Source organism: Mizuhopecten yessoensis, unplaced genomic scaffold, assembly GCF_002113885.1.
Source record: "Mizuhopecten yessoensis strain PY_sf001 unplaced genomic scaffold, ASM211388v2 scaffold8991, whole genome shotgun sequence".
Taxonomy (NCBI): domain Eukaryota; kingdom Metazoa; phylum Mollusca; class Bivalvia; order Pectinida; family Pectinidae; genus Mizuhopecten; species Mizuhopecten yessoensis.
The window spans coordinates 223,962-349,061 of record NW_018407824.1 but is presented as its reverse complement, the minus strand read 5'-3'; the positions used below and the strand labels follow the sequence as shown (position 1 = coordinate 349,061).

The 125,100-nt window shown below is 35.8% G+C and overlaps 4 protein-coding genes across 5 annotated transcripts; 3 read left to right on the top strand and 1 right to left on the bottom strand.

The window, feature by feature from the left end:
- The first annotated feature begins 5,321 nt into the window (after nucleotides 1–5,321).
- LOC110456995 (nucleoredoxin-like) lies at nucleotides 5,322–17,358 on the top strand. 2 transcript variants are annotated; one of them, XM_021508081.1, is made up of 4 exons: nucleotides 5,322–5,441; nucleotides 12,313–12,433; nucleotides 14,596–14,792; nucleotides 16,790–17,358. In XM_021508081.1, the coding sequence occupies exons 2-4, from the start codon at nucleotides 12,340–12,342 to the stop codon at nucleotides 16,922–16,924; spliced, it is 426 nt and encodes a 141-aa protein (XP_021363756.1). In that variant the 5' UTR covers nucleotides 5,322–5,441; nucleotides 12,313–12,339; the 3' UTR covers nucleotides 16,925–17,358. The 2 variants fall into 2 exon arrangements, with proteins under 2 accessions (XP_021363756.1, XP_021363755.1); XM_021508080.1 differs by lacking the exon at nucleotides 5,322–5,441 and adding an exon at nucleotides 7,827–7,993.
- Nucleotides 17,359–20,883: 3,525 nt separating this feature from the next.
- LOC110456993 (NFU1 iron-sulfur cluster scaffold homolog, mitochondrial-like) lies at nucleotides 20,884–34,272 on the bottom strand. Its single transcript, XM_021508078.1, has 8 exons — nucleotides 34,163–34,272; nucleotides 31,233–31,339; nucleotides 30,460–30,595; nucleotides 29,012–29,078; nucleotides 27,665–27,779; nucleotides 26,706–26,809; nucleotides 25,206–25,340; nucleotides 20,884–24,120 (listed from the first exon to the last, which is right to left on the bottom strand). The coding sequence occupies exons 1-8, from the start codon at nucleotides 34,237–34,239 to the stop codon at nucleotides 24,037–24,039; spliced, it is 825 nt and encodes a 274-aa protein (XP_021363753.1). The 5' UTR covers nucleotides 34,240–34,272; the 3' UTR covers nucleotides 20,884–24,036.
- A 153-nt stretch (nucleotides 34,273–34,425) lies between these two features.
- Nucleotides 34,426–43,373, top strand: LOC110457007 (UPF0728 protein v1g117062-like). Its single transcript, XM_021508093.1, has 4 exons — nucleotides 34,426–34,510; nucleotides 39,733–39,843; nucleotides 40,443–40,562; nucleotides 42,432–43,373. The coding sequence occupies exons 2-4, from the start codon at nucleotides 39,750–39,752 to the stop codon at nucleotides 42,494–42,496; spliced, it is 279 nt and encodes a 92-aa protein (XP_021363768.1). The 5' UTR covers nucleotides 34,426–34,510; nucleotides 39,733–39,749; the 3' UTR covers nucleotides 42,497–43,373.
- An 8,338-nt stretch (nucleotides 43,374–51,711) lies between these two features.
- On the top strand, nucleotides 51,712–62,991 carry LOC110456999 (ubiquitin domain-containing protein UBFD1-like). Its single transcript, XM_021508084.1, has 8 exons — nucleotides 51,712–51,786; nucleotides 53,522–53,689; nucleotides 54,248–54,394; nucleotides 55,255–55,290; nucleotides 55,601–55,779; nucleotides 56,175–56,346; nucleotides 57,157–57,239; nucleotides 61,746–62,991. The coding sequence occupies exons 1-8, from the start codon at nucleotides 51,771–51,773 to the stop codon at nucleotides 61,854–61,856; spliced, it is 912 nt and encodes a 303-aa protein (XP_021363759.1). The 5' UTR covers nucleotides 51,712–51,770; the 3' UTR covers nucleotides 61,857–62,991.
- The last annotated feature ends 62,109 nt before the right edge of the window (nucleotides 62,992–125,100 follow it).

Genomic DNA, 125,100 nt, shown 5'->3' with positions numbered 1-125,100 from the left:
CAAGAGATACGAAACTAAGGCTTTCGATTTAATGCTTTACCGAGCTGATACGATATCCTCCTAGACGACCACAAAGTTATATTTATGAAAGACAGAGAAACACACAGGGGTGGAGGAGTGGTAGTTTATGTAAAAGATTATCTGTATGCTAAAAGAAGAAAAGACTTAGAAATTGATGGAATAGAAACCCTATGGCTGGAAGTTAAAATCGATGAAAAAACGTTCTTAGTTGGATGCATATATAGACCACCGAATTTTTTAGTAAATTACTGGAAATTTTTGATAATATGTTAGAAAAAGTTATTGATTTAAATAAAGACTTGATACTTATAGGCGATATTAATCAAGATATGCTTAACCTTACTCCAAACTCTAGATTTTCAAAAATAATGACTAAATACGATTTAAAAAATCACATACATGAGCCAACTAGGGTTACTGCAAGCTCATCCACCAGTATTGATGTCATTATGTCAAATAACTGTAATATAGTCAAAAATGTTGAAGTAAATGCACCCTTCTGTAGTGATCACTACCCAACTAGAGCAGAAATAACATATTAAACTCTGAAACAAAAATGTTATAAAAAAAACTGTATTGTATTATAAGAATGCGGATTTTGTGAGAGCAAATGAATATCTATTATCTATTGACTGGGAGGACAAATTATCACAGTTACATGTAGAAAATATAAATGAATATCTCACACAAGAAATACATGAATGCATACATAAATGTGTACCCCATAAAACCATAACTGTAAGACCGAATAACAAACCCTGGTTTAATAGACAAAGAAATAGACGCACAAAAAAGCTAAATAAAACAATACTGAGATAGCATGGAGTACATTTAGGCATTTACGAAATGAGGTCATTACGCTAGTCAGAAAAGCAAAGGGAATATATCTTGAAAATGTATATATACAAACTTTTGACAAACTCGGCCAAAACGAGAAAACGCGTGTAATCGAACGCGCCCGGTAAACCGTTCGGAACTCACAGGAAGGTAACGTCTTATCCTACGGCAAAACCCGATATGTTCCTGGCGCAGACGACAACATATAAGGATCCAACATAAGAATGGAGCGGATCTCTGACAGGCACGCAAATGTTCTGGTCCACGACATACAGAGGTATGAAATGTTGTCAGAGCAGTCATCAGCGACCAAACCGCCAGAAGTTAATTTCGGAATGCCCACCAATGAGCGCTATGAATGTTGTGACATATGTTCAAATTAAACAAAAGTTAATTTCTGATTAAACATGTAAGAATTACCTGTTTCGTTGTTTTTATATCTACATAGTTAATTAATAAAAGGGTCAATAATTAGCTAATTACATATTCGCCCAGTTATTAGGTCTCGGTCAGTCATATTGACAGACCTCGGCCTAATAACTGGGCCAATATGGAATTAGCTAATTATTAACCATATAGTATTGTGGCGACTGATTATGATAATAATTCTGCGCTCTTACCGATTTTGGCATCATTACAGCTGCACCAACACCATATTATCATATTAATCCTCTGCAAACTACTTTCATTTGTCTCATTCGGGTTGAAAATGACATGCAACAGATTAGCAAATGACAGTGATTCTCACCAATAAGAACTATTTCTGACCCTTTTTCTTTTAGGCCAACAAAAACCAATGGTCATTTGAATAATAAAAATATTTTTTTTCTAAGTTCCCAATGGCTCTTCGGAACACTTGAGTTTCGTTCGGAAAAGTTTATAACTCGGGATTATTCCAGCCATTTTAGTATATAGTAATGTGTGCTTTCTAATACCAATCTTTTAAAATATATGCGTTAATATAATAACTAATATTTAAATATATCAACTAAAGTTATTGATGATATTTTATATTGGTGTTAGTTATACTTGCTGTAGAAAAATACGAAACTGTGCGTGCTCAAAGCTAGTTTTACACATCTGGCCTCAGACCACAATAACACTTCCGGCGAATGTAGTGCATAAGGACATTTCAGGTGGGTTACTAAATAGTTTTTCTAGTCTGATGTATGCCAGATATGTACCGTTTTTTTTACATAGAATTGTTCAACAGTATCTATTCTAGTGATTAAATTTTGTTTGACACAGTTTCCAAGTTTGTATTGGCAGCAGGACACGATGAGTGGTGAGGCTTGCGCAGTGATATTTTGTGTGATTTTTAGTATTTTCCCCTATACATGCAGGGTAGTGACATTCAAATAAAATTGTCTTTCTTAAATGCCGGTCGTGACGTACTTTCCAGCTCACTGTGCGTTCAGTTTGAATAGATCTACAATATAAAATAGGAACCAGGCCCTGTGCAAAGTTTTAAAATATTTTAATAGTTGTTTTCCTTTGGTATAACATATAGTAGAATTAATTGTGGTCTGAGGCCAGCTGCCGTTTGCCGCATTCATTTTACAGGCACTTCGTTGCAATATTTACAAATAAATAAGCATTATACAAATCTTCAAGTGTACCATTTAGTTTGTATTTATTGTTTTAGTCCGAAATATTGATTGAATAATGGTACAGTTAAAAAGATGATAAACTTGTACCGCCCAGCTACCATCCTCGTAATTCCTGTAGGAACTCTATCTAAATCAGAGATTCATAACGATAGATCTCTGATTTAGATAGAGTTCCTACAGGAGTTACCATACTCGATACTCCAGGGGTTACGCTTACTTACGCTCTCTACACCCCTGGAATATGTCATAGCAAAATTGTTGATGAGACTAGAAGACTAGTTCGATCCTTTGATATACATCAAAAGAATCTCGCAGTTACTTAAGGGTACAATATGACAGACTTTGAAGTCGGGCGTCTCTCTTTTGTAATCTTCAATGGACAGGTGTCAGCTTAGCGATTGGTCAGTATTTTTTTTCCAGAGACCAATCAAACAGCTATTTTCGTGTCTTCAATTTTGCCATGACATATTCCAGGGGTGTAGAGAGCGAAAGTGAGCATAACCCCTGGAGTATCGAGGATGCCCAACTACGTGCCTGTGAGAAGCTCATGATTAAGGGGAAATCGGAACGTGGAAACTTCAGCTCAAATGTGAAACACGACGTTTTGTTTCCCCGTCATATAGATTCTGATCTGTAATAATATTAAAGAATAATAATTTCGTCGTCACTCGAATTTAATTAACATGATTATAAATATTAAATGTTTAATGAATATAACGGTATGAAAATGCACAATATTTCATACAAAGTACAATTACTTTTACTCAAAGACAAAAAGAGCAGATTAACGCCTATATATATACATACTTTTTAGACCTAATAGCTAATGTAAAACTATCACGATATCGGTCATAGACGGTACTTAATTATCCTGCATGGATCGAATAACTCTTTAATAATACCTTTATGCTGCCCCATTAATCGGGTTTACGACCAATGGAAGAAAACTAGTATTTTTAACACCAGCTGCGTATTCTTAGCCGTTTAAATTGGTAACAACTAATATATTTTCGTTGCATTGTACGCTTCCCGCTCGCAAACAACATGCTATAAGGCGGCAATGTTCTGTGTGTGTATTACGCAGAGGAAAGCTCAAAACGATATTGAACGTCTCTGGCGAAAATATCTTTCTCAATCACATCGTGACGCTATATTTGTTCCCTTTTATCGGGTGTTTTGTGTCCGTTGTTTGCTTTGACTCGGCACTTACTCAACTCTTAAGATAAAATCTTTTGATGCATGGTAGGGCTTACGTCAATCAAGTATTCAGAATACGATTAAGTACTGTAATATATTTATATTGATAATTGTCTGTCAGATCCCGTGCTATTATCTTCCTCCTTCCTAAGTGCGTGATGGTACTTCCGTTTACACTTTCCAAGAACAAACATGTACGGTTTAATATTTGTATATAATGTACTGCACTGTACATGTATATGTATGTATGTATACAGGGACCCGATAATTTGTTACATCTAAATTTGGACCTAAATTAAGATGTTCAGAGCAATTTTACACGTTTTAAAGGTTGAGATCAGTTTTCTGTAAAAATGATGATATCAGAGTATAATATCATCCTAAATTCAGCAATGATGAAAATACCTCAATTGCAAAATCTGTTCAAAATTATATCAGCAAATGCAAAGTGGCTGAAAGTGATCATCTTTCTCTCTCTATCACTCTTTTTTCTCCGACTCTACCAGTGTTACTATCCTTTACATCGTTTCTCTCTCCGTCTATTCTTCCTCTCTATTTTCTATTTCCATATAAAAACATAATTTATATATATTGCGTAAATTACCTTGTCAAGTTATTGTTTATATTCATGTATTTGAAGAAAAGGACTGTGATAAGTTGTGAAAACTTGTGTCAAATTCTTTTGTAAATATGTATTTGCAATAATCCGGCACGTAATCTGGAGTTTTGTTTTATTCGCGTTATGTGTAGTGGGTACAGCGCTAGCGTGAATTAACAAACACTTTCCGCGAATACTTATTCTCGAAAAAAATAGCTAAACCCCTTAAACGTGTAAAATTACTCTGAATACTTGAGCTTAGGTCCAATATAGCTGTAACATATGCTCAAGTTCCTGATGTTATATATCTATACATATACTTTCCTGGCTCTCGACGTACAGTAATATCATATGGGACTTCGAATACCTCTTTTCTTCTTATAGCATGTTTTAAAAAGAGTGATTGGACGAGTCTTTAGATGAATATACAAATTAGCATTATAATCACCAAGTATAGCTTCAGTTAATAAGTTGATAATAGATAGGGTGCCCGTTTGCTGATAATGTAATATACATTTTTTTTCATGGCTTCAGTTTGCCTGTGTGACTGCATTTTGGTTTATTGCCCCATGGCTGAGTCACGGCTACTCTTGGTTTCAATACTCCGAGGGGAGGGGTCTATGTGGCATCCCTATCTGTATTACAGACTTAGACATTTTGACAGATACATGTGGACNTTTCCATCTAACCTGGTCAAGAGCAACATCTTGGGAGTAAAATATCAAAATTTCAACATAGCATGTTGGCCTTTTTCTTGAGATAATCGTCTGCATGTGTCACCAATGTCAAAAATAAACTTCCCGGTCAGGGGTAGAGGTAAACACAGGACTTTTCACACAGCTACCTGCACCAAAAATTAAATGCACAATATAAAAATTTGACACAGAAATTGTTAGATTGATATCTCCACAGTATTTTAACACGAAACTTTTACACATACACCAAGTTCTAAAAGGCATTGTATAGTTTTTACTGAAGTACCTATATTTCTAAGGGACTTCATTCGTGGGGTACTGAACCCGGAAGCATTTAATTGTGACCTCAGTGCTATTATAGATGCTATTAAAGGCTTTCCACGAATATTTATTTCAGTCGATGACTCACGCAGTGTTTGCTGTAGATTTAGGTAGTTGTCTATAGTGACTACAAGAAGACCGGAGTCGTCAATTCACCGATAAGTATGCTTCCACCTCATATTCTTATGCATTTATTTGATACAGCAATGTACAATATATATCTAGACTGTTCTTATATGTGGGCTGGGTCCAGGTAGCTCTAGTTCGGAGGGTCCCGGTTTCATGCAGTTCCTCTCCTATTACATTTTCAAACATAAAAATGCTACATGTACTTTGATTTGCTCCGATGGTAACTCTTTAATTATACCTGTATGCCCCCATTTAAATCGGTTTTACTAGCAATGGAAGAAGACATGTATTTATATTCGTTGCATAACGCTTCCTGCACCGTAAACAACATACGGCGGCAATGTTCTGTGTGTCCTACGCAGAAGAAAACTCACAACGATATTGTACATCTCTGGCGAAAATTACTTTCTGGAGATTTATCTCACAGTGTGCACTAGATACGAATAAGAAAGGGACCATATTTATTCGTTGAATTCAGTATTTGTTTGACAGTTTAAAAAGAAATGCGCTAATATATCTTATTTCAGGAACATTATTTGCACATTTATAAATAAGTATAATGTATACTCTATATGTTCTATATTTATGACATGTTACTCGCAAGTGATACGAGTTATTGTACTAAAGTAAAAGTAAAATGACAGGTTACTAGCAAGTGATGCGAGTATCACTTGCGAGTAAGCTGCCATGTTATTTTACCTTTATACAATTGCTCGTATCACTTGCGGGTAAGCTGTCATGTTATTTAACCTTTACAGTTACTCGTATCACTTGCGGGTAAGTTGTCATATTATTTTACCTTTATACAATTGCTCGTGTCACTTGCGAGTAAGTTGTCATGTTATTTTTACTTCTATACAGTTACTCTTATCACTTGCGGGTAAGCTGTTATGTTATTTTTTACTTCTATACAGTTACTCGTATCACTTGCGGGTAATCTGCCATGATATTTTTACTTCTATACAGTTACTCGTATCACTTGCGAGTAAGCTGTCATACTACTTTTACCTACATAAATACGAGCTAAGTGACGGCTGATATCGGCCATCGGATTACTATTTAAACTACCAAGGAACCTTGATAAAAATAAACAAATTTACGTCGCCCTTTTAGATTTCTCGAAAGCATTCGACAAAGTCCCTCATTCAAGATTACTTTCCAAACTAGAATATTATGGGGTAGATCCAGATACTGCTGGTTGGTTTTCCTCTTTTCTGAACAACAGACAACAGAAAGTAATAATTAACGGTACCAGCTCTGATACCGCCCCCGTCCTATCCGGGGTACCTCAGGGAACGGTTGTTGGCACACTTCTCTTTTTGGTCTACATCAATGACATCATCGACTCAGTTTCCTGCGACATCAAACTCTTTGCTGGCGACTGCTTATTATATACAGAAATTAATTCATTAGAAGACTGTCAGAAACTGGAAAACGACCTCAAATTCTTGGAAATCTGGGAGGGTAAATGGCAAATGAATTTTAACGCCAAAAAATATCTATCATCAACATATCTAAAAAGAAAAATCCAATTAAGTTTAGCTACTCCCTGCACAATCACGTTTTGAAAAAAATAAGACTCAAATACCTAGAGGTCACTTTCACCTCAGACCTAAATTGGGATAAACACATACAATCCATCACCAACAAGGCAAATAGGACACTTGGATTTCTGCGTCGCAACATGTCATCATGCACCAGAAAAGTCAAAACCCTGACATTCACCACACTAGTAAGACCATCACTAGAATATGCAGCCACTTGCTGGGACCCTTTTATTTCAGACCAGGTCCTAGCAATTGAAAATGTACAGCGTAGGGCTGCCAGATACTTATTTAATTATCATAGATCTAGGTAGCCATGATGTGTCACCAACATGATAAATATTCTTAACTGGGAGCCAATAGCCCAGCGAAGAGCAAAAGCCAGGCTCATAATGTTATATAAAATAATAAACGGACATGTGGCTATTGATCCATCCCAATTCATAACATCAGGCGACAGGTGAACCAGAGGGGCCCACAGAATTAATCAAATATCAACCCAAACAAATTTGTATAAATATTCATTCTTCCCTAGAACTATTGTTAACTGGAATTCGCTACCATCATCCCTAGCACGGGAGCCAAACCTGAACTCTTTCAGGTCTGCCCTGGCTAGTTTCAACCTTCCATAAAGTGTTTTCTGTTTTTATCTTATAGTACAAATTAACAAAAATATTTGTTTTTAACATTTTTAATGCCACCTCCCAGGATCAAGTGCGCTCAAACCTCTGAGTCTGATCCTTGTAAAGGAAGAAGAAGAAGAAGAAACTGTACCTTTCAGTCCGCCTGTAATCTACATATATAGCTCCGTGTAGTGTTATTCATACTATTGAACCAACACAGTATTGATTATCCCTATACGAGTCCGTAACGAACGCAGTCCGCGGATACTTATTTCAGTCGATGACTAACACACTGTTTGCTGTTAACCATAGATACGGTACTCATATATAGAACCCGTATACAATATAGAGTACCAACTGGCTTTGGTAGTTGTCTATAGTCACTACAAGAAGACCGGAGTCGTCAATTCACCGATAAGTATGCTTTCACTACATACGCTTGTGCATTTATTTGATAATGCCGATGTACAGCATATACATATTTGTGTATATATATATGTGTGTGTTGATTAATAGGCGAATTGGCTTGTAAATATTTGTATACTACATGAACTCTGATTTGTGAACGCGGAAATGACTTGCAAATACTAAAATGTCAAAAAAGAAACATTTTTGATTTTATAACATATATTGGTGTACATCTTTGGAAAGTGAATCTATATGCCTATAGCAATATTGCATATACCCGTCTCTCGAATCTGTAATTGATCCTAGGTTTCATTTTCTGTATTCAGTACTATAAATAGCAATAACACTGGTAATACAAGTAGGGACACGTATATGATCGATCGTCGTTGGCGATGTGTGTATACGTAAACGTGTGTCGCGACCTTACAACAAAATAACTAGCCTAACACGCCTACGGTTTAAATAATGTAACGCTCTACTTATTTCTTTGTCCAGGATTACTCAAATGCATTCTTTAATGATTTAATACTTGTGCGGTACTGTACATATAAATATATCGAACTTGGGTTGGGAAACCTCTATCATGTCTTTGTATAATACGGATCATGCCACAAAGCTATGCATATACCTTTACTATTAATTACTGGGGAATGGAAATATCCCTTACTGCTTATAGGGCTATCCAAAGGGCAAAGTGACCTTTGAGGGATAGATAAGTGTCGTACATTGTAGGACAGTTTTCATTATTACATCTGCTTACACATTCAACTATTGATGTTAAATGTCGAATTTACTTGAAATCAAGTCTTAAGGAGTAATAGTTCCAACACTAACGTCGAGTAGCCTTGTTGGGAACCCTGATATACTTTGCCCCTACGTAGGGTCATAGCCTTTTTTCATTTTAATATCTATTAAATCGTTTTTGAGAGTTGTAGTCATAAGCATACTTAAAATATCCTCGTAACCCTCTCTCTCCAATTGGTGCATCTGTCCTTATTATAACATTTTGATTAAAATCCAGCAAAAAATTCGGGAGGGAATGTCCTTTAAAACATACACTTCTCAATAATATTTCATACTCTTTACTGTTTCCACTCTCAAATACACACACGGAACAAACTATCATAAATATTATTTTTTAGACTAAATAACTTATTTTGTAAATATCGATAATAGAGTTAAGGAACGTATCTAGCATGATATTAATATCTCTAAGCAAACTCTTTAATTACATCCTATGTCTCAGGTTAAATTGTGGTCCCGGCCAGTAGGAGGAAACTCGTATTTACAGCATTAACTTTGTATTATTTGCCTTGTAAATTGGTGACCGTTGATATCCTTCTTTTTGAAAGCTTCCTGCTCACATAGTTAATTAGTAGTATTATGACTCTCATTGTGCTCTCTTCTTTTTCGAACAAGTGAGATATTGTGTTTTGTTCGTCCGTCCACCCACCACAAATAATTTACGTCAAACTTGGCATAACCAATAATTGTACTTAAATACTACTTCCTATGTAGGTTAAGTTGCTGATGCAATCCGGATTATAACTGCTGTAATATTTATGGATCACTCCAACTTCTGATGTGCTTGCAAAATGGCAATGTTCAATCAAGCTCCAAAAATAACAGAATCCATGCATATTTAATTGAGTTATGAGTTGTACTTCCGTTTCCACTTTAATAGATATATTGTTTATATTGTTGCACTTATTAACGAAAACACACATCTTTTAAAACAATTTTGTGCAAAGTATGAATTAAATGCCATTACCATTTGTGTAATTAAGTTTTTGTTTGACAAATAAAAAGAAATAAAGCCGAATGAGCAATTTTTGCACACCTATTCAGTGGTTCTTTATCAATCACCGTTGAGTTTACATGTACTAAACCAGGTATTGCATAACTTGTTGAAACATCGTTCCCTTTCTTGCTCCTGTACAGTATTAGTACATCACATGATAATTTCTAGGATAGCTATTGGATAACTACCCTTGTTCTATTTGGTATAGTTAGCACCCGCCCTTGACAACGGGAACTATACTTAGGGGGCGCTGTACATATTCTACTCTTTCACTTCATTGTTGTCGTCTGCCAAAATGACTTCGAATATCGGGACCATGAATACCGATTGCCTCGCAGAGGCTCAGCAATGCATAAAGACGAAGCAGGCGACATCATTTGACGTCGCAGTCCTTAAACACTTCATACTGGATAGGGGAACCGTATGTGACCTAGCGGTGTTTCAATTCAGTGAATCGAATACGCAACAAAAAAGGAGAGATCTACTCAAAAAATTATCTGATTGCCATTTGTTAATTATTAAATATGTTACTTTTTATTGTCAAATGACAGTCATGTGATGTACTAAACCTATTATAACCCTTTCCCTCGGGAACAGTTCTCTTAAAGTGTTGTCTGGAGAGGTATAGTGCCTCTTCAGACAACACTATAAGAGAACAGTTCCCTTGGGAAAGGGCCATAATAGAATAATAGTATGACACATTGTTTATTTCATTTCTGCTTTGTTACCTGATGATTTACTACATGGCTCGATTCGGGTGGTCGGGTGGCGCAGTGGATAACGCACTCGCCTTTCACCAAGGCAGCTTGGGTTCGATTCCCCGATTTGACGTGAAATGCATGGTGTCACTTTTATTGGGTCACTTTCCCGACCACGTGGGTTTTCTCCGGGTTCTCCGGTTACCTCTCACATTTACACCACCGCGCGCTAACAAGATAGTGGTTAACGTAAGTTGAAATAACTTGTATCATAAGTCGTGTGAATTAATTAAAGTTATTGTTCCCGCTTCCGCTATATGGTATTAATTACACAAGATCTTCTTATCAGTTTCCAATGTGTTCAATATCTAGGAAAATAAACCCGACGTCTATGTTGCTCAGATTATGCAAAAAGGTCATGTAAGGATACGATGGCATATTTATGCCATCGACTAACGAGTTACGTATGTCAACATAAGTTATCAAAATATGTTGACGAGGCTTTATGTAGAGTAAACCAAATTAGTGTAACAACGGTATAACCCTAGGACTCGCTCAGTAGTTCAGCCGGGTATTGTGCATCTCGACAGGCACGTTAACTAGAAACCCGAGACGATTCCGCACTGTTACGGTACCAGGAATTTAGTTTTTTTCCCCTACAATTTATGGTAGCGATAGAATAAGGTTAAAATATTCAACATCCAATTTTAAAACTTTGAAAACGTTTTTAATCAAGAAACCCTGACGTTTTCTAGATTGTTTTACCAACGTTAAAGCAGGAACCCAATGGGGTCGAAGTCTATGGTGGCTGGAACTCCTTTGAATATCTATTGCAGGAATTGAACTCCTCTAAATATCTATTGCAGGAATTTAACTCCTTTACATATCTGATGCAGGAATTGAACTCCTTTAAATATCTACTGCAGGAATTGAACTCCTTTCAATATCTATTGCAGGAATCGAACTCCTTTAAATATCTATTGCAGGAATTGAACTCCTTTAAATATCTATAACAGGAATTAAAATGATATGTTATTTATTTCCGAACCATTCGAGTGAGTGTGTAAGTAAAGCATACCTATCAGCGCGCTAGTAACCCACTCACTCGGCACTACTATGTCGTCATCTGATTAGAAAGTTCTTGGTAGTAGAATTACAAATGAACTACTGGCCAACGCAGTTTTGATTATCTCTACACGAGTCCATACGTGTGTGTACAGTAAATACTTCTGTCAATAGATGACTAGCTGGCTAACGTTGTTTGTTGTTTACCCTAGATACGATAAACAATATAATCCGTATGTGCGGTACAAACTGAATTTGTTACAGCTATATTTGGACCTAACGTAAAGTTTTTCGAGAAATTTTACACGTTTTAGAGGTTTAGATCAGTTTTCGGTAAAATGCCACCCAATGATGATAATATACGATTATCATCATTGATATACGATTATCATCATTGGGGGAGGTATTTTTACTCTAAACACCTTATCTTGGGGCCAAATATTGCTGTAACAAATTCTCATGTCCCTGTGCCATTATACTCTTGTGCATTTTATTTGATATTGAAAAGACATTATCTAAGCATATATAGTACTTCCAATTTTGAACGTAAATGTTCAAATAAAATGTATTCCAATGATGTTTTCCTAAGGTACTCTTATACAATCAATGATCGATGTATCTTAAATGTGCAAATGTAGCAGTGTATACTATGTTTGTTTCAGTCCGCCCGATATATTATGTTTGTTATTAAATGTTCACATGGTTTAAAAAACAAAATATTTATGGTATTATATAAAATAACACGATATATTTACTGCGTTTCAGATAATTTTGTTGCTTACTCACATCGACATGGCCGAGTTGAAAGCACTCTTGGGAGATACTTTAATGAAAGGCACGGAAAAAGTATCCATAGAGAAAGCGCTGGAAGGAAAAACTGGCATATGTAAGTAATATATACAACTTGTACATTTATTGCTCTGGCAGTATGGAAAGCTATACCATACCATCTTTAGGGGTTGCTGTTGTTGTTGCTTTTGTTGAACCAAACGAAGAGGGATGAATATCAACTACCTGGCTATTTTGAAAGCGTGCATGGTTGAAACCTACTCAGTAATTTGGGAGGATACCCCAACATTGTTAGCCACATTATCTCTATTATAAATGGGTTAGGATGTTACCATTATTTGGTTGAAACCTGTCTAGCAGTTTTGTTTTGGAAGATATTTCGTTTAAACAAATCAGCCAATATGACTCTTTTTGACCCCGTTCCTAAGCTACAAGAAGGGACAGCGCCTTTATCTGCATAACATTTAATCACCATCAACTGAAGGGATGCTAACGGCTGTATTTAGTTGAAACTTTAAGAGTTATCGGGGTAATAAGGCGTGTTAATCAGATAAGCTAGTTTGACAACTTGTGAAACTGCTCCTGATTCCCAACAAGAGTCAGTCCCTATATTTGTAAAATCTTTGACCCCTTGTGGGTAAGAACAAGTATGCTGTCACTACGATTTGGTTGAGATCTGTCAAGTAGTTTGGGGGAATATCATTTATAACATAATCGTAAAATTACTGTTTTCCCTGCCACTCAGACCACCAGTCCTTTATTTTAAGCAAGTTAAGCTATTTGACACTTTTACCTTTCCCCTTAGACCATTTGTATAACTGATTACTATCATAAGCTGAGCATTGTATCACCATAAGTTTGTTGTAACCTGTCTGGTAGTTTGGGAGATGTAGTTTTAAGCCATTCAGCCATTTTACACCTTTTACCCTGCCCCAAAGTTAATTACTTGTATAGATATTGAGCTCAAAGGGATATGCATGCTGCCGCTACAACTTAGATGAAAACATATTCAGTAGTTTGGGTGATGCCATTTAAAGAAAATCCGCGAACTGGGCCTATTTAAACCCGTCAATCAGCCCCTTTTAACATGAAGTCTGGTCCCTATGACTAATCATGCAACAAACACGATTTGGTTGAAAATTTACAATTAGCTTGGAAGAAGATGTAGTTTAGATCAAACCAATTCGACCCATAAAATGTCCAGTCAGTGTATTTACATAATTTCTGATGCCACTAGGCTAAACATGTTCCCACTGCAATTTGGTAAAAAGTTGTCCAGCAGTTTTAGAGGAAATTATATTTAAAGCTTATAATCAATTATGGCTCATTTTGACACTCCTTCTCAGCCTCAGGAGGGTCAGTATCTACATCATTCCACTAATTTTGTGGGAGAATACTTATGTCACGTGGATACAACAAGAGGCACAGAGAGCCTGTATTGTTAATAACGCAACAACAGTAAATTATTCTTATTGAATATAAAACTGCAACTATTTCCAAACATTTGTTCCGTCTCTCTACAACACCCGTCCCTGATAGGGTCATTCTTTCTGCACCAATGTATTGGGATGGGTTTTTCAACATTTACTTCAATTTTCCCTTTTGGTCCCCGCCACTCTGCCGCTCAAAAGCAACCCTCCATTGATACGAAATTGAGTCCCCTTTGTCCAAGGATGCTCTAAACAAAATTTGGTTAAAATCCCTCCGATCAAACCCCATGGCGACCACACTCTCCATCTATTCAGAATGGAGTCCTCCTTGCTTAATGATGTTTTGGACCAAATTTGGATAAAATCCCTCCAATCAAACTAAAGGAGGAGGATTTTAAAGGTTATCCTAGACTTTCCCTATTTGGCATACACTTTTTTAATACAAAATTGAGTCCCTTTTGCCCAAAAGAGTTCCAGGCCAAAATTACTCAAAACCCACTGAGTCGTTCAGGACTAGTAGTTTTTTAAGGGAAAGGTTGACGTACGGACGACGGACGCCGCTATTTCCTATGTGACATTGAAGGACATGTAGAATAGATCAAGGCTATTTGTCGTAAAGTTTGTCAGGATGCACTCTAGGAAGTCAACAGCCAATTACCATGAAAAGTCTCAATAGTTCCCAAAAGAAATCCATTGCCGGACGACAGATCACCTCATAAGTTTCAAGGCATTCCGACTAAGTTGTGCTAAAATAACAATTGTGTCACTTAAATCTTTTGAAAGAATGATGATAGTGTGATCAGTACAAAATACATTTTCTGTTAAAAAGGTCTGTATTTCTCCGCTCATTGGTGCCCACCGTGCCGAGGCTTTACCCCTAAGTTGAGTGAAGTGTACAAAAAGAAAACGGAAGAAGAATTCGAAATCGTGTTTGTCAGTTCAGATAGGAGTGAAGGAGATTTCACAGCGTACTATTCAGAAATGCCCTGGTATGCTCTGACATGGGAAAACCTGGGAAAGCTCAAGGTAGGTTTTACACGATGCCTATCTGACATATAAATTAATATTATGTTTAAATGACATTATGACTTTATGCCCGATTAAGCCAATTGAAGAACATTCTGAAATATCAAATAAGACAAGGAATTCCTGAGGACTTTTGGCCCATTCCTTTGAAAGATCTTGGTTTATGGTATAGATATTTTCTCTTCGTGTCATTGTTCTCTTCTAGAACAAACCCATGTAAGGGTACATTTAAGAAAAGGATTATGCAAATCAGGTAAAGTTGAGGGGCTTTTTCTATGATAACATTTAGTAATTTATTACTAAAACTATTTTCATCATCAGAATTTATAAATTTTTGAGCACAAATTGGCAATGACAAATCTGAGATGCAGTATCAAAGATGATTAACTGGTGATAATTCCGTTCTTCGGAACCATCTTGAACATGCACAACTAAGAGCAAAGGGGATTAAGCAGTCCATTTTTCTATTAAGATCGTTTTAATACTTTCCGAACAATTATAGTAACAAGCAAATGTTCATAATTATCTAGTGGTGGGAATTGCAACCAATTTTCATATTGAATTTAATTTGAATTCATAGGGAATATTGCAGCATAGCTAAATATATTTTATTAGTTGCAAAAAAGGAATCTTTAGCTGAAAATTCGATTGCAATATATATATATATAAGAAATATATTACAATACATGTACATTGTCATTGCAGTAATGTTTTCCGAACCTCACAATATCTAATGCAAAATTAAAGATATTTTGAATGTCATTTAATTTTCTTTCCGATTCTCATTCAGGGGATCCTGTATGTATATATAATTTTTGTCAGGATTTTTTAAAAAGGCTACATAAGATATGTCAACGATCACGGTCTATTAATATTTTTGTTGGAATCCCCGTAGCTGGTTGATAATATATAAAGCTGTTTTATCATTTCAAACTCAAAATAAATCTACATTTAAACTGTTAGAAATACAACCAAAAATAAACCAAAGGGTTAGATTTGTCTAATAAATAGAGATAATAAATGTGGCTACTTTGATTGTCCCAGACTACCTCAGTAACAGGAATAACTAAAGCCATCCAACATGTTGGAGGTAGGAAAATATACTTTTTATAGCGTCGATGTTCACGCCAACTAAAATTGTAATATTTTCAAATCCCTTACCTATCATCGATTTATTGTGTATCATTAGGTGATTATATCGCATTATGCATTTTGATATTTTATGCAATCGGCTAAAAAGCTACTGTCAATTTAAAACCAGCTAAACATACATACACACATACATATGATACACATGGACCCGAGAAATTATTACTATATCATTGGGGTGGCGTTTTTACCGAAACCCCTAAAACATGTCAAACTAGATGAACACCTTAGTTTAGGTCTAAATATAGCTGTAACAAATTATCATGTCCCTGTGATATGACATACTGTTGCATTTTAAGGACATAGTATGTCTACACGTTCATATACACGTATATATCCAAAATAAGGAGATTAAACAGTGTCCGTCGCTTTAATTCATATTATCTATGCTCAGCCACTCGGCATGAATGGGAAATGATAAGCCGTAGCTGTATAAATCAGTTTCTGGTAAGCCCTGTCTGAATATGTGATAAACATACATACAACCTATACTGCTAACCTTCCAAGAAGTTTATTACCACATGTTCATAGTTCACCTGCAGAAATTATGACCGTCATATATGACGGATATTTAAATTTTACCATATAGCTATAGACTGGTTACCGCTACTTTTGGTCTATTTCCTGGTGATCTATTTTGTGAATTTTCTTGATATGGATTGAACAATCATGTCACTCCAATATGCTTCGTCGTTGCATATGACATAGCTTTAACAAATCATGAAAGCGAACACTTAAACCAATATAACAATTTCTAATAGAATGAATGTACGTCTCTATCCATTAAAGTACACATTGTTTTGTTCATGTTTTAAATGTTCCCTGAATACTACTATTATTATTTTCAGGACGCATTATCCACAAAGTACGCTGTAACAGGTATTCCTAAACTAGTGGCTATCACACTGGATGGCACTGTGATTGACATGGACGGCAGAGGACATGTAGCCGGTAAAAACAATCTGAAATTTCCCAACAAGTAAAAATCAAGTCTCGGAAGTTCAAAGCAGTTTGACTGGGATTCATATACCGGGACAATGCGACAGCTCAATTAAAAAACCAGGACATCTTCACTAACAGATGTGTACGTTTAAGATAGTTTGGGAACATTTGGTCACAAAGCTTCAATGCTAAACGTAAAAATAATGCCCAATTTGTGTACGAACATTATCATTTACACATTACATATCAGTAAAATGTGCAATAACGCAATTAGTTCAATGTTTCCCAGCAATTATCATCAAGTTAGTCTTATTCCTGTCAAAAACAATCTCTATTCTCTGTCGATAAGGTTGTACAAGATATCGGCAACAAGTATTTCAAGATATCCTCACTGTTTACTTTCGTATTAACCGATGAACTCTAAATGAAACTAGATATATTCTCACTTCATCTATTAAAAATAATGTTTTCTGAATAACGTTTGTTGTGTTTTATCCCTGCTCCGGTTAAAGATACATGTTTAAACATAGGCACTTATAAATCTAGACTTCGATAGTGTTTAAAAGAAAAATATGTTCGAAATTGGTTAGTTTATGAAAAGTGAATAATAAGAAAAAGAGGCCAAATAGCCTGTGTCGTTCGCCTGTTTATGTGTACAGCGACTGAAAATTAAAGATAATACTGGAGACTTTATTCAAAACTATTCAATGAACACATTAGCCCTTGCTCACCTTCATAGTCAACTCTCTAGGCGTTCAAACTATCTAAGTCATATCTGTATTTAAAGACTTCTTAGTTTGTTAGAGTAACTGGTTTTAGCCTTAATTTAGCTATTGTCCCTTAAGTAAGTAAACTGACGAATACTGTTCACTAATTGGAAGAAAATTGACGATTTGCCCCGATTACGCCCTGTACAGTGTATAATAATGAAAGGTTACCGACGTTCTTTGTGTATTTAAATCAAAGTTTTAGTAGCTCTGCCACGAATGAAAATCAAGTTGGCATCTAAAACGATTTATCAAATATTTAGTACTTTCTGTCTTGATCGTACCAATCGATAAATTACAAAATGTCCACAAACTTCGATCTAAAAATTGCAATGCTATCGCATGGTTTGAATGTTTTTCACATCTCGGTAACATCAAAACAGCATATCTAAGGGTATCTTAGGTAGAAATCTCTCAACATACATTTACATCATTGTTAGTTGCATTGCCACACGAACAGCAACGATACCACGTACTTACATTGGGTTCTACTCGGATTTCTTTGAGACATGCTTTATTATTGATGTTGGTCATGCAGTCCACATGCCGACTGAATTTATTATGTTAAGATTTATACGTCTAAAATTTCCTAGAAAAATTGACTTTAAGTTAAAAAAAACCCAACAAAAATCTACAAACACTAAAATATCAAAGACTATTAAAATTCATCATAGCAGGTCTCTAACTCCCCTAGTTGAGAAATTAAAAAAGTACCGCGCTTGGATGGAAATATTGCTTTCATGCATCTTTCTTATGGAAGCACCTGGAAATAGAAGTAAATATGGTGCTTATGCTATTTTCTCACTGTTTGGCCATTGGGTGCATTTGGCCTGCTTTATTAACTAAATCATTATGGAGAACTAGAGGCCCAGAGGACCTGTATCGCTCACCTGTTTCATTTGTTACATGAAACGGACATATAGGTAACTTCAGACCAAATTTGGTAACTAAATTTGGTAGACATTTTAACATTTCTTAAACGCTCAAGATAATGTTGTTTGAAATTTGAAATTGTTATTTTGTTATTTCAAAGCTTTTAACCCACGTTGACCTTTGACCCCGGCTAACACTTAAAGTTGACATTTGACCTAATTACTGTAATCAAGAAAAATACTGGCCAAATATGACCCTGGGCCTTATGGAACTTGAGAAGAAGATTGTTAAAGCTTTTAACCTATGTTGACATTTGAACCCTGACTAGCACTTAAAGTTGACATTTGACCTCATTACTGTAATTAAGAAAATGATTCGCACTTCATAACATACCCCAATATCATGAATCTAGTCCAAATGGTTCTTTAACATATTTGAGCCCTGTGACCTTCTACTTCTACTTCTAAATGGTACTGACCAACTTCAACAATTTGAAGATAAAATGTCAGACGAGGAGTGAAACATGGAAAGAGATTGTTTTTAAAAGATACGAGATTGTCTAATTTGCGTTTGAAAAGTGACGGTAGAGGGCTGATTTGAATAATTCCGTTGTGGGGCTCGAAATAATCTCAGGTGGGAGTTTATTCCACTCGGGTATAGTTCGAGGGAAGATTGATGCCTTTCTGGTCTGGGTTTTTGAGTGGGGAATTTGATACGAAAACTGGTGGTTTGTTCGGGATTTTCTAACTGTAGGGATTAATCTGTCTGATTTTACGATAGCGACTTTCTGGTTTACAATGTTATGAAGCATGGTCAGACGAGCATCTCTACGTCTATCTGCTAGAGGGCGCAGCTTTAGGTGGTCCAACATTTCTGACACACTGGAGGTACGATGGTTGTACCTGTGCTTATTGAGCACATAGCGCGCTGCCCTTCGCTGGACCATTTCCAACTTGTCAATATTTGTTTGGGTGTGAGGGTCCCATACTGTACAGGCATACTCAAGTGATGGTCGAACTAATGATTTGTATGCCTGTACTTTGGCTGATGTTGAGCCAATTTTAAGATTTCGTCTTAAAAAGCCTAGCGTAGAATTTGCTTTTGGGCAGATAGTATTTATATGTGAATCCCATTTAAGGTCAGATGATAGTGTTACACCCAGATACTTGGCCTGACTAAGATGTTCCAGTATGTGTCCATGTAAAGTATAATTATGGACTATTGGAGTTTTGTTTTTAGTCACCGACAACACATTGCATTTGTTTGGGTGGAAGATCATTTTCCATGTATTTTCCCAGAGCGCTAGTTTGTCAAGATCTTTTTGAAGTGTTTTGAAGTGTTTCAGCATCACTGTTTGACTTGTATAATTAGATATACAATAGTGTCGTCTGCAAATACGTTTATAAAGTAAAGAAATAAACTGGGTCCTAAAACTGACCCCTGGGGTACCCCGGAATGGACATCGACAAAATCAGACTTCTCCCCTTCAACTACTACTGTCCGAGTTCTACCGGTCAGGAAACTCTCGATCCAGTTTGCGACATTTTAGTAGGGCAAGGTCATTTTAATAAGGAAACTTTATAGCACTCTATCCCATGTTCCTACTGGTCAAATATTATGACCCTAGGCCTTATGGAACTTGAGAAAAAGATTGTTAAAGCTTTTAACCGTCGTTGACATTCGACTCCCAACTAGCACTTAAAGTTGACCTTTGACCTCATTACTGTAATTAAGAAAAAGATTCACATTGCTGGTATACATAACATACCAAAGTATCATGGCTCTAGTCCAAATACTTCTCAGGATGTTGTTTGAAGTTTTTAACATATTTGAGCCCTGTGACCTTGAAAGTAGGTCGATACCATTTTAATGAGGAAACTGTATAGCACTCCATCTCAGGTACCTACTGGCCAAATATCATGACCCTGGGCCTTATGGAACTTGAGAAGAAGATTGTTAAAGCTTTTAACCGTTGTTGACATTTGACCCCCGACTAGCACTTAAGTTGATCATTGACTTCATCACTGTATTTAAGAAAAAGATTTGCTCTGCTGGTCTACATAACATACCCAAGTATCATGACTCTAGTCCAAATGGTTCTTAGGATCTTGTTGTTTCAATTTGTGAACATATTTGACCCCTGTGACCTTGAAAGTAAGTCAATGTCATTTTAATGAGGAAACTTTATAGCACTCCATCCCATGTATCTACTGGCCAAATATCATGACCCTAGGTCCTCCAGTTCTTCAGAAGAAGTGGTTTAAAAGGAAAAATTGACGGACGGACGACAGTTGCCGCAGCACGGCATAAGCTCACATGGCCCTTCAGGCTAGGTGAGCTAAAAATGACAAAAAATACTATTTCACATTTTTAGAGTAATTTATTTGAATGGATATTGGTGTTTTTTTCCTGAAATATCAGTAATTAAATATCTTGTTTGTTATACGTACATGCTTATTTCCATTACACATCATGACAAAAAAGAGCAAAACTCAGGTGATTGGTTAGACCCTAGGGGCCATTTGTCATGCGTTAAAAGCAAGATGTTAAAAGCCACGTGTGACTGAAAAGAACTATAAGTGACTTGTACTAGTGTGAATTATGAAAGAGAATTGCCCAACTCAAACTCCAGGACCATCACTTAATGATAAAAAACTCTAAAACAACAAAAACAAATTAATAAATACATGGTATATAACTGATGGTATTATTGTCATAATTAAGAAGACAGCACATGCATCAAAATTCTGTAAGTTTATAACCTTATAGATAACAGGATTTATGTTTTTTGCTTTAAGGTTTTGTATCTCCTGGTTTATAGACTTAATATCATAATACTGTGCCATATTTAAGAAATAATTCCCCACACTTAAAATGAATGAAACTTCAAATAGAGACCATGTACTAGAGTAACCAGCACCCTAATATTCAACGGTTACACAACAGTTAAAGAACAAGCATACAGTGCATTGGTCAGACCCACATCAGAACAATCTTGTTCGGTTTGGGATCTGTATCTTAACTCCAACATAAATATGTCAAAAGGTTGAGAGACAGAAGGGCACAGACCCATATCATAGTAATAAAGTGCTTCGGCCATGATTACTGTATACCTGGAAATATTCACTGCAGTTTAATTTTTGCCTTTTTTTGCAGCGACCCTCATTATGGGTAATGGATTATGGAAAGTTCTTTTAACCCAGCCAATAGTTGTTATATATATGTACCGAAATGACTCGATTCAGCTACACTTTGTTTAATACTTTAATATATAATGAGGGTGAATTTACCATTACCATGAATATAGATAAAGAACATAATATACAATCAAGATATTAATTGTGAAAGGCAAAAATAACACTGGAAGAAAAAAGCTTTCACGGGTGAAAGTTTTCAGTTTTCTGAGTAAGGTGAGTATAACTAGAAACTTCTACCGAACACAATATCTAATGTAATCTTCGTAGAGGAGGCTCATTTAGCTTGTATCACTCACCTATATATTGGCAAAATTGGTCAGTCAAATTTATTTAAACAAACCTTATAACAAACAAGCTAACACTGTACAGGCTAAATTTCATTACTTTTTGCCGGAAGAGTACAACTTATACATGTACTACCCATTCAACCTTCAAAGTGAATCAATGATACCAGTATTCTGAAAAAGCTGTTTAAAGATTTTAATTTATTTGACCCTTGTAAACTTATACGAGGGTCAAGGTTCAAATTTAAGGAGCTGTTGTTGGTTATTCAGATGGATTTCATCAAACGTGTGAGACATATGTCCTCTGTGATCTTAAAAGTGGGTCAACATCAAACCTTTCAACCAACATGTTTTCGGCAAATAACCATGACCCCATCCTCGTTCCCAGGGGAAAATCACACTTACACTTGTTTGTGCAAGTACAATTTTCCCATGGGACCAAAGATGCCATGACCCTAGACCTCTTGGATGTTCTTACACAATGACACCTATATTACTTTTAATGAAAGTCAAGTTCATGCTAATCGAAAATACTTCATAACTTTTCATCACAGTATTCCGTCTTTGTATTCCGTCTTTGCATATCGCAGTTATCTTCTCTTGTGAGCAGGTATTGCAAAAGACGGAATAGTATGGGCCAAATTTCGTGACCCTAGGCCACATGCTTGTTCACATCATTTAAAAAAAGTCTTTTTTTTTTTACCAATATAACCTTGAAAATAGGCCAATGACAGACAGTGCAACAACACTTACAGGCATTCTGTGCCAGGCAAGCTTAGAGTATGTCTCAGATTGGGTCAATTAATTTTTCTTTTGCATTGGGACAATTTGACACCTACTTATTCATGTCATACAATCATAATTTCCTGTGTTTCTTAAACAGTTTACAAAGATTCTTTACAGTTGGTTTAATTTGTTATGGCATCACTGTTCCTTTGAACTGATTAAGTAGAAACTTGCTTATCAACACATTAAGTAAATATCTTTTGACTCATTTTTTCCTTAAAAACTTAGTATTGCAGTTTAACCCTTCATACTAATCAGGTCTCAATAGATTATTTATTGAATTGTCTGCTCATTTTTTGTCTGGAAAAGCACGTACTACACTGGAGATCATGATAAACCATTAACCACATATGTTTTGTTACACTGTGAACATAAACGTGCTTGGTAAACATTTCTCGTTAGCCACTAGTGGGTAACACCTAGGACCTTATTTCATTGGTTAATCTTTGAAATATGATGTCACATGACAATGCTCTGTGCTGTCATCTTAAATTGTGACAACATGATTCATGTGACTGGCAATAGTTTATTAAACAGGAAACAGAAACATCTTAAGGGAAACATTTGGTTTTCTAGATATAATACGAACTTCATGGGGGAAAAGGTCCCCAAAGTCATGATGGTTGGTTATCATGTTTATCTAGCTCTCGTAAGTTAATTTTCAAATTGTAAAAGACCCTCGGTAAACCATGTGTCTTTATACAATTTGACGATTAACTTACTCGAGTTAGATAAATATAAAAACCAACCATTACTCAAATGGGCAACCTCTATGTCTTATCTAATAAAAGGACTGTTATATTGCAATCTTGTAGACTTTTTCCACAATTTACACATAAAATCCTTTACATTGATGCATATGTATTTTAAATCAGTCAGTTTTATAAACACACTGGAAAACACCATCTCAGCAATTTTCATGAGATAATAAGCATACTCATTTATTATATTAATGACACAAAAACAGTTCTGATCAAGCATGTCATCTCAATTCCTTATAAAGGCTTTACCAAGTTCTGTATGAAGTATATAGATAGGAAGGATCGGAATCAGTAAATGTCTGTTTAATACTGCAGAGTCAATAATTTACATCCAACTTGATTCAGCGTTCTCAGTTATCTTCAGACGTTTATAACTGACTTGTAGGAATCCATGGATCCACATTGTAGAGATGTTTAGGACCAATTCATAACTGTCTACAATTCTATGAAGAACAAGGTTTGTATGCATGTTATACAGTTGAGTTCTAGGTGTCTCCTGACTTTTCTCCAAGCTTTTCTTCCAGTTTTATAAACTCTGTATTGTTGATATCATCAACTTCATCCTCCACCTGTTGATAAATATACATGCACATTCCATTACCAACTTTACATATCAAAGAAAATTACTGTTGTCATTCCAAAAGAAATGGTCATCTCCTGTTCAGCCATATCGCAAAGTTGGTAATTTTTCACAAAAAGTTTCATTTTGGGAGCTATGGAAACGCATAATGATTCGTGTATACAAGGACCTCCTGACTGGTGTGGATTTTAGGTATTTTGCTGTGCCTGTCACCAATCCGACTTACGTTTAACTCAGAATTAACTACAATCATTATCATTTCAATACTCTAGGAAGCTTTCTCGTGCTTAAAGTGAAAATCAACAGAAAAACTGTTATCAACATTTTATAAGACTTCTTCGAACTTTCGCTATTTGAATTTTAGTGTATATTGAACTCAAAAACAGGGAAATTAAAATTCCACTCTATATATAACATGAGGCTTTTCATGTCCTGTTCTTGTATACAAAGTAATAGTGTATGGATCTTCAGGGTTTCCATATTATGACCAAAGGAACTGGCGTAGGATCAATCCTGGTAGCCTAATTTTGTTTGTCTTTTCATGCCAAGTATATAAGCAGACATATGGTTATAGGTTGGATATCTCAACCATTTCCAAGTTAAGGAATATATGAAGAAATATGGACAAATGACTTTTATCCCAGCATACTTCTGCCCACACATCCTGACCCTGGACCTATTGGTTGTTCAGAAGAAATTTCTAAGACATGTTAATATATTTGACCACCATGACCTTGAAAGTGGGGTAATGCTTATTTTAACGAATGTAATGAAACTTTATATCCTTTATCTTGGCATGCTACAGGCTAAAAGGTTTTAACATATTAGACCCAGGCAGGTATTCAAGGCCATTCAAGCAGAATCAAATGCTACTGGCCAAATTACATCATCCTAGGGTTACTAAGAAGTGCTTTAAGATAAAGGGAACCTCACTTCAAGCTAAAGAAATTTTCCACTTCAGAGCAGTTTTTTATCAACTTCTATGCAATATAAATCTTTACATAGATAAAGCAACAAAAATGTCCTTTTCTAGATTAGAGTTATTTCCCTTGTCAGAGTATACAATATTCTCACCTGGTCTACACCAAGGACATCAGGTATATAGAACTGTAGCATGTTCTGCACTCCACTCTTTAAGGTCACCACTGAGCTTGGACAACTGGTGCAGGAACCTTGAAGCTTTAGCTTCACAATACCATCCTCAAAACCCTGTACAACAAAAAAGTGTCTTAAGGATTTACATAATATATAAAACTATGAATTAACAAGAGCTTGTCACTTCGGCAATAGTATACCAATGTATAGTTATGGGGGATTTTTAAAGGTTTCTATGTATAATATTATTTAAGGATTTAGTCCCCAGGGACATGGCTGGACTCTGTAGTCAACCCTGGTAGCCAAGTTGCACCTTTTTTTGGCCTAAAGATGCTCAATTACAAGACTAAATTTGATTAAAATCCTTCACGCTTGTATTGAAGGAGTAGGATTTTCAAAATCTTCCTTTATCTTAACCTATTTTGCTCTGCCCCTCTTTTCCATTGGGGGTACACCCTCTACTTACAATGTTGAGTCATCTTGTCCAAAGGATGTTCCAGTATAACCCTATCAACTTTATAAAAGTCCTTTTACTGCCACAGAAAGAGTAAGATTCTAAATTTATTTCTCCTATTGGACCCTGTCTATCCTGAGGCATCCACACCCTCATGATCAATTTCTACATTTTTGAGTCCCTTTATCAAATCGATGATCCAGACCAAAATGAGTCAAATCCCCTCAGACCCGCACTAAATAGTCTATTTTTTAAAAAAAATGACGACAGATGATGACCATGCACTGTCTAGGGTATAGACACCATGCCCTTACGTATATCCTCTTTATTCCATCTGTAAGCTGTGCATATAATCTATAATGTGAAATTGTAAATTTACCATAGAAAACAACCCATCAATAGCAGCTAAAAATGACCTTAACCTTGAACATTATAACTATCTAACCATAGACTTCTTGTGTTGATATTAACCTTTTGGTAATTGATCAATTAAAGTTGAAATAAAGTGATCATAAACTGCAGTTCAGATTATCATTATTTAACATTTGACCCATTTACTTGATTTTGACCTCTTGGCTAAGGACGTGATAGTGTCACATGGAACACTGTCTAGCTGTGATAAGCACAGCTTTGAAGCTTTATATCGAAAGTAAGAGGATATCATAAGCTGTGGGTCAGGCATGCATTACTTTCACCCTTGTAATTAACTTGACTTTTCAGGAACCATCCCATTCATCAGCCCTGTGTAACATACTATTTAGTCATGATCACATACATCTATAAATGTTCATAAAAATATCCTGAGCAGATTAAAAGTTTTGGCCAGACAAGGTGTTAACATATGGACAACACCAAGTAACAAAGTGATGACCATATATATATATATAAACTATCTGAATTGGCAGGGGTATACAAAAATTCTTTGATTACTGTCCCAAGAATACCTTACTGAAGGGATGCTGTTACCATTGCGAAAAATAGCTTTAAAGCCCCCTGGGAAATACTTGTGTGTGTTAGAATGTTACCATGTAGACAATATCACCACCGTCTTCCTGTACAGTAGGCCTTATCCTGGTGTCAAGCAGTTCCTTAATCATCAACACAGTTTCATCATCATCTTCGTCTATGGCTATTAAAAAAATAAAATGTATTTCTGGTGAGGTTAGTTAGGGATAGTTCATGTTCTCATTGGTTTTTTGACATGAAGATGATAAAACCATTATGTTGAAGTTAAGATTTCAAATATTTCCAGTTATCAGAGACACTTATTATGAAGCAAAATATATTTGTTTTAAATATGTTTAAGAATATTTTTTTTTATGTAAACATAAACTGTATCATGGTATACATCTATAAAAATCATAATACAAAAATGTAATATATGTATACAAATTTAAATACAAACTGGTAATGTTGTACAAAAGAAAGTCCATGATAAGCGCTAGACAACTGGATAAGATCGGCTTATATTTGTGGCAGGTGAGTTACAGCTGATAAAAACAATATTTTTCTACCTAAATTTTCTAACAGCTTGGTCATACATGAATTAAGAAAATAAAGCATTATTTTTATTGAAATTGGGAAGAAAGTTTTCTTTTTTTCTTCACTTTGGGAAATAACAAGTTATTTTGCGAGGGGAAAGACTCTGTGTTCGGCTGTGAAAAAAATCACTGGGCATATAGATCGTACAGCTGCAGATGAGCTACAGCTAGGGGTACAGAAGATCTTACAGCTGCAGATGAGCTACAGCTAAGGGTACAGAAGATTTTACAGCTGCAGACGAGCTTCAGCTTTTGAAAATCTTACAGCTGCAGATGAGTTCAGATTTCGAAGATCTTACAGCTGCAGGTGAGCTACAGTTGAGGGTTCATAACATCTTACAGCTGCAGGTGAGCTTCAGCTAAGGGTATATAAGATCTTACAGGGAACATATGGATTAAATACCCCACTGAAGATCTGTACTCAAACAATACACATTACGTACCTGTATCGGAAGAAGGTTGTTCATCAGTGAGAACTGGAAGTCCACTGGCGAAAAAATCCATGATAGTGGCAAATATCTGAGGATTGAGAACCTTCCATTCCACATCGTCATCCAGCTACACAACAGTGATAAAGGTGAATCAGTTTGAAAATGTTACATATAATTGTTCAGTAATTAAATTCCACAGATAGCAAGTGACCAATGCAATGGCCCATAAAGTCATATAAGTTTGACAAACATAACTTTGGATCAAGGGAAATTTCAGGAAGCTCACTCTAGTTCTTACAAACGACATGACCATCCAAAGCTATGAAATAAATGTTTGCATACACCATTTTCGCATAAAGATGGTGTGGAAAAAATTGACGGTGTGGAAAAAAATTATATCTTGAGAAAATTTAATCCTGAAAGGTAATAAGCTTTTAAATGACATGCTCTGGAATCAACTTATTCCCTACAGAACAATGTTATACACTCATGAAAGTCTATCCTAACATGTACACTACAGCAAAAGTAGACTGGATAGTCTAATCACCAAACATCTTATACATTATCTATCTATTAATCTATGAAAAACATTTGTTACAATGAACAGTTTGTAATATTTGATACTGTAAAAACTTGTGTAGTTTGCAGTTTTTTGTGTTGAAATAAAGTTTGAAGGTGGGCGTGCGCAAATTACATAGCTATAGATATTTTCAGTGGTTTTTTTCCAGAAAGATCATCAATGCATGGTAAGCAATCTTGAAAAGACAGAATTTTCTCATGATCAGTTTTATTCTCTTCACAAGATAGAATAGTTCAAAACGCACCGAGATGTCGAAACGTAAGTTGCTCGGCGATTCTCTGGCAAAGGAATTTGGCTAAACTTTCTTTTGTTAACAGTTACCTATTTAATAATACTTTTCACATAAACTCAGGTAACAACACCGTATGTATCAATTGAATCTTTTATTGATGTTTGACATAAATAAATGTGTTGATTATCGTTTGTCTTCGAGTTCCGTGTACCAAGGGAGATTATCTCGTGTCAAAGATGGCGGTCTGCCAGAATCGTCGATCTTTTCATGAAAAAAACATGAAATTGCTTATACCTATGTATTTTGCGCACCCCCCGCTTTAGGTATTAAATTTCTGGGAAAAAAGTGCGCAAATTACATGGGGTTTTACGGTAAGGTTTTTTTCCAATATTTTAAGCCCAAAAGAGTACCTGCACAAATAACACAGGTGCACAAATTACTCTTGTTTGTACAGTAACACAATTTTAAAGCGTACAACTATACTAAACACTCAGTTTCATTGTACATGTACTGTAAAGCAGTCAGTTCCACAGAAAACATGACTTACTTTTGTGACTGTTATGAAGTCTGTACCAAAGAACACTCCTTTTACACCTTCTATTCTGAACAGTTGTCTGAAATATAACACACACATCAGAAGTTATCATCAATTTTAGTTTCAATGCTACTCTTCAAAAATACATCTAATACCAAAAATATTCAGAAAACAATACGGAATGAAAAGCATGACTTTTAATTTAACAGGTACTTTGGGTAAAACTAGCCCCCTCCAAACTCTACAGGTGATGTTGTGTGATCATTTTAAGTAACTCTGATAAAATCTGTGAACTTTGCACTTGACTACACCTTCATGGAATTCATTAAATTTTATAGGTTTTTACCAGGTAACTGATTTGCTGTGATTCTCCATTATCTCTTTCTGGATTGTGTTCTGATGCTATACAGTGGCATTGAAATGATTAGTAAAAGCTATTGATCCATCCCCAAAATGGTTCAATTAATATTTCCCTATTTTGAATTGTATATGCATTGCTGCATTTTTCATCCCATGAACTTGTTCAAATGTGAGATATGCTTTTTAAATTCGAAGAGAGATGGAAATATTACCAATTTAATATATTGAATTTAAAGCTAACAGGAATAAAGATAAGGGGTCCTAGGATGTCACTCAATAATCTCAAATGAACATCAGTTAAGCATTCCTGAAAACTAAATATTATTCCCCATTATAATCATTCCATATAAAGGTCAATGTGACATGTCATTTCAGTCTTGACAGTATGCCTTCAGTTTGACAGTACGCCTTCAAAAGCTGACTAAATTGCAATAATTACATGATGGCCTGTTATGCTTGTTTGTATAAGTGAATAAGGCAGTCTAGTAGATCAAAACATTGAGACAAATTAGTAAATGATGAATGGTTTTTGTTTTTTTGTTATTTACCTGGTAAAATGTCCAAATTAAAGGCACTACTATTCTGTCTTTGCATATTGCAGAGTTATCTTCTCTTGGGAGCAGGTATTGATTGTTACGTCATTGGTTTGTGAGAGTAACGTCATCAATTTTTGAGAAAACGACGTAATTTTCTCACACAAACCAATGACGTAACAATCAATACCTGCTCCCAAGAGAAGATAACTCTGCAATACGCAAAGACGGAATAACATAAACATTGTGATTTCATAAAAGGGAAAAATGCTGAAAATCCATTGGAACCCATCTTAAGTGTATGTACCTTGGGTTAGTTTGAATTATCAATTTATTTAGTTGACATCTACTTTTAAAGTAGAAGCATGCTTCTGTGGAAAAAGTAACTTACACGAAAATTTGATGTAGGACATATCTGACGGCAGGCACTTTGTTCAAGCTGGACTGAATTCAATTCATGATCAACAAAAGCTAAGGCTTGTTTTAATAAATTAGAATTTCTTAATCTGGACATTTTCTTTGAGTACTAGAGTGACTTGATTAGTGATGATCTAGTTAAAGAAATACCTGGCCAAAGGAGAACAGTGTGCAGCTTGGTAATTAGGAAAGTCCATGGTCCCCTGCTCCAATACTGATGTTCCAGGGAGGTACTTGATACTGTTAGGGTTTGGTGTATCCTGAGTCTGTACGAACATGGTTCGCACTGAAATAAAGTTAAAGTAAAAGAAATGTGCTGCATTTTGTAACTGCAGTACAGGTATATACATATATAGTAAAACCTACTCTTATAGACATGCATTGCCTAAATTTTACCCTGTCACCATTAATTGTGTTTAAATATGGTTTAATGAAACAGCTGGTACTTATTGCTCTATGAAATGTCTGCATTTTATCTTTCCCTCTAAGGTGTAAAATTCACCAAATGTATAAAGAATTCCCCTAAAATGATTTGTTTTCCAATTGCCTTTGAGACTTTACATTTAAAGTGTGAAAATGTCATATATATAATAAAGTCAGGAGGGAAAGATTCTATGTCAGTGATTTTATTCGCTCAGTTTTACTGCTGAATACAGGCTGTTTACCCTAGCTAAAAAGGGTCTTATTTTCCCAAAATCACCAAAAACTGAGGAATATATTCCCAATTTCATTACAAATAATGCATTTTTTTCCACAATTCATAAAGAAACAGGTTGTTGTAAAATTTAGGTAACTAAAACATTATGTATTTCTAATGTATTTTAAAATAAACTTCAAATTTCATGATGTGAGGATTCTTGTTTATAATGTGCAAACATTTTCCTAAATATAGATTGGTCCCTGCTAATTAAGGGTTGACATACCTTGTTGACAACAAAATGGTGTTGGAAATTTGTGTGTTCCCAGTGATCTTCCATATTTTCTCACAGCACATTGTGTGGAATATGACTGTACAGCAGGAACACCAATTCTTAAAGGAGATTGACAATAAAAGCAAGTGAAGGCATGGAATTATTACAAATATAAGTAAATGTAGTGTGTGTAAAATTAAATCCATCATTTAGATCAAAAGCACCAGTCTTATAACAAATGTACCCACTCCAACCAGGGATCAGACTCTGAATCCCAATCCTGGTAGCATTTCTGTATTTGAACTTTCATGCAAAGTAATTAATGAATGCTGCAATGGTTGGACCAGAACTAGCCCGAATTTCCTCTAGCCCCGACACCAGACTTAAACATTTTGACAAATGGACACCTGTCTGTCTAAATGTCTAAGTCTGGTGTCATGGCCAAAGGAAACTCGAGCAACTGGACCTGTTGAACAGGTTTGGCACAACAGTGCATATGAGTAATAATCCTGCATTTGGGTAACAGTTACCCATTTGAGTAACAATTTTATTACTGAAATGGGGAATAAAGTAAAATATAAACACACAAAGTTCTTTTAAACACTTGGAGTAAAAACTAAGGGCATTAATCTAAATCCAATAAATAACACAATGAAATAAATTTGTGCACAAAAATGTATCAATTCTGATGTCGAACTTTTTGTGAAAAGGACAAACCATATCACTGACTTTGTTTTGCATTGACTTCAGTGTGTAGGCAATGGGGCCATCCATAACAGGTAAGCATGACTTTTTTTCTGTGTGCTATTTATAGCTTCTCTACAGCACACTATAAGCAATGGAGGGGATACAATTTGTCATTTTCACAAAAAAAATGAAAACGGAATTAACATATTTTTGTGCACAAATGTACCTCATTGTATTTTTTAATTGATTATGTTGAATGTTGAAAGATTGACACACCTTTTTTCTTCTGTTCATGATGAGTAAAAGAACTTTGTGTGTTTTTATTTCACTTTATTCCCCATTTCAGTAATAAAATTGTAATTCAGCTGGGTAACTGTTACCCAAATGCAGGGTTATTACCCATATGCGCCGTTGAATCCAACCTGTTGAACTTGGTCATTATTTGGTGATAAACACCCCTGGGATGATGAATGTAAACATTTCAATTTTGTGTTGACTACATTTGAAAAATGTATACATGCTTCTGTTAACTATAACTATACATAACTATGTACTTCTTCACTCCTCAACCTTAAATCAACAGTTCAATTCAGTAAATGGAAGAAGAAGAATTTGTATGAGCAGGAGTATAATGTCCAAGCAGAGATTAATAGAATCTTTCACCCTTTTTTACATTTACATTTACGGCGATACTGCAAAGGGCCGTCGAACAGCACCAACTTGCAGGTAGACTTGTGTGGCGTGGCTTCCACATAAGTTCGTTAAAAACAGGTTAAAAAGTTAAAACTATTTACAGGATCCACATTCACTCTGCAACATGACTGTGGAGCGAGGTCTTGAATGCCTCCACAGTCAGCTGCTCGACGACCTCTGATGGTAGTCCATTCCATTCCATGATGGTGTTTGGAAAGAAGCTGTATTTGTAGGTGTCGATGTTGCATCGTATGTTGATATAGCCGTGGTTATGTTGTCTCCTTCCACTTCTGGCGTTACTACTGATATATGGTGGTATGATCAGTGCGTTGGTGTTGTGGATACCTTTGTAGAGGTTGGTTAGTCTCTTCTGTAGGGGTGGCCAGTGTAGCTCGATCAACATCCCGGTTGCACTACTGTAACGCGAGTAAACGCCGGTTGTGAATCGAGCTGCTCGCCGCTGGACTCTTTCTATTGACTTCTGTTGGTTTTTCTTATGTGGATCCCAGACTGAAGCTCCATATTCAAGGTTTGGTCGGATTAGGGTCAGGTAGGCCTTCTCTCTCACTTCCTGTTTGCATTTTCCAAGGTGGCGCCTCAGGAAGGATAGTAATCCGTTGGCCTTTGTGGTCATCTGGTTGATATGTTGCTTCCAGTCCAGGTTGTTGGCTATTTCCACTCCAAGGTATGGGTTGTGCTCTACTACTTGGAGTGTACTACCATTGATGTTATAGTCGGCTCCTGTTGTTATGTTGGTTCGGGATCTCTTCATCCTCATCGTGTAACACTTCTTGGCGTTGAATTTCATCAGCCACTTGTTCGACCAGCTGACCATTTTGGCTAAGTCATCCTGTAGCTGGTGGGTGTCTGCGACGGAGTCAATAATCCTGAATAGGAGGCAATCATCTGCGAATAGCTTGACAGCAGAGGTGATTCCTGCGCAGATATCGTTGACGTATAGAAGGAACATCAGGGGACCCTCTTGGGGGTGAGATAGGAGATTGTTGTAGTGACGTCATGCCATTGTTATGAATAGGGAAATCCCCCCGTCTCAACCCTAGGGTGAGACAAGGAAATCTCACACCGGTAAAAGTGCGGATATACACCTGTACAGGGTAAGAGAAACCTGTATACCTTTACATATGCTACGTAAGGAAAGAAGAAAAAAAATTGTTATTGGAAAGATCATTGTGAGGGAAGAGCAGGAATTACACCGTGAAAATCTGGGAAATATGTCAGAGATGTTTTATATGATGTGTTATACAGTACAGAATAGTTTGACGGCCATTATTCCGTCTTTGCGTATTGCAGAGTTATCTTCTCTTGTGAGCAGGGATTGATTGTTACGTCATTTGTTTGTGAGAGGAACGTCATCAATTTTTGAGAAAACGACGTAATTTTCTCACACAAACCAATGACGTAACAATCAATACCTGCTCACAAGAGAAGACGTACAATATTAAAATTGTAAAATACAGAATAAATGACTCCCAGTCGAACGGTGAAATATAACAATGTCATACAACATGTTAAATAATCCGTCAAGTCGAAACGTTAAATACCTATCAATCACACTCAATTTCGCAGTTCTTCGAGATACACTGCGTAAATATCGAAATACAATTTGTTTGGAAGCCATGTTGTAATCCCGCACATAGCTGTATTTCCGCTGAAAGGTGGTGCATTCTTCATAATATTTTCAATATTAAATATTCTTAAACTAATAATGATTTCCAATGATAAGAAGAAACTAATATAAATATAAAGGTACATTTAACATTTAATAGAAAAATAGTTGATGCCTTTCAAGCGTCTATCTAACCTTGAACTGACAAAGTGTGCCGCAGTGAATAATAAAGGCAACTTCCTGGATACAACAAGCTTTAGGCTTTGCTGAAAAAATCTGATATGTAAGTGCAAGTATACTTACTTATGGTTACTTGTGGTTTTCCAACACAGGTCCTGTCCGGTCCTCTTCGTCGGACTCCGTACTGTTTAATTGTAGTTTATGAGTGACTACATTTGTACCAGTTTCGGCTTGATGACTGCTTTAAAGTCATATACTGTATAACACATCTTGTGTACTCCAGAATTTGTCCAGCCTATTTTTATGGAGTTCATTGATCTAGCACACGGTTGACGCCACTTCTTCCGGAAGACTATTCCACAGGTTTGCCGTTCTCACACTGAAACTGTACTTCCTGATGTTCAATTTCGTCCTCTGTACAAGTAGTTTCCTTGAGTTTCCCCTCCCTTGATCTCTGTTCACATGGTCTTTACGCAGTTTGATAAAGTTTGATGCTTGATGGTCGTATTTTCCACTTGTAACCATGTATACTTCTATCATGTCCCCTCGGTGGCGTCTATATTTAAGTGTTGGTAGCTTTAGTGTTCGTAATCGTTCTTTATATGTGAGGTTTGACATTCCTGGAATCTGTTTTGTTGCTCTCCTCTGTACTCCTTCTATCACTTCTATATGTTTCGACTTATATGGGAACCATACGGAGATGACATAGTCAAGGTGAGTCATTATGAGGGTCTTGTATAGAGGTATGAAAGGTTTTTTATCTAGATGTTGAAATATTCTTATTAAAAGTGCGAACATTGAGTTTGCTTTCTTCACCTTGAGGCTAATATGTTTGTCGAACCTAAGCTGATCATCTACGGTGACCCCTATATCCTACTCCTCCTGTACGTTATCTAGAGTACATCCTAGTAGTTCGTATCTGAAATCGGGGTCCAGATCTATCTTCCCAATATGCATGTGCTTGCACTTCTCCGGGTGAAATCACAAGAGCCGGGTGTTACTCCAGTCCGTTAGTTTCTGTAGATCCCTTTGTAGTGTGTCTTTATCCTTTCTTTCATGTACAATGTTAAGTATCTTTGTGTCGTCAGTGAAAAGGTACACAGTGGAGTCTACTGTGTCTGGTAGGTCGTTTAAAAATAGGACAAACATTATCGGTCCTAGTACTAACATCTGGGGGATGCCGGATGTGACGTCATGCCATTTTGAAGTTTCTCCATTTACTGACACCTGTTGTTTTCTCCCACTGAAGTAATTCCTTATCCATTCTATCAGCTCTTTCCCAATTCCATATGCTTCAAGTTTCTTGAGTAATCTATTGTGTGGTACAGTATCAAAGGCCTTTTGATAGTCCATGTAGACACAGTCTATGTCATTCTGTTGTCTAGAGCATCTGTCCATTCATCCAGCACACGTAGTAGTTGGAGTGTTGTTGATCTACCTCTGATAAACCCATACTGTTTTGATGTGAACAGGTTGTTTCTTTCAAAGTACTTTATGAGATGGTCCCTAACCAGCCTTTCCATCACTTTTCCAACTATAGATGTTAAGCTCACTGGCCTGTAATTACCGGCTATTGACTTGCTTCCTTTCTTGAATATTGCGCTGATACGTGCTGTCTTCCATTCGTCTGGTACCCTCATAGTCTCTACTGATTTGATGAATATTACTGCCAACGGGGCTGCCAATTCCATCCTGACCTCTCCGAGTAGCCTTGGGTGTAACATATCCATTCCTGGTGACTTATCTGGTTTCAGTACCTTCAGTGCTTTGATTATTTCTCCTTCCAGTATTTGTAACTTTGTCCACTCTTCGTTAATTTTCCTTTTTTCTAACTCTGGGATGTTGTCGTTCGGTTCCTTGGTAAATACGCTGCTAAAAAAGTCTGTTAAAATATTAGCTTTCTCTTCTTCGTTTTCCGTTTTCTTAGATTTTGGGTTTTTCGGGTCAATGCAAAGCTCGCCAACACTTTGTCTTGTTTTGCTCTTAGAGTTAATATATTTCCATATCATTTTTGGATTACTCTTTGCTTCCTTATATATAGCTAGGTTATTTTCAAAGTTCTTCCTTGCTCTCCTCACTAGTTTCACCACTTTGTTCCTGGTCCTGTTGTATTTCTTCTTAATATTTGGATCCTTTGTCATCACAAATATTCGAGACAGAGCATTTTTTTCCATAATTAGTGTAATTGTTTCTTTATCCAATGGGGTTTCTGACTTTTTGCCTGACTTTGCCCTGGCCATCGGAACAAACTTCTCCTCGATCTCCTCCATTTTCCTCCTAAATTTTCTCCACATTTTATTAATGTCACAGTTTGGTTCCTTAACTTCAAGTACACTATCCCAGTCCGTGTTACTTATTTCACTCTTCATGTCTGTAAAGTTTGCTTTTTTGTAGTTTCTCCTCCTTTTTTCTTGACTCCGTAGAAATACAGTACTGCAGACATAATTGAAGCATAATAACACAATGGTCACTTTTCCCCAAGGGACTTTGGTATTCCATATCCTCTACTGCGTTCTCATCATTTGTAATACCTAGGTCCAAAATATTTGGTATGTATGTTCCTCTCCATCTAGTTGGTTTTTCAATATTTTGGAACATGTAGATCAATGAATCTTTGCTCGTTGGAGTTATCTTTCTTTGCACACTGTAGTTCCCAGTCTATGCTTGGGTAGTTAAAATCCCCCATGATGATGTAGTGCCTGAACTTCATATCTGAAGCATCTGTCAACAAATCCCACAACTTTGCATTCTTTTCCTTTGAATTCTCTGACGGTGATCAGTATATTAAACCAACTAATAAGCAATCTTTGTTGTTCACTTTGATTTTAACCAATAAATTCTCTTCCAATACCACTGTTAATTTCACTTCCTCTGCTCGCAATGAGTTATGTACATCTAAAAGCAATCCTCTTCCTATGCAGTTGTCTATATTTACATGGAACATATTGTAGTCATTGGACCATTCCATCGTGTATTCAGCGGGGTTCGGTATATTTACACTGTTCTTTGCCTTCACCTCTGCTATGCTAATCACCATAGGTCTACTGTCCCTGACCCTTACCTGAAACTCATTAAATTTGTTCCTAAACTGATCTGCATTTGTAAAAAAGGCTGATAGTTTTTTTAACCTAACATAGACGGGTAACAGGCTTATAAAAAACGTTTTATCTGTACATATGTGACAGGACTTCTACAGTAGTATGCTACCAAATATTTTAAATTTGCATGCATATAGAATAAAACCTGCTAGGTACTGGAGCACCGACAAATCTGGCTATATAGTCAAATATGATTATGCATATATAGGGCAAATGAAAACACAACAGCACTGGTCGTAATTATCTCGTGCACATCAATTTAAGAGTTGACACCTGACAGTTGACAGTTCTACTAGTTATAGGATTAAATTATACAGCTATACTGCACTATGGTAAATATATAACAATTTCAAAAAAAAAGGTGAATGATTGTGACAAATAACTTTAAGTAGAAGTAGATCTTGATAAAAGAAATAATGCAAAAAAAAAAAAAGTGAACAAAACTTACTTTTAGCAACAAGAGGGGAATGAAATTGAATGTGTGCAGTTGCAGTCCATGCTGAAGTATGCTGAACACTTTGAAACATGATTTTATTGGCAAAAAATGTGTAAATGCCCGTGAAAATCTGGTACTGACTAAATATGTCTATTGATATGAACAATTCTTGTTTTAACCAAATATTTTTTCTCTGTTTAGGATGTTTTATGTTCTTCTGAAACATGTAAACACTTTAATCTTTCTAGAGAAAGAAGCTGGCATATCATGTTTGCAACAGACTACCCCTGAAATTTGACTTTGTTTATATGACTCTTAACTTTTGTTAATATTACCAATGAGAGAAAGTTAAGGACCACACTTTGCTCCTAATGCACCATCACACTAGAGGTTTTTCAACCTTATTTGTAGGCGATATAACAATTAACTTTTTAACGACCTAGCTAGATTGGTTCCTTTTTTTATTTGAAAGCTAAAATGAGGAAAGCAAAGACACACGATCTATCATCATACTGCATCTTTTGATTGTGATAAATAAATTTTGATAACATCTTAATATCTTATACATAATTTCATGACTTGGATGCTTCCAGGTAAAGAGTTCTGCTTGGGAGCTTGCAGCACAGGAAAGCTTAATAGTCTTTTTAAATAATTCAAGGTCATGTACCATTAAATACACGTATAGTATTTAAGGCTGTCTTAAGTAATCTGTGCTGGAAATTTTGGATGAGACTGAAGTTTGTTGTTTTTGATAAGATCCCTTCATACTAAATATAAAATGTATCCTTTAACCTATGTGTAGGTCCACTTGCACTCATATGGAAAAAAAGTTTCAAAGACACATCTTAGTACATTGAGGCTGAACATTTTACAAGTATTATTAGAAAAAAATCATTAAATAAGATAAAACAACATACTTTTTGTTTTCTTTATAAGAATTGCTTCTCTTGAAAAGGCCTTCATCTTTCGTTTTGATGCTATGCATTTACAACTACCATATAGTGTCAAATACTCAAATGCTTCACAAGACCTCTGTAGATAATGACTTGAATATTTCACAACAGTGGCAATGGGAATGATATATTCTCAGCAAAACATTTCAACACCTCCCCTTAACTCATTCACCCCTGAAATTTCATAATAAACTAGTCCACCGTTTGAATTGGAAGGGTTCAAATGTGTCTCACTTTTGCTCTCTACACCCCTGGAATATGTAATAGCAAAATTGAAGGCTCAGTGTGCAGCACTTTGTGGATGAGACGAGAAGACTAGTTTGGTCCTGTGATGTACATCAAAATAATGCGGTCGTGTAACGGTAAAATATGACAGGCTTTGAAGTCGGGCATCGTTCCTTTGTGATCTTCAAAGGACAAGTATCAGACTAGTGATTGGTCAGGTGTTTTTACCTGACACCAATCAAATAGCTAGGTGCATGCCTTCATTTTTGCTATGACTTATTCCAGGGGTGTAGAGAGCAAAAGTGATCGTAACCCCTGGATATCGAGGATGGTGAGGACATTGCTTGGTTGTTGTGTATCTGCCCAAACTATCCTAAACTGCGAAGCCTTTACAAAAGACATAAAAATGAAATAACTACAGTTTTGCATTATTTCTTAATTCGAGATAAAATAAATAAAAATCAGTTCAATGTTTTAATTGATACCAAGTTGAATACAATTGCAAAATTGACTCAGCCGAAAGAAGCATTAACTTGCCATTTTTGGTTGAGTATAGTTTAAATTGATGTTTCCTTTTAATGATAGTGGTACAAATTTTGTTGTTATATTTCAGATCATTTTACAGCAACCATGCCTCAGAATGCCAAAGTGACCGTCTTTTTTGGGCCATATGAAGCATGTGGTTGTGTAAAACATTACACTGCACGACTGGAAGGGCTTGAGAGTAAGTCTAATAATGTCATAAAAAAGGTCGAAAATAATAGATCTCATCCTTTTTCCTTTATTATACATTCACCATGGCCTTGACCATTGAATCAACTTAACTTCAATTGGAAAGAGGTGTCTTGATATGGACAAGTTTCTCTATATCATGTAATGGTTATTTATGCCCTAGCAACAAAGAGAAATGATGGAAAACTGACTTTTGTTGTACTTAACAAAAAATAATGCAGCTGAATACAATTTTTGCCTAACAAAAAAAATGGAGATGAATATAAGCATGAACTGTGTTCGGCTGCATTACTTTTTGTTTAGACAGTGAGTTTCTGTTTAGCCTAGACCATTTCAATAAAACAGAAACGAGCATACATGTCATATAAACTTGCTCCTGCTGTGAATATACATTTATTGAATTTTGTGTTTTCAATTTAAATTCCTAAAAGACTAGATACTATGATATTTTTAAGCTCAATTAAAACCTTTATTTCCCCCAATTTAGGTGAATCAAGCCAAAAATATAGGTAAAGTCTTGATTGTGTGCTGATTTGAGGTTCTGAAATGTTTGCCAAATATATATGTTTACGGTGATTATTTTTCCTGTAGGCTCTCTTATAAAAGAAGGACATGAGGTTGAATTTGAAGAAATGAGTGACTTAAACAGTGTGGAACTTTGGGTGAATGGTGAACGTATTTTTATGTGTAAAATACAAGATTTAGATTATGGTAAGTTAATGGTCCTGTGCCCCATCAAGTCATCAGCTAAATATGATTTAGTATTCTATGTCTGATGGTTCATCATCAGAAGTTGTTTGAGTTATGCAGTTCACCTGGCATCAAGTTCCTGTGAGGTTATGGCTTTGATGCAGTGTCTATTCTGTCCATTATCGACTTCTTAAACCACTTAAAGAATCCTTTCACAATATTTGGCATTAAACTTGCTTGAAGGCTTTTCAATGTTATTCAAACAAATTACTAAATTACTAAAAAGGCATAAAAGAATAATGATATCATGCATGTAGCTTTGTCAATGAAAACAGCTGTCATCTTTATTCAAATAAAGTACCATTTTAGCCAACATTTAAAGTCTAAGGTATAAAATCAACTAAACTCTTCAAAACCTTTCTATAGAACCAACAGACCCGGACTAATACATTTTTGCAAACAGTTTGCTGTGGAAAGGGCTACCTTTTTCAAAGACATTTCTTGACACTAATTTAAGGTCACAAGTTTAAAAGTTAAATCTCTGACGTTGAATGAGGGTCATTGTTATTTATTAGAAGGAATTCGGTATCCCTTTATTCTAACCAGCTGTGGCAATATATTGTTACTCCATACCTTATCATTCTTGATAAATTGTAAAATGGTAACAGATGTTGCACTATAACTAAACTTTCAGGCACTTTGTGCTGTATGTGAACTAATATGGTAACCTCCTGAAGTTAAAAACAAGGTCACTGTAACTTTAAACAGGATCTAGCTTTTATTGCTGCACAGATTTTATTTCTTATCCTGTTGTCATGAAACTTAAAATACATGTTCATAAACATCTCCTCCTGTGCCAGTTCACAATTCAAGTCACTGTTTCAAACAGAATACATGATTTCACCTATCCATATTTACTCTATACACTTCCAATAGGTAAATAACTCCACTGAAATAAAAACAAAATGCATGAAACTTGAGGTGTGCCTGAAGTATTTTTATATGCCATTTGACAACAGTGCGATGGTATACACCAAGTGCACTGTCCATCCATGCTTTTACTTTTTTCTGTTCATCATTCAATTGCCTTTATCAATTGACGTATCTTGATGAGACTTAAAAACAGATATTTCATCGTTCAATCGAGTTTGTTTTTCAGAGTATTATTACTTAAATTACTGTGTTAACAGAGTTATTGCCCATTGTTAAATTTTGACACCAGAGATTCTCCGGAGCATTTAATTCCTGGCTATTTTACCTGCATTCACCAATTTTGCTTATTGTCCTTGTTAATTTTTCAAACCAAGATTTGTCTTGAGCATATCCTTGTTAGTTCACCAACAATTAACCAAACATGATTTATTTGTAAATCTTGAGAAAGACGGAGTGTTGCATATTGAATTCGGATATTTTGGCGACTATATCCCATCCCCCTCAACTTTTGAAACTAAATTTTGACCTGATTATAGCTTCTTTGTTTTTTTCATTTACAACTAAACATCCGTCTCACAGTGATACGTAGATTAAATTTAGTTTAAATCTGAACAGACGATCAGAAGGAGTAGGTGTGTTAAAGAACAATTCATGCTGCGCCATGAGAGACGAACTAAAAATCTTAGATATTACATCATTCTACTTCAAGGTTCATACTAACTCAATTACTCATTCTGGCCACCAAACAGTCTGTAATGACTTCCCTTTGTAACATTTATTCATATCAAATAGAATTGCATTGACTTTCAGGTATTTCTGAATTTCCTTTGTTGCAAATGAATTCGTTTAGAAGGGGGTGTCAGTGTAGTGTATGTAAATTCACTTTAGCATCGTTTCTAACATTTTTTTATCATAAAAATCGTTTGTCGTAATCAATTATTTTGATTTTGTTGACAGGAGGTGATGGCATCTTGGATAACAATGTACAGAAAGCAGTAGAAGCCGTTGAGAATGCGTTTTGAGCGACTGTACAATGTTCTTAGAGGGTTGTACACGATTGCAATATGTCCAGCATGTTTTTGTTAGTTTGTTTCATTTAGAGTCTATTTTTCCTATAAATATAAAATATACATGTATCTGTTAAGATTTTTAATTATCATATTCATTATATGCCAATTATGTCTACTGGTATCAGTTTCTGTGTAATCACATGTTATATCTTCAATCATTGAGAAACGAATAGTTTGTTTTGTTGGTTTTGATAAAAAAAACTGTATTCAATGTCTTGTATGTCTTTGTATACTCTGTAGTTCAAGTCATGTTCAGTGTATCAAGCTGGATACATTATACATTTAGGATGTTTGTATATATCTATTTAAGCTTTACATTTGTTTTCTCTCAATGCATTTTGGATATTACTACATTTAGCCATAGAGCACAGACAATTATAATATGTTTTTAATGTGTTTATCTATTAATTCACTTACAAATTGACAACCTTCTTATTATATCTCGTTATAGATACGAAATGTAAACCAGATCAACAAAATTTTATGTACTTGTGGAGCCTTACACGGCAATTAATGCTAGGATCATGTTATCTCTATCATAATGCAGCCTATATGGTAATGCATTGTTTGTTTCACGCGATGACTATTTTTCGCAACTATTAGGGAAGGGAGTTAATTGAGCTATAATCGTGAAAAAAATATTCACATGAACTCAATTTTTACATGTGCATTATATATAGCTCTTACAACAAATGGTTTTTAAGTTATTTATATGTAGCTATCACCAACTATATACATCCTATATTATGATATGTGGGGAGCCGAGTGAGCAATTTGTTAATCCATGTGTGTTTGGTTGAATGAAAGTGAAGTAAATGTGATTACAGTCTTTGACATTTCATATTATCATTTCTTTTTAATTTAACTGTTTCTGGAAGGTAGTAATTTGTAAATACATACACATACATTTGAATAATTAAGTGATCAAATATGTGTCTTAGTGATTTAACTAACCTCGCGCGGCATCCATAGAGAGTGTAGATCACATGGGTTTTGCTTTATTGGTCAAACATAAATATTTATCACATGTTTACCGTGTTATGCAGTGAACACAAGTAAATCCATATTTTTCGTAATACAATCAATTACATTAAATTAAGACTCGGTGGTGTTAATTGAACACAGTTTTTCTCTTGAGATACATTTTAAAATACCGCATTGAATAAACTGTCAGAACATATACGGTGGCAAAAAAACCGAAACAAAACAAAACATTTGAATACAAATTATACATACCAAAGATACAAATGTATCAACAAAGCCTGATGCAGTTAATTAAAGCTGTCGTCAAGTTCACCAAAACAATACACAAGACACAATAGTAACTTAACACGAGTTCCAGCAAGTGATTCAGTGAAAGTAAAGATATTTGATGGTGTTTTTTTTCACCATTGTTTTTTAAGAACCACCAAAAGTCATGTTTGATTTAGAACCACCGTTGTTTTTTCCGTGTGCATACATGACGACCAAAGAAAAAAGTCGTGTTTGAAGCTAAAAACACCAGTGTTTTACAGTGTGTCTATAGAACCACCAAAGATAAAGTCGTGTTTGAAGCTAGAACCACCAGTGTTTTACAGTTTGTCTACAGAACCACCAAAGAATAAAGTCGTGTTTGAAGCTAGAACCACCAGTGTTTTCCCGTGTGCCTACAGGACCACCAAAGAATAAAGTCGTGTTTGAAGCCAGAAACACCAGTGTTTTACAGTGTGTCTATAGAACCACCAAAGATAAAGTCGTGTTTGAAGCTAGAACCACCAGTGTTTTACAGTTTGTCTACGGAACCACCAAAGGATAAAGTCGTGTTTGAAGCTAGAACCACCAGTGTTTTAAAGTTTGTCTTCATGGCCACCAAAAGATAAAGTCTTGTTTGAAGCTAGAACCACCAGTGTTTTCTAGTGTGTCTACAGGACCACCAAAAGATTATAAAGTCATGTTTTAGGCCAAAACCAGTCAGTCTTACGATACAACATGCAACTATTGTAATATTAGGAAACTTCTCTCATATTTGGATTGATCAATCATAAAGGCAGATAAAGCCTATCCCCAAAAGCATTAAATGAACTTCGAGATCTTTTCAATAATGTTTCGAAAACATTTTTTTAGGAGGGGGATTTGCTCCAATCATGGAAGAGCGCAAACATAGACCAATATCTCTCTGGTTATCGCATGAGGAGAAAATAATGTTTTATAAAGACTTCATGTATTTCATGTATTATCTTAGTCTGATTCACAAGCTTTGAACATTTTGAATTTACCAAAAATCATATTATCGCCCAGTGGGTACTCGTTCACCAACGAGATGTTTGACGGACGAATGTTAATTGTTCTAGATACATTAAGGATATTCACGAGAATACAATATTGTCCTGATGACACCAAATTAAATCATAAGATCAGAATCTAATGGGATAGATTCATTCTGCAATCATATTTAGTTTAGCAGAAAAGCCAAATGACCGGTAATTACCAATTCAATGTAATAGCCTAAGAAGACCGATGTTTAATGTAGGCCAGAATGTTGAAGAAGTTACACTAAAGAACATTACCACTGGAAACGATGTAGGTGGTGTAACTATCGATAACTAGCTAGATTTGAGAACATATATGTGCAATACTCTTTTAACAAAGCAATATGGTCCTTGACATCATAAAAAGATTCTACGCATCCCCACAAAGTTAAAGATACCCAAATAATTGATAATGTACAACGAAGAGCTACCAATTCGTATCTGGATTTAAATAAATTGCAGACAGAAGACGCCTGGAAAAACTGCAATTCCTAACATTGAAGCCCTGCAAGATAAGAGGGGACTTTTGAAACAGATTTTGAATGAATAAAATAATAATGGGCAAAGACTGAAAGCCTGTTGGTCCATTTTTTATCATTAAATATTTTACGACAATGTACATCTTGGCCCAGTTGTTCAAAGGGTGATTAGCTTAATCGCTGTTTAACATTTTTCAACCTTTAATGAAAAAAATCATTATGCAAGGTAAAATCTCACAATTTTGCATGTCAATTCACTTAACTAAATATTTGATACCTGGAAAGTTGTAACTAATTCAATGTTTGTGTCTTAAAGATACACAAAAGTTAAAATTTGCGTTAATCACCTTTTGAACAGCTGGGCCCAGATGGCCAATGGCATAATTAAAAATATATTAACATAAATAATACAGCATAATGTATCCGGTAGCAAAATGTATATCTTTGAAATGTCGATCAAACAATTTTCTTAATTCCTCTTTTGTTTTGACATACTGTGAATGGGAAAATTCTTCCAGTATAATTCTAAATGAGTATGACATCTCCTTAGCTTGATGTTAGAACGGTTTTTATCCGTCTTGAACTTTTCTCTCTCGTTATTTTCAAGCGTCCATAGATCGCTTCACTGGTACTAGTCTCGTCTGTCAATACACCTCATTCAATATTTTGTTACTCAAATTCATTAAAAATCTCCATGCGCTTATACTGTAACATATGTTTTTATATAATCTGTTGGTGTCACATTCCCCTGCACCTAACGACGTATATACGTATTACAATGTTACTTGCACCTAATAACGTTATAAAATCAAATATGAACTTTAAAAATAGTTCAAAATCAGCCCTGCTAGCTTACTTCGAAAGTTGATAGTTTGTTTGTGTGAAGTCAACATCATTCATATGTGCACATCAAAAAGATTACATATTTTAATCCATTAGTCAAAAAGCAATATTGCCATCATAATTACCTAATAGACAAGTATATATAAATGTATGTCTTTAAACAGGAACACATTTTTTTTAATATTTTTTGACATACTGACAGTTTCGGGTTTTTTTTTTTAATTAAAATAAATTTTAGAATACTACACAAAAAAGGATTGGACGCAAGCTATCACAACTTATCAATGTCCTCTCAATAATACAAGTAAACATATGCAAAACTTAGCAATGGCCTGATAATAATTAGCACACAACATATTTCACATAGTATAAGAAAAACAGTTTCGAAATATTTAAACGATGCAATGATTCCGTTCAAATTTATTTCTCTGCTAACTCAACCATCGCACTTTTGTTCGCCTTGGATATATAAAATAAACGTATATTCAAATAATTAGTTAGAACTTAATTTTATGTCATTTGAATATAGACCCCAACAAGCCGTTATCCGTTTGAATAGAATTCTTCTGCCCATAATCGCTTAAAGAATTTCCAATTAATCTAGTTATATCAGCTGCTCTAATTCCTTCTGCACTTATCTGTTGGCTTTCCCAGCATCAGTCAGCTCAATTTTGTCAACAAGAGGCAAAAGGTTCTTCGTACAAATTCATCGTGGTAGGGAGGGTGCTTTCACTAGCTGTCTCGTTTTAGTGATGTCACTGTAATGATTAGGTAATAACACTATATCATTTGATGTTGTCGGGTTGAATTGCATGGCGATTACCTCATAATCTTCACTGAAATATATCCTTTAAATGACTGCTCCAAAAACACTTTGCCGAAACAATTAGTCGGAAAATGACAAAGTCACCCCAGGTATCCCGGTAGAGCAAGCGCAATTAACACAGAGTGAAAAGATAGGTTTTGGAAAATTGCTTAGACAAAGGTTTAGTTAAGTTAGGTTAGTTTATTACCGGTACAGGATCATTTAAGATCCTCTTCACTCGACTCAAATATGCATTAAAAACAATACAAAACAATAACAGTTCCAATTTCTATATTATTTCGGACTTATAATTATATTAAAGCTCTTGGTCTTCCCAATACTTATCTAATCTGTTTTTGAAAGAATATACTGTTGGTGCCGAGATTACTTGTTCTGGGAGATTGTTCCATATTTTGACTACGCACAGACCAAAAATGGTTTTCCTGATATCCAGTTTACAATGCTGTGGAAACAGCTTTTCCAATGGCCTCTTGTTCCCGTCTTTGGACCTTGTTGTTCCAGCGTTTATGAAAATCCGCTGCTTTGCTATCGCAGATATTGCTCGTTATTACTTCGATCATATCCCCATGCACTGATCCTTCTAAAGGCCAGTGGTGGTAATTTAAGGATTTTAAGTCTATCAGAATAGGACATTTCCCTAAATCCAGGAAACTGACTAGTAGTTGCCCTCCGTTGTACAGCCTCAATCATATCAATATGTTTAATTTTGTACGGGTGCCATACAGAATTTGCGTTCTCAAGATGGACTCTCACTAGTGATTCAGTAATGCAAACATAGAATTTTTCTTAACTTGTGTACATATATGTTCATCAAGAGATTGATTAATAATTACTTCTATGTCTATTTCCTTGTTCACTTCTTGTAATTCTTTTGTTTTGGAATATTTTCTTTCGTCGTTATGCCTGCAAAAACGCATCGATTTACATTTTTGAGGATGAAATTTCGTTAACTATTTATCACTCCAAGCTGACAGATGGTCAAGGTCATCTTGGAGTATGTTTACATCAGCACTTCCCTGTATACATTTAAATAAGTTTGTGTCGTCCGCAAAAAGATAAGCTTCAGACTGTATTGTATCAGGTAGGTCATTTATGTATATGACGAATAATGTTGGTCCGAGTACCGATCCCTGGGGAACTCCTGTGGATCTTCTAGTGTGACTCTGTGTTTTCTGTTGAAGATGAAGCTGGCCGTCCATTTAATAAATACCTCGCTAATTCCATATAACGACATTTTACTTAAAAGTCTTTTGTGTGGGACTGGAAGGCTTTCTGAAAATCCATATATATATATAGATATAGCCTTCGGTTACTAGGGGATATGCAATTACAACAGCATATTTTATATTAATAACTTCTGTTTGTTTATGTATTTTGTATTGTATTATTGTCTCATGGTGACTGTTTTTCTCTGTTTTATGTTGTGAAATGTAAATTATCTTTTTCCTGTCTTGAAAAAGGGGCAGATCGCCCTGAACATTTGACAAATGTCTTTGTCGGCACTGTGGTTATTACTTCTTTACCCATATATATATATTATATAAAGAAAATTTCCTAACAACGGGTCGGTTTTGTTATGTTGTCTGAAGAATCTCCTAAAAGAGATGAAAGTATTAAAGACTCGCTGTTAAGAATTTTTCTTTATATAATATTTATTCGTCCGTAAGGATCATTTTTCTGATTTATAATATATATATATATATATGTGGGGCAAAGAAGTAATTCCAACAATGTGGAAAAGTTTAGGTTGTCAAGTTTTCGGAGCGCGATCCGCTCCTTTATCAAGACACAGTGAAACAGAACAGTTACATGTACATATACATCATATTACAAGAAGATAGAACTGCTATACTATAATTGAAAACATAGCTATTATATATAATAAAAACAACAACAATATTCCCCTCGGCTAAAGACAGCCGAAGGCAGCAATTAAGCTGAGAACATCGCGGACAAGGAACGCTGATGTAGAGGACCTATTCTTGCGCAAGATGCACTGTCACATAAAGTGAGTCAACGAGAGATAAGCACCAGAAAGATGTGACAGTGCATCTTGCGCAAGAATAGGTCCTCTACATCAGCGTTCCTTGCCCGCGATGTTCTCAGCTTAATTGCTGCCTTCGGCTGTCTTTAGCCGAGGGGACTTTTTTGTTTCTTTTATATGATAGCTATATTTTCAATTATAGTATAGCAGTTCTATCATGTAACTGTTCTGTTTCACTTTGTCTTGATAAAGGAGCGGATCGCTCCGAAAATTTGACAACCTAAACTTGTCCACACTGTTGGAATTACTTCTTTGCCCCATATACTATTTTAAGTAATTCGTATCCTACGGACATACCTCCATTAGGATCCAGTGTTATATGGGATTTTACCGTCTATATTACTTCTTTGACCCATATATATATATATACAATCGATCAAGTGTCCCTTATCTAATTGTTCAGTCCATTCATCTAAAACTTTCACAAAATGAAGTGACGTAGACCTAACAGACATAAATCCTTACTGCTTATTTGAAAAGAATGCGTTTTGTTTCATATTTTCAGTGACGTGACGGAGTATAGTTTCTAGTATTTTTCATACAATTGATGTCAAACTAACCGGTCTGTTATTACCTGGTTCGCATGTGTCCCCTTTTTTAAAAATTGCGGTTATCTGAGTTTTTTCCAATCATCTGGTACCACTTGTTTTCAGCGATATGGTATATAACTTTGTTATGGTTGATGCTATCGTTTCTGCAGATTTTCTGAGAAATAGTAGATGTAATCTATCCATTCCTGGAGATTTGTCATTTTTATTATTTTAGAAGTTCCTTTTGAACAGACTCACTGGTTATACTTAGTGGCTGCATTTGAGAAATTATTTCTTTATATGGAAGAGTAGGGATTTCTGTTACCTTGTCTGGTTCTGTAACAAACACACTTTTGAAATATGAATTTAATATATTTGCTTTATAGATCTCCATTTCAGCTTTCGTTTTTGACTTTGATCGGATGTATCTCCAAATTGCTTTTGGATTACATTTTGCGTCTGTTGATAATTTATATTCGAAATCCTTTCTTTGTTTTCGTGTTAGTATCCTTGATTTATTTCTAATTTGCAATATTCTTTCATTACTTGTTCGCCACCTGTAACTGCCTTCTTTCCGAGCGAGCGTTTGTTCTCTCTCATTTGATTGAATTTCTGATGGACGTCACGCAGCACTACATTTGTGACGTCATCAGGACGTCCGTGGTTTGGTACAAAGTTAGAAATTGTGACAGATAGATGTTTACACCAGACATCTATCTGTCAAAATATCCAAGTCTGGTGTCAGGGCCAGAGGAAACTCTGGCTATATAATTTAATGTGGGTTCAGTGAGGTAACAAACAAAACGCTGTTTGCTTTGGCCACTTCTACTAAAATCGTGCTTTTCAGTTAACTAAACAACACACACAAAAATGTCATTATACCAGAGTAGGTCCGTGTATTTCCATGGAGATTCTGGTCCCGCGACCAGGGCCCACATCTGGACCTGCTCCCAAATGAATTCACTCCGAGCAAAGGAAAGCTATGGGGAAAGTGTTAAGTATGCTATTTTTTGCATTGATTAATTGAACCACGGAATATATTTATCTAAGTCCGTGATTGAACGTGCGCGTGACATTCTTTGATTGCTTGAGAGGTGTACGACTTTCATGATTCAAACCGCGTTTCTGGATAGGTACCAGTCAGTGGATTTGTACTTGTTGAGATATATATAGTGTTATAATTGTTGTTTTAAGAAATGCTGGATAACTGACGCGATTACGGTCTTAATCACATGAAAATTAAACGTTTTCATATGCTTTTTTGTTGGTAATTAGATCCAGAAATGCATAATAATAATAATAATAATAATAATAATAAACGATTAACCATCGAACGATAGTTGTGTTATCAAATGTCGATTATAATCATATTTATTAAAAAAAGAGCAGCATTTTCATGTTATTGTGTCCTGCACTGCAGTGTGGAAGACGTTATAATTGATTGTACCTTTTATTCTTAATGAAAAAAAAATGGGGAAAACATTCATCTACGCCTTTTTGTTTTTCAATTGAATGCAAGATTTCTTTCATGAACTGGAGATACATTTAACTTCAAATATTCGCAGACGTTTTCAATTGATTCATTATTACATGTACACCGATCGTTAAATAGTTGACAAAATAGATTTAAATTAGCTAAATGCAAAAAAAAATCCACTAGCTAAATGGCTCGGGATGAAATACAACCTCTTTTTAACCTATACCGTAGAATAGAGTACATTTTGCAATACTCAATGGTCATATCACAGAATTGGATTTCTAGATTACATTAAAGTTCGTGGTTAAAATGTAGCTAAATTTAGTATCTTGTAACTTGTAAAGATACCGAATGACTTTCGTTTTTTTGTAGTTAATGATTATATCTGTCGTAGGACGAGGAATGATAGTGCCGTCGCTGGGACTCTAACCCATGACCCTCGGCTCTCCAGCCAGGTGCTCTACCGCTGAGCTAAAGGGGAATTCCCTGCAGCTGACGCTTGTAAAGCAACCTAATTAATACACCATTGTTACATATCTATTACACACGTCTCTGTTTTGAGATAAAAAAAATTCCTGAAATCTGTCTATAAATTACTACAGTAATTGTATGTCCTGCAACAAATGCAAACAGAGTTATCTTCCATGTAAAGCTCTTCTTTCTTTACTTTCGATACCCCTCTGAGATTTAGGTCGAATATAATAATAAACTAAGATACATCTTTTTGAACGAATACAAAATGGCGTCAGAATCTGGTGAGAGAAAAGTTTTCAGATACAAAAATGCTTTTATTCAAAATCAGCCTTATGACAAACACAGAAATGAATGATCAATCTTTCTTGATAGTTTTTCTATACTTATGCAATACCATTCTTTATGGATAAACACGATAAAAGCATTGTGCTGACCATTTTCGTTTCCGTCGTAATGACGTCTTCTTCAATTTCGTTTGTCACGCATGTAGTACCTGCGCTAGCCCGCAATCGAAATCAGCAATCTACTGATTGACGGAAAAAAATAGTGGAAATTAGCATGACTTTAGTTGAAGTTTGACATTCGTTAGATTGTATCTTACTTTTAGCTAAACATTCTTTGTTTGTTAAATCTGTTTGAACGTAGCTCAATCAGTCAATGGTTCTTTTTACTGTTATTGACAAAACGAATAAAGTGGCACATTAAACTAACAAGTAACTAGTGGCTGTCAGGTTTTATTGTCACCAAATATTGGCTCTTGAGTACATTCTTATGATCATTTGATAACATTTAATGTTTTTTTTGACACGTCATGGTTATTTTTAGATAAAAAAATGTACAAAACAAAAAAAGATATATAGAAGGAAGAAATTAACATATTATTAAATAAAACATTGACGTTGATATGTACACCTGTCTCTCTCAAACATGTATAGCAGAGGTAGCAGAGTACAGAAGAAATGGTCTGATCCTGAAATTGAAGGGCATGTCTCAGATAAACATGGATAGTGGATTCATCCTGCAAAAGACATGCACCTACATATCTATATATATTTATAAACTACATTTTGAATACATTTTTTTAGATAAATGATTATTTTCATTGTACAAAAATATCACCCATGACCACCGTACGCTACTGTGCACTGCTACCAGAAAGTGTTTTAGTCATCCTGGTAAAATACTAGCCACGGCTCGGCTACAGAGAATTTCTCTTTAGCTCATTTGGTAGAGCGTAATACTAGCTAGTAAACCAGAGGTCCCAGGTTTGACCCATAGCAGAGACAATGGGGGAAAACAATAGTGACCTCTGTTACATGTTGAACTATTACATATACATGTACTAGGTCTCATATTCTTAATGCAAAATATAGTAAATGGTATTAATTGTGATTTTTGATTTGAACTAATACAAAAAGTAGTCCTCATCATTTATTTAAACCCCATCAGTTTTCTGTAGAATGACTTACAGTAATATGATATGAAGGATTATCATTAGTGGGTTATGTAAACAAAGATCAAGGTAAATGTAGCTTAGATGATGATGTCTTTAACTTTCTGGAATTAAATCAATGTTAAGTGAAATTACAAGAGAATATAGTGGGTCTGGATTGTGTTGGCCACCAGTAAGCTGGTAGCCAAATGTCAATTGTCTTCTGAAAGCATTAATTGTATGTTATTTGAGGATCAAATAGAATTTTAACAATTATATCATTGAAATTAATTTTAAATGATAAAATCTGCATTTTATTCTTAATTATGATGAAAAATTATCGGAAAATAGTGTTGGGAGCAGTTTCACACATTTGATGTTGTGTTATAACAGTAGTGCTAGAGAAAGCTACTACCTGTTGGTTGCAATGTTCCATTTAATAAAAAATTACCTTTAATTTGAAGATTTGAAAAAAACAAGCATGAAAATTGAAGTAACAATATATATGTTTTTTTTCCCCAGTTAAATCACTGAAAAGCATATATGTCAGAATGAATTCAATTAAAATAATGTGTTTTTATTAGAAACACCACCTACTGTGGTCAGTGAACAAGAGAAAATGGAATCTGTGTCTGATGGTCCCCAGAAAGTAGAAGCAGAAAGTGAAAAACAACCAGACAAACCTGATAAAGCAACAGACCCAGGGGGACAAGGAGATGTCAATCAAAACCAGACAGAATCATCATCTTCAGGTATGGACTGTAAATCTGAAAGATCAGGAAATGTTTGAATAACAAAATATAATGAGTGAAACTTTACTATTCAGCTGTATGTTGAGCCTACCATCATCAGTTATCCATCGGTCTGCCAAGCTTTTTGAAATAATTCTTGTCATTGCTAATTTTTGAGAATTATTCAACCAATATTTTTTATACTCTCACCTAGTGATGGGGTATATACTTATCCCTTTGTCAGTCACAATGACTTGTTTGTCATATGTAGGTTTCACTTGGTCCTGTCAATGTTTTATTTTGTGTTTTTTGCTCAAAATGGAGTGGTTAAATTTTGTCATATGACGATCCAATGTGCTCAATTTTGGTGCTTTTCGATGTTTATAGTCATTTAATTGCACTATCAGTCTATGTGTGTAGCTATATAGATGTACAGCAAAACATCATGACTCATTGATCTATAGACTTTGTTTATCCTGGTATTTTACCGGGGCTTCCTGTTTTACAGCAGTTACAACCTTTGCTCTGGATTGATACATACCTAGGTACATGTATCTCACATTTATTACATTGTTGTAGGTACATCCGAGAATACTAATGCTGCTTCAGATACAAAAATGGAGGAAGTGGAATTCAAACTAATATACAAAAAACAGAAATACGATGTCTCATTTGCTATGGACAACACTATAAAACAACTCAAGGAACATGTTGAAACACTAACAGGTATTTATATATATGGCAAACTATTATGTGATGTCATAGTATATGACAGCATAATATCTGCTTCAAATAAACAGTCTAAAGAATCTCTTTGATGAGATGAAAGTGCTTAAGACGTGTTCTTAAGATGTTTCCTTTTTATGTAAATATATAGAAATATAGAAAAAAATAAAAATGTTAATTGTCATTATAACAAAATTATATGTGAACCTTATATTTCATCTGATATAAATTTCAACAAAAAGTTCTGAACATATGGTGAAAATCTTAATTTTTTAGCTAGTGGATCAGTAAAATGGTTACAACTTATTTTCTTTCCCATTTGGTGGATTCAGGCATTTTTCCCCAATTTGGTACAGTTCATAGTTGCTGTCCTCATGTCCTATAATTGTACTAAAACATTTACACAACAAACTTTCCTAGTGTTTTCCAAACCCAATTCCATATAGGGACTTTATTTTTTACCAAAGTGACTTCTAAATTTCCAGCCAGGATTAACAAAAGTTCTGTGTAGAAGCAATCTGATTAAAATCATATCCTACGTTCTCTAACGTGATACATAGAGAACGTAGGATATGATTTTAATCAGATTGGTGTAGAAGGTAAATGAATTAAAATGAACTTTGAAAATTACGTGTAACGAAAAATGTTTGTTCTTTTAATTCAATAAATTGCAATTTTTGGAATAATTTGTTAATTTGTTACAATTTCAAAAACAAGAATAACACTGTAATTTGAAAAGTAACAACATATCTTCAAATTTTTAAAGGTTGATTTCCAAGAGTTTAAACTCAACATTATAAGTGAGTTGGTATTGTGAATGCTGGTCCTCAGTAATTTTAATATACTGTTAATAATTGTAGGTGTTCCAGCAGCTATGCAGAAAATCATGTTTAAAGGTATGTACGTTTGGAAACTAAAGATTGGTTAATTTACACTACAAGCTATTTGTATATATAAATATTATCACTGGACAATTGACATTTTTTTATTTTATTGATATCAAGTAATTACTGTAGTTGTCACGTCCATCATTATACTGCCACTATTTTCAGGTTCTTCATTTAAAAGTTCAACCATAAACATTATACATATTCTATTACATGAAAAAGGGCAGTTGTGGAATTTTTAAATTGAAGTTGATGCTATATAGTGATCAAGTATAGTAATTATGTATGTGCATACTTTAAATTATTTTTTCATATTTAGGTTTAGCTAAAGATGAGTGTACATTACGAGACTTAAAAGTGACTAAAGGGTCCAAGATCATGGTGGTAGGGTCGACCCTAAATGATGTGTTATCCATGGGTAAGCCCAGTGCTAAAGAGCTAGAGGCTGAGGCAAAGACAGCAGCAGCAGCCACAAAAGAATCTTTATCCAAACAGAAGGTACAAACAACTGTTCAAGTATGACTAGTTTTTATCTTCATAACTTGCTTTAGTAATTAATGATTCAAAGATTCCTGTTGATTTAGTTTCTATTACAGACTTTGTTTTTAGGTTGGAGATCTACTTACTTTAATATCTAGTTCACTGTGGCAGTGTAAAGATCATTAAAAGAAACAACTACATTTAATGATCCAAACTTGTTTATTTGAATATTTAATAATCATTTATTTTAATATTTGATAATCATTGGCAGCATAATCTTGTAGTAAAGATATATTTTTCATTAAAATTGTAATGCTATATGATAAAAATTCATCATGTACAATTTATTTGTATAATATAGTGTGGTTCAAGCAGTATATCATTTCTGACTTAAACATGTTTTTTTTCTACAGGACCATAAAAAGGTGCTAGATAAATATGGGAAACCAGATGATTGCATTCCAGGTCACAAAACTAGGGAGCCCTTACCACACCAACCCATCGCAGGCATGTACAACAAGTCGGGAGGTAAAGTCCGACTTACCTTCAAACTAGAGCTGGACCAGGTGTGGATAGGTACAAAAGGTAATCTCCACCACTGCCAAATATATACAGTATAAATTGGATGTTTTTAATGCACAGTACCTGTTTCTGTTTAATTATATAATGGATAATGGCAAAATATCAGTAAGGTGATGAAATAGCACATTGTTGCAGAAAATATATTGCTTATTCTGGAGAAAAAAAAAGTTTTGCATGGTTAAACAGTTTTAAAAAGTTTTGCATGGTTAAACAGTTTTTTGAAACTTAGATATTTGACTAAATCACTGACTCTTTTTGGACATAATTGCAAGAAATTAGGTACAGTTTATGTTGATGTTTATGTAGATAAAAATAAATGTGACACTGAAACCTACTGCTTTATTGTCAGCAATTTGAATATGAATGGAAAAGGTGAAGTTATCAATGAGGTGACGATGATATGAATATAGAAACAGTTAACACTGCCAAGTTGTATTTCATTCTCTTCGGTGTAAATATTAGTGTTGGATATCAAGAAAAAATAATATGGTGATAAGTACTTATGTTAGAAATGTTTCTTCTTTTTATGGTCATAAGGTGAGGCGACTTTAAGCGTCTGTATTTGTGTGTTAACTTGTTGATATAATTACTTTCAATTTAGTGTAAATGGTCTTTTATTCAATAAGCCAGACAATTAGAAATACAAGTAGATACAGTATCAGATGGAAGGGAAAACAAGCTTAGAGCTTTCTTAGGTTCCTTCCATAGCTTGTAATGTTCTGAATGTACATAGATGTGTAAAAATACTTCTGCGAGATGACTTATTCAGAAGATAGTAAGTATTGAGTGAATTTTATACTTCAATGTTTACAGAGAGAACGGACAAAATTCCAATGAGTTCTATTAAAGCGATAGTGAGTGAAGCAATTGCAGGTCATGAAGAATACCATATGCTGGTGAGTAAGATTTTGTCACCATGGTAGCCTTATAACAACAGTCCTTCAGAAATCATTACTGACTGAACTCAACTGGTTAAAGCAGATCATGTATTTGTTGAATTGTACTTCATCAACTTTTATGACAAATACAACTTACTTTGTTAACCTCTGAAAAGTCTAGAACATTTTTGATTAATTAAGAATTAAATTAGATCCCATTAAGTTTCAGTGGATCGAGATTAAATATTATGAATGCAAATAAATCATTTATTTTATTTACTTTGGGGCATATTTTTATTTATTTAAATATTTTAAAAACTGAAAAAACTGTATTTGAAATAGACATTTTCAATTGATGTTTGAATTTATTCTTCTCTTTTCTGAATATTTGAAATTTTTCTTGTAAAAACTTTAAAATGGTACAAAATTACCTTTCTTGCAGTATTTACTTTCATAGCAACAGGTTGTTTTTTCTTAATTGTTCATTTTTGCATCTTTACACTTGTAAGCTATTCCTAGCTGTGGGAACCGTAGCTCATTGTCAAATCAATTAATGTTTTAGTGTTTTATTTAATCCGCCAGGGAGCTACAGTATCCAGCCTATCAAAAGGTTATTATTCATTGACCTGGGTTGAGTTCATTAATCAAAACCCAATATCTTCACTTTTCTATGGTATATGTTGATATATGATATAACACTGTGTTTCATAGGATTTGTATCTGTGCATTAGCATAGGTGCTCTCCTTGAAGTCTCAGAATTACACGTTTTCAAAAGGCTTGATACGATAGCTCTCTAGCCAATGACAAAATATCAGAAATATAAATCTTTTAGACCATATGCTATAATGGTTACCACAGCTAGATGATGCTGATTTAGGAGAAAAACAAAATTAGCTTTGTACGGTAAACCTCCGGTCATTTAGAACAAAATCAAATAAATAGTGTCAATCCTTTTCAAATTACACGAAATTATAGCGGCTAAAATAAAAAGTAGTTCGAACAATCCGTGTCGCCATCGGCAAAAATTACGACTAGCAGTCAAGTCGTTTCTACGGGACGTCGGCCTATTGCGATATATGTGCAAATCTGGCGATGAATAATGGTACATATGTCTTTCTTATATTTACTTGCATATTAATAATGAATTGTTAAGTTCAATCTGCAAGTAATTGCAAGGCAGGAACAAGTTTATGTAGGTCGCAAAGCAGTAGATGATTTGTTGAGTGTTGACGTATCAGCATGCACAGGGCTGATTAAAACTGTAGTTACAGATTAATAGTTCGACCGACCACCTGGTCAAATCTGTTTGTTCTGGCACATATACAGGTAATATATCAATTAAGTAATAAATCAGAGATCCGTGGCCAGGTTGCGATTATGTAATCAGATTGTAAACACAGTAATATCATAACAATACGCTAGTGTCTGTCAGCGATATAACGGGAACGTTTCACACTCAGTACTGATAGGATATTATACATGGTCTGTCAGCGATATAACGGGAACGTTTCACACTCAGTACTGATAGGATATTATACATGGTCTGGGCCTAAAATTGTTCAACTGGTGCCTGCACATGTTTACAAGAAAGAAACTCAATCATCGCTTACACATCATGTATGTACAAATTGTCCGTCGTAGATGACTACGATGGTTGCACATCATGAGGGTTGAAGAGCCCTGGGTTCAATCCCCGAACAATGAATACCCTCAACGTAGGAGGGTTTCCGTACGCCATACCTCTTTCACTCAGTTTTTACTCATTCTTATTTTTTAAATTTCATAAATATGACCATTCACACCTCTCTCTTTTTTCCGTCATGTTTATTTACTTTCATACTTTCTTACTCACTTATAAATTCATCATCATCATTAACACTCCACTCACATCATCGCTACCCAGTTATTAGTTATCAGTGCTGCCGTGAAAATAAATCGGTTAGAGCGAGTTTTGCCAGGCTATCATTGCAACGCTGATAGCAAAAATCTATCAATAATTACGTAATTTCAATTTTCAAATTTTGTATTTCAACTACCCGAAATGTGGGTAAGCAGGGTTTGAACCACACTAGATAGAAAATCGTTCTTTTTATTGTTAGCTCACCTGGCCCAAAGGGCCAAGTGAGCTTATATGGCATGGTGCGGCGTCCGGCGTCCGGCGTCCGGCCAGCGTCAACTTTTTATTTTAAACAACTTCTTCTCAGTAACCAAAAGGCCTAGGGTGATGCTATTTGGCCAGTAACATGCTGGGATGAAGGGCTACCATGTTTGTTTAAATAAATGACCTTGGCTTATATTCAAGGTCACAGGGGTCAAATATGTTTAAAACCTTTTAAACAACTTCTTCTGAATAACCAAGAGGCATATGATAATGATATTGGGCCAGTAACATGCTGGAATGAAGGGCTACCAAGTTTGTTCAAATGAATCATATTCAAGGTCACTGGTGTCAAATATGTTTAAAACCTTTAAATAACTTCTTCTGAATAACCAAGAGGCATAGGGTGATGATATTTGGCCAGTAACATGCTGGGATGAAGGGCTACCAAATTTGTTCAAATAAATGACCTTGANCCTTGATCCACTTTCAACCTAATGTCCTTGTTCGACAATCAAGGTCAGATGCGTCATATGTTTAAATCTTTTAATAGGTTCTTATGAAATCTTAAGATTACAAGTGTTAGATTAATAACAGATGAGCGATGCAGGCCCATTGGGCCTCTTGTTTCACTTTAAACAACTTCTTCTCAGTAACCAAAATGCCTAGGGTGATGATATTTGGCCAGAAGCATGCTGGGATGAAAGGCTACTAAGTTTGTTCAAATAAATGACCTTTATCCATTTTCAAGGTCACAGGGGTCAAATATGTTAAAATCTTTAAATAACTTCTTCTTAATAACCAACAGGCACAGGGTGATGCTATTTTGCCAGTAACATGCTGGGATGAAGGGCTACCATGTTTGTTCAAGTAAATGACCTTGGCTTATATTCAAGGTCACAGGGGTCAAATATGTTTAAATCCTTTTAAACAACTTCTTCTGAATAACCAAGAGGCATATGATAATGATATTGGGCCAGTAACATGCTGGAATGAAGGGCTATCAAGTTTGTTCAAATGAATCATATTCAAGGTCACTGGTGTCAAATATGTTTAAAACCTTTAAATAACTTCTTCTGAATAACCAAGAGGCATAGGGTGATGATATTTGGCCAGTAACATGCTGGGATGAAGGGCTACCAAATTTGTTCAAATAAATGACCTTGAATATTGGTGAAGGTCATTCATTTGAACAAAGTTGGTAGCCCTTCATCTCAGCATGCTACTTGCCAAATATCATCACCTTGGGCATTTTGGTTATTCAGAAGAAGTTGTTTTAAGATTTTTAAAGACAATTGACCCCTGTGACCTTGAAAATAAGTGAAGGTCATTTATTTGAACAAACTTGGTAGCCCTAATCCTAGCATGCTACTGCCCAAATATCAACACCATGGACCTTCTGGTTATCAAGGAGAAGTCGTTTAAAGATTTTGAACATATTTGATCCCTGTGACCTTCATTAATGTCAAGGTCATTCATTTGAACAAACTTGGTAGACCTTCATCCAATCTTGTTATGTAATGGGCCAAATATCATCATCCTGCGACTTTTAGTTATTCAGAAGTCATCTAAAAGTGTCAAACATATTTGACCCCTGTGACCTGAAGTATAAGTCAAGGTCATTTAGTTAAACAAACTTGGTAGCCCTTCATCTCAGCATGCTACTGGTCAAATATCATCACCCTTGGCATTTTTGTTATTCAGAAGAAGTTGTTTAAAGTTTTTAACATATTTGGCCCCTGTGACCTTGAATATGGGAGAAGGTCATTTATTTGAACAAACTTGGTAGCCCTTCATCCCAGCATGCTACTGACAATATATCACCATACTGGTTCTTTTGGTTATTCAGAAGAAGTTGTATAAGAGTTTTTTAAGACAATTGACCCCTGTGACCTTGAATATAAGTGAAGGTCATTCATTTGAACAAACTTCGTAGGCCTTCATCCCAGTTTGGTACTGGCCAAATATCACCACCCTGGGTATTTTGGTTATTCAGAAGAATTTTTTATTTTTTTTTTATTTTTTTACATATTTGACCCCTGTGACCTTGAAAATTGGTGTAAGTCATTTATTTAAACAAACTTGGTAGCCCTTAATCCCAGTTTGCTTCTGGCCAAATATTGGTTATTAAGAAGAATTTGTTTAAAGAAAAATAATGATTGCGGACGCCGCACCATGGCATAAGCTCACTTGGCCCTTCGTGCCAGGTGAGCTAAAAACTACATTGTACGGGTCAAAATGATTTTCTTATGAAAAACTATAACTGGCACTTGCTGCAGTGTTTTTCGGGTAATTTGGTTATGATAAATGTTGAAAAGAAATTTAACATACTACAAGATCTTGAGCATAGAAAAAACTATTGAATTTAAGTTTATGATGAATATATGCTTATACAAAATTATCATAAAGTTTTATCTTTCCACAGGGAATACAATTAGGCCCAACAGAGGCCTCACGCTATTGGATATACTGGGTGCCCGCACAATATGTGGAGGCTATTAAAGAAACAGTGTTAGGCAAGTGGCAATATTTCTGATTGGATGTGTTTGTGTATCTGTTCATGTGATGGACAAGTGGAGTGACTTGTAAGGGAATTTGGAGGACATATGAAAATGTTAGTGACAACCGTGAACATGTGGATGGATGGGTGCAAGAGATATCGATCTGGAACCGTTCTGTAACTGCTTTATCAAGTAATCCTTTCCTGGCAAACTCTTTTACCTTTGTTTTATTAGTTTCTTAAAAGTTTTTGAAACAAATGTTCTTGTGTTAAAGATTCTTTCATGATTTCTTCCTTGCATCTATTGAAAATTGGTTCTGATTATAATGGTTGTAGCTATATTTTTTTACTGATATATACCGTTACATCAATGTCAATTTCAAGTACAGTATAACCTGTCTAAATAATCCTCTGTCTAATATAACTTCTTGTCTAGACTGGCTCTGATATTTGGTCCCAGCTTTTCCTCTGTTTAAGTAAAGTTTATCAACCCTGTTTTATCCAGATCCTGACTACCCGAGTATAGTAACTGGTGAAGATATAATAGTTTTGCTATGTAAATCTGTGTAAAACCCCATTGTTCATTCAGACCTTTATTTTTCCCAGCAAAATATCTTTGTAATTTTATTTTTTCCAGACGCAAAATATACTATCTGTTTACCATCATTCTTGCACTTTCCGTTATTGCAAATGTGAATGTTTTCTTTATGTTTCTGTTTTAAAGTAATTGAAAGTAAATTGACTTAAATACATAGACATTTAAAATGTTGATATCCCAAATAAGTGTCTGGACCTGGTATTAACCTTTTAAGTACATCAGTTCCAGTAAGGTCCAGTTCACACTGTAATATTATAATAAAGTTAAAGATGGTTCAGTCTTCTCCATGCAAGCAATGATAGTTTTTTATAACAACTTCAGGAATGATGCTGTTTTACTGTTATATAAAAGTTTGTGTAAGACAATTAAGCTTACTACAAATCCTGTATGACTCCTCTTATCATACCGTTGCAAGCCAGGCAAGCTTTATTCTCTATCCAATTGTTGAAAAATCAGAAGAAAAATCCCTACAAATTTTGTAAAAAGTGTGATATATTGCTGAAAGCAAACCATGCATTTAATGTTTCATAGTGAAATTGATGTTTTATTGCAATAAATCATGATTGCACATAATCGTTGTTTGATCATAATGTTTATCAAGTGATTCTTGTGAATTTAGGATTTTTATCAATTGGCAGTTAACAATACGACTTCAAAAATGCAGCAAAGTTGTTAAAATACTGTACAAAATAATGCCTATAGTTGTTTTCCATTTTTTCCAATAGACCATGCAAATATTGTTACAAACAACACAAATCTCTGGCAGAGACAAATATTTAGTTTATTTACTGATAAGCAGAAAATCACATTTCCTGTGTTTGTTGAAATCTTTCACTGACCAACCCTACCTATAAACCCAGGTTTCAATAACCTGTAAGTGTAAACATTTTCAAAAAGCAGAAAAAAGTCAAAACTTGCAGGAAGGTATGTAAGCAATTGTATCCATATTCATATTTTATATTTACATGTAGGCATCAGAAGGCAAGATGACTTTTAATGAGTTTCAATGAATATACAAAGCTACCACATCAGCTAGCTCAACAGTTGCATTTATCAAAAAATGTCAGGAATTACTTAAAGATAGCCAGAACTAAATATCGCAAATAGTCATTCATTTTGTTGCAAGGGAGTATTTCAATATTGTTGCATTCCCCTGTCATTTCATCAAATATCTTCTATAAAATAAATGACCTTTTTATATATTTTCCATGCTTGCTCAAATTTTCACACATGTAATATTCACCACATTCATTTCATAGTTTGTATTGACAAAAGAAATGTAGTCACCTTTGATTGGGAATGGAAGCATTAATATACAGTTAAAGTGTGGAGTGAACTTGTCATTTCACAAGGGAAAGATGTTTTTGGAAATAGGGCCCATATTCATGAAATCGTTGTCATGCTCAAGTACAAATTCTGTGCTCAAGCCTAATTTCCTGTTTGGTTATAAATTAATAAACAAATGTTATTTTGTCAACGATATGGAAAAGTTTTTAAGAGACATAAAGCCAGATACTGTTTCCAATGTTTACATTGACTTTTTGATCGTTTGACATGATTTAAGCGAGTTATAAGAAAGTTAGTTTGAGCACAGAATCAATGCTTGAGCATGAGAAGGGTTTTATGAAAAAAGGTCTGCTGAAGGGGGAAGCAGAAGCTTGTTATATAAAAAAAATCCTATGCTTAATCTGTTGTATTATACTGATTTAAAACGCAGATAGTTTTAAAAAGAAATATTCAGTCTCTGCTATTAACTCATAACTGACACAAACCTTGAGAGATCGGGTCAGTACAGCTCAATTCACTTCACTTCATTGGCTCGGTAATTACCAAAGGAAAATACAAACACATTGAGGGAGTTAGTCTGCAGTGGTGGTTTAGTTTTCAGGTTAACACCAGACTGATTGACAACCCTTTCCAAGGACAGTAAGGTCAGGGCAAAAGTAGGAAAGCAGCAAATTTATAAAGAGTAAGGCAATTAGAAGCATATTAATTAACAGGGCTTGATACACACTTTATTTTGTCTTACTATAACTGCCCTGCCAGCGGTGAGATTTAAAACAGAAGTAATTCTTAGTTCTATGCTAGTTTAGTACCACAATGTACATTGCAAACATAATGAACCTTGTTAATCTGTTCGCCGATAATAAAGAAGAGTTGTATTTCAGTCTTTTTTTTCTTTTTTTGATAAGCTGATTTCCTTGCCATTATTAGAATGAGGAATTCATATTTATCACTATTTTACTTTATACTGGAGTAATTCAGATTAACGATCCTGGGGTCTGGCCCCACCCTTGATGTCTTGGTCCCTTTGTCATATCTTTGAAACAGTGGAGATCCCAATGCTATATCCATATGTACTATTGCTGGGCATCAAAATATGGATACAATCATGATATTAGTATTGACTCCTGGGTCTGGCTCCACCCCTAGGGACTTAATTTCTGGCCCATAATTTGAAATAGTTGAGATACACACCCCATAACCATATATAAATATTTGATAGGCATAACGAGATAAGCACAGTCATATATTAGCATTGGTACTGGGATCTGGTTCCACCCCTAGGGACTTGATTTCTTAGGTCATAACTTTGAAATGGTTGAAATCCCTTCCCCATAACCATATACCATTGCATGGCATTAACAGACGGACTCAATCATGATATTAGTATTGACCCTTGAGTCTGGCCCAGCCCTAAGGACTTAATGTCTGTGCCATAACTTTGAAACAGTTGCGATCCCCACCCCATAACCATATATACGTTTGATAGGCATAAAGAAATAAACACAGCCATATAGTAGAATTGACTTTGGGTTCTGGCTCCACCTCTAGGGACTTCATTCTTTGTCATAACTTTGAAGTTTTTGAGATCCCCACCCCGTAACCTGCCATAGTAGGTTTCATTAGTTATATAAACTCAATGTGCTGCTTATTATAGAGTGTACCTGTAGCCAAAACATTTTACGCAACACATTACATTGCTTAGTGACTTTCGTTTATGTATACCAACGTGGTTCAAGAAATAATTCTACAAAAGATAAAGCATTTTTACAAATATATTATATACGTTACTTTGACAAAGGAAATCTCTTATCCTAGGCTCTAACATAGTCCCAATTTCAGGTGAAAAATAACATTTTGGAGTCTCTCATCTATATGTATTCATGAAATAGTATAAAAGAGTAACCGTTCAAACGTTTTATCTACGACAAATATGTGTCTAACTGGAATCCTTTTATTGTGACTAATATGTATGTTTATATGCGGAAACAATGATGATATATTTCTACAGTACTATTTTATGTGCAGTTTGCTTATGTAACTACGTATACACTCACAGATTTTCCAGATTCTCGACAAGAACGAAAATATGAGATACATCATTACGGGCTTATACGAACAATATGTAAAACATATTTGTGGAATTAACTAAAATTGAATTTTCACACATTCGTACTGGTGAGAGAGCCACACGAATCTGTAGTGATAACACTACATCTATACTTGATTCGGTCGTTGAACTGTTGTGTTTTTGTTGATTTCGGCAAATTGTAATTGAAAGTATAAATGCTATTTTAATCCTATTTATTTCTATGAAATAATTAAATCCAGCTCGTGTATCTATGCCTGTTCTATTTTGTTTCAGACATAAAGATTGGGTTTGACGTGTAATTAACATATTGAAATACTTACACCGATACTATTCATTACAGATGAACTGTAACATGAGGTATTAAAGTTATGTAGTGATTATTCTTGTGGAGATATACATTAATGCTGGAAAATCTAGAACATAGATACAAGGGGCTGGATACTCACTTGGAAACATCTTGCTTACATTTGGATACAAGACGGAAGTGGACTCCAACAAAAAGCTGCAACCTGCGCAGTTCTTTCCAAATCAATGTCAACTCAAGTTTACTTAGCTCCGACAACGACTCTTGAAATATTGTCATAGATAAAAACCATCAGACATACACTTTCTGTATCTAGTAGTAACCACTGACTTCCTAGATCCGGTGACAGTTCTGACGAAAATGTTTTTTTAAATGACAAGCTGATTCGACACTAATTTTTTCCTAAACATCTCGCTTGTTATTCTATAAAAAAAACATGGAATTATGTTAGTATTGATGTTTTCAGGGATGGATCTAGCGGGAGGGGAGTCTGGACCAAACTTCCCTGCCCTCACATCAACTTTGAAATATAAAAGGAAGCGTTAAAGCGGGAAAAGGAATGAGAAGAATAGTAACGGCACAACATATCCATAAATGTCTAATTGATGATGAACCAGGAAGAGAGTCCATTTCATGTAAATAGTATGATGTTTCCCCTCCTAAAGGAACATCTATGGGACGTTATTAAGCTGGAACGCTGTGAAACATTTTTCGTACTAGTACGTTTGGGTTGTAGGAATACGAGACTCTTCTTTCCACCCGTTGTGGTACATAGAGGTATCCCGACGCGTGATGGTTAACTCTCAAATAATATATTTACAATTCAAAAATGAATTAATGTTAGACAGATAAACATGATAACCAACCATCAAGAGTTTGGGGACCTTTTTCTCCCACAACGTTCATTTTATCTGGAAACCTATATTTTCCCGTATAAATCACTAGATATACAAAGAAGGAATCATGTATTTAAAATTGTATCGAGTTGATACACAAAGCCAAACAAAGTATTTGCTGTACCATATGACCATTTCGTTAAGTTAGGGCTCATTATCATAAATTAAATTCAAAGAACAAAAGGCTATACTACAGTATTCCGGAACATATGTAGAAATTTAGAGGGAAATGGAAAAGCGCCTATTGTTTTCTTAATAGCGTTACAATTTTTATATTTTAAACTGATATTTCTGTAAACCTTGCCAGTATGAACTCAAGCAACAAGGTGGCAGACAACTTCTGCGACTCAATTAAGAGTCAACTGCCCTGTGACGTAAAACAATCACGATGAATAGAAATTTAAGAAGGACGTATTAAAACATTATAGTTAGATGTAGACGGTCGAATAGGAAAAGAACCATTGTAACGCAGTAGGACGTAAGCGCTGGTATATAGAGCCGGTCATTCCATATTCATAAATGTATGTTTCCTTCTGATTCTCATTAATTACTGACCATCCCTAGGCGAGATTGACATACAATTTACCCAGGCTAGATGTTTGACCTGAACTTAACCCTTACATATACTTAATAGCACTGCACATATTCCGAGAACATTCCAAATTAACGTATTGCACACTTTGTCACATAGTGCAAGACCAAACTTAAAGATGACGGCCAATCGCTGAGCCTTTTGGTCAACCACATTGCCTCGTAAATAATAACTTATACAGGTAAGGAATCACCTATTTAATCATTTAGTTTCTTCGATGCAGTCATCCAAATAAAACAAACATTTTAATTACATGTCATACCATTTCGTCCTTTTAGGATTCAAGGTCCAACCCTACTGTGGCTACAATTTAATTCAGCTGTTAATTTGATGCCGTTATAGTTGAGCAACAAGTCACATCTACATATATAATAGCACGCATTTGTGCGAATATTAAGTTGACACAGGACCTAGCAAATTGCTTTTTTAAGAAACGTGATATTTCACACTTGTGTGTATCAACAAGTATATAGTCAACAACTCCGCAGTATGAATGTAAAGATGTCTCGTTAGACCAACATGGAGTTACCAGCAAAATATACTGATCTGATAATGGGATATTGCAGTAACATATATAATTTTGGATTTGGACTATTGCATTGTTGTAAAATAAACGACGAAAAATATTATTAAGTTCCAAAGGATATTTTTTGTCATAGCGGAATGACCTATAAGTGCAGGCTGCTTTTAAGGTCAATGAATGAACGCGACGTCATTCGTAGGGACTAGAACAGTAAAACGAATTCACAGATTGAATCTGATTTTTTGTTGCTTTGTGCGCCAGTAAGCAATTCCAAACACAATATCGAACCACGTCACAACATATTATGACTTTATAGATTATGCCATTAGTATTAGAATGAGATTTGACGACACACTTGCGACTGCGGGAGAACCCCGTCCTTACCAGAAGCGGATATTTGTATTGCTTTGTCTACCTATTGTTTTTGTTGCATTAGCAGATGTTAACAACGCTAATTGCTGTATACACCGGATCACAGGTTTGCGTTACGTAGTATCTACATATGATTAAGCGTTAAGAGTATTTCTCAAGGTAACAGTATCGCTTTTTTTCACAGAGTCTGCAGCATATTACACTCGGTGTAAAGTGACCATGTAATACTGACTGTATGCATGACAGGCAGTTCTGTTTGCGTTAGAAATGACTTGTTGAGGTTTAGCTACCTAATCTTCAATCCACGATATTCATGTTATCTATACATGGAAAGTCATATTGAGATTCAAAATGATGCATTTTGCATCTACTATGTTAAAATAAATTACAAGTTTGTAGGTATAATATACAGGTAAGATACGATGTAATAAATCAAAATGAAAATAAAATACTCGGTCTTTAGCATTGCTTCCCTCCTGTTGATTTGTTAACACGAATTAAAAAACAGTGTTTAACAGTACGATGCTATTTCTCCCATAGACATAATAAAAAAGTTGTAAACACAGACTCATGTATTTAAGCTGAGACTACACTGTGACACACAGCTCTTGAGTTAGGGAGCCCGTTGGATATCCGACCCCCAAAATGCAGTATTATAAAATTTGTAAGCGGAACGAGTTAGGGTATGAGCAACTAGAAACAAGATACGAAACTGAAAAAAGGAAATAGTATGTGCAGGTGGTATTGTCAACTTGCTAAAAAAAATCATTGGAGAAGGTTATGCCTGTTTTTTGTTTGGTTCAGGATGACCGATTTTGAAAATCAAATGTGTTTGTACATTTACATATTACGACGAGTAGGCTATTATAAATATGGGTGTCCAGGTTAATAATAGACTTTACCTCAGTAACACCTACCTACGTATGGACCTTCTTTAAACAGCAGTGGCGGCTTTAGGTTTCTAACCAATTTCAGTGCGCATGTTTACAGAAAGGCGAAAGTCGATGAAGAACGTTTTTTTCGTCGCGCCAGCTTTATGACGGAAAATGGACGATTAAAAGAAGCATGAAAATTAGTGACTCAGTTTTCTTAAATATAGAGACAATTAAACACTGAAAAACTACCTTTTCTGCTACATATAGTGTAGACTATTGTCTAGTCAAGGGGAATCAACGTTGGATAAACCTGGGGTGTGGTCTGCGGGGCACAATAAGATGAGGTCGGGTAAATGTTTAAAATCCTACTCCTTGGATACGGTTTAAGGAATTTTAACAATATTTGTTCATAGGTTCCTTAGGCCAAGGGGACCACCGATGTTTTAATGAAGTATGTGCCCCTGTTACGGCACGATTTCTCACCCCGACACGATTTCCCACCCAGGTGATATATCGTGCTAAAATTTCTGAGTTCGCAACACGATTTCTCACATCTGCACCAGGTGAGAAATCGTGTTAGCCGTAGGCATATTGCCCATGGCCATGAGTACGAAGTCAACGGGAGATTGTGGTATATTTCGGATTGTTTATTGAGAAACTACTGCGTAAACCTTTTCAAACTTCAAACTTGTTCGAACTTCAATTTTTAGTTCACCTGGTCCAAAGGACCATGGTGAGCTTATGCCATACCGCAACGTCCGTCGTCCGTCCGTCAACTTTTCCTTTAAAATGTTACTAGCTCTGAACGAGCCAGTATATTTGGACTTAATTTGGCCTGGAACATCCTTTGGCCAAGAGAACTCAATTTTGATAAATGGCTGGTTTGGACTTCCTGGGGACAGAGGGGCGGGGGACAATTGGGGCAATAGAGGTAAAACCATTGAAATCCTTCTTTTACCGTAGGGATAGAGGATTTTCATCCTTATGTAGGTTGGAGCATCCTTGGGAAAAGGGGATTCAATTTTGTATAAACGGTAGGTGTGGCCCCGGGGGGGGGGGGAACCTTTAAAACCCTTCTAACGTAGGGATAAAAGGGGTTTTATCCTCATTTGGCCTGGAGCATCCTCGGGTAAAAAGGACTTGATCATGTATAAACGGTGGGTATGGCCCATTTGGATGCAAAGGGGCGGGGCCCAAAAGGGAAATTGAGGTTTAAATCTTTAAAATCCTTCTCCTTATGTACCATTTTATCCGAATTTGGCCCCGTGTATTCTATGGCAAAGGGGTTTAATTTTATATAAATGATGGGTGTGGCCCCTTTGGATGCAGAGTTGCGGGCTCAATAGGGGAATTTGAGGTTTTAATTCTTTAAAATACTTCTTCTTTTGTACCATTGTAGGGATTGTTTATAATAAGAATATTTCCCCATGGTTGCTTTATTATCCAGGTGAGCGATACAGGCCCTCTATGCCTCTTGCTTTATTTTATCTCAACACATTTGACTTACAATGGTATACAAATGTATGTAACATTCACAGATTTAATGTATAAGCATCCATAGTTGTACAGAGGGATACTGCATTAGCATATAATACATGTAGTCACTAATGATATTCGATGTTAAGTTTCCGAACATATCTTAATCATGGCCTATCATTTGCTGAATAATTTCAGGCCATAACAATTTCTGTTCTGATTTATGGACCACAATAAAAGTTGTTTAATTGAATAATTTAATCGTGTTCTTGAAGATGGGAAAAAAGGCCAACATCTTGCGCAAAATGGCTGCTGCAGATTGGCTTCTGATTAGTTGAAATCTATGCATTGCCCAATAGTGTGCAGTGTCACTACGAACGCTACTGCGATCTGCGTTTTTGTTTGTTTGACAAAATGTCCGTGTTAGGTCGAGTCCTGATTGGTCGACATTTAGATATTGACCGATGTTATAGTTTTGGTATGTAGATGTATTATGTAGGGGTTTTAACGGTTAGGGGTTAACCGGCTACTTGGGGCGAAAGACCACGAACCGTTTACCAAAATCCTTAACCAAAAAGTCGGAAATTTACTTACCCCTTTTGGGAGCCCCATGTGTCCCTGGCATAGACCTTCAAACTATCTGCATTTGTATAGATGCGAGCAAAATTGGATAGTTTTGTAATAAAAACAGTGTTCAGGAATTACATGTTAGTGTTAATTTTGTACTCTAATTTCAATACTGAAAAAGAGATATCGTCAACACCATAAAAAATCTGAATAGATTTTAAAAGGAAGCCAGAATACAAAGTTTTGAAATATCAACTTTATGAGATAGAACGCTCCTTTACATGCGAGATGTAAAGATAATCTGAAGAGTACACACTTGAATGAGCAAGCATGTCTAAACACAGATAACTGTAATTGAATCCGTCTTACAGCATTCCGACATTCGTTGTCCATGAAATATACTTACTTAGGTTACATGCAGCTATTTCCTGTGTTAGCCTTGAAATACACGAGTAAACTAACATGCTAACTAATATAAACATGCATGTTTGTGGTGTAAAAACGTTTTAGATAGAACATTTTCTAAACTTATAATGTATCTGTTGCTGTTTATTATTAGACTAACTAACTGACCAATTAACCGGTTACTCGATCGGTAGAAGAGTAACCGGTTACAAAAATAAGACCGGTTTGACAACCCCAGTATTATGGCATTACGATCATTTTCTGATGCATCACTTGCGACTACTGGGTTAGCTTCGCCACCAAAGCACCTGTTTCCGTAGGTCACAGTACGAAATTCTGGGACACATAACAAAGATTCTGACTCCGACCGCAGTGATCGTGACGGCTGATACAGGGTAACAAGCTCCTATATGTAATGGGGAGCTGTTCCATTCAGTGCCTTGTATGTGAACACAAACATTTTGTACTGCGACCTGTATCTTACAGGTAACCATTGCAATGAATCTTTCGAGTACGAGTAACCAGCCGTGCTTCAGTGTTCCGGACCCTCTGCAGATGACAAGTTAGTTTGTCAGATATGCCACAGAGCAGGGCGTTACCGTAATCCAACCGAGAGGAAACAAGTGAACGCACCAAAATATTGCATGCATCTGCAGTTATAAACTACCGGATACAGCCGATGTTCCTGATCTGGTAGTAACATGATTTGGCAATAGCGTTTACTTGTTTCTTCATGTTCATTGAGCTATCAAAGTATATCCCTTGGTTTTTAACAGTTGGACAGTCACAATAGTTCTGGCACCGACCTTGAGCTAGAGAGTCATTGTTTGCTGACATTTTGGGGGAAAGACGATTAGTTCCGCCTTTTCCTGATTAAGCTTTAGCATGTTGGCGTTCATCCAGGTACTGATATCTGTCAGACAAGCTTTCAGACTTTCTGTAATTGTATCCCAACTGTCATGTGGTTTGATGACCCTGTAAATTTGAGTGTCATCAGCATAGCAATGATAGCGAAGGCTATGGCGACGACAAATCTCTCCGATCGGATTGGAGTACAGGCAATATGTTCGTGGTCCTAACACGACCCTTGATGAACCTCGAAATCTAGCACTTTGTCATGTGAGGTGGCAGATTCGATGGCAACACACTGTCGTCGTTCACTCAGATATGACTGTATCCAGCATAGTGCGGTATCAGTCACTCCATAAGAATACTCCAGACGTTTATAAAGTATGCCATGGTCGATGACGTCAAATGCAGCTGACAAATCTAGCTTGACAAACACTGTTCTGCACTTGTTATCCAATGCAGAAGCTACTCCAAGATTTTAGGCAGAAAAGGCAGATTTGATACTGGGCGGTAGTTCTTCATCGCCTTCTTGTCCATTCCAGGCTTCTTCAACATGTGCTTTCTTGAAACATAATGGAACCTTTGACTCAGTCAATGATTTGTTCATGAATGAGGTAATCAAGGGAAGCAGTGCTTCAATACATTGATTTAATAGGTCTGTAGGCAGTGGATCAAGCTCACAGGACTTCGATTGCGAGGTCATGATGGTATTGCGCAACTCATCCCGGGTTGTTAGTGAGAGCTTTGTCAATGGTTCCCCATCAAATTTAATGTTAGCAGTCATGACAGATATATCATTGTCAGCAGTAGAGTTCACTTCCGATATATTTTTCCTGATCGAGCTGATTTTATTCAGAAAGTAATCACTGAACTTGTTTGACAAGTCTTTTTCAGAATTACAGCTTGGTGTGATAATTTCACCTTTCTGACCCATTAAGGTTTTGGTGAGTCTAAAAAGCTGTCTATGGTCCTTACCACATTCTTCAATTCTTTCGAAATAATAAGCCTTCTTTGACTGAATGAGAAATGAACCAACTAGTCGACATTGTTCCCTATAAATCTGTTGGTAAACGGTTAATTTGATCCTTCGCCAATGTCTCTGCTTTTCTACGTCTCTATTTTTCTTCGCGGATATTTTCGTTATACAACGGGGGCATTCGGGCACCGAGCGAAAGTTTAAGGACACAAAATTCAGAGGAATAACTGACTTACAGTGACCAGCTGTTGTTGGCTTCATGGCATGTAGATTCTCGTTCGATACTGATGATGTCGGAATCCATGTTGAAGTATCGTAACGAATCAATTTAGGTGAACCGGATTGCGTTGGAATGTGTTTAAGAAGGTGTATGAGTCGGGCAACAGTATTTTTTTCATCGTCTAATTGAATCTGTGAAGATTTTTAAGACAATTTATAAAACATCCGTGTGATAAGCAATTGGCGGCCTCGTTTCCAGATAAATTAGTGGCAGTCATTAATAAATCATTTTTATATTATAGCTCTAACGGACCACCGTAAATGTCTACCGGTTTGTCGTCTCAAAGAGTATCGGATTTTGTTTGCATCGGATTTGCAGCTAAAGCATTCCAGTGCATATATAATTTAAAACATATTCACTTGAGTTTAGAAAGCTGGTGACCGTCAACAAGGTGACAGACATTACGACAGGTATTACATAATATGATGTAAAATGCGTTTAAATTTCCGCAACATCTATCACAGTCTCAGTAATATTTGAACACTGGTTTGTTTATATGTCTCTTCTCGGATCCTGTTGTGGTCTTTTATTTAGTTTCAAGTTACTTTGTTTTATTGTATATAAAATATTTTACTCACCTTCCTCGAACTGTCTATACTGCTATGCTGTGGTATCGTACGTCAGTAGTCTATCAACTATTTTTGTGTACCATCTGTGCCAAGTAGCCTTAACATTTGACCAGCAGATACCTTCAAACAACATTATCTAGCAAAAACACTCGTTTATTATATAAATACCAGAATTGAATTTACTTAAATGGGAAATCCTTGAAAATTTAGTCAAATAGTCATAGCATAGAAACCAGTAGTCATATGGGTTTATATCGACTTTCGGTAAAAAGCAATAAATTATATAATAATACATGAATAAATAGATTAATAGATAAATCAATTCATCAATATAAGGCATGTTGTACCTTTAACAACTACACTCATTTAAAATTATGTCAGCTCATACATTACAGGTACATTTTTTTTGCAAGTTTTAAAACACCACCGAAAAAATCCATCCCCATTCGAGAGTTGGGGTGAAAAATCGTGCCGGGTGAGAAAACGTGTCACCTATGCCCATATGTTTTGCACGATTACGTGAGAAATCGTGCAGGGGTGAGAAATCGTGTTGCGAACAAAGCACTTTTAGCATGATATCTCGCCCGGGTGAGAAATCGTGTCTGGGTGAGGAATCGTGCCGTAACAGCCCCCTAGGTAGGCAAACAAAATCCGACTTATTAAGTACGGTAAAAGGGATTTCATCGTAAGTTGGTTTGAAGCAACCTTGGGCAATCAATGATGCTCAAAGTTGTATAAATGGAGGATGTGCTCTCCGGGGCTGGGGACCAATGCCAAATAAGGGAAATACGGGCAAATCTTGTAGTTTTAGGAAACATTCCAATTTTTATATGGCCCATGTAGTCATATATGAAAGTTAAATAGTACCTATGGATAATGAATTTTACTTATAATTCACTTCAGTCATTACGCATGTCAGGGGAAATGGTAGACAATCAGGAGCGGGCAAATAATTAACAATAACTACCCGTTTCAATACTCATACATCACCAACTGTCTCATTATCTGTGTCATCTAACTATCTCAGGTATCTAAATTTCTGTGAAATGTAAATATCTGTGATATCTGAAATGTTTGTGGCATCTTAATATCTGGGATATGTAACATACTTTTGACAACTTGACATCACGCTTAATCCTGTATTTGAAAATATAATTTACGTATGCATCATCCATAATGGGAATGATAAAATAGGAAGCCTGCAAGTCCTGTTTTTATTTCCTACTTTTTAACTTGTCTTTTTTTTTAGGGAACTAATTTGCTCAGCACTTGACTAAGTCTCCATCTCATCGTGGATGTCAAGATACAAAGGATGAAAACTCAACATTTCCAAACCAAAACTCAACGGGTGCATCCGAGCCATTGATGGAATGCTTCAAACGAAAGACGAACACGTCGGGGAAGGAGACCAATTCAATGGTCGAACATTGTTCTTCATGAAAGTACGACCAGTCGGTGTTCACATCAATCTTTGTGTCTTAGTATACGTGTATTGATTCATGTCTTGAAAATTATTTTATGATTCAACTGTAATAAAATATTATAATGATGAACGCCCATTTATCCCCAACCACTATAGGTTTCCTCACTCCCGACTCATTGAATAAACTCACTAGTGGATAACACTCTGGACGTTATTTCTTTGGTCGATCTTCTTATTATGACGTCATGTAACAATGCTTCGCGACGTCATCTTCCATTGTAACGTCATAGTACAGTTCATGGAATTTATTTCCCCGGTCGGTTTTCTAGGAACATACCTGTCTGTTATGAAAGAAACAAGTCCCCAAACTTGTGAGGGTGGATTATTATGTTTATCTTACTCTCGTTAGTTCATTATTAAATTGTAAACATTCTTTGTGTAACGAGGCGTCATCTGTTTATACAATGTGGTAGAGTTCAAATGTTTTCGTAATTAAAATCCTGACCATAGATTACATGTAAAGATATCTTACCCGGATGATTGGCTGGGGATTTTTATTACGAATGAAGAAAAATCAGCGTCGAGAGCTGGGTATCCCGAGAATAGGGGTAAGATGTCATGGTACGCCTGACATTATGTTTTGTTGATCAGTTATGTTTAATGTTCAAGTATAAAATGTGATCATGAATGTCACTGCAGGTTATTGTAATCCGTCTTCCGCGAAGAAAGGTCTTATGATAACCCAATAAGAACGATTTTCTATACTTATTGATATGATTTTGTTTATATAGATATGTTGAATTCAAAATGATCAACTTTATATAATAATGTAAATATTTTTATCTTAATACTGTAATCCATATACAAGTTCTCTTTACTGGAGATTACATAGTTTAGTGTCTAAACTATTCATACTTGTCTTAAAAATATTACACTGCTACATCTACTATAGTGTTCTGTACCGAACACTATCTTTGAAATTTGCTGTTTTAGTCATTAGTGGTCATCCCTGATAAGCTAACATACCTATCTTTATACTTACTAGCCTAATGATGAAACGTTTGAGTGAATTTAACCGTGATAAACATGAAGAAACATTAAACCATTACAGCATGACTTTGTGTGCAGTTATTCCCTAGTACCGACTTACATGCAGATGATGGCCTACAGCGGAGCTGTCCTAGGCGCACTCATACCAGGAGTGTTCCCTGACAGGTAAACGGGTTCTTCAAATATATAACAAACACTATCTAACCTTTAAAACCAGTTTACTGACATTTTTGCACTACTTTGCTCTGTTGGACGAATGTCATTTCCATATATTTACATTCTGTATGCTTAGACCCATTGACAAAAATTACATTCATAAATGCATAACACAGGTGTTCATAGAATCTCAGCACGTGGGAACTGATAGTAACCTGATCACACTGCGTAGTAATACACTACAAAAACTACTCACTCGGAACGACCGACCTAGATGCTTAATTCTTACATCTTAAAATATTATTGAACTGTGCTTTGTGAAATATCCACGTATTCACGTGTCCTGTGCTACAAATAAACATTGAATATGGAACTACATTTTGTTGTGTTATTGTTGTTGACGGTTGCTAAGATCTCTCACGATAGTGTCACATTTCCCCGCGAAAAAACACTGTTCTCGCCACTGCGTTGCACCCGTGTATAAGCAGGAACAAACCCTGTTTATTTGTTTTATTCGTTGTTATATCGATCCACTGAAAGGATTCGTCAATGTAAATATAAGGAATGATATTTATTTTTTCAACATTTATGAGGTCATAACAACAATGGGTTTTTGGACATATTTTACATGAATCACTAACGCGATTCATTCAATATGTCCATAAACCCATTGTTGTTATGACCTCATAAATGTTGAAAAAATAAAAATCATTCCTTAAGTAGGAAGAACCAGGAAACGAGATGACGTCATGATTTGAAGACGATGTAACGGTCCTAAAAACCTTGACATTAAGTTATGCTAGACTGTTCATTCGTCTGGTGAATTGGCGGTGCAAATTGCATTAGTCACGGAAACGATACAAGTACATATATATCATGTTTGTGTTATACGGTCAACAGTACTATAGAATCTAATATTCACAAACATGAAAAAATATTTCATTATATACTGAACAATCATGTACTTATATTATGTATAATATCAAACATGTTTTGTCTCGTCTTGTATAATACAAAAAACAGAAATCCAACGAAACGATGAGAGTGATGGAGTAAGAATCGCAAATAACCATCATAACGTCATGAGCAGTTGGTAAACTTTTCGTTTTTGTTATTAAGAGAGCTTGTTTTTCCAAGAAAGGCGAACAGCGATATAAGGATATGTCTGTAAACTGTTTACGACAAAGGCCATAATGAAAAAAATATTGAGGCATAAATATTGAAAATGATTTAGTTTCTGGTTGAGAATATGTTTGCTTTGATGACATATACATGAATGTAATGCGAATAGCCTGAATGTATTTGGAAAAAAATGGAAAGTAGAAGTGTTTTTAAAAGCTCCAAGCGTTTATTACTTTGGTTTTATTATTATCACATCGTTTACTGTAATACAGCAATTACTACACTAATTAGCAGGGCAGTAGCAAATTTCAATCATATTTGCATCAGACAATAGTGTTACGCTAAACCTTGCAACAGACGTAGGTAAAAAAATACATGTACTAATTAATATTACCGTTTTTACCCCGTGTATGTCAATACACTAGGCGGTATATCTCATTCGACGTTAAGCTTGATTGACTAGGATTCGCCTTGGGCTTTGATTATAACATCATGTAATTATCAATGTTGTTGTTTTTGCTTCATTCAATGCACAACTATTTAGATTTTAGAGATTATGTTAGGAGCAATCAGCTGCTCTTATTTATTTCAAAATCGCTAATAGTTTCTGCGATTGAGGCAACAATGATTCCTCTCGACAGAGATCTTTGATCATTTGAAGAGTATTTGTAATTTTCACTTACCGTGAATTATTACTTTACAGATTGGGGAGGAAGATTTTTATAAACATAAGTGTTGTTCTGGTGGCGGTTACCGGGCTAGCGTCAGCATGGTCACCAAATTTCCACGTCTTCACCGCCTTAAGATTTGTAAATATATTGGCAACAAGAGGAATATTTATCAATTCGTTCATTCTATGTATGCATCATGATATATATATTCTGTTTAAGGTAATATATAAAATGACGCAAATATAAGTTTGTCAAAGAGTAAGACTTGTTGTCTAAGAAAGTTTTTACTAAGATGAGTGCTTTATACGACAGTTCTTGGGGAGAAAACGTCTTTGTTTGTATGATGTATTGAAGATATTTTATCAAGACACACCATACAGAACCTAAATATTTTCACATTTTGTACATAATTAAGGTAGCTACAGATTGAAATCTTATATTTATGTTTGTAAAGATAGAAGACGCATATTTCCTCTCTGAGAACAATTTCTTTTTACTGAAAATTGCATATTTTCAGCAGTCCAATTAGTGGGTCCATCTAAACGAGAATAGGCTGGATTTTCCTTCTACTACTTCAACTCCGGTGGGATAGTATTTCTGGCAGGGATTGGAATTTGTTTTACGCCAGTGGAACTATTTTCAGATTGCGTGTTCCGCACCCATGCTGTTCTTTTTTATTTACTGTCGGTATGAAGACAATTCATTAAAAGCTAACTTCTACCAGCCGTGGGGTGTAGTGCATTTGGAATACCGAGCTGGTAAAACATTTTTTTTCATGATTCTGTCCTTTTAGTATCAACTAAGCTAAAATATCTTCAAAACTTCATAGCAGGACGAAATTAGTCTATGAATATTACTACCGAAACTTCAAATATTGAAGAACATATACCGTTCATAAATATTTTAATAATTTGTTGGTGATGTTTAGATGTAGATATGAACCTACAATTTACTTCTATATTAAGGATTATACCAGAATCTCCAAGATGGCTGATTTGTCGGGGGAGAATGACGGAGGCTACTGCAATCATAATGAAACTCGCTGTAGCGAACACTATGAAGAGTTACGCCCCTTCCGACGATGAGGATAAAAAAACACAAAAATGGTCCCCGCATCATGAATTTCGATAGTGTTGCAATCTCTGATCCTTTTCACGAATAAGTAAGAAAGTTTGGAAACATAAACAAGTAGAGGTATGAACAGAAAAATAAGTACATATAAACAAAGTCATCATGAAAATAACAACAGAAATAGAAAAAAATACATACCAAATGTAAATTCGTCCAAAGAAAGTAAAAAAAAAAAAAAAATCTTTAAATCAGATTTTCCCGTAATGCCAATTTTGTTAATACTAAGCTATTTTCCTGGGTTTTCTTTATCTTACTTTATATACAGATGCACGACGTTTACCAAGTGTCTTTCTACAATGTGATAATAAAATGATGTTTGTTTTATTTGGTGTATACTTCCTCTTGAAATTTGTCTTTTCGTTTAAAATTTGGATCTCTCTGACATATTGTCTATTTTGCTTTGATAATACAATATATTTAAATAATGCATTCCAGTGAAGTGAACATTGTTTATTTATTACGTAAAACAACTTCTATTGACACAAATGTTAAAACTAGCAACATATCAAATTTAAATATTTAAATGCCACTTTTGTTTACCCTAGATTGCAAATATGCATCTTTAAAATATTTCCAGTATGGAAGCTTTGTTAAAAATTCACTCTGACTATGACTTTTTATTTGCTAGATACAAGACCAAGTATACTTAGATATTTTTGTTTGCTAGACACAAAATAATATATAACATGCAGACTGAAATCTTTGCTCTCTGCTAGACATCAGACAATATATAACAAGCATACATATATTTCTTTATTGGCTAGACACAAGTCGATACATAACATGCATACTTAGATCTTTTTAATTTGCTAGGCACAAGTCAATATGTAAGATGCATAGTTGATACTAAGATTTGTTAATGTGCCAAACACCAGACAATATATAACATGTATACTTAGATATTTCTATTTGTTAGACATAAGACAATACATAACATGCTTACTTCGAACTTATTTGATATGGTGGACACCAAACAATATATAACACGTACATGCCTATGTATGTTGTTACTTTTTATTTAGTTTCTCCAGTTTGGCCGTGATTTATTGTTACTATGGACTTACCCTGAACACAGAGAACCTTGGAGGTGATTTTTACCTTAATTTTCTACTTAATGGGCTTGTGGAGTTCCCTGCCATCGCCATTGCTGTTTTATTCAGTAGAAGGCTAGAACGCAAACATCTGTATATCTCCGGATTGTCTGTGGGAGGGCTATCACTGATCTGCAGTGCAGCCACCATTGTTTTTATTGAGAAAGGTAAAGCAATAACAATTGCCATTCGTAGTTAATCATAACGCAAATAAATGTGAACAATTTGTCATTTATTTTTCGATGAATGCTTTATTTTTCCCAGACGTTATTACCGCAATCACTTTGACAATGGTTGGGAAGACAGGAATCACAATTGCAATGTGCTTGCTTTTTGTGTGGTCCGCTGAGCTGATCCCTACCTCGTTTCAGCATGTATCAGTTGCGTCCTATATGACAAGTTATAAGAGTCTGCGTTTTCGGTATGAATTTATTGTCAATATTTTATGTGTTCTTTTTTATTTCTAAATTCTATAGTCCAAGGGTTTTCCTGAAACTGTCGGTACTGCTGTACCTCTGTTTGTCTTTGGATAATTTTTGTTGGGATCAGTCTTACTAACGCTTCTACTCCCGGAAACACAGAATAAAAAACTACCGGAAACTGTGGCGCATACGCAAGAAATGACAAGATATTAAAACAAAAGTCATCCAGTGTTTCATGAATAACTCCGCCTACATAGCTGATCTAAGTCATACGACATAGCATAACCAGGACATTTTTTGAGATGCGTTTGTCAGTTTGATTTGTCTTAAATATTATTACAGTATCACATAAAACGTCCTTGAAATACAGTTATTGTGATTTCATGATGAGAAAATTGACATACCTTCAGCAGCGAGCGCAAAATTAGGATAGAGTTAGCTCCCTTTGAACATAAACTATTCTGTATTATGAAATAAATAATATAGGTACATCATGTCAGAAGAATTATTTTTATGTATTTTAAATAAGTTTACCTGACGTTTGAGAAATATCTATTTAATCAAGACAACGATAAGATGTTTATGACAAAATTATTGAATGTTGAAAATAAATATGAAACAAAGTGGAAAATGTACATGAAAGAAGCTGGGTCAAAAACTGGAAAACGGACACACAATGGTAATTTTTACGAGTCGTCGTAGCTTGAAATAGTCAGACAAAGTGTTTTCATCTGTCCATAAACAACTTCCATCATCCAGGTGGCACTGAAATGTTTGTGAAAGGAGTCTGTAGATTAAAGTGAGGTCGTACTGTGACAGTTGCTACTGAAACTAATACATAGCAAGTAAACATGCAGAGACTCACACAATTGAAGTTATTTAACCAAATAGCATAGGGTAAGTAGTTAGCACATGAAAAGGCCGCTGATACAAACCAAAAAAGCTATTTCCATTGTACCTATGGTATGAATTGTATACATATGTACATGTCTACTGTAAAATGCCTTAAGGTGGTACGTTCCATCTAGATATGGTGCTGTATGAAATGTTGAAATGTAGTGCTAATAACAAAGGACACTCAAAGGTATATGTGCCTTTTGTATTGAATTACAATTAATGGAAATTGTTTATATTCGAAAATAAGTTAATAACTCTTATTTTTATTCGATTAATTTTCTTATATGTCTGAATTCTTTAACCGATATTAAAGAAAGCTGCGTTTAAAATTTCTTGATAACGAAACCAAAAAAGTGAACATTCACAGTGGAAGGGAATGTCACATTGAGCTGTACAGTTTAAAGCTGATCCACCATTGGTTGTGACTGTTGGTGATACTTTCTGTACTGTTTACGCAAATGTTGAGCGTTTATTGATGGGAGAACGAGTACAATTTGGTTGAGCTTGTGTAGGTATTTTTGGCACAATTAACGTGCCGAATTGTTTTTACTGTAATCTATTGTTTTGAAGAATGCATTGAAGCTAAAAAATAAACATAATTATAATGATTTACAAACCTATGCAATTTTTAACCTGTAAGTGTCATTTCTTTACTGTAAGTGCACTAATGTTAGCGATGTTACTTTAGCGGCTTTTGCGCTACGTCTCGTCCACTTATTCATGCCTACTGCTAGAATGACATGCTATCTATACCAAATAAATGCTAGATTTTACGGAACATTACATGACAACCAACTTGTATAACATGCGAAAGAGAATTGATTTATTTCCTCTAACATATTGACAAGGTTGACTTGTCCCGCCGTTCTATTGTCTTTGTTCCCTTACACTTATCCGCTGTGCAGCCAATATATGATATGGTCTATTTCAGAAATCGACACTCTGCTATGTTATGAATGTAAGTACAAGTAATTCCCAAATTTTAAGAGTGCGTAAAGAAGTTCTAACACATTCGTTCAGCTAACAATTGATTGCGCAAAATTAAGTACATTTGGTTTGCATTGAAAAATCTCCTGATTATCATTACGGTGATAAATTTTAAAATATAATTTCTTGATAAAAGAAATCCTAAACGACGTTTTAGCTGTCCGCGCTATACAAGATTATCATCTTAAAATTTTAGAGCAACATACTTTACTAAGTTTGTTAATGAATAACTGCTTTTTGACATCGAGCAAAATAGATTCGCAATAAACTGAAATTGTTATGCTGATTAAAAGACTTAAGTTTGGGTCCTTTTCCACAGTTTGATGCAATGCTTTTAAAAGATTTCAGACACATGCTATTCAATCAATTCGAACACTGTATTGTTAGTATTGAGTTCAGTTCTGGTGTTTTTTTAGATCTCATGTTCCACATTAAGATCTCTCATCCGTGTCTTATAAAATATGTGTTGTTATGACCCTGATATACTAAAACGATGTATCTAATTTACATTACTCTATTATGCTATTCTGCAATTTTCTTAAAAAAAGCAGAAGGTAGAAATTTGTAAACACGCATGAATATAGTTTTGATAATGTCTTGAATGTCTGAATGTTTAAAAAAAAGAGTAGTGGAAGATAAGCTATGAGCCACTCAAACATGGTTAGGAGGAAACATATTTCAATCTGTAAACAACTGTTGGATAATTGAAACCCAACCACACACGAGTGCAATTTTTGGAAAATATGCGTGGATGTCAAACGCACTCACGTTCACACACTAGGAAAAATCGCAACTGCCAAAGGTAAATGTTCCTCATGTTTGATGTGCCCCATAAAAAAGGAGCGAACACCAGTTTTTAAACTGTCGGCCAACTTGTGAGTGAGATCATGTCAGGCAGAAAGAGGATTCTGAAGCTTCACGAGATTTTATCACAGAAACCAAGGTTATAAATGAACAAAGGACTGAAACATCCGTTTAATCACCATCAACCTGCCTGTAACACTGTCTGGAAAAAAGGGAAATAAAAATGGCCCAGGAGGCTTCAAACACCAGTGCTGAGAGGGGAAGAACCTGCTCTCTGTAGATGTCTTGTACAAAATGCATAAATGTCATATAAGACAAGGACGCTGTAATATTTTTCCAAATGTGTATTAAGCAATCGCGACCCAAACATGTCGTCTTTATTAAAAACGCGTTTGCGTTGCATTGTTGGATTCTGGAAAAGTGGCCACATGAAAAGTAATCTTAGATATACAATAACTAGATATATAATCTGTTAAAAATAATGGAAGATCCAAAATTAATATGGGAGAAACTAATTTAATTAAACTAAGGCTAGTATGAATAAAATTACATGAAAGACCCTGAAAAGGTTAAGTAAAATAAGAATATGCGGTGCGGAAAAGGTAAACGTTTCCTGCTTCATTGACAACACCCGCTGTTAATCTAGGTCAAATCCGAGTAATGCCATGTCATCATAGTGGGAACCGGGATAGTGGCAACAAAGCCACGAGGCGCACTAATGAACATAACAATTAACAGCGACCTCCATTCAAGGAGATACACGATTCCAAACCATGATGACAACTATACAACATGCCGATAATCAACTGTAGCTATTCAATACCAAAGGAAAGGAAACACTGTTGATACTACTATCAGGAAATGGAAAGTTCACGAGCCGTAAATTCAATCAATCTGGTCATCAGTTTCTGGTTATTCTGAGGAGCAAAACCTAGTATTTTTTTATATATATTTCAGACAATGTTTTATGTATTTTATTTAAGAAAACACCTGTTCATTTTCAAATATTGCTTTTTAGGTTGAAAGTAGGGGAAATACCAATGCGGGAACAAACCGTTAACAAACGAGAGCAACACATCAATACTTAAGGACATAGCATTACCACACAACAAGTATGCAATGACAGGTTCTCTGAAAATGTGTTTCCTGCTTGCACGTGTGCTACCGGTTATAATGTAGTCTGACAAATCAAGGTCATCGGTTACCCAAAGATCACAGAGAACATGTATTTACCCATACCAGACGCTGAAATTCATCCTGATGACCAGCAAATTAAACCATGACAGAAATTACTAAAATATTTGGGAGATAGCGAGGGTAGTGTGAGTTATCTGCTCAAATTGTTTTGGTATCAACAAAACTGTATCCAATGCTAAAAAATATGTGGATTTCCAGGTTATGGTAGTGTTTGAAAATGACCAAGATATGGGCGTAAAGAAATAAATGTCTTCCTTTAGGTAGATAAGATTATCGGTTGACATCCGCTATCAATTTAAGACTTGGTTTTGGAGTTCTTCTAAAGGACCTACTGGGCTTTGCTGACACAGATTTCAGCTTATGATATGATCTAACTATTGCTTAGGCAGAAACAATAAACCCGTTCCACCTTTCATCCAATTTCGATATCGCAAAATTATCGATCTGTTGGTGCTTCGTAAAACATTCTTATCGTGAAAGGGTTGACTGTAACGACAGCGTGCGAATGGATTTGATCGAATCATGTGCAGTAGTACAGAAGTATACACCTTGTCTCCGCGAGAAAAAGAAAGAACGCATCACTAGAGACTGAAAAATAAATTATCTTTATCATTTAACGGTTACGGAGAGACAATTAAAATGCGATAAGGTTTGTTCCTCAATAGCTGCATCAGTGATTTATGTGAAGATTAAACACGACGACAAGCAAGACCATTCCAGAAGACTTAAGATACAATATGATTATCTTCGGAAATAATTGATTGGCATTTTTAAAACATCTCTATCATTTCAGATGTTAACCATTTTTTTGAAACTTTTGTTTCCGTTGTGTTTATTTTGTTTTTATCGAGTTTAGCCTCCCCGCAACAGCCATGGTAATATAAAGAGGAGAGCCGAGGGAGACACCGCAAACAGAAGACAGAAGAGAGAGGAAAAGACAAAGACCCAAAGTGTTACAATGAGGCAGCTGATCAATGTTTTTACAAGAATTAAAAAAAACGACCAATGCGGCGGCCATTTAAAAAAAAAATCATGCGCTTCACCAAAGGTAAAACTTCATCTTCTTTTTGACATTTTATTGTACTTAGATGATCATCATTTATAATTACTGCACGCTCATATTCGCTGTACATCTTTATAATATTCAATATACAAATTTTACATTATCAGACATATAAACAAAGTTTGTGAACATATATTGTTTTTGCTCCGTTTCTTAATATTATTATTCTTAATATTAATTTTGTTATTCTTATTTCTTCCACTTTCTTCCGCCGACGAGGTTTCCGACATGTTTCTCGAAAACCGTAGGGCGGAATTCAACGAAACTTTACATGAGTGTTCGTGTATGACAGGCGGTGCACCAGAGTATTTATGATGTGCGGTTCAGTACCCAGTCATACAGCAAGCTTTTATTAAAAGTTCAATAGTCAAATAAAAACCAGTAATACCACAGCATGAATTGAAATAGGCCGTTTATTATAAAAACGACGTAAAATAAAATCATGTATACAAAACATGTCACGTCGTTTCTTCCAAAAACAACGTAAAATAAAAACATGTATACACAACATGTAAAACATGCCACATCATACTGATCTGAATACATATAGGCATTATGCCTAATGAAAACAATTATGTGACTATTAAAGGAGGGGGGCAAAACCGCCACCTGGCTAATTGAGGGAGACCAGCATATGCTTGTACGTAACCTGGCCTCCCTAAATGCAGCCAACCCCCACCCGCAGCGTTTTTCGATCGGTCATCCGACTGGTCAGCCGGACGATGGCATCTGATTTGTCGAAATTTAGACATTGTCAGATTTTGATGAAATTTGGTATATAGGGGTATTAGGGGACTGCGAATTCAACCGCATAGGTTTTATTGCCATAGCAGTCACATGGAGGCTTCTGATTGGTCGAAATTTTGATATTGTTCGATTATTATGACAATTGGTGTATAGGGGTATTTGGGGACTGCAAATTCCATCGCATAGGTTTCGCTGTCATAGCAACCATACGGAGGCTTCTGATTGGTCGCAATTCAGAAATTGTTCGATTTTACTCAAATTTAATATGTATATTGTAAGTGTACAATTAGTACTTGTTGGTATTTTTTTCATATTTAGTGTGACTTTCGATTTTTGATCCCGAAAAAAAAAGTAAAAAATAACACAAAATGCAATGGGACAATAAATGGGACCCCCCATTTTATGTTGTTTTCTTTAGATAGAAAAACACTTGTTCTTTGATTCATTAAATGTTTAAAAAGTTTAATAACAGAGCTTTTTAGATGAAGCGTTAAATCTGAAAATAGTGATGAAGAAATGAAGAATGAAAGAGTATCTTTATAAAAAAAAAGAGGTAACTTAAATCGCTTTTCTGAGTTAAAATAATAAATATATTATGTTTAAATAATAATAATTTTACTTCAATGATTAAAAGAAAATAACTCTTTTTATCAAATCTGCATCATTCATGCATATCTTAATGCACTTTGGAGATATCGTACGATTTTATTCTGGAAATAGTCAAACTAACAAAATCACCTTAAATCACATATTAAGTCGATATCGTTTGATCGATCATAACACAAAAACGAACACCGACATATGATTATTTTTGCATTTTCTTCTATTCCATAACCCTATTTTCCCAAAAATACATATAAAGAAAGATAACTACATGATTTTTAACTGCTCAGAGGAGTTCATCCTTAAAAGCAATATTTACAACCATTATTATTATATACAATACCGCCACCGAATATTAGAAAATGAGCATTCGTAATCTTTTATCTGAACGAATTCCGTGACAAAATGCTTACAAATCTGACTTTATATCACTGTTATATAAAGATTAACTGTGCAGATAAAACGTTTACCTTGTGACGAGAAACTGTCAATATGAAAATAGTAAGGATAAGTCATGAAGGCGGCCATGATAATCTTTATACTTTTCAGTTCTATAAAAATGAATATATGTTATTGTCGCTAAACATGTTAAAATACTTAAGCAAGTATGGATGTTGGAAAGTGTGCGTCGCTCACTATGCCCTTTTATTCATAAGCCATTTCTGAAATTATATCAATGACGCCAGTTATCGTATATCTTGTTATCGTTCGTACACCGTGCAGATATGGTGCGCACGCCGCACATCCTGTAACGTCGTACAATCCCACAATTTAGCTTTAAAGCTGGAATTCCAAGGTTGTATGACATACATGACCCATAGAGAATAAAACGTTGTTTAAATATGTACCGCTGCCAACGTTATTCTGATAAGAAATATTCATTCTATATAGTTTAAACATTATTTAGTCGTAATCAATTGCAGTATGGTTAATATGATTATTTATGTATAAGAATGATTAGGTGAATGACTTGGCGTTTATTTGATATTCTTTCAACTGAAAAGTTGAATCCCATAACTCTTATAAATTGTTGCTGAACAAAATGAAAGGTAATTATTAATTTTTGTTCTTAAAATACCTTCGAAACATGGTGTTTAAAACCAAGTTGTAAAACATGTGTATTGTAATTGTAGATTAACTCAACAAAACTACAAAGGTGATGTAAAACCAAAGCAGTTATATGGGTCGATAAATGTAATTCAGTTTATTTAATCACTTAAAATGAGTACAGATAGGGCATACCTCATCATTAATATGGTTAGCTTTACAGTTATTATCAATAAGTAATAGGCGATCGAAGTCATCTGAAAAATAGCACCGTATTGTGTGCTATTATTATTAATTAAACGCATGTCACGTTGTTTATATGTAATATAATCAAACAAGTAAGCTGACCTACTTGTGAGTACTTTGTAGACTTACATCAAGTTGAGTAGGTCAAGAACAACGTGGTGTATTTCCTATGTTTACATCAGACATACACTTAAAGATGGTTATCACATACTTCTAAATCAATGCACACATCATTTCTCGATAAAGATTACCTTTAATGTCCATTGTCAAATAAAGCAGACTAATACTAATGTATTTAAATGGCAATTTAGTGCCGTTTCTCACTGTTCATATCCTTAATTTATTTGTCTTTATTGCTCCCGACGTAATCGTCAATAACTAGATTTACATCTGTTTAAAATATGTCTAATAGTGAATGTATCTCTCAGATCCCTACCGATGATTACTCGTGACGATTGGCTCTATATGTGTGTAGAATACCAGCCAATGTGCTGTAGTCTTACCCTACTGTACTTATAGGGAGCATTGTCTTATACAGGACAGAGTATACCAGTCATAGCGTTGTAGTGAAACCCTACTGTACAAAGGGGCATTGTCTTATACAGGACAGAGCATACCAGTCATAGTGTTATAGTGTAACCCTACTGTACTAAGGAGAATTGTCTTATACAGGACAGAGTATACCAGTCATAGCGTTGTAGTGTAACCCTACTGTAATAAGGGGAATTGTCTTATACAGGACAGAGTATACCAGGCTTAACGTTGTAGTGTAACCCTACTGTACCTAGTGGCATTGTCTTATACAGGACAGAGTATACCATTCATAACGTTGTAGTGTAACCCTACTGTACTAAGGGGAATTGTCTTATACAGGCCAGAGCATACCAGTCATAGTGTTATAGTGTAACCCTACTGTACTAAGGAGAATTGTCTTATACAGGACAGAGTATACCAGTCAAAGTGTTATAGTGTAACCCTACTGTACTAAGGAGAATTGTCTTATACAGGACAGAGTATACCAGGCTTAACGTTGTAGTGTAACCCTACTGTACCTAGTGGCATTGTCTTATACAGGACAGAGTATACCAGTCATAGCGTTATAGTCTAACCCTACCGACTAAGGGGAATTGTCTTATACAGGACAGAGCATACCAGTCATAGAGTTATAGTGTAACCCTACGGTACCTAGGGGCATAGTCTTATACAGGACAGAGTATACCAGTCATAGCGTTATAGTGTAACCCTACTGTACTGAGGGACATTGTCTTATACAGGACGGAGCATACCAGTCATAGTGTTGAAGTCTTACCCTACTGTACTGAGGGGCATTGTCTTATACAGGACAGAGTATACCATTCATAACGTTGTAGTGTAACCCTACTGTACTAAGGGACATTGTCTTATACAGGACAGAGTATACCAGTCCTAGCGTTGTAGTGTTACCCTACTGTAATAAGGGGAATTGTCTTATACAGGTCAGAGCATACCAGTCATAGCGTTGTAGTGTAACCCTACTGTAATATGGGGAATTGTCTTATACAGGACAGAGTATACCAGTCAAAGTGTTATAGTGTAACCCTACTGTACTAAGGAGAATTGTCTTATACAGGACAGAGTATACCAGGCTTAACGTTGTAGTGTAACCCTACTGTACTAAGGGGCATTGTCTTATACAGGACAGGGTATACCAGTCATAGCGTTATAGTGTAACCCTAATGTACTAAGGGGCATTGTCTTATACAGGACAGATCATACCAGTCATAGTGTTATAGTGTAACCCTACAGTACAAAGGGGAATTGTCTTATACAGGACAGAGTATACCAGGCTTAACGTTGTAGTGTAACCCTACTGTACTAAGGGGCATTGTCTTATACAGGCCAGAGCATACCAGTCATAGTGTTATAGTGTAACCCTACAGTACAAAGGGGAATTGTCTTATACAGGACAGAGTAGACCAGTCATAGTGTTATAGTGTAACCCTACTGTTCTTAGGGACATTGTCTTATACAGGACAGAGTATACCAGTCATAGTGTTATAGTGTAACCCTACTGTACTTATGGACATTGTCTTATACAGGATAGAGTATACCAGTCATAGCGTTGAAGTGTAACCCTACTGTACTAAGGGGAATTGTCTTATACAGGACAGAGTAGACCAGTCATAGTGTTATAGTGTAACCCTACCGACTAAGGGGAATTGTCTTATACAGGACAGAGCATACCAGTCATAGGCCTCAAGTGTTACCCTACTGTACTAAGGGGCATTGTCTTATACAGGACAGAGCATACCAGTCATAGTGCTGAAGTATTACCCTACTGTACTGAGGGGCATTGTCTTATACAGGACGGAGCATACCAGTCATAGTGTTGAAGTCTTACCCTACTGTACTGAGGGGCATTGTCTTATACAGGACGGAGCATACCAGTCATAGTGTTGAAGTCTTACCCTACTGTACTGAGGGGCATTGTCTTATACAGGACGGAGTATACCAGTCATAGTGCTGAAGTATTACCCTACTGTACTGAGGGGCATTGTCTTATACAGGACAGAGTATACGAGTCATAACGTTGTAGTGTAACCCTTCTGTACTAAGGGGCATTGTCTTATACAGGACAGAACATACCAGTCATAGTGCTGAAGCATCACCCTACTGTACTGAGGGAGATTGTCTTATACAGGACAGAAACTACCAGTCATGGTGCTGTTATCTAACCCTACTGTACTTAGGGACATTGTCTTATACAGGAGAGAAAATACCAGTCATAGTGCTGTTATCTAACCCTACTGTACTTAGGGACATTGTCTTTACAGCATATACACTGTAGAATATCAATAACAGAGTTTTAGTTTTACCCTACTGTTATTAAGGACATTGCCTTATACAGGACAGATACCAGTCATAGCCAATGTAGCCTTACCCTACTGCACTAAGGGACATTGCCTTAACAGGACAAAGAATATCAACCATAGTGCTATAGTCTCACCCTTCTGTTCTTAAGTACATTGTCTTATACAGGGCATAGCATACCACCAGGCATAAAATCACTCTGAAATCGTGCTACTGACAGTATACTAATTAACGGCTGTAGCCTAGAACAGGATATTTTTATCAAATATTCTATTAATGTAATGTTTGCTATTAAATAGTTAAACCGTTGTCGTAGTAATCAACTTGATGAACTAGCTTACCATGCATTTACAGAACATAACTTTCCTGTGGAATATACGAAACTGAGTGATTTTGAAACCAATATGAAGGCGTTTTTCACTGTCAGGGGACGAACATTAAGATGGAATCACACGTACAGAACTCCTAACGTGTCTCTTTCCACGTGTAGTATGGGAAATGATCACACATCCGAACCATCTGATTCAGCTTCTGGCGTTTTGTATGAATCGATGTGTCCCTGGCCGCTTCGTTTCTATCTTCTGTTCCTTTAAAAAAAGTTCATGTTGAGATTGATTTATTTCGATTTTATCATTGTGTGTAACCACTTTGGTATAGTTTTACTTCGTATTTTTAGTAATCATTTCACAATCTAAAAACAAACAAACACATGAAACATTTTGCATGAAAATCTATAGCAACGAACTTTTTTTAGCATAGCGTGGACATTACGTTGTTGGCTTTTATTCAAATTTTGATCATGCATGTATACCTATGTAGTGTGCATACACATGTAGATAAGATGAATCCTACTAGGCATTGTTACATTGTTTACTGAAAAAATAAACTTGCTTTCAGAACTTCTTTATGGTAGGAACATGCATTTTGTTTGCTTCAACAACTACTGATTTTTGTTCCTAGATTTGGACCTTCCTAGGAATACGCTTTCCAAATTCTATCTCTGACGTTGTTGAATTGTTTCGTCATCCTGTCATAATTGTATCCTGCTTGATGCCAAGAAAACAATATTGCTTTTTCTTCGTTTTGCAATAAAGGGATAAAACATTAATGGAGATCACGTATTGAGATGGGTAGACGGATATTACTTATCAAGCTCACCATTTTTGTCTTGTCTTACCCTTGTTCAAATAAACGCTTTAATAAACTACAGTAGCCCTGCATTTCCTTTGAAACTAGGTTTTTAATCAAGTACATACGTGTTTTCATTCCAATAATACATTTTATATACGACCTTATTCTGTATCTTAAATTTCTTTCTTGTTGTGAGGCTGATTTTCTACTGACTAACATTTTTATTTCCGGACACATATTCCCTTGGTGGCCCAATATGAACATCTCGGAATATAAAAGGTCCAGTTAAATTCACCGCTATCAGTTTTATGTCACCTGTTTAAAACCGTGTCGTCTATGGAGAACTAACAGATGGCCACGCTGTCTAAGTTATGTCTGTGAAAACATTAAATCAACACTAGTGACATATTTTGTACTGTCTTTACGACATATGTTGTAAAACAGAAGAAGTAGTAATTTTTCTTTTGTCAGACCATTGTTTTGCAATAAAATGACGTAGTTAATGGCACCCACGCAATATGTTTATAATCAGAGCGTTTGACAAATATACGACCGTTTAAGTCAATACGATTCATTATTTATGATCCACTTCATTTTATGACGGAAGTTAACGAGGCTGGTTGGGCGCATTTCTAAAGTATTGCTGCGACCATTTTCTTTTACTTTCACTACCAGCTCAGTCTGTCTCTTACTGTCTCTTATAATATTGTACACGTCAGCAGCGAGACTTGATCTAAGTCTCTTTTAGTAAAATAATATAAACCAATCCAACAACACGTTACTTTTGACATTTTGTAATAAGACTTATTTTTTGTTCCGGATACATATTTCAACGGAAAGCGAATCAGATGATCGCTTGAGCCTGATGATGTAAACATAATATCATGATCCTGTCAATCATTGCCTATTGTACTTCATGGTCTGTAAATAATGAAGTCTACTTGTACAGCCCAAACCCGGTGATGTTCAAGTCTATGTTGTGTTAACAAGTAGGTTACATGCCTCTGAGTTTTTCTAAAGATCGCTATTTATGGAGCATTGAGGGAGTTGGTGGTAAATGGCTTCATTCTGTCTGGAGGAAGTTTGCCCTAGTGGTTTGATCATGTCATGTATTGCTTTTGTAACTGTCAACCATCGATTCCTGATACAGGGAAATAGCGACAATTAACCACCACACTGAAACATTATCCTTTTGGAAGATATATAAATAAAATAAATCGATCATCTTTAGACGTTTTACTCCATGAAAGGAATCTTGCTATTAAGAACGCTTGTTGTCAAATAAGCAAGTCCGTCCAAATTATCCATATATAGCACGCGTTGCGATCTAGATAACAAAGCACTACTGGATGAATTCAACTTAGGGTTCAATAAGCTTGCGTTAAGATAGGCACCGTAAATTTCAATCCCATGATACGTCATGTTTAAAGACCACAATTAAACATCGTTGTTGAGATATGTTGGTTGAATACATTGAACTGGAGCTTCAATTAATGAAATAATACATATCGCATTTAGGTTAGTCTCAGATAAGGTATTAAATCAGATTCCTTCATATTATTACGTTATGGCTAGTCAATCTCCTTTGTAACAAAACTGTGTTAGCAATGACACATTATTTAAAGTTTGTGCATGATGTATACTAGCGGAAAAAGAAACTGTGCATGCCTAAAATGTGTTATAAAATAAATGTGAATGACGTAGAACAACAAGGTTTTCAGGGACAATTTATTTGTTATTTATTAACAGTTCAGAAGTGATGTAAACACAGCAGGGGTCAATACTGAGTTCACAAAAGAAATACCTCGTATGTCCACCGTTTGCCTGAATGCAAGCCTGGCTACGTCGACGCATGGAGCCTATCAGACGATTCAAGAATGCTTGTGGGATGGCATTCCAGATCTGTACCAACGCTGCAGCCAAATCAGCCAACGTCACCGGTTGATTAGGTAATGCCCGTAATCTGCGCTTCATTTCATCCCTGACGTGTTCAATGGGCGACAGATCGGGGGATACAGAGGCCAGGGCAACACGTCAACGTTCTGCTGGGCCAGAAAGTACATAGCGACACGAGCTATGCGTGGCCTGCCCTTGCACGAATGCAACGACGTGGGTTCGAAGGATCTCGTCGTGGTAACGTAGCGCGTTCAAATTCCCGTTAACAAACACCAGAGGCGTTCTCCCGTTGGCTGTGATGCCGCTCCAAATCATAACGCTGCATCCACGGAAAGAACGTTGTTGTACCACACACGCGTCACGGAAACGTTCTCCAACGCGACGATACACTCTGGAACGGCCGTCACTACTATCCAGGTTAACATGCGACTCGTCCGTAAACAAAAAGCGTGCCCAATCCCGTCGAGTAAATCGCAGATGCCTTCTGCACCAGTCCAGACGTGCTACACGATGACGTGGCAGAAGAACATGGCGGATTGCTGGACGTGGCGGACGGATAGCTCGTTCACGCAATTGGTTCCGTACAGTTCTCGGGCTTATTGGTAGCAACCCAGGGATTGTTCGTGCTGTCAAACTTGCCGTTTGGAAGCGATTTCTCAAATGGACAAGACGAATATGGTTGTCCTGTTGACGTGACGTCACACGTGGACGTCCCGCACGAGGTCGATCGCCGACATGGCCAAACTGTTGATGTCGTCTCCACAAATCCCGGATTGTGTTTCGATGGACATGAAAACGTGTAGAGACAACGGCTTGGTCCATACCAGCATAAAGCATACCAATAATCTGTAGGCGGTTATTTTCATTTAGCCTCGGCATAGCATTAATCACAAATTAAAACGTTATAATGCTGTTTTTACTATTCACTGGTCTCAACAGAGTGACCCAACAGTTGAAAAATAAACTTTCATTGTCGAATTGGATGGCTGGACGAGAAAAAACGTGCTAACTGGTCAACGCTTATAGAGAGCAAACTGCACGGGAACAATTGTCAATTACACACGGATAGTGTGTATGTGTCATAATCGGTCATGTGTGTGAGTTTTCATGTATATACAGTTGTTAATACATGTTCTATAACAATTCTTCGCATGCACAGTTTCTTTTTTTCCGTTAGTGTATTTATAAGTATGTCATACGAACCTAAACCTCTGTTTTAATAGCTGTGGAGAGGCATACTGGTCTGAAATCAATATGGCTGTCGCCAGTCGTAAACACAGAAATCATCGTTATTAAATAAATTTCAAACAAATCAAAGCATTACATGTTGTTATACAATATCAATTTTCTGAAATCTACAATAGTAACCATATCAATAAATAGTCACATTACTATATTAATGACCAGTTTTGGCCATGCTATCATAGCAACACAGACACAGGCGACAACCCAAAGAAGTACATGTAAGATGTTTTACTCTGAGTCAGGGTTTTAAAATCGTGGCGAGGCGTGCTAACTAAAATAAATATTACTGCAGTAAGTGTTTCTCCTTCTTGCCAACAGCAAGTACAGATTGTTGATTCTGAAACTTTACTTTTATACAGAAATTATTTACGTCATTTCGGTATTACAACTTAGTGATCTTGTTATTACGATTAAAGATATGTGGTTACGTTGTATTATTAGTTTAGCTATGTCGGGGATTATAGCAGAGGCAGAAACGCAAAGAGAAGTGTAACAGGTTCGTAAACATTACTTCTGTCCATCCAGAATGCCGCTTTCATGGGAATTGATCGAACCGAAAGTCAACCTCAAAAATGAGCTATACGCAAAGGCTAACCAAAGTGTCGTATGTCCGTGGACGGATGGACAATGCGATGACGTAGTATGCATTTTACTTTATGTATGTTGCGATGGTTTGATAACACGATTTTACATGAAACATTCACGTTTGCAATAATATCGAGGGAAAACTTAACCCGTAATAACGAGATTACTTAAGTCGTAATAACGAGATTACTTAAGTTGTAATAACGATATGATCTAAACCGTATTAACGAGATTACTTAAGTTGTAATAACGATATGAGCTAAGCCGTATTAACGAGATAAGTTAAGTCATAAAAAGAGATAACTCGTTATAACAGGGTAACTATTCTTTTATGTGTATAAGTGTGTGTGGTTTGATTCAAACAGAATTAAATAGCCACACTTTGCATAGTTTTGGTTTCAAAACAATGTATAAGGGATTAGGTAAAGGACAGATAGATACCAAAACGTAAAGAAAAATCTAAGATAGGTTAGTTGAAGTATTAAAAATTCTTTGTTAGAAGGTGATACTTTAATTATCATAATATTTTGGGAGAGTTTTTGACATTTGTAACTAAACCACATTTAGTGATTTTTTTCAAAAGATCAGTGTTTCAGTGAATCCAAATTTACAACTCTTCCTAAATACAATCGCATAATTTTGAACGAGCATGCTTGCATTTTGCCATTCTTTTTGTTATTTATATGTTGGATAATAGTTTACCATCAAGTAACGAACCTCTTTAAACTCCGTTGATCGAATGCAACATGAATTTATTTAAAATTACAGGAAAACTTGGAAATTGAATTGAAAAACGATACTATATCAATAAAAATTGCTATACCACATTAATCAACATTAAAACATGCTATTAAGTGTTGTTAGTCTGGATATTTCTACTAGTGCGTTAGAGACACCTTAAAAGCTTCTTCCCGCCAGACGACATACATGTAAATTTTACTGTACAGTATCGCATTTAAAATGTGTAATTGATAAGACTGATGCATTTCTTGACGACAGCGTACCAAGTAATGCTTTGCCCTAACTGTCTGGGGCATAGTTTTGTTAAGCAGAAGTGTGTTTTTTTGTGTGAAGGGAACACTCTCCGTCATCTTGTTTCTATTTAGGACTATTTAACTGAATATATACATATTCGAGAGGTTTAATGAACATGACCGTGTCATAAAGTTAACATAGAAATTCGTTAATACAGTCCGTCAACATGTAAAACTCCACCTACAAGTTAATCCAACTTGAACCAGATATACTGATATTGTTACATACCAGAATATGTACATAGGGAGACAGGCAGATACAGGGAACACATCATTATACGGTCTGTATGATGTAGTATTGACAAAACCCCTCAGAGGTTAAGAGACTGGCTTTCATTGAGACGTTATCTAAATAAAAACAATGTAATGATAACCGTGAGGAGATACGTTGGTTTAGATAAGGTTAACACGGAACACGGATACCGGCGCTCCTTTTGATACGAAAGCATCTTGTAATGGAGTCATGGATTGTATCATTCTGATAAAGTATCATATACACCGATCAGATAGTTCAGTTATTATTCATGCAAACACTGACAGCTTACATATATCTATACATCCAGAATGATATCAATATATATGCTGATTGAGAAACCCGATATTTAAATTTTGGATAACCGTATCAGGAAGATAATGCAAATGTATGCTGGCTACTTCTGTCAGCTATTTACATTGGAAAGAAAAGTACCGTGCCGCATGCCTAAATCGAACATCATGTGGATCTTTTTTTGATTTTTTCTGAAATAAAAGGCTCAATATAGGGTTATGCAATGGGATCTAGCTGAAACCAACTTCCAGATATTACATGCAAATGTATATTATAAAGTATCTAAATTAAAACATGAACTTAAATCAATAATAAAAAAAAAATCTCTTGTTTTAATGTCATATCCACCTCTCTTGTAGTATCAATGCAATAGATTTCTACTAATATTATATACACCTCTCTCTTGTAGAATCAATGTGATAGATTTCTCTACTTATATAAACTTTTTTCGTGTAGTATAAATGCAAAATATTCTTTTGCACAACATTGTAATATCATATTCAACTCTCAGTTGATGTATCAATGTAATATATATTTCTCTCTTACGAATATCATGTTCACCTCTCTCTTGTTGTATCAATGTAACATATTTCTCTCGTACGAATAACATATTCACCTCATCGTCGTTGTATCAATGCTTTAGATTTATCTTGTACTAATATTAAATTCACCTTTTATCTTGTTGTACTCATGTAATAGATTGCTCTTGTAATATCATATTCTCTGAATATTCTATGCATACGACGAATTTGGGGATTGAACCCCGACCGCCTGCATGAAAGGCTGGAATGTTAACCACTCGGTCAATCCACCCATAGGTTATAAAGTACATGTATGACATCGGATGCTTTGAACAATATTAGCTTGTAATTATACAATTCCACTTAGGGTATGTTTTGTACTTCAGCTTCTTGGGATTCCAGTAGCCAAACAATTGTGGACTAGTTAACTAATTTTCAGTTTGTCGGATGACTGCAGTAGTTTTTGATGATGTCAAAAAATTGTGGCATGTTGGGATGGAATTTTAATGCATATAGAACCTTGCCGCTTGCTGTGCGGAGTTTGTACCATGTCTAATAATCTTATTTAATCGCACGACCGACCAATGCAACATCATTTCACAGGAGGAGCAGCAAGAACATCCTCAAATATCACAGCAAACGTGTTATCACTGTATAGTATCCGTCTGATGCGAAGCGTTCGATTGAGGGAAGCAGGATACTGCTGTACTGGTACAAACCTATTTGCTTGCAGTGAAATCGGTAGTGGTGTTACATTGACTAAATGAGATGTGGTGAAACGTAACAATCTCTCAGGTGATTTCCACGGTTAACTTAATAGTACCATCAAATCATTAAAGAAGCGAATTTACGTGTCTAACTTATCACCTCAGCCGGTTGCCTCGTTTCTACCTTAGAGCAAGGACTTCAGAATAACAGACATATGAATTAGACACAAGAGGACACATAAATGTATCAGCAAACGCTGGTGCCATTCTCGTACCTAGGCTGCGTCACTTACTTGAAAGTAATGGTGGCTTTCAAAATCAAAATTGTTCTGGGTCATGACATGTTTTGACAGTTCAGCCAAGCTATCGAGAGAGGGGCACTATTAAGCCCGTTTATTCCAAGCTGCACGACACGCCATAATTGCATATGTGTGAGAAACTTAAGTATACCAGGAGACAACGTCCATAGTTACAGTACTAAGTGAGTGTCGTCTAGTAGATTGATACTGACAGTTTTCCTGATATAGTTCGTGATGTCTCGTATGATGACAAGTACGTGCAATATGGTGTATATTGAACTTCCCTACGACCGTTTTCTTGTCCATGACAGTTCTATTACAAATATACAGGAATGAAGATAAAAGACATTAGTTTTTACAATTCTAATACTAGTTTTACCCCCACGATCTTGTTTGAATACGTTACTTTGTGAAAGAGTCCAGATACTGTCATCGGTATGGAATTCACATATTTTATTTATTACACTACTAAGATACGTTAAAACCCCTCCTATATCGATATAAATGTAGCAAAACTGATTAATTGAAATATGTGTCTGTGAAAATTAAAACCGACACTAGATCATGATGCGTCTGCTCCCTCAAGAAACAGACACTATGTATCACTACATTGTCAAGTACTGGAACTTCCTCGGAACCTATCCTTCAGATGTCAAATAGAACAATAAATACTCGTTTACAAGATATCTGTTGACACCGCAATTCTCAAAAGTAAAACTCTGTGTTCAGTGAGCAATTTTCTCGAACCGATTTGACATATTCAGTCTGGTAGGTAAAGTTGAATTATTGTGTAGTTGTTAATATTTGCTGAGGCACGAACTAGCACCATCGTGCTGGGAGACAGGTAATTGTAACAATGGCTGGGTAGCAGAGACTTGTTACGAGGGACTTTGTGGCGGTAGATTTCTGAAAGCACAGACAATTGAAATGTTTCTTTTGGCAATTTCAATTTTAGTTAGCTAACCTCTGGCACGGTTTATCATCAACAGAGAGTGCATTGACAATAAATAGATTCACTTATCTGATATAAGAACACTTAACTGGCAAATAATCAGGAAGCCACTAAGATACAATGTAGGTAAAGTCTTTCATTATGATTTAAAAGTTATTTTTAATATATTGAATTAATTTAATAGGTTTCAGTCGCAAAAACTCCTTTTTTGTAGTGGGTGGAAAAGGTAGTCGGTGGAAAAGACAAAGACAAAACACCATTTGTACCATACTTAGTAATATAATTTTCAGATGTTTTAATTGAGGTAATTGTAATTGAATATATTGAAAGGAAGTCAAACACATTAAGAGCATTGGACATTGCAGATCGGGGATCGTGTCCAGCCCGTATCGATACTGTTAGAACTATGTTTGTTTGATGACGTTAAGCCACCAACAAAGAAGTTGAAGAGAGTGTTCAGGAGAGAATTAGCAGGGTAGCAAAGAAAGCACCACAGACACAGAGGCAAGAATGATATTTTAAAGAGAATTAGCAAGACAGAGAAGAAAACATATAACAGACTCTTGTGAAGGGAGGTGTAAAGAATATAAGAACACCAACTGAGAGGGTTTTACGTGGGAACAGAGGAATGTTGTTGTAGAGATGATACTACGGAGAACTTCAGAAATGGCATTAAATAAGGCAGAGTTTTAGGTAGAATTAGCACGACAGTAAAGGACATTATGCGGAGACGAAGTAAGCCTGATGAACCACAAGGCAGCAGGTAGAGCATCATCGTGATAGAGACATTGCAAGGAAGATTGACAGCAAACCTCTGACAGACAGTGATTGCTTACTGTTGTTAACTCATTATATAGAAAATGGATCAAAACAATCATTGCCAGATGATTTCGGATAATAAAAGCAGTAGACGAAGTAGTTACAACAGTAATTTACGTTTTCGTTATTTTATTGACATGCTCATTTCATTCAACACAAGAGATATACAAAAATTTCATGCCGAATCATGCCGCACTTGTATATTACGATGACATTTATCCTCACACGTGCGCTCCGTAGACACGTGGCTATACCGTCGGTAAGTAGTATTTTCTGATCGACCAAACACACCATTAAGGGCTAGGGACGATCAACCTTGGTAATCGAATTATCTTTCACGACATGCTTTTTTCTTTATTAACTAAATGATGTTTGTTAATTTCTTACAATTTCAATATTGGCAAATTAACAAATTGCCGTATTTAATTCAAAGGTCGATATGTTTCGGATATCGATGATTTGTATTATACTCATAAGTGTACCTTGTTGTTGAGTCACTATTTAAGTCTTGTTTTGAGCTCGTGATATTGCTTGAATTTGACCTAGATTTACCAGGAAGATCTTAGATAAGGAAGAAGAAGCTTACCCTTCCGGAAAATTTGGTCTTATTCTCATTTTTTATCAATAATATTTACGTTTATCTTCCCTTTGTTCACATTTTGACCTAGTTTTAGTTTTGTGAAACTCAAAATTTGAATTTTAATATTATTGACACCTCCGTATCCTCTTGCTGTTTTCTTGGACACAAAAGAAGATTAATTCACCAAGGCACATAAGGAATTGTAATAAAATTGGCTAATGCTTTGTTGTTAACCGATTGAAATCACAAGGACCCTTGAAGTAGGAAGTATAAATATATATAGAGGATATACACCCCCCCCCCCCCCCCCCCCCCNAAAGTAAATTCGGCAGTTGTGCGACGTGTGAGTGAAGATATCTGTATAATCTGGCATACGAGTTAGATATGTATGGTATTCAACAAGAAAATCTAGTTAATACACTTTAAGCTACCAACGAACGACGGAACTGTTACTGCATCAAAACAACCTTAGATTTATTAGCGTAATCTTTGGTGCTACATCTTAATGACATCACGCTTGACAACAAGGCTTTGTGCCTTTTCGAACGGGCAACTCAACATTATCCTACCGTTTCCTGCTAATGACTGGTAATATTTGATAACAAAATGTATCACTTTTGCCGTTAAATAATTATCTCAATAATAATATGTGTATCAAAGACTTACCAAAACAATTTCTTAGCTACCGTTGCTGCATCTGTATCGGACCAGAAAATGTGAGACTTTGATACAATGAATAGAACGAAACATTTTGATCGGTCAATACCAACAATATTTTCACACTTTGACAAGTATTACTTTTGATATCCGCACAATATGAAAGATTCAAGTTTTATCAAGTTGATAAAAATCAATATCTCAGTGGCAAAAATGTATAATAAATGTAATATATTGTGACAAAATCCATTCAAGTCTATACTTTGAAAAGAACGTATTGAAATGAGGCTGGTCGGGCAGCACAGTAAATAGCCCGTTCTCCTTTAACGAATGTTGCCGAATTTTCATTCCTAGTTTTGAAATGAACAGGTATGCAGTTACCTGCGTTATCACTTATCTGTTGTTACTCCTCTTCTTTAAAAACTGCAAGTTGTTTTTATTGGTTACACGAAACAGACCCCAACGAATACAACACATATTTTTTTTTTATCAAAAACAAAAACAATGATTTGATAAAAAGCAAAACGGTTAGGTATTTTGCATGCTTTACCTTAAATATACCTAGCTATAAAACGTTTGCGTAAAGCACGTGCATTTATTTCTGCCGTGAAATGTTCATGTGAGGATAACTTGATATGCTAATTAATACTGTATGATAGAACCGATATCTACTGAATATATCTCTACAAAGATTTATGGCATAGTAGTTATTGGTGTACTGGGTAAGCCGAATTTCATTGCAATCCTTGGTAACATAGTTTAAGGACTGCATCATTTATTCTTCAAAATGTAGCAAGCGATGAAAAGTCATTGTTGAGTCAGCATACAAGAACCTTACCGCTGATGTTTTAGCTCTAGGATCACGAAAGATTCGTAGACTGCAGTTCAATATATGAAATGTCAATAAAATAAATATTTCTCACGGCAACCATTGTCATTGTTGTAAAAAGGTTCAGTATATGAATAAAATCGCATATTATCATGGAAGTGAACAAAAATTAGACGACATTCAAATTTTGACTTGAGTCTAAGTTTGTTCCTTATCTCTGAGCCCTGTACATTCGACCAATCTTATGTAGGGCTTGGTCACCATTGTCCAATTTACTGGTGTAATATCAGCAAGCTCGGATGACAATATATACGTAATGACCTGTGTACCCCGTGGCGCACGGCGATATCTGAAGGCAGCCGTATACCGCAAATTATCTCTTTGTGCAATATTAGATTCGTATAAGTCTTATACAATGTACAGATATAGGACTAAAATGGACGGAGATATTCCATGTAAAACTGTATACCGCCATATGCTAGACGTTCGTTGTCATGGTAATGAGAACAAATATGCATTAAATGTAGTTTCCCCGCGTAACCTACATAGAAGCTTTCTTCTTATGATTACGCATAACAAGACGTATACAAACAGGTCGCATAGGAAACCTTTATTTTGTCCAATTGACTTTGTATACGACCTCTTGTTCACAGCCGGTAGATGACAATTGATTATAGACGTTTGTGCTCGCCTTGATCTGTTATATATTGCACCACGGAGCATGAGGGCTGTCTCACATATGGACTTTCTTTATAGCGTGCTGGTGTCATATGCCAACCGTCAAACCAATCCAATCTCATCATTCTCGTCACAATCGATTGCGAGTTTTTAAACTCTTAACTAACTTAATTCTGTATAGAGAGAAAGGAGAAATCCTCACTACTGTAAAAGTGTGCTGATGAGTACAGACAATTCATTTGATGCCTTAAAAATATGTTACCAAACATGCCAGTGAAACCTTACAGCATTCCAATCGGCTTTTAGATCACCTGACCCGAAGGGCCAAGTGAGCTTATGCCGTGGTGCGGCGTCCGTCGTCTGTCTGTCGGCCGTCCGTCGCCCGTCTGTCGGCCGTCCGTCGTCAGGCGTCAATATTTTATCTTAAATAACTTCTTTTTAACAGCCAAAACGACTAAGGTGATGCTATTTGGCCAGAAGCAAACTGGGATGATGGGCTACCAGGTTTGGGCTACCAGGTTTGTTCAAATAAATGACCTTCATAAATTGTCAAGATCACAGGGGTCAAATATGTTAAAATCTTTAAACAACTTCTTCTGAATAATCAGAAGGCTCAGGATGATTATATTTGGCAAATAACATGCTAGGATGAAGCACTAGCAAGTTTGTTCACATGAATGACCTTGACGTATTCCACGGTCGCAGGGTCAAATATATTCAAAAACCCTTCAACAACTTATCCCCAATTATCCAAAAACCTAGGAGGATGATATTTTACCAGTAGCATGCTGGGATAAAGGGGGGCCAAGCTAATTGTTCAAAACAATTACCTTGGCTTATATTCAAGGTCACGGGGGTCAAATATATTTAAAACCTTTAAACGACTACTTTTGAATAGCCAAGAGCTCAAAGGTTATGATATTTGGCCAGTAGCATGCTGGGATGAAGGGCTGAAAATCAATCAATATTAACTTGAGATGACATGATAGGAAATCTAGATGGCAAACAAACAATATATCTATCAATTTTGTCTAAAGCCTTCGGTTAGGTTTCTTGAGAACTCAGAACTACACCAGTCTTACAGAATGTTTTAACAGTAGACTTTGATGGATCAGAGCTACAGCGATAGGAACGGTCTAACTGAACCTTGCTCAGTCTGAAAGTGCCAGTCTATAATACAACGTCCAAAAGCACTCTTATCACTCTTGTTTATATAAATGACCTGTCCCAGTCAGTCTCGAGCAGGAGCAAATAGTTTGCTAATGACTGCCTCTTCTTTAAGGAATAAAAAATGAGTATAGACAGAACTTGTAAGTTAGAACAGTAAAATACCGACTGACAAACTACATTTGACGCAGTCAGTTACATATATACAGTAACTATCGCATTTCTATTGCTTTTACAAACAGCATCTTCTGTCCCAAAATTTAAGAACGATCTCCACAGAGAACAGTTTATTTATGTATCAGTTAGCAAGAACCTAGGGGGAACCTTAACAATCGTCCTTAACAAGACAATCGAATGAAAATGTCGGTATATTTTTTCTTTTCGTACATGTATTACAACTGAGTGTTCGTACGCTTATCGCGTATCCGAATCGATTTCAATTTTATATCTCCATATTTTACATATTTAAAAACTCTGTGAACATACGTTTCACTGGCCATTTCTGATAAGGTGATGGGTACTTTCGTAATAGTTACGAAATGTTACACTTAAACACTTGCCGGTTGTGATACATAACCTTTCTACTAGAAAAAGCACACTGTTTCATTTTTGTATCAAATATATTTTAGATGATCCCTGTTTTGTAAGAAATGGTTAAAAAAAGAGACTTTTTTTGTACTGCAAAGTGCTAAATAAACGGAATATAGGAGCAATTTGTAGATACATGTAATTTCATTATCAGAGTACATGTTCCCATTACTGTTATTTGATATAAATTAAAAAACAGTACAGCACCAAGTATCATTTCACAAAATAATTACATTTTATGATTTAAACTTTATGTGTTTAGTTTTGCGGTATCAAGTGACTCTGAACACGAACCGTCTTAGTTGTTGCTATGGCCACTGGGCGACAGTCGATCTACTAACAAGTTCAACTCTGGTAAATCTGGAAATATCAATAGATTTGCATAAGAGAAGATTAAAGTATAATTTCATTGGTCAATATCGGAATTGTTATTTCTAATGTAAAAGCGATATAAGCATTTTTATATACATTGAAAATCACAATACAAGCCATTCGGATTGATATGTCTCGCCTATGCCCCGCTTTGACCATCCATGCACATATCAAAGTTAATGGACCATGAAAGGTTGGCCGCATTCAGCATTTGATGCATAAATTGAGATTTACTACCTTAGATGCATCTATGGTCCAAGTTTGGTTGGTGTAGCACTTATACTTTCAGAGAAACTAATTTAAACGCAAAAACTTAATGTTGATGGAGATGCTGACAAAGTCAATGGACCATGACAGATAGGCCGCATCCAGCATTTTATGCATGAGTTGAGGTCCAAGTTTGGATGGTGAAGCACTCATAATTTCAGAGAAACTAACTTAAACGCAAAAACGTAATGTGGTGGAGATACTGACAAAGTCAATGGCCCATGAAAGGGAAGCCGCATCCAGCATTTGATGCATGGACTGAGTTAAACTACCTACGAGGCATGTATGGTGCAAGTTTGGTTGGTATAGCACTTATACTTTCAGAGAAACTAACTTATACGCAAAAACTTAATGTTGATGGAGATGCTGACAAAGTCAATGGACAATGAAAGGTAGGCCGCATCCAGCATTTGATGCATGAGCTGAGATGTACTTCATAAGAAACATTTATGGTCCAACTTTGGTTGGTGTAGCACCTATACTTTCAGAGAAATTTACTTCAACAAAAAATCTTAATGTTGACGCCGCCATCGCCACCATCGCCACCATCGCCGGAAAAGCAACACTTATGTCTCGCTTCCATTTCGTGGTGGCGAAACAAAAATGACTTCGTGTCAACCAGTACATAATTTGTCAACGCTGACGGAATAACCTATATGACAGTCATGGAATGTTATACAACTGCAACAGTATAGTTATGCGTTCATTTCATATATAAAATGAACAATAAATAATAATCAAATGTCTGAGACGGAATTATAATCTGCTCATGCGTTCCAAGGCCCAGTAACTGTATCTGCAGCTTCCTTGTTTGATATGATGTTGAGTGCTTCTGTCCAACTTCCGAAGACACATTTCAATAAATAATTACAATTCATTAGAAAATGTGTTATATTAATAACGAATTATGTGCAACCGGAATTTTGAAAAATTGCTATTATTTTGTCTTTAATGTTTACCATTAAACAGTAGATATGGCTCTCGATAGGTGTGAGAAACGTGTGGCATGGTATAGTCCTTTAACAGAGTCTGTGTTGTTGATTACAGCATAATTACACAGAATAACGTATCCCAGCCAGTAAACGTTTCTGGTTTACTTTATCGAAACTTATCATCCGACATTTCTTTACAAGCAACAAAGACGACGGTATGGTCAACGCAAGCAAATAGTTAACAGAGGTTTCGTGTGGATTGTAATAATATAGCCATAACACACTGTACAAAATGCACCTTTTAGTAAATATTTTAAGACCAGTCATGTTCCTCGTGACTTTCCGTGGGACAGCACCTTTATAATTTGGTAATAGTTACAGCATGACAATAATTAGTACACTATGTATAATGTATAAAGTAATAGCATACGCCACCTTCAACTGAACCAGGATATATTTCAATCAAACGTATCAGATACGTCATTTGAAAATCAAAACGAAAGCAGTCCGCCTTTGGAAACCCAGCAATAACTTTGTATATGATTTTAATGATTTATTGTAAGCTAAGTTAACTTCTAATAGTCTACAACTTTATTCAGCTCATTTGCATTTTAACAACATCAGCTGGATCCAACTACCTCATAACCGCAGTACCAATGTTCCTCATGGCCACAAACTCACACATTCCCGAACATATCAATCCGTTCCAATTTCAACTGGTTTTCTTTCTTCAAATGTGACCATATTGGTATATATTAAATCACAATGAATAATGAAAAATGAGACTTTTGCATTGTATTCTGTATAATAAATATTGAAATGAACTAACTCTTTATTGTTTTGTTTTGTAACCAAGGACTTAAATCCAACAAGTTGTCGTCAGACTATATACATGTTTGCTTTTCAAAATTGTGTACCTATCGGAATAGCCAAATGGGACCATTTGGATTAAAATGATGATCGTTGACGGATGGAAATTCAATGACGGCATTAACTTTTAAATGCGTATTTACATCAAGTATTTTAAATCCATCAATAGTGATTGTGAATATATGAAACAGATTTCGATTTTTGTCAGGTTTTGAGATGACAACTTCAGCTGAGCACGACAAACAATCTTAAACAACCGTAAGAACTATACCTTTAATATACTCTAAATGCGTTTTGGTTTTCTTTGCAAGAAAAAGAGCTTTTCTGGTTTCTTTCCTTTACCCTCTTGTGTACTGGTATGTGTTGTTATCCAAATAAGTAATTCTCCGTAACAGTCCCTCGTGATGTGTATTTAGATAAATTTACGCGTTTACATAGCAATGTGAATTACTACTGGCATGCAATTCTTTGTGACATTAAAGTCCGATGATCGGATAATTCTTACCACTTTCCTTCGTTTTTATGTAGTTAACTTACCATCTATTCTCGAGAGGGGCGTACCTTGTCCCTCAGCAATCGTCTTTAAAATGAACTATGGATACATACATAAAATGTTTTGCGAATGGACTCTTATGCTGAAATATCTGTTTTGTAAAATTGATTCTTAGATGACATACGAGGTCCTATGTGTACACCTTGTCATTTTGACAAGCTTACATATTTGGAAACAAGACCTATGCATTATGTTTTCGTGTTAATGTATGGCCATACGATTTTCATTTTCATTCGGAATGATTACTTTACGTTGACAACAGTCGTGATTGTAAATACAGTTATAAAGTATATTCGAGATGATCAAAGGATCAAATGGAAAGCAACCCTCCGTAACGACGATACGAATCAAGGACAGGAATGCGGTCAGGGCCCGTATTCATGAAAACATTCTCATGCCCCCGGATGGGTTCTGTGTTCAAGCCAACTTACTTGTAATTTGCTTAAATCATGTCAAACGATGAAAAATTAAAATGTTAACAATGAAAACAGTGTGTGGATTGAAGTTCCATCAAAATAGAAATATATAACTAGAACAAGAAATTAGGCTTAAACACCAAACCCATGTTTGAACATTACAACGGTTGTATGAATACGGGCCCTGGTTTATTCTAGGAAATACACTTTTCATTGGCATAATTGTAAAAGTGAGTCACGTTTACGTTGAACCGTACCAGTACAGAAACAGCTAATTACACGGTACTGGAAAACCTCGTCCGACAGTACTTCTACGCACCACAAGGGACCACAAACGTTCTATACAAAGACAATTATTCTAGAATAACTAAGAAACAAAATTATGTCATGAAGGCAAATCCCTTGGAAAACTGAATTTGCTGGTAATACCGAGAAGACAATTTCCTAGAAACGGCACTTATATTAGCCGTTCATTGTTACTTAAAAGCCGTCTCCAGAGAAATTACATGACGATTATATAGAGACAAACAATGGTATGCAAATTGAATTTTTCTATTGCAAATTTTAGTTCATGTATTTTTCATAGGACAGAATCATTCCCAATGAGATTGTGTGTAAACCTCATTGCTTTTTATTGACCAATTCACCGTTACCGTTAAAACATGAACGCAATATGTTTGGTCAAGTTAACAAATTCCCTTGGTCGACGATTGGCGTCTTTTTAATAGAAGCGCACTGACTGTAACAAATTTTAAGTATTTCCCTTTCAACGCGAATATTGCGTATGGACATTCGTTGTACATCTTGTTTGCTAAATCACACATCGCATCAGTCAATGTTTTGACTGATTTTACATTCGGCCTTTTGTACAAACTATATATCATAGAACTTTGTTAGATTGATGAACCCATCTTACGGTTTAATATGGTGTGTACATAACAATTATAGCTTGCACTCATCATTCATTCCAGTCCAAAATGAATAATCTGAAAAAGGTTGGGTTACAAATAAAAAGAACGATTGGAAATACAATTTATAACTTATTTTTCAACAATTGAGTTGTATTTTCAATTCAGTGTTTCTGTCATTGATGGATGTTTGCGTACTGGTTACCGACCTAGTCTTAGCATGTACATGCAACAAAGGTTGCCAAGGAATGTGCACGACGCGAGCACACCTATCATTTCATTATTTCTTTTTAAGGAGTAAACCACTAACGTTGTGGTATTCACAAATCCTTTAACTATGTTGCACTGACCTGCTTTTAGTCAATTTGAAAATTGATGGCGGAAAAAAGGCTTCCATAAAAACTTAACACCAATACATTTCCAACAGGTCTTCTATCACTGACATAGGCCTTTCATTCTTAATGGTCTTCATTTCATTTTTGTTAAATATGTTTGCATTTAAATATTGATATTGACCTTGACCTGTCAGTATCCATATTTGATTTAAATCAATGCAACGAATTAGGTTAGTAAGCTGCTGCCATAGCACAGACGCTGGTAAGATACTTGCTATTTATGAAACCTCTTTCAATATATTAGAAATTCAATCCTTCTGCATGCGAAGGATGAGCTCCTTTTGCGTCGTATTCAATTGTCTGCTATGTACACAATGTACTGAGTAACCGTGTAGGGAGTGCATGTTTGGTAAAAGTTCACAAACCTATGTACAAATGTACCATGCTATTGTTTGTCAGTGGCCGTCCCTCGGTTAACCGTCGACATGTCCCACGGAGGGGTTCACGCTAATACTGATTGTTAAAGTACATGCACACTAACCGTGTGTTGTTATTTTCTCTGTCACGCATCAACATCGATCTACACCTTCATGTAAAGTCCAGTGAGTGGGATGTGGGAATATGCTTCTAGCACGCCCAGATTTTGGTAAGACCATACACTCAAGTTTTCCAATGAAGCAAAATTGGGAGATGGCTTAATATAATATCCTACTCTTGTTGCCAGATCCCTCACATTACATTCTGTATAATATTATATTATGTGCTGCATATATTGTTTAAACCAATGATAAAACATTTTACCTTACTGCCAATTCAATTATAGACGATTAAGAAGAAATTATTTTTTTCTGCGTTGGATGTCACGAGGTTCATGTAAATTTCATCGACAATTATTCAATATTGTTAACGTGATCATTTTACACTTCTGACAAGACTCGCAGATATTTTATTAAAACAAATATTACGAGAGCTTGCACAAGTCACTATCATCTACTCATAGGATTTTATAGAAATCCATTAGCCATCACGATCAGCTGATGACAAACTAACAGGATCAAATAACGTATTTTTCTAGTAAACCTAACATTTGGTTTCAAAATCGCAAATATCGTTGGAATTTTTGGAATATGCAGGTGCGTGTGCATGCACGTGTCATTCTTATTGTCAGCGTTTACTATACGACGGATGAGTTATAGCATGTCATCCAACCGAGTTAAACGTTGTTTGGTGATAATGATACGGATGATAATGCATTTCTATCTCGAGAGAAAGGCAGTTGAAGTCACTAACAGTCTGTTAGAGCCAACCTTCAGCGAAACAGGGTTTAACACGTCAAGTTATGCAATGACTTTCACTCTTGAATACATATTAGTGTATCCATTTCTTCATCTTTTCTTAACCACACGATAGTAGGTAACAAGGAACAACATATCCTGTCTTGTCTTGGCTGATGTACGACATATAATAAGTTTTTACCTTCATTCAATGTACGGATATGCCAATTACAAGATTTAATGCATATATTCAGATTCTTGAAATATTGCTGTCAGTAAAGTTTCTCTAATATAAAATGAAGGTTTATTTATCATCCATGGATCAATATCAAGTTGTTAACTTCCCATTGATGAGCTTCACAAAGAAAATATCACAAAAACTTATCAAAGTAAACAGATGGTGTTTACACATGCACACTCACACAATACACATGGAGACACGCCCTTAATTGAACTTAGCTGTTAAAAGGACGTTAAACAATAAAACAAAATGATTATAAATAATGTGTGCCAAAACTAACCAAACTGGCAAGTAGCAATCAACATACCACTACATTTACAGACCACTGAATTACCAAGCCAAATATTCTATCAGAGTACTCTTATTGCTTAGTGGGTGTCCGGATCTGTTAACGGCACCTTATCCGGTTATTATGGCTACAGCTACACGCCACATATCGGTCAGCCCTTAGATACCAGTGAGAGATGACACGATTATGACTTTGGCCATAACATAGATTCTATTTAGGTCAGCTGTGTAGATATGTTAACCAAGATGTATTCTATTCAATAACATATAAATATATACGATCTAGATTTTTTTTTATTAAAGACTCCAGGGGGCTGTAACGCGTCAGCATCTTATCAATGTTCAGCTAGCCTCAGATACGATCCTTAGGGTGAGTTTTCTTTGATCGTGTCCAGTCGGACGTCGTATCGGGGGATTTGAAAGTAATGGAGGCCGTTTTAGGATGTATAGATATAGGCCACCATTTCACGGCTTAACACGTCGTTCAACACCTTACATCGCTAATCAATAGAATCAATAGATAACCGCGATAGTGTAACATGTGTATGATTATGATCAATAGTACAATTTATGCTAATTACTTGTTGACCTACATAGTGGTTGCTTTCTTATTTTTCAAACAGTTTGCTATTTTCATTGATGGTGTACCACTGTGCCAATGATTTCGAAGTTACAATAAATGTGCACAGACGCCCAGCAGCTAGCTGTAGACTTGATGTATTAATTTGCTCCAAGTACTGAATCTCGTGTAAAAAGCAATATTTATGTTTGTTTCTTACCCAAGGTCGATCTCTGATTGTGACATTGATTTTGGTTGAGTGTCATGAAAGAAGTACATGTAAACACCATTCATATACCATACGTACAAACAAAAACAGTTACCATATGACCTTTGACCAAATGTGTTGATTTTGACATTTAGTCGAAGTCGTGGATAGGTATGAAACACTTTGGTCAAATGCTATGTCTGTGTGTGTAAAATTACATCAATACGGGCTGTTGTCGTCTGATCAAAACGACGAATGTGCACTTCTTCCAAGAATGACGAACGCGCATACTATGAAAATCAAGTCCTAGAATAAGTACACTAACAATTGTGTTCAATCAGTATCGTTTTCATGCTGTTGTTCATTTCAACAATCATACGGAGCTCATGGTGAGGAATTGTTAGAAAAGGGACTCCTGTTCAAACCGAAAGCGACAAGACTGGCCTATACATGAAAATACAATCTACCTTTCCCCTAAATCATAATAATAAGTATCAAATCACGGATTATGTCATAGGATTTGCACTTTTGGAATGTTGCATACAACTTTCTTGACTCACCACCAAAGCCATCACGAAAATCAATGTCGCTATCACAGGTAAAAAAAGAAACAGGCATTTACTTTAATTTGTTTCAATTATTTGCGTAAATGAAAAGATCAATTTTGCAGCTAGTTGCAGAATTCCTATTCAAGCACAAATAATCTAATATAAAAACAATTTCTACAATGGCCGTAGTTCCATGTTAAATGGAGGAGCAAGTAAAACTGATCACCAATACCTAATACCAATTCATGTTACTTCTTGATCAAGCGCATTGCAATTAACCGGCAGTTTAGGACTACTGATGCATGGTGCATTCACGTGTTGGCTCCCATTGTGTCAATAGCAGACATGCTCTTTGGTGTATCTAAAACACTAACTAGATGCATACAGGGAGTTGAGAACACTTCAATATGTCTGATAACCAGTACCCGAAACAGAAAGAAGTCTCACTTTAGCTTTTGCTATCTGCATGATGCTAGTAACAGTACGACATATTGATGTACAATACAAGTCTCTCAATTGAACGAATCATAAATAATTGCAGGAGAACTAAAACAGTTCATATCTGTTCCAAAATCTCGTACTGTGTTTTGTGGAAACCGGTCTTTCATAAAGGCATAAGAAACTTTGTGAAATGGTTGACAATATGTTACCAAAAAGTCGAAAACCCTCAACAAACTATAAGAGAGATTTGAAAACCCAGATGTCTAGGGCTGAAAATTAGCCACTTTTTAGAGCACACCTCTTGTACCGTTAAAAGCGATTTTTACACGGCAATCAACGAGGTGCATGCTCCGTGCTTATTCCAAAGAGGATATTTGTCTTTTTATTTGCATTTGCCTTCTCTAACTCCAAAACGATTATTAAATGTATATTGAAAAGCGCTTACGATATATTAATTTTCATATATTCTTATAAGCTCTTTTTTACGATATTTTAAACCATGTCAGCGATATACATGCACTCCTCAAATTAAAAAGCAGTATTTAAACGTTGATAATGAGGCACATCTTGGACAACATGAAAATCAAATACTGCTGTTCGCTTTCATGCTGAAGACAATTAACCGGTATATGTTTTATATAAAGGTGCATTACGTTCAAGAAAATATGAAACATGAATTAGGTTAAAAATCGGACAAACCAATCGCAGTACATCGTTTTCAATCAAAACCCACTCAGGCATTGACGGCATACTGTTAATTGTTTGTGTTCATCGAACACGGTTACTGCTTTATCTCGTGTGATGCTGTTGTGCCACGCAACATTTACATTCAGGATGTGTTCACGGAAAAGAAATACTCTTTGGACACCACAGATTCAGAGACGAAACATCGGAGTTGTAAATATATTTGGGTCTCTCCTATACTCAGAAGATCACATACAACTGCAATCAATTACTGAAACAAGTATATGAACGCATATCAATAAAAGATGATGACGTCTGACAATTAAGGAAATATATCAGGAAACAAAATGCTTTTCTTAAAAATACGATCCTGAATCAGTTTCGGCATGCTTTTTTGCATTTAAATGACATCTTCTCGTATTGGCTATTTTTTGGTAAAAAAAAGACTGAAAATATACATACAATGTTGTTTTCTCCATGTGGCTCTAAACAATGTTACAGGAGATTGAAAATGATAATACATCTTTTAATATGAAAAGAGTTTACTTTCCCCGATGAGAATAACTGAATCCTGGGATTGATTACGGGAAATCATTGGTGAATGATATATGTTCTAGACAGACACATTCATCAACATCATGTATTAATGACGCGCTTTTACTCAGAGTATGCCGAAGATAAAGTTTGACATGGAATTATATCCAAATAACCCGAGACGACAGCGCAAGATTGCTTAGCATCAGATTATCTTTAAAAGTACATGCTGGTATCTTACTATAAACTATTTGATGAACATGTTGTTTACATACGGAATGTATTGAATACCGTTATAATTAAATATAGCTTATTATCAATAGTATTATTAGATGCATTTTCTGTGGTCACTGTTGCCGAATATATGTTTCAGACTGACACAAGCACACCCGGTTTCGTTATTGCATTATTGGCAAAGGATTACAAAGTTGACATTGTGGTCCCATTGTCCGCTCTATAAAAGCAAAAGCCTCTATCGATACCAAAAGATTGGGATTTGAGATTTAAAACATGAAATTCCCTTTCGCATGCACGTAAGCGTTGTCGTATGTGTCCCTTTTTTGAGGGATCAACATAAACGCGTATCATCTGGTAGGGAAACAGAAAGAGGACCCTCAGTATTTTCTTATAAGAAAAGCAAAGATGCCAAGCAACTTGTTCAGAGCTACACAGGACTTTCGTATTTCAAATGTGTTGTAAACTTTAATGTAGTAAATGGCTAAAGCGCTTTTCCATTTGAATCATTCTATATTGTCGTAAAGGACCTAAACGCTGTTCCCCGAGAATCAGTCTATACAGTAGCTTAAAGCTTCATTTTTGTAATGGACCAAACCGCTGTTCCCCGGGAATCTGCCTATACCAGGGGCGTTTCTAGGATATTTGAAAGAGGGGGCGTAGAATCAAATTTTTGGATCTTTTTTTTGCTAAAAAACATAAAATAATTGTGAAATGCACTAATGTAACGGTTTCTGACTTGGAGCATGTATATTTTACAGTTAAAGTGTCAGGGTTTGACATTTTTTATGCCGAATTCTCTCCATTAATTGTCCCTGGTATATTAAAATGATTGGATGGATCTTAACAGCAGTAGACCAATAACGAGAAATTCCAAATTCTAGGGTATAAGGCGTTACTTAACATTTCAATAGTCCTAGGCCATGATTTTTTGAACGGGAGGCGTAATTACGGTTGCCCTGGTAGAGGGTCCATGCGGAAGCTCAGAAGCTCCTGGAGTCGAATACGGCGGAGAAACGAAATTTTACGGATCACCCATCGGATGGGGGGATCAGTATAAAAAGAAATCAGAGCATGTGTTTAGTTAATGAATATGATAAATTGCCATATTCAATACAATATTAGCAGATTACGATAGTTTTTTTTTGAAAGGGGGGGGGGGGGCGTACGCCCATTACACCCTCACCTGGACCCGCCCCTGTATACAGTAGCTATAAGCTTCATTTTTTGTAATTGACCATAGCGCTGTTCCACGGGAATCTGTCTATACGGTAGCTATAAGCTTCATTTTTGTAATGGACCGAAACGCTGTTCCCCGGGAATCTGTCTTTACGGTAGCAAGGCTATAAGCTTCATTTTTGTAACTTACCAAAGCACTGTTCCTCGGGAATCTGTCTATACGGTAGCAAGGCTATAAGCTTCATTTTTGTAATGGACCATAGCGCTGTTCCACGGGAATCTGTCTATACGGTAGCTATAAGCTTCATTTTTGTAATAGACCAAAGAGCTGTTCCCCAGGAATCTGTCTTTACGGTAGCAAGGCTATAAGCTTCATTTTTGTAACTGACCAAAGCACTGTTCCTCGGGAATCTGTCTATACGGTAGCTATAAGCTTCATTTTTTTTGTAATGGACCATAGCGCTGTTCCCCGGGAATCTGTCTTTACGGTAGCAAGGCTATAAGCTTCATTTTTGTAATGAACCAAAGCGCTGTTCCCCAGGAATCTGTCTTTACGGTAGCAAGGCTATAAGCTTCATTTTTGTAATGGACCAAAGCGCTGTTCCTCGGGAATCTGTCTACACAGTAGCTATAAGCTTCATTTTTGTAATGGACCAAAGCGCTGTTCCCCAGGAATCTGTCTTTACGGTAGCTAGGCTATAAGCTTCATTTTTGTAATGGACCAAACCGTTGTTTTCCGGGAATCTGTCTATACAGATGATATAAGCTTCCTTGATGTAAAGGACCAAAACGCTATTACATTGATATCAGCCCAATCAATTGCTATAGTTTGTATTGTTGTAAAGGTGTTAAGTGCCTTTTCCCATAAAATCAGACCATACAGTGGCTGAAGTTTGTAGTTTGTAAAAATCCAAGGCACATTTCCCAAGGAGTCGATCCATATAGTTGTTAAGGGCTTCATTGCTGCCTGTTCGGTCTTTTAACTTCACGTCATTATTAGTCGTTGGCTTTTTTATCTTTGAAGTAAATTAGTATTCACTATCGAGATTAACCTATCTTGTTTTGCTTAAATATATATTTTGAATTCAATCTGCTTTATCGCTCATACAATGATGGATAAATATGTAATCAACAGCCAAAAGAGCAAAACCTTCACCAATCAAGCTTAGCGTACGTGTTGTATAGATCAAATAATTATTTTACCGCCGCATATTCCATATGGATGTAGTGTGACTTAATAAACGATACCTCATACGTGTACATGACAATGAGTCTGATCAAAACGATATGTTACTGGCTGTATCATTGATAGTCGATACATGTTAGTCTGATCAAAACGATCTGTTACTGGCTGTATCATTGATAGTCGATACATGTGAGTCTGATCAAAACGATCTGTTACTGACTGTATCATTGATGGTCGATACATGTTAGTCTGATCAAAAGGATCTGTTACTGGCTGTATCATTGATAGTCGATACATGTGAGTCTGTTCAAAAGGATCTGTTACTGACTGTATCATTGATAGTCGATACACGTGAGTCTGTTCAAAAGGATCTGTTACTGGCTGTATCATTGATAGTCGATACATGTGAGTCTGATCAAAACGATCTGTTACTGACTGTATCATTGATGGTCGATACATGTTAGTCTGATCAAAAGGATCTGTTACTGGCTGTATCATTGATAGTCGATACATGTGAGTCTGTTCAAAAGGATCTGTTACTGACTGTATCATTGATAGTCGATACACGTGAGTCTGTTCAAAAGGATCTGTTACTGGCTGTATCATTGATAGTCGATACATGTGAGTCTGATCAAAACGATCTGTTACTGACTGTATCATTGATGGTCGATACATGTTAGTCTGATCAAAAGGATCTGTTACTGGCTGTATCATTGATGGTCGATACATGTTAGTCTATTTAAAACGATCTGTTACTGGCTGTATCATTGATGGTCGATACATGTGAGTCTGATCAAAACAATCTGTTACTGGCTGTATCATTGATAGTCAATACATGTGAGTCTGATCAAAACGATTTGTTACTGGCTGTATCATTGATAGTCAATACATGTGAGTCTGATCAAAACGATTTGTTACTGGCTGTATCATTGATAGTCAATACATGTGAGTCTGATCAAAACGACCTGTTACTGGCTGTATCATTGATAGTCAATACATGTGAGTCTGATCAAAACGACCTGTTACTGGCTGTATCATTGATAGTCGATCCATGTGAGTCTGATCAAAAGGATCTGTTACTGGCTGTATCATTGATAGTCGATACATGTGAGGCTGATTAAAACGATCTGTTACTGACTGTATCATTGATGGTCGATACATGTTAGTCTGATCAGAAGGATCTGTTACTGGCTGTATCATTGTTAGTCGATACATGTTAGTCTGATCAAAAGGATCTGTTACTGGCTGTATCATTGTTAGTCGATACATGTTAGTCTGATCAAACCGCTCTGTTACTGGCTGTATCATTGATAGTCAATACATGTGAGTCTGATCAAAACGATTTGTTACTGGCTGTATCATTGATAGTCAATACATGTGAGTCTGATCAAAACGATCTGTTACTGGCTGTATCATTTATAGTCGATACATGTTAATCTGATCAAAACGATCTGTTACTGACTGTATCATTCATAGTCGATCCATGTGAGTCTGATCAAAACGATCTGTTACTGGCTGTATCATTGATAGTAGATAACATACATGTATGTATAATTTACTTAATAACTTAATTTATCTATCTGTAATATTTATTTAAATTAAAAACGTTGTTGGATTTAATTGCTTATTCAAGTTAATACATTTTTCTTTTCTTTTTTGTATTTCATTGTTATGTTGCATATTATAATACACATTTACGACGTATGCAAAACCACCTGACATGTGTGTCTGCAAAGGAAATAGTTGTTGTTGAGTATCTGTGTAGAGTACAGTTAATAACGGATACATAAACACACAACATGAACATGGAAGACATAAACACATTTAATGTAAATGATATTATTATATGCATTTGCTTGGGGTTTTTTTCTTTTAAATTTCATTAAAAACAAACAGTGTGAGCTATTTCACTCAAATGACAAAGGTTTTCTAAGTCTAACAATTCAAAGCATAATAAGTAACCCATTTTTCACTCCTCGCGTAGGACTTCTTTTCAGATATTTTAACACGTTTGATTCTAGTGACATTGCACGGAAAGTAAATGTCAAAATAGATATTGATTAACACGAATAGATTACCAAGACCAAAGTATTCTGGTTCCCACAGAAGGACAATTTAATAGAAAAGTGAAAAGAAAGCAATATATTCCCACCAACATTTAACAGATTGTGTGATATATATTACCAGGGTTTTTTTCTGAAAAATACTCTTGTTTCCAATTATTTTGGCAGTGTGAAAAATAGACTCTGGAGATGCTTTCATTTGAAAGTTGCACATTATTATTTCTTATTTAAGCTTCAATAGATATAATGCCTTCGAGGAATCGTGTCGTATATAATTCACATACAGACCTGTACCTCAACTTCAATTCACACCATCCATTACATCAAAAGTTGGGGTTAGTTCGCACTCTCCTGGACAGCTGCATAACATCGTAACTGAACAGGAAAATATGGAAAATAAAAAGCGGCAAATCAAACAGGCCATGACAACATGTGGATACCCCGATAAGAAAAGTAGAAAAACAAATCAAAATGACCCGAAGCAACAAAAACGTACAAACACAGAGAGAAAAACTACAGTAACTATCCCGTACATAAAAGGCGTGTCTTGAGCAATTACAAGAGTGTTGCGCAAACATCAATTCAGCACGACCATGCAACAACACAACGCCATCAAGCAAGTTTTAGTTCATATGAAAGACAAATTGCTGAAGAAAGACAAAACAGGGATGGTTAACCAAATTCCTTGTAACAGCTGCAACCTTGCATACATCGGGGAAACTGGCCGTAAATTTGGGACACGCATAAAAGTCTACAACAGAAACATAAAAAGCACATTGGAGAAATCAGACTTTACAGACCATGCTAGCACAAACAATCACATCATAGAGCGGAACAACTCGAAAGTGCTTGAAAGTGAGGACAACTGGAAAATCAGGAAAATCAAATGATCTATTTGGGCTTGGAAGGAAAGGGATTCGAAGAGCAGAGACAAAGGGGGCCGCCAGCATTGTCATCCTAATGACCCCATTTTAACATCCAATAACGGGGCGGATGGGAAAACATGTTACATGTACCTTTCTCCAAGACTGCCTACATTATTAGAGTGTAGTTGGGCAAAATGTTTCCATGACGTTTGATAGTTGACGTTACTGATTCGGCACACTTAGACTCAGCGAGTTGTTTTCAGCGGTTTAGAGTCGAGACACCGGTCATTTACTTTTAACTTGACGTTTTCGAAAGCTCGCAAAATAAGTTTTCAATTGCTGTTTGTGTTCAAAACAACTAAGCCTTATGGATAATATCTTATTATGAAAAACGAATAAAAAATTCTAGAATAATTTTCTAGCATTAAATTCATAAATATTTAACTGAAAAATGTCCTGTTTTCGTTATATTTATGGTACAAGCATTGTTCACCAAAAAGGATGTCAATGATGGTCGGATAGGCCATTTACTGATTCCTCATAAACACGTACACTGTACCTTATAATCCTTGTGTTTTCAAATTATGATTCTGATGCTTGTATTATTTTTTTCATCACGGCAAACCCGACCGTTTGACATGGTAGAAAAGCTGATAGTCGACACTATATAGTAATGTTTATAAATTGGTCCATTAATAGATTGAGACAGCATCAAGTTGTATACAATTGTATTGATATGATCCAGACTATTATAATTCAGGTAAGATGTCACTGTTAACTCTTAAGCCCAGGGTGCAGGACGTTTGGAGAGATCGCGAATGTCATTTTTAAGTGCAAGGTGAGTGGACGCTATGAGTATTGGTGCAGCCATCATTTACTATAAACATATCATAGTCATTACTACGACTATGTGTCAGTTAGGACCATTCAGCGCGTTTAAGTGGGTGACGACTATGTGTCAGTGTCAGTGTGTGACGACTCTGTGTCAGTTAGGATCATTGAGCGCGTGTAAGTGTGTGACGACTATGTGCCAGTTAGGATCATTCAGCCCGTTTCAGTGTGTGACGACTATGCGTCAGTAAGGATCATTCAGCACGTGTAAGTGTGTGACGACTATGTGTCCGTTAGGATCCTTCAGCACGTGTCAGTGTGTGTCGACTATGTGTCAGTTAGGGTCATTCAGCACGTGTCAGTGTGTGTCGACTATGTGTCAGTTAGGGTCATTCAGCACGTGTCAGTGAGTGACGACTATGTGTCAGTAAGGATCATTCAGCACGTGTCAGTGCGTGACGACTATGTGTCAGTAAGGATCATTCAGCACGTTTCAGTGTGTGACGTCTATGTGTCAGTTAGGATAATTCAGCACGTGTCAGTGTTTGATGACTATGTGTCAGTTGGGATCATTCAGCACGTGTCAGCGTGTGATGACTATGTGTCAGTTAAGATCATTCAGCACGTGTCAGTGTGTGTCGACTATGTGTCAGTTAGGACCACTCAGCACGTGTCAGTGTGTGACGTCTATGTGTCAGTTAGGATAATTCAGCACGTGTCAGTGTTTGATGACTATGTGTCAGTTAAGATCATTCAGCACGTGTCAGTGTTTGATGACTATGTGTCAGTTAAGATCATTCAGCACGTGTCAGCGTGTGATGACTATGTGTCAGTTAAGATCATTCAGCACGTGTCATTGTGTGACGACTATGTGTCAGTTAGGACCATTCAGCGCGTGTAAGTGTGTGACGACTATGTGTCAGTGTCAGTGTGTGACGACTATGTGTCAGTTAGGATCATTCAGCGCGTGTAAGTGTGTGACGACTATGTGTCAGTAAGGATCATTCAGCACGTTTCAGTGTGTGACGACTATGTGTCAGTTAGGATAATTCAGCACGTGTCAGTGTGTGACGACTATGTGCCAGTTAGGATCATTCAGCGCGTGTCATTGTGTGACGACTATGTGTCAGTTAGGATCATTCAGCCCGTGTCAGTGTGTGACGACTATGTGTCAGTTAGGACCATTCAGCACGTGTCAGTGTGTGACGACTATGCGTCAGTAAGGATCATTCAGCACGTTTCAGTGTGTGACGACTATGTGTCAGTTAGGACCATTCAGCACGTGTCAGTGTGTGACGACTATGTGTCAGTTAGGATCATTCAGCACGTGTCAGTGTGTGACCTCGATTCCATATCGATGATTAGTAATTTGATTTTAATGGGTACTATACATTTATGAGGTGTGTGCGTCTTGTAAAATCCTCATCGGAATCCGCCGGGGAAGGGGCGTCGCCCTGTTGTTAGTTCAGCATTCTACCGGGAAGGAAGTCAGCCCATCCTCGACCCCAAATGAAAAATTACACGCTTATTTCACCCTAGGATCGAGAATGGCAGCGGCGGTGTAGACAATCAGTTGTTGTTGTGATTTCGTAGGGTATAGCTGATTAGTTGATGATTTGTCGTAGTGTTTATTGGATTGTTTATGGCTTGTTTTACTAGTTACTAGAAACTATGGAGGAATATTTATAAGATTAGTTCCAGACTTAGATTGGATTCATTTGATTCTGTTGCTATATATTTTGTGTAACATTGCTGTTACTGTACACTAGCATTTTTCAGCTTAATTCTGTTGATTTAAATTTGAACTTATTTTTGTGATTTCTACACGTGGTAGAGATGGGCATTGTTCTCTTGACGTTGTCAGAATGTTCTGAAAGCATTTCGCTAACTTTATTGCATGTTTTTTTAATTTGAATATTATGATAAGAGAAATCACTATCATCAATTAATAATACTTAATCACTTAACTTGATTTCCCATAAGAGATAGTTTTATTAGTTAAATAAGTAAATATGTTTCTTTTTTCGGAAACGCTGTATTATTTCACATGGCCTGTGATCTACAGATCTACAGATCTACAGTAAATCATTGACACAGAGGCCAAGGCGGTTACTATTTCATTCCCTTTAATGTCTTCAGAAACTTAGGATTTGTTTCAAAATGATACATTACTGATTGAAAGGCGTTGTCTAACGAGTTGTTTCCAATAGTGTCACTAATCAAGAGGATAGCCGAAGTGAACAACAAAAGAGAATTATCTAAAAGATATATTTAGTCGTGGTTTTCGTGGAAATTGCGTCTGTCGTAAACGTATTTTACAGCCACAATGACTTTGTGTTGTGAAGCGTAAGCCACTGTAGATTGGACGCTGACAATTCCTTATGTGCTTTTTAATCAGTGGTAATAACGGCCTCGGTTAGGCTGAAACACGTCTGATAGAGACGGCATGTGGTAGAAGTCGTGGGTTGATGTCACAAAAACATAAATCCTGGGTTTGTTGTAGGTATTTATTACCGTTATAGCCACCGAAATAACAGAGTAAACACTCTACATCGCTTTCACGTTTCCTAAGTCCAACTGCTGTGCCTTTTATGTTCTGTTATCATTTACAATAATTATCTAATTTTTTCGAAACGATAAGAAAAAAATATATAGAGACACTGGGTCGCCTTGAATGAGACCTATATTTAATGAAAGAAATTCTGATAAGATACCGTTATCATTTCACTTGTTCTGATGTTTTTGTTTTGAAAAAGTTTTACATGTACAAATCTTTGGCTGTGTAGGTCTTCTTGGTCCAAAATTTTAAAAAAAATACATATACAATTGTATATAAACTGCCATGACACAGCATAAAAGGTATGTTTTTTTTAAATCGGTCAACTAATTTAAATTTAAAAAAAAAATGGTAATATAAATATCTGAGTATGTTATAAGTGTCAGGGGCGAGTTGATCAGTACATTGTAGCAATTAAGAGTGTGATTGGTGTCTGATTGGAGAAAAAAAGTAATGTCGATGTTGGTCCAATTGTGTACATATGTGATGATCCCCTCTTTATAGGACCCTTTTTTGGGAGGGGGTTCGATGAAT

Coding starts and splice junctions, on each gene's coding strand:
- LOC110457007 (XM_021508093.1), top strand. CDS start 39,750: ATGCCTCAGAATGCCAAAGTGACCGTCTTTTTTGGGCCATATGAAGCA. Junction 39,844..40,442: donor ACGACTGGAAGGGCTTGAGA/GTAAGTCTAATA, acceptor TTTTTCCTGTAG/GCTCTCTTATAAAAGAAGGA. Junction 40,563..42,431: donor AATACAAGATTTAGATTATG/GTAAGTTAATGG, acceptor TTTTGTTGACAG/GAGGTGATGGCATCTTGGAT.
- LOC110456995 (XM_021508081.1), top strand. CDS start 12,340: ATGGCCGAGTTGAAAGCACTCTTGGGAGATACTTTAATGAAAGGCACG. Junction 12,434..14,595: donor GGAAGGAAAAACTGGCATAT/GTAAGTAATATA, acceptor TCTGTTAAAAAG/GTCTGTATTTCTCCGCTCAT. Junction 14,793..16,789: donor AAAACCTGGGAAAGCTCAAG/GTAGGTTTTACA, acceptor TATTATTTTCAG/GACGCATTATCCACAAAGTA.
- LOC110456999 (XM_021508084.1), top strand. Junction 54,395..55,254: donor ACATGTTGAAACACTAACAG/GTATTTATATAT, acceptor TAATAATTGTAG/GTGTTCCAGCAGCTATGCAG. Junction 57,240..61,745: donor ATGAAGAATACCATATGCTG/GTGAGTAAGATT, acceptor ATCTTTCCACAG/GGAATACAATTAGGCCCAAC.
- LOC110456993 (XM_021508078.1), bottom strand. CDS start 34,239: ATGGCTTCCAAACAAATTGTATTTCGATATTTACGCAGTGTATCTCGA. Junction 31,340..34,162: donor AAATTGAGTGTGATTGATAG/GTATTTAACGTT, acceptor ATCTCCTTTAAG/AATTGGTGTTCCTGCTGTAC. Junction 27,780..29,011: donor ACTTCATAACAGTCACAAAA/GTAAGTCATGTT, acceptor ACTGTTGTGTAG/CTGGATGACGATGTGGAATG.